The sequence below is a fragment of the Buteo buteo genome, chromosome 6 (genome assembly GCF_964188355.1).
Source record: "Buteo buteo chromosome 6, bButBut1.hap1.1, whole genome shotgun sequence".
NCBI lineage: Eukaryota > Metazoa > Chordata > Aves > Accipitriformes > Accipitridae > Buteo > Buteo buteo.
Genome location: NC_134176.1, coordinates 12,823,212 through 12,965,800, shown reverse-complemented (window position 1 = coordinate 12,965,800; position 142,589 = coordinate 12,823,212). Strand labels below are relative to the sequence as shown.

Sequence of the window (142,589 nt, the reverse complement as noted above, 5' to 3'; positions counted from 1 at the left end):
ACTTTAACTCAAAGGAAAGTAAAAACTTGGAGGCCACAGAAAGAGATGAACTGTGCCATTGATTAGCCACAGTAAATAAAACTTTAAATAGCTTTCATCCCACTAAGTTTAGCATATGGTAATTTTATAGTTCTGTGGTACATCCATGACTTCAGGAAAAGAAAAGAGAAAAGCAGCAGAAATTGAAGGTGGACTAATTAACTGGCAAGAGGCAGTTATAATAAACTTGGGAGATGCAATTATGCTAGGTGAACGAGCAGGAGTGCTTGTTTCCACTAATCTTTCGGTGGCACACACTGCAGGAAAAAACGTGAGTCAGTTTGGAACCACTGCATAAAAAGAAGAGGGGATTGCTATAGATGACTACCTTAATTCATCAATACTTGAATCCTAATTTTTCTATATTGTAAGAAATGGAATCGGAAAGAATATTAGAAACAATGGAGTAAATCATATTGCACTGTACAAATCAGTAGATCCATCTATATGTCTTCATACAGGTCTAAAAAAAAGGGGGGTATTACAAAGAGATTCAGAGAAATGGTGAAAATTGTGATAGCTGAAAACTTCTGTGGAAATACTGATAAGGATGGGACTGCTTATTCTAGTAAGCAGTGTAAGTGCTCTATATGTAAGGAATGTTGGACACCATTGTCTCTTATTCGGAAGAAGGAGGTATTCAGTAAAATCAGAGGGGAACAAAATTCAGAACTGATACTTTTTTTCACATATTTAACTTTATCAGGATATGTTGCTTCAGTCATCTAAGTAAATAATGAACAGAAAGTGGGTGTTAAAATCTGGCAATATTTGCAATTCCATGTAGTAAATGAAAAAAAATCCTGTAAAGGGTTATTAAACTTCCATATTTACAATTTAAATAGCTTCCTGAAAGAAATATAGGATGGACAATAATCCATTAATGCAGCTAACTTCCTGAACTTACTTCTGGAACGTGTATCTGCCCACTGTTGAAGAAATGGTTTTGGAGTAAAAAGTCGGATTGTGGTCTAGTTCTGCAGTCTATGATTATGAAGTATGTATGTGCCATGACTTGTTAAATCTGTGTCTTAATTTTTAAGCCAGTTAGGGAGAGACTAGTATAAAAACGTGACCTGTCACCAATGGTTTATTAATAGCCCTGAGAGATCATTATTTTGAATTTAAAACTGCACAGTGAGATCTCCTTCTTACATATGTGCTTAAAAAGAGCTGAGTAGGGGGAGAAGAGGAGGAAAGTGTCTGCATTGCATGCAGAACATACGTGATTCTGAATTAGGTTTCTGTTGGAGAGGTTTTTATCCAGCAGGCTGAGCTACAGTTGAGCCAAAATTCTGTAGACTAGCCATTGGGAAGAGACAATAATACTGATATCATGCCGCCTTTTCCCTTCTTCCTGTTAAAAAAAAAAAAAGGCAACTAATTGCTTAAACCAAAATAGAATATCTAATTCAGTTCATGTCTTTTGGGAGTGTGTGATACAATGAGTATATTCAGAGTTGTTTGAGTTTAACCAGCCTGTTTACAGATTTAGTGTGGCCAAATGCATAACACTTAAGTCAAAGCCTCAATTTTTATCCGAATTGATCGTGCCATTAACTGACACCCACAATAAGGTGAACTTTGCAAAAGGAACTGTGAAATTCTGCTTTTGTTAGCTGTTCTTCAGTGTGGGTTTCTGGGTGATTATTTAGATGCTCAAGAACAAGTTAAATTAGCTCTTATGGTCTTTCTGTATCATAGTAAAGCAGTATTGTGCAAAGTATGATGTAAAGGATTGGAGCGCTTCTAGGGACGAAAGGGACAGGTTTTCTTCTGCAGGTATAATAAAAATTAACTTTGTTAAATATGTAGAAACAAACACCTTTTGAAAAGTTAAGTTAAAATGTTATGTCATTTCCCTGAAGTTTTAGTGATTGGATTATAGTTTAGCTGAAGATTGCTCAAGTTACTTGGAGTGCTTCCAGTCTACTTCCAGGCTGTTTGGTTTCTCTTGGAAACACTAAGCTCACAGACCTTTTCAGGACTGACCAGGACTTGCTCCGGAGAGCTGCGCTGAGGGTTGTGGTCAGTTCATTAGAACACTTTGGGTCTGACCCAGCTCTTTGAACAGCACTGTCACAAGTTGTATGGTTTGGTCTTCCAGCCAAAAGGAGCAGTGTCAGCATGGGTCTAAATTTCACCAAACGAGTAACGCGTTGAATTGAAAATGCTTTAGGTTTCTAAAGGAACAATTTCAGTGACTCTAGACTTCTGTTGGCTTGTGACAGGTTGGAGGCGGCAGCAGTGGTCTCTGCTCAGAAGGCAGAGGAGGTATTTTTTGTGTGGAGATGCTCTTAACATTGTTTCAATTTCCCTCAACCTCCCTGGCCTTCAATAGTTCAAATGTGTTAACATGCCTGTCCTACCTTGATGCCCTTTGCCTGGTCTCACAAACAAAGGGTAAATTGATTCTATATGTACCTCAAGTGAATGGGGATTTGTAACAAACAATGATTTTTCTTTTTTTGGGATGCTGCTGTTCTGGGTTCTTGGAACTCTTTTTAAATAAAAAGTCTACTTTTTCTAGGGTTATTGGTAGACTGGTGCTTTTACCTTAGATAAGTTCCAATAGGATGTGCTGATCTATACTGTAACCAGATAAATATTTTGGTTTATAGCCTTACTAAAATGGAGTTAACATTGTAATGGTAAGTTGTAAATCAAACAGTCCTTTATGTGTGTTCTCTATGGTGTTCACATCCACTTTCTTGATCTTGGCAATTATATATCCATTGGTCCAGTTAATATCACATAGATTTATTTCAAACCAGTGCATGCTCTTTGCTCTGAGTGCTTAGAATAATTCTTCTGGAAACAGAATATGATTATTTTATTGGATGCTTCAGAAAACTAAACTGATCTTTGACTAAATATGGATTTATGTCCAGTTGTCTGGACTAGAGCTTTTATCTTAATGTATGTGGTCATAGTTGTCTGTATGCATAAACGCTGAAATCTTGTTAACTAATGCTTTTCTCCTTTCAAAAGTCATGTATGTCTTTTATGGCCCCAAGTGCTAGTTAAATCTAGAAGGGAGAAGAATATCAAGTAGCTTCCCGAATTTGCAAATGGCTTTGTACAAAATTGATCTTTAAGACTTTGTTATGGATGAATTGTGTGGAACACTCGAAAAAATTAGGTTAAATAAAATTACTTGGTGTCCCTGTTTTACTAACAGAGCTGTTCTTACACAGTATCCTAGAAACTCTTGTCACATGCCTTAAGTGTTCCTGTTCAGCATTTAATCAAGTGCTTTGTAACTTATAAAAAACCTTCTGCAATGATACAGGAACCCATTTATGAGAAACAGTGTTGTTCAGGAGAGTAAATGTTCTGTTGAGTGGAAATAAATCTTGAAACACTTTTGCTGGGAGCAGGTATAAATGCAAATTATTTTAAACTTTAAGTGAGCTCATTCAAAATATTTATGTATTAGAAAAGGTACATCAGAAGATATGTCACTGAAGCCAAATTAATAATGATCATATCTTGAAGATCAAGATCTTGATATTTAGAGAAGTTAAAATGGCACCAAGTGGCAGCTACACTTTCTGGAGACTTTCTAGAGAAAGGAAGCTATAGAGATAACTTTATGGAAAGTCTTTGAGGCAGTATGTTAAAAATATCAGATTCTTTTTCCTGCCTGCTAATTGTTTTTGTCCCAATTTCTTAGTTTTTAATTTTCAGAATCCATGTTGTCCAGTGCAACTTTAATCCCTTTCTCATAGGTTCTCTTGTCTTCAATTAGAGAGGAATAAGGGAAAGTGAATGCATGTGCTTGTTTTCAGTGTTAGTTCATACTTGCCCTTATATAAATTGGCAGCAAATCCAGCATTGGTTGTGCTGTTGTGAGTGTTAAGCTATTGGTGCTTCAATTCATAGAGCTGAAAGATCAGCCAAATTTTAAAAGCAAAACTAAAATAGTTTTCTTGAGGTTTACAAATGTGACTTTAATGTAAAGCAGGTACATTGAATGCCATGTTGCAAAATAAAGACCTACTATTTCCCTAGCGTTAATGGCTTTGCAAGGCTTAGAAGACACTTAAAACTAGTCCTGTGTGTACACACAAAACACCTATTATGCAACCCTTAAAGCTAAGCACATCACTCGGGTATGGAAAAAGCCGCTCTTACTTATTTCAGAAGCTGTCCTTACATTTAAGAAACCTATTGTAGCTATGTATAAATAGGGCAACTTTACAAATGATTGTCTGATGGCTTTTTACAGAATCCTAAAGAGAATTTATACTTTTTTTTCAGTTTACAAGTGTTACCACTTTCAAACTAATTTAAGTTTTTGGGGGGCTTCTGAAGTGGCCCTACCTGAAAATTTCATGCTGTTGAATCTGAAGAGACCCTGGAACTGATGTGTGTTCTTACTAGACCTTAAACTTTCTACTGAGAAAGCTAAGGTCGTTATAGTCAGCAGTCTGTCAGCTTACATGCAGTTATAATTGTAGAAGGTATTTTATTACTGATTGGCTATGGCACTGTCAGCTGCACTGAAGAGTGTTTTATTAGGGCTTTATAGTTGCAGGAAGTGTTGCCTGGACTTTCTGTTATGTATCTCATATACATCAAGCAGAACTTTTGCTCTACATCAGTGTTCTTTATAGGGAAAGACAACTAACTTGTTGCTATTGTTTTCTGCCTGTGTGAAATTCCTTTAAGATGTAAACCAGACCTGTTAAGTAAACTGGGAGTGACCATGTTGCTGCTGCTTTGGTTGATCCTCAGCTTAGGATCTCAGGGTCATTCAGCTTGGAAGGGGCCTCTGAGAGTCTCTGGTCTAACCTCCTGCCTAAAACAGGGTCAGCTATAAGATCAGGCCAGCTCGAAGCAACAGTGAAGTAACTACAAATGATTCTATTGCTAATATTAAGTGAGCTGTATTTGGGCTCTACAAAAGGGATCTGGAAATCTAGTCCTTTGATAATAAAGTAATCAGAGGGATTTCCAGTGTGAAGTATTGAAGCTAGTATTTCTGTCAGAAACAATGAACAGAGTTTGCCAGAAAATTCTGCAAATGTCTCCAGGGTAACTCAGCTTTCTTGCCATGTTCCTCAACTTTCTCTGTCCTTCAGCTAGCTCTGCAGGAAGGAGAGCGAGACCAGAACTGACATGGAGGAAGAATAAACAAGCTGTTAAGGGACCTCCTGGTTTAGTTTTCCCTGTCCTTGCTAATACAGTTAGCAAGTCTGTCCTGGAAGACCCTGTGCTGTTCACTAGGGGATACTGTAAGGCAAAGTGCTGCAGCAAGGGTTACCTTGCCTCTTCTTTTCAGCTAGGATTTAAAGATCATCTGTGAAGTTCAATAAAGTTTACTTAGTAATAATCCTAAGAGTTGTTTTCTCATGTTAACTTGTAGAGCATTATAACAAGCACAGCTTTCTCAAATTGTTCTGTTTACAGACCAGGGACCATTACATCCCTGGACAGCAAGGTATTGAAGAGATATCAAGCTGCAGGCAATAAGTTGTGAATTCCAAGCTCCAGAAATGCTGAGGAAATTGTTTTCAAAAGTGTATCTTGGTTCTTTGTGTCTTCTCTTTTATTTTGTGCTGGAGCTCTACGTACATAGCTAATCTGTAATCTGCCATTTGTGACCAATTAATTCTCTGGACAAGAGAGAATTTAAGAGGATTTTTGGAAGTAAAATTTTTATTGAATGTTTCCCCTTACTTCCAGGCTTAAAGACCTAATATTCTGTCTTGATCTCATAGCTATGACCCATTGAAAGCCAGTCTCCTGGCAAATGTGATATTAAATACTATTAAGTATATAAAGGAAGCATTTTGATGACTGCAGTTGAAATTATCGGAGGTAAATTAATAAATAACTCCTTTCCGTTCTGATCTTGGAGATGTTTTTTGGCTTGGAAGGTGTATTGGGTTTGCGTGGCAAGATTTTGGTAGTGGGGGGGCTACAGGGGTGTCTTCTGTGAGAAGCTGCTAGAAGCTTCCCCTACGTCTGACAGAGCCAATGCCGGCCGGCTCCAAGACGGACCCACCGCTGGCCAAGGCCGAGCCCATCAGTGATGGTGGTAGCACCTCTGGAATAACAGATTTAAGAAGGGAAAAAAACCTTGTGCAACAGAAACGGCAGCTGGAGAGAGGAGTGAGAACATGTGAGAGAAACAACCCTGCAGACCCCCAGGCCAGTGAAGAAGGAGGGGGAGGAGATGCTCCAGGCACCGGAGCAGAGATTCCTGTGCAGCCCGTGGGGAAGACCATGGTGAGGCAGGCTGTCCCCCTGCAGCCCAGGCAGGTCCACAGCAAAGCAGATCTCCACCTGCAGCCCATGGAGGACCCCACGCCGGAGCAGGCGGATGCCCAAAGGAGGCTGTGACCCTGTGGGAAGCCTGTGCTGGAGCAGGCTCCTGGCAGGATGGACCTGTGGCCCTGTGGAGAGAGAAGCCCATGGTAGAGCAGGTTTTCTGGCAGGACTTGTGACCCTGCAGGGGACCCGCGCTGGAGCAGTGTGCTCCTGAAGGACTGCACCCTGTGAAGGGACCCATGCTGGAGCAGTTTGTGAAGAACTGCAGCCTGTGGGAAGGACTCATGTTGGAGAAGTTCATGGAGAACTGTCTCCCGTGGGAGGGACCCCACACTGGAGCAGGGAACAGTGTAGAGGAGTCGTCCTCCTGAGGAGGAAGGAGCGGCAGAGACAACGCATGATGAACTGACCATGACCCCCATTTCCCGTCCCCCTGCGTTGCTTGGGGGGGGAGAAGGTGGAGAAAACTGGGAGTAAAGTTAAGTCTGGGAAAGAGGGAGGGGTGGGTGAAGATGTTTTAAGATTTATTTTTATTTCTTATTACCCTGCTCTGATTGGATTAGTAATAAATTAAACTAGTTTCCCCCAGTTGAGTCTGTATTGCCTGTGATGATAATTGGGGAGTGATCTCTCCCTGTCCTTATCTCAACCCATGAACCTTTTGTTTTATTTTCTCTCCCCTGTCCAGCTTAGGAGGGGGGAGTGATAGATTTGACTTTGATGGGCACCTGGTGTCCAGCCAGGGTCAATCCAGCACAGAAGGAAATATAGCATCTATGATACTTTTAATTCAACTAAAATTTGCAGAAAGCTGCATATGTAAGTTAGGAAAAGAAAAGGTACAGGAAGAAATCGCACCTGTCAAGGAGTATGATTAAATGCTGACTTGAAATAATGTGATTCACTGTATGGGAAATCTTAGTATGAAAGCTCTAAGACTCAGATCAGTAGTATATAAAAAGAATGAATCTTGGACAGATAGTAATCTGGCTTTGACCTTAAAATTACATACAGCTACAGAACCAAGGTTATTGATGCCCATCCTAATCAGACATTTCAAATAACAGAATCTGAAAACTTAAATATTTGCTTCAGACTGAGGTGACAGATTTCTCCCCCCCCCCCCCCCCCCCCCCAATTCCTAGTGTTTAGGTACTTAAAGCTGTGGTTAAGATGTTCCACTTGACTGCCTTTCTGCTGGAAGTCGTGATTCAGGGTGAATGGGCAACTGCTAGACTGTTAGATTTTTCTTATTTTTATTTTTTTTTACCTCCCTACCCTAGCAGAGGGGGGGTAATTTTGCTAAAATAGAGTGTTGTGAGAGTTAACTAAATGGGACTGGGAAGTCTCCAGAACAGTTACATGGTTCATGTTTTAATTCTAGAGTATGAGTTCATCACAAAGAACTAAATGGCAAAGTTTGTCAATTTTTCTTCTGTAAAGTTCTCTAGAGAGTTTTAATCTGTTCAAAGGCAGGACTCGGAAGCTGTTGATGCCCCAGGTACTATTCTCTTTCAAAATACATCACCATTCTTCTGAGAGGGGGGCAGTTTACATCACTTTGTTCAGTAAATAATGTCATATCCTAGGATTTGACAGTTGTAGACTCAGATCTCTTTTCTGAGAATCAAATCTTCCACAAAATAGCTATAGCAAATGGACTTGGTGGTGAGCTAATGAAATGCTGAGTCCCAGGCACGACTGAATTTTATGAGTAAGCTCTTTTCTTGTTCTTAGCAAAATCCAACAGCAATCCTTCAACTGTGCAGAAATAAAAAAAGTCTCCTACTTCTTATGCTCATTGATTCTACCCCGTATTTCAGTTAAGAGGGATCAAGACTCAGAGTACTTTTGTGCTTGTAGATTTGACTTATCTCCACGAGACAACTATATTATAACTGAAAACACTAGCTGCATGTAAATAAAAGGCGGGGCATCCCTGTCAGTAGAAGCCTGGTAATTCTGGGTTGAATTTGTTTATTCTCCATTTAAGTTTAGACAGATTGTCACTGCCATCTGGTTCCCAGAGAACAGCTAGAACAAGCACGGTGAAGTCTGTGCTTAGATTTAATATATCAGAATTTCATGTCTTGCTAGATCTGTTATCACATAATTTCAGAAGATGGGGAACTTCAGTCACACCAAATTTGTCGGACAACAAAACCAAAAGCTAGTGATATAAAACCTCAGCCAGACAAAAGAACAAGGTGTAGTTCCAATCTGAAAATAGCCACCTCTTGATACTTTGCTGCTTAAAACAATAGTGAAGATTCAGAAGAACAACCTGGGAATACCTGTGTTTTCTGCTGGCTGGGAGAGTCTATGGTTCTCTGATCATTCAGCATGATTCAGGCTGAGTTGTGTTTACTTTAAAAGGGATCTTCTTTCTTAGGCATTGTGTCCTGCTGGAACTTTAGTCCAGAGGACACAACCTCAAGTCTCATGGGTGAGAGGAGAGAGATGTGGTACCTTGTTAACTCTGTGTTTCTTTGAGGTATGGAGGGATGCATCTATATGTTTCTATAGGATGGTCTTCCAGATAGAAATGCTACCTCAATTTTGAGAGTTATCCCTTGATATCACTTAGTTTTGTAGTGACACAGGACAAGGGAATCTTGCACAATAAAAGAGATAACTGCATGGCCTCTAGGATTTGATCTTTCAGCTTCAAATTACAGATTTACATGTGTCTCTGAATGCTCCTTGGTAGGCATGCACCTAATCCTATGATTTCCCAGTAGAGCTAGTATTCTATTTAAGTTCTCCTTGAAGATGTATTGCTAATATTCTTCTTTAGCTTATAATGGATCTCTGGGCTCTGGAGAATAACTTTTTAATCTGCTGACTTTAGAAGTTGGAATACATCATCTCATTTTTGAGTTTTCAACCAGGAGGCCATACACCTGATTAAACTGGTTTATAATATATGCTACAAAACACAAGTGCAACTTTAATACTGTTGCATATATATGCTTATCATGCATATACTGTAGTTAAATTTGCCTTGGAAATGGCTCACCTGACATGAATCACTGTGTAGCTAGTTATGATTTTTCCCTACTGACAGGTCTAGTTTCTGGCTGTGTAGCTCCATGCACACCAAGGATTTGCTGCTCTTTAGACCTCATCCTCGAAGGTTTAATACACTGGGGCGATTTTCTTTTATATGAAGCTTGTCCTCTTCCTCAAAGAAGTTTTATTTCTTATATTGCTGGCCCAGTTCCCTCTGACTAAAAATACTGAAAAAGTATGTATCAAAATTAGAGTCCCAAATCACAGCTACATCTCAGGTCTGTAATATTGTTGAGTATCTGCAGCTTTCTAATTACAGACTCTGAACCTAGTAAATAGGGAGTTTAAAAAAAAAAAAAAACAAACCAAACAAAAAAAATGTTGAACCTGATGTATGATTTTGCATATTAAATATATGGGGTTTAATCACTGGATGATGAAAGATTAGGTTGTCTGGAAGTGATATGGGGATAAACACGGGTTACACAATTGAGAGCGCATTTTAGATTGCTTTTCAGTTCCTTTTGATGCTTCTGACACTTTAGTGCCAGATCTTCAGTTGTTTATATTGAGGTTCCTCAGTTTTGTTAGCACTTACTTTGTCTGAGCTATATTTGAATTCTGTGTTCAGTGTCAGAACCACAATTACTCTGTAGCTTAATGGCTTAAAATATGTTTTATGATCACAGTATCAGCATGTGGAGTCAGTGTTCCTAGAATATGCTCTCCTAGGATCTAGCTGATCATTTTTTAAATTATTGAGACCAATATTGTATGTTTGCCTGTTATAAAAGGATAGACATAGAGTACAAGAATCAGGTGATTGAGAATATGCTATTTTTAATCCAAAATTGGATTGTACTCAATATTGAGAAAGCTGCTACTAGGAAAGTAAAAGATAACTTGTCTCTGTGTGATGGAATGCCTTTTCTGGCAGGATAAGCCTTCGGGGAATAGGTTGATATTGAGGACTCGCTGGAGCCTTTGTGTTACTGAATGGTTTTCACTGGTTTGTCATGTGATGTAGTTGCAAAGGCTAGGTAGGTATAGTGTTTAGCAAAATTGAAAACACAAGTATTGCATTATATTAAAAGATAAACCTTTTGATGACATCTTGGATGTCTTGATAAATACAAAGCTGCTTTCTAAAGTAGGGTTTTGTGACTGCATAAATTGTTGCAAATAAAACTGGTTATATACACACATTGTGATAAACTATCTTAATTCTGTTTACTCTCTTTTCAGGCTGCGGACTTGAGTAAACCAATAGACAAAAGGATATACAAAGGAACACAACCTACATGCCATGACTTCAATCACTTAACGGCCACAGCAGAAAGTGTGTCTCTTCTAGTGGGCTTCTCTGCAGGCCAGGTCCAACTTATAGACCCTATTAAAAAAGAAACAAGCAAATTATTTAATGAGGAAGTAAGTAGAAATCTTAACATTGTTGCATGCAATGTATTTGTGATATTAAAGATCCTAGATTTTCAGAGTTCTGTAGATGGCTCCGTTTGCCTATACAGCTTATCATTCAGTCACTGCCTTTGTTTTTCAGCTGTTTCATTGGCTTGGAGTACATACACAAAAATGTTATTCATGAAGGAATATTTTGCACTTTGAGATGAAAAATTAGGACTTTCTAGTTTGCGTAATACTATAACTAGCGTTAATGATAGTTAACTGATGGAAAAAAGGTCTACAGATCTAAATGTTGCTGCATGTGCTCTGCAGTCTGTTGTTTCTGAGGCTTCTGGTTCCGAATGAAGAAGAAAACATTTAAGCCTCTATTTAACTAATATATTATGGTCTAAATATTAAATAAGGTAAAAATACCAATTCTTATGGTCAGGATGTTACAGCAGAAACTGTATCAAGGATTCTTAAAGGCTTGCTGGGGAAAGACAAAGATATCAAGCTGAATGCGGCATAGAAAAAGCTGAAGGCTTATGAGGTCTTGGCCATGTGATGTTCCTGAAACTCTCCATCTGCTTTTTCTGCTGCTGTGCAATAAGAAAAGATAGAAGGGAGTACTGAGGGGGATGATTAATGCCAAGTTACAGAACCACTGGCTTTGATTATCTGGTAGTATTGGCATTCTTAGAAGAGTAAGTGTCTAGATGCTAACAAGGAAAGAAATTTTTGACAGCATTTTCTGCAGAGGGTAAGCTACAGGAATTTGGGTGGTTTAGGGGGTGTTGGTTGTTTTTTTGGGGGTGTTTTTTTGCTCCTTTTTGTGTTTTTAATCCAGCTGCAGGTGACGTGGGGGGGGAATAGCAAAGAGCTTTGCAGGTATTTTTGGGTGTTTTTTTTTTTTTTTTAATAATAAATTTCAAATATGGATAAGAGCTTTGCAGATGAAGTTAAGCCTTGTGCAGCTTTTAAACTGAGCAAGCATATCCTTCCCACCTCAGAGAGATGTGTTGCCTTGCTCTGTCTCTGTGCAAAGAAGATTGAAGTATTGTTCTCAATGGGGATGTTTTATAATTAGAACTGTCTAATTCCTCCTCAGCTTTCTAAAATTAGCTACATCTAGATCAGAAGAGGGGTGTTTTTCTTCTTACTTAGCCTTTTCCCACCTGCTCTGTCTCTCTGCTTGTGCTGAGTGGGAAACGGTGCTGGCGAATCTTAATGTTGCATGGAGTACTCTGGTAGAAACCTCTGTATAAATAGTTGAAATGTTCATTTTAGCATTGTCCTAACACCTCTCTCTGCAAAAAACCACAACTCCAAACCAAAAAACCCAAACTTTGTCATTGGTGCAAATTCATCACTGGGAGTGCTGGTCTGGTTGTGAACAAATTGCTTGTGTAAGTACAGCTCTGATTTAATCTTGTATGATAATAGTGTAAGTGTTACAAATGGCAGTAGAAATACTATAAACAACTAGAGTTTCATATCACAGAGCAGTTCCCACTCTTGTAGGTGAACTATAGTTGCTTTGAGGAAAACTCCTGCTGAAACACTTACATAAAGGTCCAATGCATGCTTACATGCCTTGATTTTGTTTAACTGTCTAGAGTCTGCAGTGTAAAGCTGTGTTGCAGGCTGAATAGTTCTTGTGGTAGTCTACAAATGATGGAAGCACTGAAGCCACTTTCCGTTAGACTGTGTTATCTTTTCTCTGTGCTATAACCAGTATTACTTCACTTTGGTGGGAATACATCCTTTGACAGTTTGGTGGAAATTAAATGAGGTGATCTATTTTCTACAAAGCTAACCTAAGGATTTGCTCAGTGTTACCAAAACTACATGCACAGTACGCTAGAGTTAAATGACAAATTCTTGTTTCCTACACTGATCTTATCTGCATTTACAACCAATTCTAAAACTTTTATATATTTTTAATCTGTCAGTTACAATATTGAAGTTTGCCCTGGATGTGTTTGGAAGTTCTGGCTTGTATTGAAAAGCCATTTCAGAGAAACATTAGTGAGCATTGATGTTTGAGCCAGTTTGTTTGCTTCAAGACGAAGGTGCCTTTTGGGTTTTGAATCTATTTAGAGTTTAGATAGTGAGAATAAACCTGTCTTCATAGGCAGAAGGTCGTCTAAATGAGTGTTTACACCTTTCAATGGATTTAGCACTAGGGCTAGAGGTAATAGAATTCACCACCTGTCCTGTTAGTAATTTGGTGATTCAGGTAGCCCAAAGCTCTGTTTTGACTATCACCTGTGATAAAGCAATCAGGATAGCACTTAATCATATGTGATATGTGAAATAACTTAACCTGTTATGACACAGAAGTTTGTTGAACTTAGACTGCAGTAAGGCTATTGCATTTTAACTTGTTACTCTTCCCACCCCACCTTTTTTTTTAAAATTCTATTCATGTAGAAGACAATAGGGACTTGAAAAGCTGAGGTGGGTGTACTGTGCAGCTTGTGGCTGCCTACCTAAATCAATCTGTATCAACAGTGGTATTCCTTCTAGCTGTGTCAATTAAATTAGTGATATTTTCTTATTCCCAAAACCAACCAAGTATACCTCACAGATTCAGTTGTTTCCATGTGGTAGTTGGTTATTCTCAAGCTAGCCAACACCTAGCCAGTTCAATTATGTTTCTTCCATCATTTTTTAAATTCTTTTTTTATTTAAACTAAAGCCTTGAGCTGCATTTCTTTTCCTAATAAACTTTTCATATACCTGTGTTGCCAAAGCTCTTTGTCAGACCTTAATGTATATTCCTTGATTGCCTCAGTTTTTTCACTCCTTTGTGGCCTATGCCTATAATTTTGTACCTTCAAGCTTGTTCCAAACATGACTACTAAGATAATCTTGGCTTGCCTTCCTGACTGGTGACTGAAGTTCCTTCACTTACTATTCTTTCACCAAATTGATCATAAATTCCCTATCCCAGCTACTCCACTGATTTACTTGATACTGCATTCAGTCCATTCTTGTAATGAATCTGCCAGTCATACTGACTTCAAGTCTTGTTTTGTTGTGCTGCAGAAGTGTGTGAGCCCAGTTGAAAGTCTTCAGAAAGTCATAACTTCAGAGTTTTTATGTTCCTGCTGAATTTAAAGCTCTGCTGGTTGAGAAGGGGATGAGTTGTAATCACTTGCTACATATCAGCTTAAAGTCTCTCTGCATCTTGTCTCTTTGAGCTAATCTGTTCTCATTGCAGATTGCGATCTTCTGTTTTGTTCCTAGCCTCCTTGGAGTAAAGATTAGGTTTGCAGGATTTCTGTACAATATTTAAGATCATGTAACCCAACAAGATTATGGACTTAAAATGCCATTTCTAGCATAAAATTTGAGCAACTGCTCTTATGAGTAGAGGTTGTATGTCATGTTAAGCTACTCTACTAGAGGAGAGCAAGAAATTTCGCTTTGTTGCTCTATTAGCAGTAGTTTTGTAATGAGAAGACTATTGCCTATAGCAAACGGGCTGGGCTGATGTTCCCTGTCCATATTCTCTTGGTATGTACCAGGTAACTTTCTGACTAATGTTTCTGATCTCATCATTACTGAGACATGAATGATAGGTATCACTGAACACATGACAAACTATTTAAAATATCACTACAGAAGCTAAGAATATGTTAGTTTAAAGCTACCACATTTGAGGAGAAGTTCCTAGATTAAGTGACATCTCAGCTCTCCAGTGCAAAATGGCTAATTTAACCAATGAGAAATTACAGAAGAGAGGCTTCCTGGTCTTACACTGAGGTTGACAGCAGCAAAAGTATACGTGTAAATATAACCTAAAATGACCAGATGCTGCTTTCCAGTGATAGTTACAGGCCCAGAATTGATAACAGTCAATGAATTATCCATTAGTTTGGTTTTTTTTTTTTTTATTTGTGATGAACAGCATAGCAAGGTTTGGGGGGGATTTTTTTTTTGTTCTTTGTTTTTTAACACTTTTGTAACTTGTTCTGGTATCGTTAGGCTCTTTGTATTTGCATTCTTGCCTTTTGTGTAGCTGAGCTCTTCTTTCAGCCTATAATCAATCTATGCCAAATACAAATCTTGAATGTGCATGTAAAGAATTACTTGTCTCCAAGTTGCAGTTGAGTCATGCCATGACTGAGTTGGTAAGTTTTAGAAGTCTACCAGAACTACACTAGCAAACTCAAGGAGTCAAACTTTATCTCTCAGTTCTTACAGCATTGAAGACAGTATGATCAGCAGTGTTTAATGTGTGTGTTCATTCTTTTGCAATGATGGATTCTATTAAAATGTTTTTCTTTAAAGGAAGCTTCTTAATCAGGTGGTAACTGAGAGTATTGACAGGTCCTTGGCTAATGAATGATAAGTAATTGGAGGGTGGGTGGGGATTCTAAGGTGAAGAGTATTTGGTGCCTTCTGAATTCACTGGAGCACGTGCATTTAACTACTAACTTTCCAGCCACATGGTAACAGGATCACTGTGTACGTAGCTTTTGTTCCCTGAATCAGTAAAATCTGGTAAAGGCTCCTAAAGCGGCCCCTCCCCCTTCCCCCCATGAATTTTATTTGTGGTTTCAGATAAAACCAGAGTCTAAATGTACTGTTGTTGATTTATAAGCTGTTTGTTATGTAGTACAGATGAGTAACTGCCTTTTTTCCCTTTAGCTCATTCTGTGTTTTATTGTTTTCTTTTCATATTCTTCAACCTACACAGCAAAAAATAAACCTAAGAACACTACCTTTAGATTCATAACAACAGATTGGCTTGATTGAAGTATGTTCTTTGTGGAATGTGACTGGACCACAATAATAACCTTTGGTAGCACTTTGTCTAAAAATAATTTCCTCTTTACTGCCTGATAAGATTATAAGTTTTTGAAGATACAGTAACATAGCTCCTTTATAGAACGCTGAGTTCACTTTGCTTAAGTATTGTTCCCCATTCCCCAGAAAGCTCAGATTTACAGTTAATTATTAAAACTTCAATTTTCAGACTTTCTGATGTGTATCTTCTTTGTTTTTCACAGAGACTAATAGACAAATCCAGAGTAACCTGTGTAAAATGGGTACCAGGTTCGGAAAGCCTTTTCCTAGTAGCTCATTCCAGTGGCAATATGTACTTGTATAATGTGGAGCACACTTGTGGTACCACAGCCCCGCACTACCAGCTACTTAAACAAGGAGAAAGTTTTGCAGTTCACACTTGCAAGAGTAAATCCACAAGAAACCCTCTGCTTAAATGGACAGTAGGTGAGGGTGCCCTGAATGAATTTGCCTTTTCCCCAGATGGGAAGTTCTTGGCATGTGTGAGCCAGGATGGTTTTCTTCGTGTGTTTAACTTTGATTCAGTGGAATTGCATGGTACAATGAAAAGCTACTTTGGAGGACTGCTGTGTGTGTGTTGGAGTCCCGATGGGAAATACATAGTGACAGGTGGAGAGGATGACTTGGTAACAGTTTGGTCTTTCGTGGACTGTCGAGTAATAGCGAGAGGCCATGGACATAAATCATGGGTCAGTGTTGTTGCGTTTGATCCATATACCACTAGTGTAGAAGAGAGTGACCCGATGGAATTTAGCGGAAGTGATGAGGATTTCCAAGACCTTCATTTTGGCAGAGATCGAGCAAATAGTACGCAATCTAGGCTATCCAAAAGGAACTCTACAGACAGTCGTCCAGTAAGCGTTACGTATAGATTTGGTTCAGTAGGCCAGGACACGCAGCTCTGTTTGTGGGATCTTACAGAAGATATCCTCTTCCCTCACCAACCTCTCTCAAGAGCAAGGACACATACAAATGTCATGAACGCCACAAGTCCACCTGCTGGAAGTGGTGGAACTAACCCAGGAAGTAATGGAAACAGTATCACAACACCTGGAAACTCTGTACCCCCTCCTCTTCCACGGTCAAACAGCCTTCCACACTCTGCAGTCTCAAATGCTGGCAGTAAAAGCAGTGTCATGGATGGTGCCATTGCTTCTGGTGTTAGTAAATTTGCAACCTTATCGCTACACGATCGGAAGGAAAGACACCATGAAAAAGATCACAAGAGAAATCATAGCATGGGACATATATCTAGCAAGAGCAGTGACAAACTGAACCTAGTTACTAAAACCAAAACGGACCCAGCTAAAACTTTGGGAACACCTCTCTGTCCCCGAATGGAAGATGTTCCCTTGTTAGAGCCTCTTATCTGTAAAAAGATAGCACATGAAAGACTGACTGTGTTAATTTTTCTTGAAGACTGTATAGTCACTGCTTGTCAGGAGGGATTTATTTGCACATGGGCAAGGCCTGGTAAAGTGGTAAGTTTTAATCCTTAATGCTGCATCAAAGAACTAGAACTCTGAATAGGTAGTTTTCTTGAAATATAAATGAATGTTGAATATAAAATTTCTTTATGCTTAATGTAAAAAAAAAAAAAAAAATAAAAAAAAATCCTCAGAGCCATACTTTTGGATACTGCATGCCATATTTCTGAATGATTTGAAGTGTCTTGGATACAATTATTAAGTATAGTTGCCTTCCAGCAGAAGAAATAAATACTGTGCATCTAAACTATTGATCAGTGTTCTTATACTTAAGCATAACCACAATATGGTAAAAGCTATTTATGTAAAAATTTAAGTAAAACATGTCAATCACTAAAATAACTATAATCCTTCTAATGTTTTCTAAAAAATACAGCACTCCCAATGAGAGTAGCTTATGAAAAGCTGCTGCTTATAAGTCTAGTGAGAAATGTGAGCCTCTGAAAAAATTAAAACCAAAGTGTTTTATTCCTCTATACTTTTCTGTGGTGGCCTGCCATTAATGTAAAGCCAGTTCTTATTAAAATGTCAGCCATTTTATGCACAGATTTGTGAGCCCTTTACTGACTGTAGTTTATGCTCTTGAAATTGTGAATCAGTACTATCAAGGAACTCTAATTTTAGCCAGGTCTTGATTTATGTATTTGTTAAGTTAGGGAAAATCATGCAAGCTTTCTCTAAGTAGTTTCAGTGTTATGTTACTGTCAGTTTTGTTAGGCAATTTGATCATTGACAAGCTCGTGCTTTTTGATGGCACCTGTTCTATCATTTGAACCTTCATTAAAATATATTACTAGTTTTAACTCTTGTTGTTAATGCACTTGAACACAGATAAAACTTTCTTTTTCTTCTGTCCAATGTATAGCAAGCTAAATTTTGAATGAAGCTAAATGTGGTGATTATTTTATTAAAAAGTACTTTGTGCTACAATAGCTTTGTTTGCCAGCAACATTGTAAAGTAATACAGCTATGAAAACATTACCAGAGTTGATCTAGCAAAAAGGACCATTAGTTTTGTGAAAATTTCTGAAAGGGCATGTAGGTTATCTGAAGAAAAAGAAATAATCTGGTAATACCTGAATATTGCCATGTTGGGCAACCTAAATGAAAATCTGATGTTCATTAGGTTTTAACTATTTGGTTCATAAATCTGACTTTTGAAGTGGAGGTACTGTATATATTTATATACCACATCTTCATTGCTATAAACTTTTAAGTAAAACTCAGTAATTTTTCTTAAAACTGTTTGTATAATGTAAGTTTCTTTTGAGATGTTATCAAATTTGTCACAACATAGGTATGCGTAGAGAGCTATGTCTGCTCTGCATCTTAATGCATATTTAAAGGTTGAATCTAAAACTAAAACCTGTAAACCCTTTTCTGGGCAGAAGGGAGGAGGGTGTTCCCTAAAAGTATTTTTTACCTAACAACTACAGATCCAGCATTAATTAAAAAAAAAAAAAAAAAAAAAAAAAGAGCACCCCCCAAAAACACTAAACTATTTAAAATGTTTGTCCTAAATGAAAATACTAAAGCAGTTATCACGTCTGTGACTCAGTGCAATTCACATCTTATGAATTAACTTTATACGCATACAGCAGTGCCTCAGATTTCTATTGTAACCTATATTTTCTTTTTGTTCTAAAACTCCTTTGTGTACTACTAAACACTACACTGTTAAATTTATTTTCAGTGGCTGAGGTGGGTTTTGTTAAACTGGGTATAACTTAAATATTTTTGTGTATTGACTTTGATTTGGAATATGACATTTCAAATATTTCAGAGATAAAGTATGCAGTACCAAAAATCAGGATTTATGTATTGGCCAATATGGAAAACTTTAATTACAGGTAAGTAATTTTCATGCTGAAGTTATCACTTTCAAAATTAATATATTGCACAGTGATGTAAATGCCATATTGTTTAGGAAGTATTTACTTAAAATTTTTCAAATTAATTTGTTTTTCTGATTTTACTTGCATTTCTAGTGAGCTCACTCTGCTGGTAAAAACTAAATTTTGGTGGCATGTTTACAGGGCTTTGATAGGAAAATATTTGTGCCAGAAGGACATTATGACCATCCTTTTTGTTTATAGGAAAGCACTTAATAATTTTATTTAATGAAAATTGTCAAAGTATAAAACACTCATGGTAATGTCTTTCTTACTGGGTTATATACCATTCATTTCTGTTTCACCAGCTGTTTTATCCTAGGCTATCCCATTACTTTGGGATTTAAAGCTGCTATTTCTAGTCTTCCTTTTGAAATATGGGTCCCCAAGTGATCTTAAAACTCCGCCACTTTTTTGTCTGCCAACTCTAGAGTGAGAGCCTCTGAATCTTGCTGCTTCTTCCATCATTGCCTCAAAAGGCCTTCATTAAATTCATGCCACTACCAGCCTAAAGAAAGAATTGGATGGAAAACTGAAGCAGGCTTGCAGTGTCTAATGTAATTTCTGTTGCGCCAGTGCTACCTTTCCCTCTCATTTTTAATAGCCATTGAAATAACATGCTGGATAATTGGACAGTGTATGACAAGTTCTCTTCATTTTTCTGGTTGGGCTGGTGCTGCCCTTAGTGGGAAAAAAAATTCAGAAATGTCTCTTCAGCCATGATCTTTATGATAGTTGATAGGCTGCACAGTACTTACAGAGTATCCTGACTGTTTATAAACTTTCCAAATTACTACTTCCGTGTATACATTATCATACCTTGAGCTTCCTCACTGGATATACCATTCTTGCATTGCACTTCCAGAACTGTTGTACTAACTCTCAGGCAGAGTGAGGTGAAGTAAATGGCAAAATTCAATTAGAAACAAATTGAATGAGGCTCAGGGTTCATTAATTTCAATTTTTTTACTGTCATTTCTTGTTAGCCTGTTTTTGCGGAAGAAGGTTCAGGGTGGTGAGCAAAATAGGTTGCCTTAACAAGAGTATGAACTTTCTTCTCAACATGGTGACAATTAGCTGTCGCTTCTCCCCCCGTCTTTCCCAGGCCCTGATGGGAAACCTAAATGGGATTATAGAGCTGTTGTATTAATCTGAAAACACAGAAAAATAATTTTAAAGGAGCCAAGGTAAACTTCATGTGCTATCTTTATAGCTACTTCAAACTGAATTTCAGGACCTGCGGAAGCAATTAAAAATAAAAACAAAACCAACCCACAAAACCCGTGAAAAACCAAAGTGGTATCTGGATATGCAAAACAAGTTTTCTCTGAACTTTGTGGTCAGAGGAACTATCTATGTGATTTCTGTGTTTGACTTCAGAAGTTAATTTTGAATTCACCATCTTGTACAGTGACTCCATTATATTTAAGTGAAAGTTGCTGATTAGTTGTTTCCTTTGTAAGAAAGCTCAAGGTAAGATTTGCCAGGAGTATGAACAGGTGAAATGGCAGTGTATAACCTAGCAAGATAAACATGCTACCATTTTGTAAAACAAGTGCACATGGAATTTATTTATTTGACTTATTGTACAGGAAAACTTAGACTTAAATTATAACATCCTTGAATTTTCTAGTTAACTACAATTGTAGTACAGTATCATGTTTTAGTATGACTTCTGTTTTAGTGAAAGTACTTAAACATTCATGTACTATATTTGAGTGAGATGAGCAGCTATACATACTAATTCTTCCTCAATGGAAAGGAGCATTTCATCATTACAATTGAAGTTCAATTGCTGGTATTTAAGTACTATCAAATAGATTTCTTTCAACGTGATACGGTATCTGTATAAACTTCAGGGATGATTATAGTAAAACTGAAACACAGCTATATGACTTCAGGTTACCATGCTAAAATTTGAAGCTTTCTGTAATGTGCATGATAGCAAAGTTGCACATAGCATACCCACATTATCAGGGTGAATTTAAACCTAGTACACTGGTGTGATATTTATAGCAAGGTATGTGTGTTTGCGCGTGTGCGTGTGTGAGGAGGTGTGACTAGTGGCTCCAGTAAAGCCAGGAGAGATCATAACCCTGTAAAGGCTTTATGATGAGGATGTCTGGATTAGGAAATAACATGACTTTTACTAAACACTTTTTAGAAAACCCATGTTCTGAATTATCACCTCTTAAAATTTGATTATGTACTTGGAATGACTGTATATGTCTGCCCCTTTAACAACATAAAGCTACTAAATTAATATTTAAAATGCTGGCCTGCTTATGTTACAATAATAAAATTTGTGTCAGTTCATTTCCTGTCAATTTACTTGTAAAGATTAAACAATATTTTTTCTGCATTTTATGAGTTCTGTATACTGGAGTTTGTTAAAGATTGACATGTTAGGTGATACTGTACAAAATTGTATTGACTTTAGTGAAAATCAAAAGTAAAATTCATATGTATTTCCTTTTTACACTTCCATCTAATTTCTTGACAACTTGAATAAATTTCATAGAGCCTTTCTAACATGAACTATTGTTAATTTAACTGTTGCAATAATTAAGCTTTAAGAAGTATTGTTGGTATATTTATAATTTTAAGAAGATCATGTTTGTTTCATACTGCTTATTTTTAGCTGTTCTATTGTCACTGTTACAGCTGAAGAACTTTACTAAATACTTGACATTACAAAATAACTTGCTGGGGTTGTCCTCTGTATACTGATGTTAAATAAAAATGTGTGATTGAACTGTAAATGTAGATAACTTTCAATAGTCCTTTCCACATTTGAGTTTTAATTTATCTTGCAGTCCTTAGGTGGTCTTATGCTATCATACTGTGCTGAACAAATGACCACAATGAAAGCTGTTAACTTGCCTATTTTAAAGTAAGAAGTTGATCGCATCCTGTAACCTGCTCTGAGTAAATGTTTCACTTCATCTCAAGACAATGCATACATTTTGATGTTTAAATCTTGCTGATAAGGTCATGTCTCATGATATTTATTTTTTTTTAGGACTAGAGTAATATGAAATAGAATACTTACCAAACTTGTTTAAACTCAGATTCAGTAAAACATGGACATGGATGTATCCAGATTCTCTCTGCCTACCTGTCAAATAGGAGCTGGGGCAGAGCATTGTCCTTCCTTCTAGGACTCTACAGGAGCTCTTTCCTCTATGGATTCTGGTGCAGGGTATGTTCTTTATTCCAGCTTTAGATCTTGACGTTTACCTAATGAATACTGAATTTACAGCCCTGAGGATATGGCTCACTCTGATTCAAGCATCTTGTGTCTAGAAAAACTGTGGCTAGTCTAGAACTAAATTCATCTGAACTAAACCTAAACTACTCTAAAACTCTGGCTGCAATATTTCTTGGAACCAATTTAGGTGACGACTTAAGACGTTGTCCTTCTGTCTGAGTGGACTAGGAATTGTGCCACCCTTGCAGCAGCGGTTTGGTGTTAACCGATGAAGGAACCAAACAAATTATATTTACCAAAGTCTTTCAAAGGGAAATTTCAGTGACAAAGATAGTTACTTTGGGCCCAGTCTGAGGTAGGACTCTGTCTCTTAGGCAAAAATACTCTGTAGACCAAAGCTGAGGAAATCATCTTTCTTATGTGAACTTGAGAACTTTCTGGTACTTTAGAAGGTATTGTTTGACCCCTATGATGGTCTATATACATACATATATTTAAGAATGGTGCCAGTGGAGCAACAAAATTAAATTGGTCCTGAAAGCTTCTAGGAACATCCAGTTACATCAAATGATGCAAGAACTGGTTGGCCAAACCAGATTCTCAACAGTCAGTGTGAGCATGAAACAAAACTAAATTCCACAAGTTCTGTGGTCATAGAAGATACTTTGGCAAAAGATGTCTCACAACATGAAAGTGTCGTCTTGTTTGTCTTTATTTAATAATGTTGCACAAACTTCTTAAGGAAATAACTTGTATGATCACATTATTTTCTGGTTTTTGAAGTTGGATTTTGGGTAGGTGCTGATCAACCTCATCAAATTCACTTGGCTCATTTCTTCTTCTGCTAAGACCACACTTATTTTGCAGCTAACACAAATGGGGTTGCCTTAAGTCATATGCTTTCCCTGAGATTTTCCCTGGTTTATCTCAAATTCATTATTTTCTAATATGAAAATTTTAAACCTTACTGACTTTTGTAGTTTGAGGAAGGTAGAGAAACCAGAAACCATTCCTAAGCATGTGAGCCCTTACTACCTAAATGAAACCTAAGGTCCTATTGCTCGAGCCAGATCAGGTTTTTGCTGGCAAAAGCCTTTTTTGCTTTTCCCAGCACACAAGTAGTTGCATCTTAAACTATTTTTTTTTTTTGTCTTGAACATGCGTATCTTCCATTTGCCAACCATATACTAGTCTTGAAGTAATCTTGCCTAATACCACTAGACAGATTTTTAGTTAGTCTGCTGGTTTTCTAGCAGCAGTTTTTCTTGACTTTTTGTTGATTATGAGTAAAATGGTGATACACCTCTAGTAGGAGAAAGACTCCTTTATGTACACAGAAGAGAAGTTGCAAGTAAAACCTCCTTGATGCTACTACATGCTTTTACAAGATCTGGTGTCAGATGGTTTAAGCATTTATACTTTTCTGTAACACTACTAGAACAAAGGAGGAAAAAAAAAGCAGCAAACGAAAGACAAATAATACATTTAAAACTCCATTTAGTGAACACATAGACTGTGTAAAGATAGGTGTTAGCTTTGCTGTATCCTTTTAAATCCCATACAAAATACTTCTCTGTAGTATGTTATGTGAATGTTCAGCATGTTCTTCCTTGAACATTCTCATTTAATTAATTTTATGACTCCATTAGGATTAATATCTGATTTAGTGAGTATATGCAGTTCAGAGACTTATGCTAATAAATGCTGATTCATTTGGATAAGAAACTGTTGGAGATTTTGTTCATGCAAATCTTAAAACCAATTCAGCTGATTTGACTACAGAATTTTAAACAAATGTGAAAAATCTCATTCTGTTTTGGCATATTCTTGCTCAAATACTGGATTGGACCGTGGGCTCTTTTGTCAAGCAAAGGTCTCATCTAGATTACTTTTTCAAATTGCTCCAGGAATATCACTGTTCTGGACAAGAATAAACTACCTATGGAATATTCTTCACATAGTAAATTCCTGTTATTTCATATACTGGCAATAGCAGAAATGGTTTAACCAAATGAGTGCCATTTTTGTATGGGCATTAGTTAATTCAACCTTTTTTTAAATTGGTTTAATTGCATTAGTGAAGTCTACTGAGACTTTTTTTATGTTCGTTGTTACATTGGACCCTTTGCTTTGTTTTTTCTACCTTTCAATTTCAAAACAGAAAGTAGGAAAGACGTGCAGAGTTCAGACATCCAGCCAGTTACTGAGAGTCAGCTGAGCTGTTTTACAGAAGGAGCGCGCTCTTCTCAGGGTGAAGGCTGAGCGTGTGCCAGGAGCATTGTGAAGTAGCACATAGACATGAACTGCCCATATCCTGCTCATGTGTCCAAACTTGCAGTTTATTATCTAGATTAGTGAAACTACATTTGATTGCATCTTTGGCTCCAATTAATCCTGTTCTAATTTACATGAAGAAAATATTAACTCAGTAGTTACTGATGGCTTTTTTTCTTAGTAGTACCTTCCTGATTTTTTTTTTTTTAAACACAGCAATTACGTGCTGATCTTTCATAGAATTAGTTTCTGTTGTGAAGCCTTGTGTTTCATATCTTTGGAAGAAAAATACCCCCCCTGCAGTCTCATGAATTATGAAGAGGGTTAGTCTTAACACTGCTGCAGGTCTTTCTGAACAGACCACAGCTGTGAGTGCCATGAACCTTGGGTGGAAATGAACCTTACTGATCGTATTTGTTATGGCTTTTCATTCCTACCATGCAAGCCTATTTTTACCGAATACGCAAAGCCCTGTGTGTTTTGGGAAGTCAGAGAATACATAGATAAACGTAGAACAGCCCTAGCAACTAGTGCTGAAATAGTCTGCGTTCAGTACTCTCACACTGCTAATTGATGTAAGAAAAACGACACTGTGTTCTGTGAAAGAAGGACATTTCAGCTGTAGAGTATTCCATTAAGATGGCAGATGGTGCAGCACCTACTTGGAGGACCCTCCCTGAAGTTGTGATGAAGATTGTTGTGTCAAATTCCTGACTTAGGTCTCATAACTGTTCAATTTCCCACCCCCTGCTAGACCTGCATGCTGACAGTGCTACTAACAAAAGGCTACATATATTTTTTCAAAACTTTCTTTGAACAGTCTCTTAATTTGTTTCTGCTGCTTGCTCAGTATGATCTGTTTGTTCTTAAACTTTAAGCTGATGCCCTGTACTGCACGGCAGTTGTCGCTTCTCAATTCTTTTGTTTTCCGTCATGGCTATTAAACTGTGTGGCCTTGCTGTTGCGCTAATAAGTTGCTGCAGCTTTTGTTCCATCTTTTTTCCGTCTCGTTGAGTAGACTGGGTGGTTTCATCACAGAAGGCACTGGAGTCTAATTTGTTATTCTTTCTTTACAGGCAAGAGCTTTCTATATATATTTTTTCCATAACCTTATCCATTGTATTATTCCCAGAGAATGCAATTACAAATATTCTAGTCCCACACCCTTTGTATTACAGATCAGACTCTTACAGGGTAACTTTTGTATCAAAACTCTAACTTTTTTTTGAGCCCTCACTTGTTTTTCTAATGTGGCTTTCTAAAGTTTCCTATGTTACACCTAACGTAACTTCTTAAATGGCCTTGCTTGAAAGGTTCTGATATAACGGCAAAATTCTACAGAATCTCTTTTGTTACTTGGGACCACGGAGAACGCTTGCCACTTTGGTAAAACTTACATGCCTAAAAAACTCCTACTCTTGCTTTTCTTGTTTGAACATCTAAGGTCTAAGATGTCTTCTGAAATTAAGTACTTGGAAGAACTCAGCATTTCTCATCTCTCCCACAGAAGTGAAGTTCTGGAAGTTTTAAGGCAGTACTTGCAAAGTTTTTGAAATGTCTGTCTGCAGTAGCACAAGGGTATTGATCTTGAGATTCTTTCCACTTTGGTGTTCCTCTGGCTTGCTTGCTCAGAGTTGCAGAATTAATTCAGAGTGAGGATTGAAATATAAGGAGTTCCTAGTATTCACTTACTCAGAGCCACCTGCACTGCACTTCTGCTCTTTAAAGCAGGGAGCATTCACAGCCTGGGAGATGAAACCAGGACTGAGTGACTCCTTGTTCCTAGTCTTGGAACTTGAATTCCAAAGTGCCTGGTAGTTCACGAGGAACAAGGCACCACAGTGAATTTCAGTATGTACCGCCTGTTTCTAGAGGAGTTGTAGGAAAATGAATGACTCCTCCTTTTGTTTTCCAACAATTGGTTGCATTACAGTGTAAATCTGATATTAGAACAATGCTTATTTCTCTTCATCTGTATAGCATGGTTACAAGCCTGTTGAAAAAGACTTCACATAATGTCATCCCTAGTACTTCCTGTGTGCTTATAAAGCACATATTTGCATATGAACAGTTTGGACCACCAGTTTATTAAAGACTGAAAATAATACCTTTGGACGTCTTTTTCCAGGGTACTTGAAAGTCGCTTAGTGGATGTAATCTTCTGGCAAGAAAGACCTTCCAGTTGCTGCTGCACTTAATAGACTTCTAAAGAATGCTTTGGTAATGAACTATGGAGTTCTGATTCATCTTCATCACTTTTGAACAAAACTTTCTTGGTAAAAATTTTCAGAAGTGCTTCAGTAGCTTGTTGGCTCTAAAATTCTTTTTTCACCATCTATTCCTTAACTAATAACTAAGAAACGTTTTGTTCTCTTCTTGTGAAATATGCAGTATCTTTGCACATCCTGAATGTTAAGCAAGTTTAAAGACCAGTCCACTTAAGTCTACCTCAACAGTGTTTGAATTGGATATCCACTACATAAACGAGTAAAAATTTAAAGTGTTCTCGTTCCTCCAGGTGTGATCTATAGAAGGCACCAAATCAAGCGCCACATACTTCATTATATATAAATGTGATCTAAAATGTGTGCATGTGTATATACACACGCGTGCATGCGCACACCCAGAGTCTGTTTTAAGTCCTACAAATGTATCCAGAGTCATAATGTGCCTGAGCTGGTAGATTAGATGTTTTTTAAAAGGACGGGCTATGGTTTTAGTAGAAACTTGATTACTTGAATCCACCCTGAAGTCCTCCTTCCACCTCTTCTGTCTATGGTCAGGGTTTTCTTCCATCAGTCGTGACTTTTCAGTTCTTGGATCCAAGCAAAAAAGAGCTCCTGTAGATTCTGAAGATGTGACCTAATTCTACATTGTGTGCTAATTGCTGCCTGAGCTTGTCTAGTTTGATGGATCTGAGTCACAGGATCTTAATTTTGAGGTAAGAACCTAAGCTGGTAGCTGTTTAGAGGAATTGCTAAAAGTGCATTTATCACGCCTGCATAATAAGGAGTTGCACAGTGATACTCATTGGTGTGCTTCCAGCTTAGCTGCCATTGTGCTCCTCAGCCTGCTGGCACTTGTAACTAAATAATGACCTTGCAAGAAGACTAAATTGTATTTTGATATTAAATTTTTCCTAAATAAGTCTAACATACAGTTACTTTTATGTGAATTATTAAGGGGCTACTGTACATAAATCTGAAATGGAATCTGTCTGTTGATATCTACCCATAAGGTATAGTTGCCTTAATCCAGAACAGTAGCCCCTGTCTAGCAAGGGGTGCTGCACAGTTGCAGGATTATGTCTGAAATGAAGTAAGTCTCATTTTATTTGAATGGTGATGTAGTTTAAACGAGCTGGTAAAAAGTTTTCCCGAATGCAAGCTTAAATTGTAATGGGAAATCTTTACTGAACTCTTGCTCAGTGTTTCATTCTCTTTTAAAATTTCCAAAATAAATATTTGGTTAGATAATCTATTTTTCTATTCAAAGCTTGTAATATTCAGTAGCATCTAAGAGATTGAGCATTTCCCTGTATCAGGTTAGGTGTCAAACTTGTTGATATTGGAATAGGTTTGTTGCTACCCTAATAAAATGCTGATCGCTTTTTTGGTGTATGATTTTTAAAGTTTCACAGTTCACAATGACTCAAAACGCAAGGTAGATTAAATCAAATGCTGGGATCAGATTCATCATGTCATAAACGCACACACTTTCTTACTGACTGAAAGCTCTTTTGTGTGCTGCTTGGCTGACACAATAGTGGCTTAGATTCTGTTGTGGGAAGGAAGGTGCTGACGTCTAAAGTAAGCAAGTGGTGGTAAAAATAAGTTGTACTCGTTTTAGCTTCAGGCTAAGAACTTTATAAGAATAATGTCAGGTTCTCTTGCTGGATTAATGTAAACTGCTTTGTTTGCAGGGTTTATTGTCATCCCAAAACCAGGCCAATTCTCCAAGTGGAACTGTAGTATAGCCATCACACTACTGCTAGCAAATCTCTGAACGCAGGACAAGAAGTAATGACAGTGGAACCAGGAGCTGTTCTTCAGGCAAAGAGCATCACAAATTATAATGTGGCAGAGCGTAAACATGGAATTATGTGAATCACATAGTACTTTGCAAATGAGTAATGTAATGAGTTCTTATTACAGCTAATACTGCTAGGCTGCTCACCCAAGGAAGGGTTTTCATTTAAAAAAAAAAAAGCTTCCTTTGGTGCTGCAGGAAAAAATAGTAACGTTTTTGGTTTTCTTTATACTTTTCAAGTCCAGTGTAATTTAATCTCTCTCTATAAATATATAAATAAAAGATATATATATATAGTGTAAAATAAAGTATGTTTCTTAAATTCAACTAAGTTCAATGGTTAAAACTAGTACTTCACCATTGTTTATTTTGCACTGATTTTTTTAACCAGAGATGGCTAGAAGACAGCCTGGAATGCACTCATGGAAAATGAAAGTCATTACTTTCTGGCTTCAAAATGTTATTCAGGAAGATGGATGCTGCAATCATAGATTTTTAAAACAAAATTGTTTTGCACTTAAATAGTTTAATGCTAATAGAGAATTACTTTAAAATTGGTGTCCAGACACCAGAAAAACTATGTTGTGGAGAAAAGATCCTTTGTATCTATTAAACATTTATTTTAATATTGTTGTTTCCAACTGCAATCAGCTCTGTATTATATGTATAAATACTGTAATTCAGTGATGGGGGAGGGGAGTAACGGAGTAACACTAGAAATTCTCATTCATTTACGAAAGTGATATTTCTAATTCAGAAAATACATATTAAACTATCTTGAATATGCATTTTTGTTTACTTTCTGTTCAAATTCAATCACTTTTGATGTAATCAATCCTTTGTTGAATTAAACGTTTGGTACAGAAATACCATCTAAACTTTGTAGAACAAATTCCTTTCAAAAAGTTTGAACATCACTTCATATTTAATATAGTTGAATTACAATTAGGAGAGTAAAATAACATTGTTCTGTTCTCATTCTTAATGGTTTATCTCCAAATACATCATACAGTGGAAATCTTGCAGACAAACTTTGCGGGATAAGGATTTTGTAATCATATAGTCCTCTATATTTGTCTTGGGAGTTGAAGTGAAATATCCAGCAGCAGTAGATATACACACTTCCTGACTAGGCAATCTAAAATTAGGTCAACATACTGGAGTAGATGCGTTTCTGAGACAACTTGTTTGTCTTACATCAGGCACCTCATTTATAATTCAGTGCTCTTAAACTGATAAGTGTTATGGAGATAGACATATCCATGTATTTGTATAGTTTAATACTGCTTGTCTGAACACGTTCTTTTTAATCAGCCAGCAACAGAACACTTAAATTGTTTTCAGTAGTTCTTGCAAAGATTAAAAAAATCCCCCAAGAGACGTTGCTCTGTGCCAAGCCCCAGAATGACAGAAGTATCTGCCATAGCTTTCCCTTTATCCTATGTAGCAATATTTGCAAATAGGCTTTTGCTGAATCTTGCAGCTGGACATCAGGCAGGCAGAGCAGAAGGGAGGCCACTAGGCCTGGGAATGTGGAACTTGCCCAGGTACGCACATGCTGGATCTGAGGTCACATATTAGTGCCCTTCCTGCTCTCCCAACAATAAAGCTGGGTAGAATTTTTTAAATTGCAAGTAAACTTTAGCCATTTTCTGGCAGGGGAAGTTAATTTTTTTCAGGAAATGAATGAAAATTTGGGAGAAACAACTGCAGTAACTACTTGTAACTAAGTCTTATTCTTGTAATGCAGCTAGCATGTAGAAAACTGCCACATTCATTTATAAGCTGGCAATTAGATTGTCTACTTTAGTAAAGATGGAGCTGTACTTTACAATTCTTCTCTACTTATGTTCTTCTAAAATATAAGGAATGGGGAAAATACTGAAACAGCAGGGTTATTGTTCAGAAGTTTTGTTTTATTAACATAGTGGGTTTAACTGTTAAAATACAGATAAACCTCATCATTAAAAATTAGTGTAGTTATCTGACTGTAGACTTCTTTTATATAAGCACTTCATATGGTCTGAGTCAAAATCAAACAGTTGAGAAAATGTGTAATAACTTTAAAAGACTTTTTTCCTTCAGCTGGAAAAATACAAAACCAGTATGGAAAGGACCGTAGTATACAACATCAGGGTAATAATAGCAGCTACTTGCATATACGTTTGCAGAGTACAGCCCTGCTGCAAATCATACTTCAACAGCATACAAAGAATGTATGTGCTTTTTCTTTTTTCAGCCTCTTCTTTACTATTAGGCAATCATCTAAAAGCTTGAACTGCCCATCCCACCCTTCATTCCATATGGGAAAAAAATTATTTTAGAAAGAAAAAGGATACTAATTACTTACCTGGAAGGAACTTGAGTTCTACTATAGATACAGCTCTTAATAAATAACTTTCTCCTACTGTGTTAAAAAAAAATTTAAAAGTGAGTGGAACACAGATGATCTCAATATGGAATTTTAGCTGGAAGAATGAGGGCAGAAACAATACTTGCCAGTTTGTAGTATAAAGTCGAGCGTATTTTAACTATAAAGCAGGTGGGAAAACTCAAGTGTGCCTACTAATCCAACAGCCAGAGAAGTGTAAGTTATCTCCAGAGGTATAATGGCAAAGAACTTGTTATGAAATAAATACCTGTGAAGCACTGTATGTGCTAAACTGTGTAAGATCCACCTGAAAGCGTAAAATAAATGAAGAAAACATTCCAATGTAGTCCTTCACTTCAAATTTCCAATTTTCATAGCAAAAACAATCTGCTGAATGTGAAATTGCCTTTTTCATTATAACAGCCTGTGACAGCCCCAGATACAGAGTATGTGAGAGAGAATTGCTGGTAGCATACAAGATATTACTCTGATAGCCTTTTCTCTCCAAGTAAAAACTTACCAAAAATTCTGACTTCACCTTTTTAAAAAAAACCCAACCACTTTCCTGGTGTATGAATAATTACCTACCTGGTATATTAATTACAGAAGCAAACAATTTTGCAGTAACACTTTTGAAAATAGTAAAGTATCTTGTGCATACATGATCTGAGGGAATTTTTTTTTTCCTTTTTAGTTGAAATGTTGAAATACTTAAACTTCAGCATCTGTGTTTTGAGGTTTCCAGAAAAAATTATGGGAAGCTACCAATACAATTAACATTATCTCCATCAGGAACATTCTCTTGATAATACAAGCCTTGGTCTACTGTAGAATGCTAGGTAGGAGAGCTCTGAGTATGAATGATCAGTCAAATATGGGTAGGAGAATTTATCCTTTTTTTTTTTTTTAAATCTTGTAAGACAGTAACTGTGGAGAGCAATATCCCTCATATACAATAAAAGTTACCTATTTTTAGACCATCATTTTTACTGCTGGACACCATGCTCAACTCCAAATATATTAGCACCAAGCAATTCACCATCTTCCTCTCTGGAAAAAACACTGGATAAGCTCATAGTACCTTTTGCTCAGAGTTCCAAAGGCAAGAAGTCAGAGGTTACTGTTACACTGTGTTGCCTATAGAACTGCAGTCCTTAATTCCATTTCCTAAGCTTAGCATCACACCTTTCTTTGTGTGGTTTATGTTAGGTTCTATGCTAGGTTCATATACATTTATTTTATATATATTTACATATATGTACACCTGTGCTAGGTATTCATACAAATACTGGATTGCCTTATTGTTGAAGTTCTCTATCTGTTTGATCAGTATGAGCTGCTAACATAAAAGCATGATGAAGAGGGGAGATGAATAACTGTAACAGAGCGGTAAAACTCAGCCAGTCACTATGTCTTTATGTAGCCCCCACTGCACTTTGAGATACCATGGTCAGGAGCATATTTTCTGCTTAGGACTGGAGGAAAGACAGCATCCATCCTGTATGAGTTTCAATAAAATGAGAAAAAGCAGTTAGCTATACCGTTATGTTCTGCTGTTTAAAATTCTCCCTTTATTATGATGTTCTCACTCTACTGGTGTAGAACACTTCCTCCACTAAAACTCTGCTTATGTGTTTGTTCAATCCTAGTAAGAGAAATCTGCTATTCCTCTGGCATACCTAGGATGAGCAGCAGCAATACAGGCTTCCCTGCAGAGCCTTGTTCATGGGCTATAGCCTTATTTTACAAGAATTGTTGCCAGGGCTGGGATGTTTCTCCATTCTCGCTATTGAGATTCTGAAAGTTTGCTACAAAGAAATGGAATAAAACGAGCAAAGGTACTGTAGGGCTGTATGATGCAGGCACAAGACAGGACAACTTGGATAGTCGCATTTGTATCAATATAAAAAAATTACTCCCACAGTATGCACTGCAAACATTTAGCCTGCTATTTTTGCATTTTAAAAAATCTGCTAGTGAATGTCATGTTGATCCTCAGTACAGTATGTGAAAATAATACCTTCTTCAAAAGGTAAATATAAGATAGACAGGTGCTTTTAAGCAGTAGATCTCAAAAGGATTCATAAAGAACTTGAGTCTCATGAGCTTCCCCACATAGAAAAGCTACAACATGGAATTTGGGCATGCTCAAAGTTACCCAGAAGCTGAATGGCAGAACAAGGAATAGGATCTAATGCAGGCACAACAGAATCCTAAAAGTGTTGAGATGCCAGTTCTTAAAAAAACCACTAACAAATCAAAAAACCCCACAACAAAAAAGCCACCTACTGGAAAACCTCTTAACTGAGTGAGAACAATTGTTATTTTCACAAATGCACAGCCTAATAAAAACTCAGATGGAGAGCTGAGAGCATAATGGACATAGCTTTTATTCTAGATGAGTAGTATTTTTATAAAATTTTCATGTGAATTTAACTGCATTGTTTGAGCTGCATCTTAACTGATTAGAATAAAGAGTTTGTCTGGATTTAGAGCATCAATCTCAAATTGATGCTTAATTGTTGGCTTAGTAACTTTAACGTGGTCTGCTACCCAGTGCGTTTTTTCATAATGCCTCATGGGCAGCAGTGACTTGTAATACAACATGGCCCTTGCCTGCCTTCTAATGGCTTCATTTTCACTTTTTTGTTGCACAGAAACTTTTGAACAGCAGCAGCAGTCCCAGAGGTATTTGGTTACTGGAAAAAAAGCTGATCACTTCCCAATTATGAGCAGAGTAACTTTTAGAACTATTAAAAAGACAAAAAAGTTATTTGCAAAACCTGTCTTGCATGCATACTTGGTACACAGGAGATTTTTAAACCCCCAGCTAAGTATGACTTGCACAAACTAATTTGTTTTTTAAATAGCAAAACTGTTTTGTAACACATCACCAAATTTAAGTATTGCAAATTATTATTGCATATTTTTAGGAGATCTCGGGAATTTTAAAATCAGTGGTATCAAAGTGCAATAACTACTCTTTCCAAATAAGATAAAAATGCTGCCTCTTAACTTACCTTTTATAGCACTAGGAAACAGTAACATTATATTAAATAGTTACTGATGATCTGTGCCCAAAATTTCTGAAACATGATAAGATACATGCCTTTACTGCTCTTTTAAGCAAGTAGCTACAATATCAGTCAGTGTTAAAACTTTTGATTAATATTAAGATCAACCTTGACTTGAAGAAAACTATGACTAAATTTTATTTGCTTTTGAATCAGATAAAAAGTTGCTTTAGATTATAGTTATATAAAAATACTCAGCAGTTACAGAAACTGCATCAAAATCAGGTATCTCATATGATTGCATAATCTGCACATTCTCAATAAAACTTGAGATTGAACTTATTGAATACAGGAGGTGAATACTTTCCAGAGTTGACTGAAAAATAAAAATATTTTACATGAAAAAAAATTATAAAAAAATTAGCTGTCATTTATAATATAATATGAAAACTCATATTTTGTAGATAACATTCCAGTCTTATATCTGAAGCTCAAAGAATCTTTTCATGTTATTTTTAACCAACCTCCTCCTCCATCAGGTTCTAAAAGGAAAAAATACTTAGAAAGTTCAATACAGAGTGCTCTCTAAGCTCTGCCAGAACAATGTTTTAATTAAATATTGATACCCTTCAGGAACAGAATACCAAAATGGTAGGTAAGCAGCCCTCATAACCTTGTGGGGTTTTCCTACAAATTGCCAGAGAAACACAAAATAAGGCACTGCTGCTCTTGTTAGATATCTAGCAATGGAAGCATGATTGGGTCTCTCTCGCTGCATAGTTGTGCTTTTCCTTACACTCCAAATACTTTACAAGGCGGTCAGTAACCTCCTCCTCTTCGTTCTATAGCAGGTAAGTGGAAATGTTTCGGGGAAGACTTAAGTGCCTTCTGTTTCTCAGACTGTTGAGGAAACAACAGAAGTTTGAAATACGCTCTGTAAAATACATTTTGCTATTACACTTTAATGAGCAAGTTAGAGTCTATACCTCAATATATATTTGATCCAATAAATCTAACAGACAGTATCATAGGGGTTTCACCACTTTCCTTAGGTGCCTGGAAAACTGAATGCAATGCAGGAGTAGGACAAGAAGTAATTGACTTTCTGGCTACTCCAGAAAGATTTAATTTTGGTAATTCTCCACAAGGAGGTCCATGTTGCCGTTTTGGTTTTTTTCTGGAATTTCCTGAGAGAATGCTTTTAAAATAACTAAACAAGATTCAGTTTCTTTCTCAGAACATCTTAAGGAATAAAATTAAAAGAGAAAATCCAAATAATCAGAAAAAAACCTCAGCCATACACTATACACTACTTCAGCTAATCCTTTTTAAAAAATTATTGCCTTGCTTGATGTTTCTTGCAATTTTTCCTGAAGGAACTTCGGACAAAGCGTACATTGATGAACCCCAGAACTAAACTGGTGGAAAAAGTGGCTGCTCATATGGAAGGGGAGTTCATACTTTTAAGGTTAAATGCACAGCAGAAAATAATTTATAATTTTTTTGCTACTGTAATTTGGGTTTTTTTTGAGAAAAACCTGTATTTGAGAGTTTTTCATGTAGTACTAACTTCCATCTCACCTTGCAGATCTAGCAAACCCTTAAGAGTGAATACGCTGAGTATTTTTCACATAGCTTGACTATAAACAAAGTTTTGTTTTGCCAGGATTTTTAATCAGATTTTAATTTTTTTACTTCCAGTGTCAAACACAAGTTTAGGATTTTGCCAGATATCATCTAAATACAGGATAATTAAGTTAAAAAAAAATATTTGCTCAAAATGTAGACTGATGGCCTGAAAAGGCAAAAGCACACTTTCTGTCTGCTACAACTTCATCTGTAAAAGTCTTTAACTCAAAGGCAGACAGCAAAAAGAGGATGATGATATTAAAAAAAAAAAAAAGTGGAACTGACCTTTTAAGTAATAGCAACTATGACAAGAGTCTACTGAAGGGATTATGTGGTATCACAGCTTCTAAACTCTAAGTCATGTGTTTCAGGGCTTTGGGGGGAGGGGGAGACTGCATCAGACCAAATAAAGATCAGTGTTTAGGCAGACTGAATAAAACCAAGTAATCAGCTTAAGTAAAACATTTGTTTCTAGCTAACAAGCTCAGTGCCACAAATTACTTTCTCTAAATGGGCTGACAATTCTTCCACTTAAACATTACCTGTCTTTGACCTTCCTTTGAAATTTGCCACAAATGCAGAGGTACTTGCCCTGATGTATTTCCTAGTAATCTTAATTTTTTGTGCGTGGCCAAAGCTTGTGTATCAGCTGCCCTAAAAAGTTTTGGGAAACAAAACAAAACAAACAAACAAAAAGATAAAAACATCAGTTGTGCTTTAGGTGAAGTTTGGACTCAAGGCAAAGAATTATGTTGACTGAATTACATTCATTATATTGCAAGCTAAGTACTAGCACTGTAAGCAAACTTCATTTCAGTCCACTTTAAATAATAAGCTCACAGTGCTCCCCCCACTTTTTAATTTTAGTCTTCAAGATTGAAGTGATTTGAAGTCACTTGCCAGAGTTCTTGAAAATAAGGGTGCTGTAATGCTTGATGGGCAGCAATTCTCTCATCAGGATCATATTTTATCATTGCATACAGGAGAGAGAAGCCTTTGGGAGACAAATTGTGCACAAGAGGAGGTATTCCTTTTCCTCTTTTAAAAGGGAAATCAAAAGTCGCAATTCTTGACCTGTGTTAAGCAAGTTGAGAACAAACAGTTATTCATGCATATTAAGAAAGAATTACCATTTACTGAAAAAAAAAATTTCTCATCTGGTTTAGGTAATCATTTTTTAGGGACAAGTAAGTAATACTTGGGGAAAAAAAGGAAGTTTTCTTTCCTAACAAGTTATGTCATTGGCCTTAAAGATACTGTGGAAATAAAAGGCCAAATAATATTGATACAGGCTCAGATTTCCACTGCTCTGCCTACAAGGATCACAAATGTGTGACTATCTATCTCTGGGTAGGCATAGAAGACACTGCTCTTTGGTCAGCAGCCATTGCAACAGAATTAGATTTTTGTGGTGGTTCCCTAAGCAGAAATTGCACATGGTTTTACAGTTACATTGTGGATATTTAAAAAAGTGATATTAATGACTATGGGAGTGCATACTTACTGCTTGAACTTCTTGAGAGTTTTGTTAGCAGGAGTGCCTATAATGTCATGGATTTTTGAAATTTGGTCCAGCTCATTAGATCCAGGGAAGAGAGGCTGAAAACTGCAAGGTAAGAGATGGTATTAGCACTAGAGAAGACACAATTAAACTAGTTTAAGTGGCATAGCTGCCACTTAAAAAATTTTCATTTACAAGGAAGATACATTTTAGAATTATTCATTTGTGGACAGTTTAATACCAACCAACAACTGAAGGATAGCATGTGAGCAGCAGACCAATACAATTGCATGTTTGGATGGAAAGGGTAGTTTGGGTTATTAAAAAGAAACCTGTAGTTGCCCTCTCCTCACAGGTTTGGGGTAAAATATATAAAGACAACATCCTTCCTGGTGAAAGGCAATGGATATGGGATTGTTTTCTTCTAGTAAAGTGGCAGATCCCAGAAGACAATGTGTTTTCCTCATTTTAAGACAGCAGAGTCAAGCAGTTCCGCTTGCTGTGTATGTACGTAGAAATATATAAGAAACATTCCATTCCTAACACACAGGTTCTTTGCAAGCAGCAATACTGGAATGATGGTAATTTGAACTGTGTTCCTGAGCTTGATCCTCAGTTAATGTAAGAATAGAGTCCTTGAAAACATTGTTATCACAATAGAGCAATCTGACTTAACAAGTTAGGTCCACTAACATTTGTTTCTTGCACATGTTGCTTTTTTCCATATTAGCAGAACATTTCCTTGGGCTTATAACGTAAGAAACACTTCAGTAGCACCACATGATTCTTGAAAGCAAAATACTCAGCCCTCTTTGTTGATGGGGGAAACTTCTTTTAACTGAATGCAGATTCAATCAAACAGCTGGCTGCACGCTTCTCTGAACGTCTTCATAAAGCTTTGAGCAGAGGAAGGAAAGAAAAGAGATCTGATTCATGTTGTGCAGCTTTATCAAGACAAGCAGTTGGGAGTAGCTTTTGTGTGAACTACAAAACTGTGCTGCCTCTAAATGTAAAACTGTAACATAGTGAAGAACAACTGTGCAATCCACAAAAAAATGTAATCCAGGAACCATGCTTATAAGGAACAGAAGGAGGGAGACCAAGATTTGAAAGGTAAGCATGGCTGAGTAAAAGACTAAAAATTCTTAGACAGTGTGATGTAAGCATAAAGGCTTACGCAAACGCTCAACAGCAAAACCTGCAAGATGCACTTAAAAAGAAAAACCCCTGTCCATAACTTCCTTTAGCTTGGCAAGCCTGTATCTTTTTTTCATTCTGTAATTTCCAATAAACATCCCTCATTTCTCTCTGAACACATCTATCAGGTCTCTGAAAATGTGCAGTGGTTGCAAAGAATGAAATTCATTACATTAAGCTAAAATTACGAGGAAATATCTTTAAGGTTTTTTGCCTTAAGAAAACTTAAGTTTGCAGCATGTAATTTTCTTGCCAAACTTCAAAGCCCACCTGATTCAAACTGAAATGGAAAACCACAGCATTTTTAAAGCTTTTGGTCCAAATTACTTTGCAAAAGAACTGCCACATTTGGGATTTTTCTGTTAACAGTTTTCTGACCGAAGTAGAACTGTTTCTACAAGTTAGCAGGCAAAGCATAAGGGTTGTCATTTAATGTGATGGTGATGGCAGCAGCTGTACTTGCCATGTGGAGGAGGAGGAAAGTAGCAAAGAAAATGTTATCACTCCTGGTTGCATATCAGAGACAGCAGTGTGGGAGGAGAATAAAGAAGAACTGCTGCCGTTGCTAGGGCACAAAGATATTGGAGATATACTCATGGTGGTTATTTTTCCTTTTTTTCTTGAAGACCAGTGACAATTTTTTTTAGTTATAGTTTCAGTGTCATTGAAAAGCTTGAAGGACTTTAATCCAGGTTTTCCTGAACTCTTCCTTCATCAGAATCCAACTTCAAAATATTCCAGGACATAAGGTCCCGGCACAAGGGTCTTAAACACACTATATTGTAAATCAAAGTAGTAAATCAGAGGGAGTGTCTTCTCTAATCTCCTCTGGTTTTGCAGAATAATAAGTTAAAAAAGAGGGAAAAATTTTACCATCAGGTGCATTAACAAGATTGAGGATAGTTAGCGATGCTTATGAGAGGAAATGAGCCATACTCTATTCAGAGATAAAGCAGAGAAAATACATTTTTACCAAATCGAATATGAAGCCAACGGGGGAAAAAACCCCAACCAAACAACAAAACAACCAACTGTTCAAAAATGTTATTTTCCTTGTAAATAATTTTTTGTTGGTACTATGTTCTCTTGAACATCCCACTGCTTTATTACTAACTTGCCATAGGGTGAAGAGAGTGCCAGACAAAACAGGATTACTGCCTCATGACCCCTGCAGACTAATCACAGAAGAAGCTTCCACAAAACCATGGAAACAAAGATCATATTACCCATACTATGTGCTCCTTACTTGAGTTATTTACCTTTGATTTTCTTTATTAATAATAACCAAAATCCTCCACTGTACCTTGTAATTTCATAGAAAACACAGCCAGCACTCCACATATCAATTTTGTAACTATAGTAGCCATTTGTAAGTAAGCATTCAGGTGCTCGATACCAGCGTGTGGAGATATATTCTGTATGTGGCTGCTTAGAATAGATACTCCTACAAGATCCAAAATCTCCTAACTTCAGGGTATTCTTCTGCAAAAATAAAGTATTTTGACAAATTAGAAATGCTGAAATATTCAAGCAAAGATTTTCCTTAAATGTGTGAAGTAGTCATCATAAAGAAATCACAGATTACTTTAAGAATAAACTTCCAGAAATCCCAGGGGTAGTATTATAACAGTAAAACTGCATTTAAATAGCAAGTAGCTCCAGGCTTGAGGATATCTGTGTCCCTTAATATGTTCGAATACAGTTCTGTACATCATTAAAAGAAAGACCTAAGAGTTAACTGAAAAGCATATGGACTATTACTGAATGGAAGACTGCGAAATAGGACATCCGGATTAAGTTATTTTCTTAGAGTTCTTGTGTTTAGCATTGATGTAATAGGTGGCTTTGGCTTCTCTTTGTAAGAGCTTCTCCTGTACAATTCTAAGATTTAAAAGAAAAATTTATCTCCAGAAAATAAAATTTCATAAACTGAATTTTGAAATCCTTGCTTTTCAGACATTAGCAAAGTAACATTCTGAAACTGTCAGGAGAACAGATTTCAGTGAATAAATCTTCTGAAAGCTAATACCTTCTGCTCTCTTTTGTATGGATAACTTCCACTAAACGTAGGAATTGAATGTAGCAAGTGTGAGCTGCAGAACGGAACCCTATCGCTTGTTTCTAGGTTAACACAGAAAGGAAAATATATAATAGAGGATAAAGAACAGGTTTTTAGGTTGGAGTGAACACATGCAGGCTGTAGTGCATCTGATTAAGTTCACATTTTAGCCAATAACAAACTTTCTTGTTCATCAGGAATATGGTATTAGAGGTAACTGTCTATATATTTTTTTAAAAACTGTAGTTTTATTCATGAAGAAACATTACCTTCTCAGAGTAAAGAGAAAAATACTGGTACACTTCACTTTCAGTTAAATAGTCTCACATAAAATTAATTACCTTTATTAATATGTTTTCTGGTTTCACATCTCTGTGAAATATCCCATTTCTGTACCAATATAAACACCAGAGAGAAGAGTTCAGTAAAAAGATAAACATTATCAGTGCTTCCAATTATTTGTAGAAAAATACTTAAAGAAACTAACACTTTCTTCAAACTTATCAACAGCATAGTAAAAAACCTGAATTTTGCCACCATGTTGAGACAACAGCTATAGGTATGGGAATGGGGAAATGGCAAGTCCAGGAAGGGGAGGCCAGGCTTTCTGCTTTTGCTCTCACCAGGGTTACTACAGGATTGCAAGGGCCACCCCCTCCCAGGAGGGCTCCCTGCAGCAGGTACTACAGCTCCTTTGGGGTGCTGGCAGCAGCCTGGGCTGCCTGCTTGCTGCCTTCCAGGGCTCTGCTATAGGCAAAGATGCACCTTTTTCCCCCCTGCAGCAGCCTGCTGCCCCAGACAATTGTATGTCTCTGCTTAGAGATGACCCTGAAATAAATGTATGATACATTTTCTGTAAAGCTGTTGCTGAACCAGGTCTCTTACCTATGTATGTAATCAAGAGATTTGCATAACTGGTACATGTAGTTCTTAATTTTTTTTTCAGGTAAGGGCTTTCTCCTTCCTAGAATTAAATTTCAAGTTGTACAAGTCCTTTTTAGCAAACCACAGAATACAAAAAAATTACTCTTCAGCTTCCTATAGTGCATTGATATTACCTTTTTCAATTATACAATTCTTGTCATTTATAGCTAGCTTTGTAATCCATTTTCCACTCAATTTCAGACATAATTTAGATTTCAGTATGCACCAGAATAGCTCAGCTAACAACTGTCAATTTAACAGTCTGTAATCTGCCTTAGCTTTTACTGCATGTTTTCCTTGCAGTATTTGTTTCCCTCAGTTCTAACAGAACTGCAGTATTTCACTAGACATCTAATTTCCTCTCTAAACAAAGTAACTGTCCTTAAGGTTCAAGATTCATATCAATCACCTCCAATTACTGCAATACTTAAATGACCGTGATTCACATTTGACTTGCCAATTAAAGGTTAGCCTATGTAGTTTAGCTTGCTATTGCTGTTGCACAATAATGACAGTTATAAAATTTATCTGTTTTTCAGAGCCACTCAAGTAACTACTCAGCTTTTTTCTTTTATAGGCTCCAAAGGTCTTTTAATCTTGCTGTAATGCCTTTATGTAACGCTGCAATGTCATCAACGGAGGCAGAAATGATCACATTTTTGAAAAACAAAGCAGGTACTGATCTGCCTGATGACAGTAGTATGAGTAATTGGCTGGGGAGGAGGAGGGAGATTATCAGGACACTAACTCATTGAGGCTGCAAGTCCTAGCAGCCGGCAGGACTTGTGTTCCTAACTGATTACAGCACTCCTCCAGTCAGCCACATAATCCACTGAGCAGGATTAGATAACAAAGTACTTGAAACAGAGTACCATTTACATCAGGAATTGTAGTATTATTACCCCAGTAGAGATAAATGGTGTTTTCAACATCAAGATTTTTGACATTTATAGTGGAAAAGACTTTATAAAAATGCAGTTATTCAAACCAACTCACATTATTATTAGTATTTAAAAAATCAGGCCTTCACAAAAAAAAAGTCCTGCTCAATTGTTTTTTCATTACAGGTCACTAGTAAAATCTGGAGCAGATGCTCTGCTACTTCCAGATTTATCATTAGAGAAACCTTAGTTGGAAGTAATGATGAAGCGAATTGTAAGGTGGTGGCATTTGAGGCTATAATTGTTTTTGCTTGAGGCATCTTCCCACCTCTCTCGGAGCCATATTTTTTTCATCACTTTAAATGACCAAACTGTTCTTGATTAAACAAAAGGCAAGACTGTTTTTCAGTTATTAAATGACTTGTGATACCACTATAAATTAATAGCAAGAGTATTATGACTTTGTGTAAAGACAAATAGCCTTGTCTTGACACAAATCTGTCAGTTTAAGGAAAAAAACAAAAGGATCAACTTTCCACATTAGTAGCATTACAGTGAACTGTTCTAATTACAGAAGTGTTTCCATACACCTTGTTAAATTAGAAATTCATTTTCAGTCAACGCCTGCTTCAAGTTTTTCTTCATTACAAAATTTCATACAACCCATGCTCGCCTCTAAATTTTTCTAACTTAAAGCTTTTTTAAGTTGTTCTGCACCTGTATTAATCTTAATTTTGCAAGATTCATAGTCAAAAAATGACAAGCATTTGCATTTCTATATGCTGCAGAAATTTACAAAAGACTACAAATCATCTGAAATGGAACTACTTTTGTACACTCTGAAAACTGTTTTGTGACAGAGCATTGCTAGTGAACACAATTTAGTTGTTCTACAAATTAGTAACGCACTCCTTCAAATCACAGCACTGAAAATTCAAAAGGAGCTCCTTCTATGTGCCATTGTTATCTAGATATCCTCAGTCAATAAGTGTTCTGGCTCAGAACTAAGATTAATTTTCCAGTTTAACTACGTACTTGGAATTATTGCTATATTTATTGTTTGAAATGACTGCCACGTTACATTTCTTGACTTTGCAATAAGCCAATAGGAAATTGTGGTGTTGACATGTCTACTTTGAAACTCCAAAATTAATTTCTGAAGAATGCAAAGCACTTGACCCAAATGAAATACTTTAATACTTCAAAATATCAAAATACTTTTAAAAAAATTATTATAATCTCCATAGGAATCTGTGGTTCATGTTCCCATTTTATTCTATGATTTGACAAGCTCCACCCCATGTATCACCGCCCTGTACAAGGTGAAAAAAAGACATTGTATCATGGGAAACACAGTCCAGATACAAAATCCATACCATAAAGAAGAACCAGCAATTTATAGAAGTTCAGGTAGACCCAGATTAATGTTTAGATAACCCCTAACTGCAGCATTTCAGATTACAATTGAACACAGATATCATTTTGAACTGATTCACCATGCCATAAAAAAGGAGGCTTTTAAAACTAAGTGGCAGGAAAACAATCTTCTTATGGAAAACTTGAATTTGCTAAAAACTATATTTTAAAATAAATAAATAAATAAACACCATAGCAGAACATACTGAAACTACTAGACTAATTTCCACCTGTATATAATGCTTAATATAGCAGGCTTTTTCACACAAAAAGAATGAGAGAAACACTGAGAAATGTAACCAAATGAAAGCAAATACTCTGAGGTAAAAAAAAAGGCAGTTAAAGAACATGCCTAAACATTCTGATTTTTCATAACTGAAGTACAGTATCTTTCCTGGAAGACGATGCAGGATTGTTTTTAACGCACTGGACTAACTTACTATCCAATGAGGACTCCTTCATATATGCTATTACTCTAAATTTACAACTTCACAAATTTATCCTGGAAAAATGAAATGTCTTATTTAAACCAGCAAATATTCACACCTGCTTCAGTGATCAGCAAACAACTGTATTTTAACCTCAAATTCGTATCTAGGTCAGGAAGAGGGTTACTTCTTTTGTTAGAAATCTGAATACTCAGTGTCACTAACGTAATGTTTTGGAGCAAGTCTTTTATCTCTTCTATTACACTGAATGACAGTTGCATGCTCAGTTATTGAGCAGTTAAATGAATCTCCCAACTGTTAAGACATTACAAATTTTTAATTAGTCAGAAAAAAATCCTCTTTTAATATTGAATTGTAAGTGCGTGCCCCTTCATCTCCTCTATCCAACTCTTTTGGTGTTTATATGAGATCTAGTTTTAAATCAGCTCTTGTTTTAAACTTTTTTGTAGGAACTCTTCCTTAAGCTTTACGGTCTCCCATCTGCTTCAACGAACAGCTCCAGGATTTTTAAATATAGGAGGTTTCAGGGAACAATGTTATTTTATAGAGAAAACTTGGTAAAAGGCATTTTTACTAGATATAAAAACTGAAAATCATTATTCATTGATTCAGTAGTTTTCATGGGAATAATTTTCTTGTTACATCACTACAGTCCTGACCTAACAAAGAACCTATTTAAGTTGCACTTTTTGTTACATAAAGCAATTATTTTGTGTTTTGCAGTCAAGGTTGTTTCCCTGTTTTCATGTCAAGTTTGACTGTAGAAATAGATGGCCATTGACCTGACTTATTAGAAACCTGCATGCATCCATGCCTTTAACAAGCGGATGTATTGCACTGGAAAGAAATAAAGAGTAACTTAGTACAGCACAAAATTTCCCTATGAATTATTTAATATGTAACAGTGAACAACCAAGTAAAAAATAATTAATTCCACTTTGTGATCTATACAAGAAGGGTTTGTGTGTTTCTTAAGCATATGCTACATACCTTTTATCAGCTCATAAATATTCATGTCCATAAGTTCACATATCAGTGAAAGGGACCCAGCTTTTTTATCACTGGAGAAACAAGTAAGGAGACTTTAAGCTAGAAATGTTGATCTGTACACAGTGTAGAAAAAAGTATTCAGTTTAACCAGTATTAAAATGGACATTTTCATTTTTAATCGATACTTTCTCATAGAAATATTTCAACTTAGGGTCTGAGGTATCATAGCTTTAGTTTATACTATCCAAAGTGTCCGTTACAAAAGTTAAGTGATTTACACCATGAAGTCATTTGAAGGCATGTTTTTTGGGCATATGACACTGTTCAGTATCAAGAAATTTCCAGTAAATTAACTGATACAATCTAACAATAAAAGATAGGAAAGCCATTACGCCATATATGAAAATACTTTCTAGTTAGGTCCCCAGTAGGGTTCTATTGTATGGAAACTGGTATCTGACTGGAATCTGTGTTTTACTGACCACAGGAGTTTTAAGTATTATCACGATATGATAATACATCTGACATTTTATTTTCCATTTCACTGCACTGCAGAGGCAGATGTCTTCAGGTCTTCAGTTTTTCTTGTAAGATAATTGCATTAAAGTACATCCCCTGTGCAATGTTCCATTAACCCAGACAGCAAAAGGTTGAGGGTACAATCTGCAATTCAGTTTGCAGACAGACTGTGAAAGAGCTAGGCGAGCTGGCTGGCCATCTGGATTACACTTCGTTAACAACACGGCAGCTGAAGCTGAGAATTCCAGAAAGCTAAGCTGCTGACACAATTACCAGCTTTCCATATATTTGTAGAAAACGGGCCTGTCAATAACAGTATAGTACCAGAGCCTTGAGCAGAAGAGTAAAACAGCCTGAAGAGCAAGAAAAAATTATTTTAGAGCAGTCAACAAGTTTTGTGTCAAGTATTTGATATATATCTGCTGTTACATAGTGAGGAAGTGTAATGCACAGTAATGGAGTAAATGCTGTCATAAAACCTGATCTCTTTGTGAGACAGAACATGTGCCCAGAAGACACTTAGGTGCCTAATGAGGCTAAGGAACCCAGCTTCATCACTGATTGATCTCTTTCCAAATTCATAGCTCAGCTGCTGCCTAATTCAGAAGTTTAAACTTCTATTACTTGCAAAGGGATGTCTGTAAAGTTGCCTACAAAATGATACTGCCAAATAGTTTGCTTGGATCCCTAGTTCAAACTGACAAGTCAAACCAAGATCCTTGAACTACCAGAGCCTATTCCACACAGCTCCGAGTGTGCCTTACCAAAATACTGTTTCCAGTAGACATGATGTTGTGCAGTTAAAGCACTCACTGGATATGGGACATGGGTTGAAATCACCAGCAAGTTATTACATATTATGATACAAAGTTTAGGCATGCTTAAAATATATCTAGTCTGTAATTTCAATACTGCTGCAAAAGAGCCAGAAAAAGTGAGAGCTACATTAGATTTTCTTAACCAAAAAGGCATGAAGACTTCAGAATTTGAAAAATCTGTTTTTTTCTTTCTGTTGGAATAAAAAGCTGGTTAAGTGCCTATAGGTTGCCTCTAGACCCAAAAGTTACTGAATATTGTTCAAATAAAGGAATAAAAAAAATAAAGAAATGAATGCACCATACTTACAAAACAACTTCATGTAACACAAGGATATTAGGATGTGGACTCAGCCTCCTTAGTGCTTGTATTTCTCTCAGATTATTCACTTGTTCCATACTAAAGTTGAATTAAAAAGAAAAGAGGAAGACTGACTTGCAATCAGGGACTGGATTATAATTGTCTTTCTTCTCTGCCATAAGACTGTCAGAATCTACTGCACTTCAGCCTGTAATTGAACTTTCAAACACAGGACCTGATAAATTGTTTGCCTGCTTTGTTTCTTCAATAGAGCAAATCAGTAATCAGGAGAATGGCTTTATTCCTTCTTGCAGTCTGGAGTATCTGGACTTACCTAAACAAGGTAAGTAGTAATGAATTGTGCTCCAGACATCAGTTACCATGCCAAGGAGCTATCTGGGAGGAATTTTGTGTTGCATAATAGTATCTATGATACTGTTTATTCTGCGCTGATGTAACATACGTTCCAACTATTGCTCAGCATGATGCTGAAAGTGACAATCTAGCCTTGCCAAATTTAACATTTGAAATTAAGTTTTGATGCTAACCTCTTATATGAAAAATAGACACTGTTCAACTATTGTTTAATTATTATGTTGCCTTCCTAGACTTTAATAAACAACAAAACTACATGCTACAGAAACTCTGGGGAGGAAGCAGGAAACAAAGAGCTTTGCACACTAGGTAATGGATCAGAGCAGGACACATGCCTTCTCACACTCAGACTTAAAGCTAAAAGCCAAAACAATATTTTCCAATGTGAAACTTGTATGGGTAGGTTCTGTTTAAAACACTGTTATCTGTTGCTAAAAGAGTTCTTTTAATCAAAAGAATTTGTCAGTCAATTTATCAAGGGGTTAAAGTCCTAAAAGATGTTTTAAACATGCTACATGAAAAATAGTCTGCTTGTTGTGCCCTATTGTTATGCCCTACCACTGAATTGTATACCATCTGCTGTTGATATAGATAAGCAGTTAATTTAAATACTCTTTTGATCATAAATTGAACAATTTTGTCAGTTGTAGGTAACGTATAAATGGACCAACAGAACTCTAACAATACAAGAGAGAATCAGAAGCCACATTACTTGCAGATATGAGTGTTTTTTTTTAAACTTACAGCCTTTGAAGCTGAGTTACATTGTGAAATCTCACCCAAGAGCAAAATGTCCCATTTTACTTTGTATGTACAAATGTGTCACTCCCGCTGATTTCACTAGGAACTTAATATTTTTAACTGAGAATACAAAGTCAGTGACCCAAAAGGCATTGTTTGGCAGACATATATTGGGAGGAGAATGTCAATTCTATGTCTACTTCCACACAGCCCTCTCCTCTATTTTCCTAACTGATAGAAAGCACCTGTTTTATGATCATATAGCATCTTGCTGATGGATGTAATTAAACATAAATGCAAATATGAAGTAGAACTAATGCTATACATAGACTAAGGATAAATACAGTGTTTTAAACTTGCATTAAAACAGCATTCAAAGTAAGACTGAAAAAAGTATTGTCCAGGGGGAGGACTGACACTTTTCCTCCTCCTATTACTATTTACAGCAAAAAGAAAAACAGCACAAGTATATTCAGTGCATTCAGAAAGGCAGAAATCAACTATTTAGTCCTCATTCTTCTCATTTCACCCTCAACCCAGTGGCTGGGCAGCATTTAGTACAGTGGATGACATCAATTAGAGTACTCAAGGAAATAACCCAAATGCCAAATGGGAAGGCCCTGCATAATCAGCAACAGAGCTCCGTTTCTGCACTGCATGCAAACCTTTTTAATACATGTGTATTCAAAAAACTTCACTTAGTCTTAATTTCACATTTCCCTACTGAATTTAAATAAGATTTTCTGTAGTACTATGATTAATTATGCATACCTTTCAAAATGTTGCTTCATGTGTTTACATGCATAGTACTTTCCATCCCTAAGACTCAGTGTCTTCAGAACATCAGAAAATGTTCCCTCTCCTATCTTACCAACTGGTTGATATTCTAAAAACAAAAATAAACTGTTTCAGTATGTTTAAAATAGAAATTGTTATGAACACTGCATATCAATCCATACTCAATTTGTTAAATTCTAATGGAAATACTTTAAATAAAAGGGTTTTTTTGTTAACACAAAAGTTATTTGAGAGAAAATATAATGAATAACAGCAACTAAAGTTTTGCTGCCCATATTACAGAAATCTGTATTCCTGAAAGTAAAATACAGTAATTCTATCTTAGACAATAACTACCTCCTTGATCAGAGACATGATGCCTCTGCACACAGCACATCATACGTTTTCTCTGCTGCAGCACACTAGCAACTCATACCTGAACTTATTCTTTGCTTCTTTCATACCCCCCTGCCTTATTTACATTGTACTGAAAACATAAAATTATCTTGAAAAGCAAATGTATCTTGTCATTGTTCCAACATGGGGGTTTTTGTTGTTTGGGTGCTTTTGGGTTTTTGTTTGTTTGTTTGTTTTGGGTTGGGTGTTTTTTGTTTGTTTTTTGGTTTAACTTTTTTTTTTTTTTTTTTTTTTTTTAAGCAAAGCAGTTGCTGCTTTTCAAGCTTTATTCCCATATTAAATTCAGATATGAGTTTTGCACTAGGCCAAAAATAATGCTTGGCTTTGATAATGAAGTGCACCAAACACAAGCAAGTGACAAATCAGTCAATTTTAGTTCTGCAGAACTTCAAGAGATGAACCAGATCACATAAGGGTTATGAAGAAAGCTTTATTCACATTAATTTCTGAGTCTTCTCCTAATTTCCTTCAGAACTGACATTTCTTTTCTTTCCTCCTTTATTCTCCTTCATCTTTGTGATTAACTGTTCCTTACCAATCCCTTCACCCACTTTGTCCTCCTGTTTCCCTTTATTTTTAGCACCTACAGATTCTGTCCTTGATAATTCACCCAGTGATTTCATCTGAGCAAAACCAAATCTGGTTAGCTTTATGCTGCTGTTACTTTTGACATAGTCTTATTATTGAAGAAAGCTCCAAACCCAGTCATTTTGAGGGAGGCTGAGCAGGAAACCTCTTTTATCATGTTCAACCTTTTAATAGGAGTCAGAATAACTGTAGGAGTCTTAAGCTACGTTGATAGCAGTAAATTCAATGAAGTGTAGTTGTCTGTATTAGTTACTGTGACAACAGTCCCTGGCATGGATTTGGCCTGTGACAACCTGCACTCTCCTAGGCACCTTCCCAACCTGATGTGAGGACTCCTTCTAAGGTCATTTCTCAAGCAGTTTCTGTCCTACTGCCTTGTTTTGGAAGATAAGAGAATTTACTAGCATAGATGTGGGCCATTTCATGCCAGCTGCTCTTTGTGTCCAAGAAGATTTCCAGATATGTTTAATTTACAAGTATAAATACAGCCTCACAGTGAAGAAAGCCTGCCAAGAAATTTTGCAGAGGGAAAAGTTACGGAGGCAGGGACATTCTAACGCTGTCTTCCAACTAGCAATCAATTTGTATTGTTTTCATCTCTTTTCTCCACCCCAACTGTCACACTTACTCCTGTGGGGGAAAAAAAAAAAAAGGTCTTTCCTTTCCTTGTGATCCAAATGCTTATATTTTAATTAGTAGAAACCTTCCCCTTGCAAATTCCTCTTTCTCCAATACAGTAGCAGCACTTCTGTGAGAACTGTCAGTTGCTCTTCTCATTTTTATCACGTGCTGCTTATGTTTTCTGATCATTATCCATCATGTGGGATCATAAACTAACTAATTAGGCTATCTAAATTTGAAAAATAGGAAAAAGCAGAGTAATTTAAAATCAATGACACCATCTAATGCACTCTATACACAAAATTCACATATAGAACTATTTTAAAAGCAGAAACAGAATTTGAAAATCATTATGGGTAAAGGAGGTAATCTCTAACAGAGACTCCAACATAGGGAAGAGACTATGAGACTGTTTAATTCATGTGGCTGTTATTTGATAACTGGTCAATTAGTCCTTTAAGCAAGGTGATCCCTAGCCTTTGGCATTCACTAAGCAACAGGACTGAACAAGTAACATGCTTTGTCAGCAGAAATCACACTTGCACCGTGCTCTCTACCTCTCACCTTAAGTTTTAATTTTGTAACTATCTAAATAGCTATATATAAGATGGTGAAAATTCAGAATACTTAAATCCCACTCTTACAGAATTCCAAAGAAAAAGCGTCAATGGATTTTTTTAGTAGCAACTGATACTCACCAATCAGTCAGGTACACACTGGCTATGTTGTATGTTCATATAACGTCAGAGCCAGCCCTTGTGGCGAAAAATACCCGAGGCAGATAGATAAAAAAAAAAAAAAAAAAAAAGCTATTTGTTGACCTACTCCTTGATTCTAATAAATGGCAATCCCACATTTTTTCTTTTCTTAAATGTAAGTAATTGATTCTCTGGCATAAAAAAATTTTCAAATCATATGATCTGAAAGTAGGATCTTAATATCTATGGTATACAAACCAAAGTACTTTGGCAGAGAAACACAGGGAAAGCATTATTGTACAAATTTATTGAAAATATTTTTAGATATATAAGGAAGTCAGATAGTATATGTTTATATAATTTGGTTTTGCTATATTTTCTTCTGTACATGTGTTTTGCTCCTACAACAGAAGTCCAGGTAACAGTGGAGGGCTCAGAATAATTTGATTTTTTTTTTAATTTTAAACTGAAGAGTTCTAATAGTATGAGAAGAGTTAATTCTTTACACACTTTAAAACATTTTTACAGCACTAAAGATTTTCTTCATGTAAGTGTGTAAGGTTTGTTATTTTAATTTTTTTACAATAGAGTACTATATATAAAATAAAAACCCCACACATAACAAAAAACTGAGGCTTTAACCTTGCACTTGAGAGAGAGCTATCCAGTGAAAAGAATGACAGCAAAGACCCGAATAATTTCAATTGATTGAATAAAGCACAGATTCAGGAATGAAAATTGCATTATTTGAAATGTCTCTTTGATGCGCAAAATTAACGTGTAAACTCTCAACAAAACAGGTCACTGAAGATGAGAGCGCATTTCTCCTAGGGAGAAAATTAGAATGATCATGTGACAAGTTAGTTATCGTTTAATGAGAAGCTGAAAGGAACTCGGACATTGTAAGAATAATAAACATTTATATAGACTTCAAATGTACTAACAATTTAATACAAATATTGAATTTGCGTCCACAAGCCAAGATTTCTGGAGATTCTTAAAAATCCGCTTCAGCACCACATAACTGATCCTTTCAAAGTGACCAGGTTGCAAAAAAAACTCCACCAAAACAGTGGACTTCAAACACACATTGAAAGAGAACAGTCAGGTCAAAGCGTGTCAATTTTAGGCTATGAAACTTACTACAGCTACAAAACAAAACTAAGTACCAGTTAGTTTACCTGAATTTGTGGTACTCAAAGATGAAGAATGACAGAAATGTTAAAAATTTTATCACCATTTCAAGACCGAAAGCTTTGAGGATGAAATTCAATAAACAGTGTTTTAATTACACTTGCATATAACATTAAGAAAGACCTAATTACCAGTTAACAATTCTTTCATGGCATCTATAACAAGCTAGATATTGCCTAACCTCTTCCTTCCTTTCCCTGTTTCAGCACACACAGATGTTCAGGCTTAGAATGGTTAGCAGAAAGGCAGATAAAGGTTAGGATGAATAAGTTGTAGCAATCTGAACTAGTCTAACACCAAAAAAGTGGCCATGAAAATGGCAGAGAGGTAATCATTCAACAGAAGGGCCATTTAATGTGCAAGAGGCTACAGGACCCAGGAAACTAAGAACAATGTAAATTAAAATTATGGGCAAGTGATGGAATTCAAAGACTACACCCATATTACTGTAACTAGAGAGCACAGAAAATCAACCATCATTTGGAATTAAAGAATCCATTGCAAAATGACAGAAAAGATAGCACTACAATAGCCAAACCAGTGTATTATAAAAATCTAAAGCAGATATTTTGTTGTGAAGGTGCTGAGATACTGAGGAAGAAAAAACCACGACATTTAAATATGACATTGATGCATGTGGGAAGAGAGAAATAACCAAAAAACACCAAAGAAAGCAACAAGAAGTTCAGCTGCAGCCACAGTCACAAGGCCATGGTACATAATTATTGCATTCGGATAACTGCCAAACGTGTAGGATGTGACACGGGATGATTTGAAGAAGGATGCTAAGTAATGGAAAGAAAGGCTTGCAGAACAAATAATGAGAAAACCTAGCAATTTCTGAGAAGGTACTTAGAGATACTGGAAGACAGACAGGCTACTGCTTCACTGGAGTGGGAGAAAGACTTATTAGCAGCACCCTGTTGAAGAGGAGGACTGGCATGCAGAGAGAGACCAGCGTTGACATGTGCGGTCTACGCACGGAGGTCTAGGAGCTGGCAGCGGGCTACTGTGACGGCGGTTTCCAAGGACTAAAAAAGCACCTACGACCACCTCAGCCCGGGTGCTCCCCGCGCGGCCCGGGAACCCGGTCCCCGCTGATCGCAGGCCTCCTCAGAGGCGCCGGGGCCCACGCAACCCCTCAGGAAGGGCCCCCTGCCCGCGGCCCCCGCACCGAGCAGGGCCCTCTGCTTTCCCCCACACCCCCTTACTGTTCATCCTGCGCTCGCCTGCAGGTCTCGGGGTGAGCGAGAGAGCGACCGGGCGCCCTCCCGACCGCCGAACACCTCCCGGCCGCCAGGCCCTCAGCGCGCCATGTTGTATTCCCGTCACCCCGGCAACCGCGCAGGCTCCGGCTCCCCGCCCCCGCCGGAGCCGCGCAGGCGCAGTGCAGCCGCCCGGCCGGCGGGGAGGGAGGTGACGCAGGCGCAGCGGGCACGGCGCGGGTCCTCCGTTCGCCAAGAGCGCTGCGCATGCGCTGTTGTCAGAGCGGCGGCGGGCGTCTGTCAGCCGGTGGGGCCCGGCCCGGCCCTACCCTGCCGCTGCTCGCTGAGGCGCCGGGCGAGCGCCGGCGTCCCTTTCGGCCACGGAGCGTGTGGCGGTGGCCCTTCGGTTCCGCACCTCCGCCCGTGTCTTGGTTTGCGGGGAGCGGTTCTTCTCCCCGCGCTCCCCGGGCCTGTCTTCCCTGGGACCGTGGCGTTGAGCCTTACGTTGGTAAGGGGTTAACGCGTGCAGCCCTGGCTCCACATCGGCGAGCGCTCCGTCAGTCCAGTGGCGGCATCGGTGGCCCTGGCTTGCGGCAGTCACTTGCAGGCTGACGGCTGGTGCGGGAGCTCGGTCTCTGAGGCGCCCCGGCCGGCCGGAGTCGATCTTCGGTGATCTCCTGATCCCTGGTGGTTCCCCCCTGCCGCTGCAGGCTTGAGTTACGTGGGCTTCGCTTCTGGGCCGCTTAGGCGAGTGCCGTGCGTGTCTCCAGTGCCCAGCTTGCAGGAGGAGTGAATGGAGAGACGAGGATCTGGAGGACGGCCTCCTGGAATATTGACCGTGTTCTCCTCACCGAGCCGTGGTGAGCCGGTCTCCAAAAAACCCTGTGTTTTGGAGAGGTGTCATCCCCCTGTCATGGTGTTTGCCTTTTGCTAAATGGACGTAATGTATGTTAACATAGGCTTCAAAGCTGAGAAGAAAAGTTGTCTTTTCAATGCTGCCTATGTAGCAAAAAGTACTAGGAAAAGGTGAATCATTTGTCCACGCAAACTAAGATCTTAACAGTGCATTTGTATTGGATTTGCACAGCAAGGTTTTGGTAGAGGGGGGCTACAGGGGTGGCTTCTGTGAGAAGCTACTAGAAGAAGCTTCCCCTGTGTCCAACAGAGCCAATGCCAGCCAGCTCCAAGATGGACCCACCACTGGCCAAGGCCGAGCTCATCAGCGCCGGTGGTTGCAGCTCTAGGATAACATTCAAGGAGGGGAAAAGTTGCTGTGGAACAGAAACTGCAGCTGGAGGGAGGAGTGAGAACATGTGAGAGAAACAACCCTGCAGACCCCCAGGTCAGTGAAGAAGGAGGGGGAGGAGGTGCTCCAGGTGCTGGAGCAGAGATTCCCGTGCAGCCCGTGGGGAAGACCATGGTGAGGCAGGCTGTCTCCCTGCAGCCCAGGGAGGTCCATGGTGGAGAAGATATCCGGATACCTGCAGCCCGGGGAGGACCCCACGGCGGAGCAGGTGGATGCCCAAAGGAGGCTTTGACCCTGTGGGAAGCCTGTGCTGGAGCAGGCTCCTGGCAGGACCTGTGGCCCTGTGGAAAGAGGAGCCCATGCTGGAGCAGGTTTTCTGGCAGGACTTGTGACCCCGCAGGGGACCCATGCTGGAGCAGTGTGTTCCTGAAGGACTGCACCCCATGGAAGGGACCCGCACTGGAGCAGTTCATGAGGAACTGCAGCCTGCGGGAAGGACTCATGTTGGAGAAGTTCATGGAGGACTGTCTCCTGTGGGAGAGACCCCACACTGTAGCAGGGGAAGAGTGTGAGGAGTCCTGCCCCTGAGGAGGATGAAGTGGCAGAGACAACATGTGATGAACTGACCATAATCCCCATTCCCCGTCCCCCTGTGCTGCTCGGGGAGGGGTAGGTAGAGAATCCACGAATGAAGCTGTGCTTGGGAAGAAGGGAGGGGTGGAGGGAAGGTGTTTTGAGATTTGGGTTTATTTCTCATTACCCTACTCTGGTTGATTGGCAATAAATTAAATGAATTTCCCCAGTTGAGTCTGTTTTATCTGTGATGGTAATTGGTGAGTGATCTCCCTGTCCTTATCTCAACCCATGAGGCTTTCATTTTATTTTCTCTCCCCTGTCCAGTTTAGGAGGAGGAGTGATAGATGTGGCTTTGGTGGGCACCTGGCATCCAGCCAGGGTCAACCCACCACAGCATTAAACAGCCTGAACAGTAAACGCTTTAAAATAAATACCCCAAATAAGTATTTTGTTTAATTAAATAAAACTGGAACCATACCCTAGAAGACCTGGGGAAGCGTTTAGCCTATTGACCTTGGGGTGAAGTCGCCCCCTGACCATGTCCTTTGGTGGTTGCTACCTCCCAGGCGCCGCATCTCTATAGGCACGGCAGAGTGCTTTTTGGTTGGGCTGATCAGTTAAGCGTGTGTTCCCACCCGTGCGGGCCCGGCTCCGGCCCTCCCGGGGGGCGAGGCGGTCCCTTCCTGCCGCCTCTCCTGCCCTCCCCTCCGGAGTAGCGGGGTGGGGGCGGTAGGGCCGGCGTGCCGTTATCCACCCCCAGAGGGAGCCCTCACTGTCGGCCGGCCGGTTAGCTCAGTTGGTTAGAGCGTGGTGCTAATAACGCCAAGGTCGCGGGTTCGATCCCCGTACGGGCCAGGTGCTACTTCCTTTTTTTTTCTTTGCTCTTCTCTCCCCGCCGCCCTCCGGTTTGTCCCAGCGACTCCCTTCCCACCCACCGCACCCATTTGTGCTGAGACACGCGATGTTCCCTCTGCACAGGGACACAGCGGCGGGGGCCTCACCCAGCCCGGCTGCGGCCGTGCTCCGCCGTGCTCCCGCGGCTGATGGAGCCCGGGCCGCCCCCGGCAGAGACTGGATTCCTATTTCTGCGAGGGCGGCTGCCACGCCGGCTGGCCCGCAACGTGCTCGGGTCACCCCTTCGGGCGCGTTTTCTTCCGTGCGGGTTCCGCTTCACGCGTGGCACCACCTGTTTGTTGGTCTTACTCCCCGCGGGCGCGCGAAGCCCCACCCAGCAGAGAGTGAGTGCCGAGCCGCCGAGTACAGACTTTGTCTCAAGGGCGGGAAACCCGACTCGCATTAATTCCCTCCAGCCGGGGGGGTTCTTTAATTCTTCATTAATTTATGTCCCCCGTGGGTCCCGTCCCGTCCCCCCGCCAACCCCGGCCCGGGCCACGCGCTCCGGGCGCGAACCGTGTCCCGCCACGCCGCCGAAGGCTTTTTGCCCCCGCGAAGCCGCCGTCGGTGCCGGACGGCCCCGCCCCAGGGGCGCGGCGGGCCGCTGCCGGGGGCGCCATTGGCCCGCGTGCCGCCGGTGCCCCTCGCTTCGCCCGGCGCCTCCGAGACCTCGCCGGGGGGGGGGGGGGGCCGATGCGGCTCCCGCCCGCTGACGCCTGCCAAGATGGCGGCTCCTGAGGAGGGGGGCACCGAGGCGCCGCCGCCCCCCCCTCCTCCCGCTGAAGACGAGCCCCCCGGAGGGGCGGCCGCCGCCTGCGGGGTTCCCCTCAGCGTGGCGGCGGGCAGGGCCGCCCGGCCAGCGGCGGAGGCGGAGGAGGAGGGGGGCGGCGCGGGCGCGGTAGGGCCCGTCGGCCCGCCGCCCCCCGCGGAGGGCCCGGAGCTGCTGGCGGTGACGGAGGAGCTGGCGCAGAGCTTGGCCGCCCTGGAAGGCGGCGCGGCGGCGGCCGGCACCGTCCTCTACCTGCAGGCGGACGGGAGCCTGGTGGAGGGCGCGGGGCTGAGCGCCGAGGAGCAGCGGCGGCTGCTGGAGCAGCTGCTGGCCGCCGCCGAGGGCCCGGGGCCGGTGACGGCGGAGCCGCCGCCGCCCCCCCCGCCGCCTCGGCACGCCGCCACGCCGCTGGCCCCCGCGGAGCTCCAGCGGGTCATCGAGCAAGTGAGCAAGGCCCAGGAGCAGCAGAAGCCGCCGGCGGTGGCAGCCGCCCCGCCGGAGCCCTGCCCGGGGCCGCCGCCCTCCCGCGGCGAGGGGCGTCCGCCGTCCCGGGACGCTGGCCCGTTGCCGCCGCAGGCCTGCGGGGCCGCCCCGCCGCTGGCCAGCATCATGCACAACGCCGCCCAGCAGCTGCAGAGCGTGGCCCAGCGGGTCGCCCTGCAGCAGGGCAAGTCCATGGCGGCCGCCCGGCTCCTCCCGCAGAAGGTAACCCAGGCGGGGGCTGGGGAGGGAGGGAGAGAGGCTGCGGCGCCCGTGGGGTGGTGAAATGCACCGCCGAGGGCAGGTCTCGGGGCGGCGGTTTAATGGTTTTTAACTTTTTTTTTTTTTGGTCTTCCTCCTCAGTCACACCTGCCCTTGGGTGTAGACTCCGGTCTCGCAGCTGAAAGACACAACTTCAGCATGGTTTAGACAAATCCGCGTTTGAATGTAGATACTAGCTGCTGCGGTCAGTGTTTTGGTCTGACTACACATGCAGCTAAAACAGCTTAGAAGAGCTGTTCAATAGCGGCTAAGTAGTGATGCACAGGTAGAAAATGCGTCCCACTCTTACAGAAGGTGACAGTACCTGGGCTTTCAGCCCACGTTTTGGGGTGCAGGGGTTGTCAAGTGATTGGTTTGAGCTGAGGCAGAAATTTGGATGAGGAGGAGAGACTGTGAGGGAGGTGAACAGTAACACATGCCTCATCTTAATCATCATCACAAAGTGTTTTTTGAACTGAGCACTTACTACAGTATGTCCTGGCTCTGGTATTTGGCCTGTGTTGTTTAGCAGACTGTAGTTCACCTGCGTCTGGTTTGCTGAAGGTTATGAAATTGCCTAGGTAGTGGCATTGACTCTGCTATTCCGGAACAGGCCTGCTAGCAGGAAACAAAGCTGTGACATGGTCTAAAACTTCACATGCTTTAGTTGAACAGCAGTCAGATCAGTAAATGTGCAGGAAAGCCTGTAGCTTGAAGGAAGAGAATCCGTGCTTTCATGTTAACCTGTGCTTTGATGCGTTAAAACGGAAAACTAATGATGTGCATTGGTTTCTTCGTGCTTTGCTTTGAGGGCACATGTATATCATCTTGACAAGTATTGTCTTTATTTAGAAATACTGTATGTGTGTGATCTCAACTCTTCCTTTTTTCCACAAAAGCAGCTGGAAGCCATTTGTGTCCAAGTTCAGCCAGGACAGATGAAGGAAACTGAAAGGCCAATGCCGTCATTGGCACCAATCCAGTCCAAAACTATAACGCTGAGTCAGTCGGTTGGTAGAAATTCTAGCATACCAGGACTTGGCATTATTAATCCCCAGATAATTAGGATACAGCCTGTTACAGGAACTGAGCAGCAGCAGCAGCAGCTATTCCTGCATAGTTCTTCCGAGTCTCCAATTCAGTTGCTTATGCAGAGACCTTTACCATCTCATGGATCAGTGTCTGTGAACAAGATTCCCACATCTAAGATGCTAAATGGACAGAAAACTACACGTGCCACAGTATCTGCTACAAGGTCTCCAAATACTACCATGGTTGCAGCTAGTTCAGCAAATACTCTGATACCATGCCTTGAAAAAAAACAAAAAGATGACAAGTTAAAAAAATCCTTGAAAGTGAAAACTCGTTCTGGACGGATTTCACGCCCCCCCAAATACAAAGCTAAAGATTATAAATTCATTAAAATGGAGGATTTGGCTGATGGTCATCAGTCTGATTCTGATGACTACTCTGAGCTAAGTATAGAAGATGATGAAGAAGGAAAGGTGAAGGGAAAGGATGCATTATTCAGTTCTTCAAATTATAATCTGAAACCCAAAACGTTTAAATGTCAGACTTGTGAAAAATCCTATATAGGAAAAGGAGGATTAGCAAGACATTATAAACTTAACCCAGGCCATGGACAGCTGGAGTCTTCACCTCAAAAAATACCTTTAAATAAGCCTAATGGAAGTGTATTTGTGGACAATGCCTGTGAAATAAGAGAGGAAATGATAAGTCCAGCACATTTGGATTCAACTGCTGTCACTTTAAATAATGAAAATGCACTAGCTACCAGTCTGGAAGAAACTGTTGGTTCGAAGGCTGGAGAACAGGTAAAGTGTGTTACTTAGAAAAGCTGTCAGTTCTGTGGAAAGTAGAATGGCAGGTTTGTAGCAGCATAGTCTTGTACTGCTCAGAATATCCACTGATACACTAAATCGAACAAATTTCCCATTGAAGTGTTTTAAAAATCAAATTATTTTCTCTTGCAGCGTTGCAGGAATAGTATTCTTGCACAGGCACATAAAATGTTCACTGAGTGTTCATTTGTTACTGGTTTTCTGACATAGTTTTCAGCTTGAAAAAACTTTGCGTAAATGGCATCATTCAGTTACAACCTTTGGCATGATAGACAGCAAGACACCATCTGCTTTATCAATTTCTGTTAGAGAAATTGAGATTTTTCTGTGATGTCACTTGTTTGGAATCCGACAGTGGACCACAGCTTTTCCTAGCGTAGGTTTTGAAAGTGTGGCTTTGCTACCACTGCAAATGAAACACTTTGGTGAAACTTGAGTCTCTCGGTTAGAAGCTACTTTAGCTGCAAATTTTTTTCTGTGATGTTTTCTGTTCTGGCCACTTCAAAGTAAAGTTTCTCTTTTAATATTAAAATAACTCTAACTTCTTGCAGCAAGAGCTGATACGGCTGCTGTCTAGGAAAAAATACTCATTTAGATGTAGCAGTGTCACATTTTTTACTTTTATTTGTAAATGTGTACTTATCCTCAGAAACGTGAACATTTACAGCTTAAGATGCCAATGCAGCAAACAAACCTCAACTGTCCTCTACATTCTTCTCTCATCTGTGGAAAGAGAGAATTGCAGAATAGTGAAGTCTGCTCTCTGTATTATTATGTAGCTGTTACTTCCCTGCGCAGCACTTATTTTACCCAGGATGATGGGAATTTAGAAAAATTTCAGTCAGTCTCATGTAATACTACTACTGATTACTAGATTTCTATTATACCTGCTACTTTTAACTAGCAAATATGAATTCTACAAATTTGCACTTTAACTCATAGATTTGTTAGAGTTTTTGGCCAGGTAAATACTTTCTAGGAAGAATAGCAGGATTATTAAAACTGGTACATTAATACAGACAGGAAGGCAATCAAGATCCCCATGCTCAACCTAGTCTTACATCATATTTAGAACTAATTTAGTAATTTAATCCCTGGATAGAACTGACATAAATTTGGCCTTTTTAGAGCTTTCCTAATCACTAGAACAGTAGGGAGCTACTGAACGTTGGAATGAAAGTGTACTGATTATGAAAAGAAGCCTGATATAACTCAGTACTATTGTAAGCTCTCTTAAAAAAATACTAGGACATTCTTAGAAATTCTAGCTTGGAAAGGAAGACAAGATGTGTTCAGGAAGAAATCACTGCTTTGATCAGTAAAAAAAATTTTGCACTGAAATCACAATGACAGCCATACAAAATGTACTTTGAGTTTGCCATGTGGTTTTATAACAGAAGCAACCTCTTAGCTGTGTCCTTAGGGAATACTAAGGATTTTGAAATGTTGAAACTGGGCGATGTATTTTGATTTTTTAGTTACCAGGCTTGTCGCTATTCATGGCTGTTCAGAGTTTTTGTCTTTCATGTGAAGTCTTCGTGCTTTGACGTAGTTACCGTGAAACCCAAATTTTTCTTTGGATATGTTCTACTGCTAGTTATTTCTACAACCTCTTTATTTGAAGAGGGCATATTTTACTTCAAAAACATTAAACATATTTAACTGACATAAAATAGCTTTTTAATTACATTCCCTTAATCTTTGCATTTTGTATGACATTTTGTGAATCAAAAATGCTAACTTCGCAAATTATGGCATATGTGTTGCAGAAGTGGCAGTCTTACTAATGTGTTAGATTTATTCCACAACTTTCTTTGCAGTTATGCTTGTATCCCAACTTTGCATTTATTTAATATGCTATTTATTGTTTGAATAGATGAACTTAATTATAAAATTGTCTTCCTCAAAACACTGTTTAAAATGGTGAATAAATACTTACCTCTTTCTTTTAATTAAGACTTCTAAGTCTGCAGAAAGCAGACAGATGTTGGCAGAACAACAAAATGAAACCAGTTCAGGACACCGGGGACCCATAACGGCTAAAGGACCTGGAAGACCCAGACGACCAAAGAGACGTGGTCGACCAAGGATGGGTGGAAGATCTAGGTGTTCTGGAAGGCTTAGTAGACCTGGTCAGTCCCCTTCAAAGTCACTTAGTAGTGTGTCAGCAGAACACAATGTATTCAGAAGAAAAGCTAGGTTAAAAGAGGTATGGTTCTCTTCTGCAATTACTTCACAAGTATCTTCCCCCCGCCCTTTTTTTGGTTGGTTTTTTTTTTTTTTTTTTTGGATCGCTTATTTTCAAGGAATCATTTTCAAAAAGATTGATTTTTTATTTTTTATTTTTTTTTTACGTCCTTATGTACTGACAAGATGAAAGCCTAAGACGTCTTCTAAGAAGAAAACATTAAGTTGTCTTTTAAGGAAAAAATACTTGTAGCAGAACATTGGACAAAGGCAAAATGGGAACTCAGTCTGGAAAGGGACTTTTGACATGTAGATATATACTCTCACTATCCTTTTTCTGGAGAAGGAAAGTTACTAGCTACTATTGTGTATCTCCTCCAACACAGTAAAAAGAAATAAACCCAACTGAATTTGGGCAACATCAAAAAAGGAAAAGAAAAAACAAACCAAAACCACAAAGAAGCTCTGGGGAGAGGATAGAATGGGGATTAAAATCCATGCCACTAACACAATCTTTTGGTTGCTTCCAGTGTGTTTTGGAAGATCCTTTATGGCTACTAAACCTACTGATGTTGCTGCTCTTTCTATGAATTGGCAACATTTGTGGGATTGAGTTTTGTCTGTATATGGGTAATAATTGTTTTGAGGTTTTCTAATTTATCTCCTCTTTTGGTGTTATGTTTGCATCTATTGTCAAAGCTGCTTAAACATATAGTGTATCTTTCAAAAAAGAGTAGCAATATTTTATGTTCTGAATGTGGGATGCATAACTTCCGTAGGCTGCTTTGCTCTAATAAACTCATTCTGGCTTTTGACAGCTAATACAACAATGTGATAATGAAGACTTAATGGAGCTGGCTCTCCCACGTCTTACAAAGCTTGTTACAGTATATGAATTTCTGTTGATGAAGGTGAGTTTTTTATGTAAAAATGTTAAATTATTTTCGGGAGACTTCCATTAGTATACATAAAAGGATTCCTTTAGAAATGTATCTGAATTTCCTAAGTTAGAATTGTGCAGAATGTAGATGTTCTGCAGGTCACTTCAGTCTTACTCAGGCAAAACTCTGGTAGGTCTCTTGATTGAAAGCCTTACTTTTTGCTGCCTGATTTAGTGGCATTTTTGAATATTCCATAATCTTTTGACTTGAATGTTTCTATTTTAAAATAATGTTGAAGAAAACAAACTGACAGACTTTAATTTAATCTTCTTTTTTAAAATATAGGGGGGGGAAAACAAACCCTTTTTTTCCCCTCTTATTTCTAGGTTGAAAAAGGGTATCCAGCCAAAGCTTACTTCCCAGATGTGTATAGGGAATTTGAAGACTTGCATAATATGGTAAAGAAAATGGCTTTTGATCACCTCAGTAATTCTGATTTGCTGAGTTGCCAGCAGCCTGTTGAAATAAAAGATGCTAAGGTAATAAAGCACTCTATTAGGAACTGTGATTTTTTTTTTGGTTTTGTTTTATTTATTTTAGATGCTTTGCGTATTTTTTTTCTCTGATAAGCTTTGTCATGCTGGTAAAGTTATTTGAAGAAAACGTGTTTTTTGATGAACACAAATAGTCATAATTGTAAAAAGTCCAACAACTAACCAAAGAGAAAAACAAATCCATACTAAAACTACAATTCTAGTTTATGGCAGTAGATAAAACTAGAAATATTTTAAAAAAATTCTAGTAGTACTGATACCTGTCTTGCATATTTAGGGTAGTATGAAGCTGCATGTTACTGCAAGGTGTATTTAGCATTAACTGCTAATCAAAGTACATCTTGATGTTTGATTAGGCAGGAGGTGTCTATATTTAAAACGAGTGGCCTTGATATAAAGGGATAAGTGGTTTCATTGCAAAATGAGGACAAACTGAATGCATCTATGCAGTTCCGTCATACTAACAAATATGAAAGGTAGTGAATACATTAATAAAACTGCAAACTGTTATTTCAGTGAGTTCAGATTCATTGTTTATGCAGCTGTATCTAGAAAGACAATGTAGGTTTGCTTTTCTGGTGGTTGTTTTTTGTTTTTTTTTAATGTGGGTCTGCTTAGCCTTATGGTTCCTTATTGATCTGTGTTCCTGTTGCTTAGAATAAAACAGCTCTTTGTACATATTTTTGTTTTCCCTTCTCTGTTTCCAGTAGTGAAAACACAATTTTGTATACTACCTCCAATAAAATTTCTAAATGATGTGGTCATTAAGGTACATCAGCACTGAACTTGCAACTGCTATGAGAGGGGAGCACACTGGAAACTGAGTAGGGACAGTAGAGATAAGATTTTGGTTCTTATAATAATCCTGGTTTAAAAAAATAAAGTCCTGTATTGACTGTTAGCAGTGGTTAATATTTATTTTTTCAGAATAAATCATGATGTTCACTGTACAAACTAAAAAACTTTCTAGAATTACTGCATGCTCATCTGGCTATTTTGTAACTAACACTGATGTTTCCCTTTGGAGAAATGAGGTTGCACCAAGTAAAGGGATGCTGTTGATACTGGCAGTCCCAAAATAGAACCTCTTTCTTGCTTCTCTTCAGTGTTAATGTGCATTCTTAATATAGAATTATGCTCTTAAAACCCAAACAAACAAAAAATCCAACCCACCCTTGAGAAGTTGCATAGTAGCACACCTATGTAAGGATGAAGCACAGGAATGGAATGGGGTGGGGGAAATCTTGAGATATATTAAGAGATACTCTTAAACAGGAAGACTTAAATGTTTTTTAAATAATGGAGTGCCTCGACAGTGTTCTTTATTAGACTCTGCTCTTAGCAACTGTCTCTGGATTCTATATATAACCATTGTACTCCTAATTCTTTCAAGTTCGCCTGTTAATATTCACCTTCAAGTGAAGGTCGTGTTCTATTAATATGGAGGCTAGTAGAAGACATGGCAGTCTAAATACTTCATTGAGCTGTGATGATTGATTGCCAGATTAGACCCCATGTAGTTCTAGTTCAGTTCTAAGAAAATGAATCAGTATTTCAGCATTCAGACCGGAGAGGCTAACTTTTACTTTTTTTCCTATAACTGTTTTTAAAGGTTGCTGCATCACTAGGAATTACAGAAATACTCACTGGAGAACGAAAGATGCAAGGTGTAGACTCTTGTTCACAGTGTATAACTAAAATGGTTAGTGAGCAAGTACCTGTGGAGATACTGGGACAAAAACGGTTAGCTGAGGTATGGAATACCTTTGTGAAAATTAAAAATGAAACTAAGACAAATTAAAACTTGTTAAAACAGATAATTATTCCGTACAACATCATACTAGTATTATCTGACTCATGTTAAAGTAAGGCTTTCATGGTGTTTGGAGTTTGGAAATACTTAAAGAAGTACTCTCTACTGTGGTATCATAGCAGAGCATATGAATTAGCATGCTAAAGGTGTACTTTGGGAAGACACTTGGTAGCATTCAGGACAGAATCTCAAAGGCTTACAGGTAATCTCATGACACAGGAAAGAAAGGATTTTGTTGAGGCGCTAGTAAATGGAGGCCCCACAGCGAGAAGGATCCCTAGATTCTAATACTTTGTGTTGGAGTAAACGGGCTAACTTACAGCAGGCTCAAATGTTGCAGAAGTGGTTGCTCTGCTAATTGGTGGTTGGTAGAGGTGCATTAAAACAGTTCCTTTCTTTCTAACAAGTCAGTTGACCACATTTAGTCTGTTTACAGCTGTAGCAGGGAGCCGTGTTTCCTCTTCTTGAAAGTCACATACATCTCTATGGTCTGTCCTCTTAACTGTTCTACTTTTTATTTAATCCAGAGTTGTTTCTGGTGGTGGGCAAATAAGACTAGTGCTTTTCCATTTTCTGCCTGTGGTTAAATTTAAAGAGCTGATTGGTCTTTCTTCATTAACCAAACAGTGCTGGGCAGGCTGTTCATAGCTCTTCACTGAACTTGGAGAGAGAGCTTATACAAGATTTCATGCCGCACAGCTAATCACAAAGGCTTGGAGAGAAGCTTTGATGTTGAAGCAAAGGCAGATCGTTTCAACCAAATATCAAAAGCAATCAGTGGCATTTTTGGTGAATTCCGAGGGCTGTGTTTAAATCCTTACCTTTTAGGAAGAACTTTAGTGTAAAATCCTGTTTTTAAGGAGAGTATCAGTTCACTGCCATGAAGTGCCCACAGTTACTTTGTGATCTTTTCCAATATTGTCAGCTGTTAAGGTGGCAGCCAGTTAATTATCTCTTGTATTGACAGAGCTCAGGGGAGGAACTGTTGCCATCAGCCAAAAGGACCAAGTTAGAAGACGTAATGGAGAATGTGAATAATGCTTATGCCAGTCAAGATGAAGTGAAAGAAAAGAGTGGGAATTTGTGTACACTGTTTGAAAAAGATGGTAACTTCTTCACATTTTCTAATTCTGTTCTGTTTGTGGAGGAGCTGAACAAATCTCTGTTCCTCAAACTTCTGTGTTTTTTGTCCTAAGATTTCATTTCTTAACTTGCGTCCCAGGTCATTCAGAAGCAGTTGTTTAACTGGAAAGGCCTCACGGGGGGCGGGGGGGGGGGAAGTTAGGGATGATGCAGATCACAGCAGTAGCTCAATTCTGAATGCATGATAATCCAGATATTGATACTACTGCAGTACTATGAGAATAGTACTGTCCTATACTGCGTACTTCCTGAATGCTTCCTCTCCGCCCTATCCCTTATAGTGGAAATGGTGCACTATCTTTGTGCCAGCAGTGGGAGAGCAGAGGAAGAGGAAGCAGTGTGCGTGTCCTTCCTCTTTGCCCCAGCAGGCTGCAATAGCAGTATCATCAGAGCTTTGTGGATCCTGGGGGAGGGGGACAGCTGGTGCAGTCCGTCTTGGATCCCAGGGGAGATGCAAGACCTGAAGATTAGAATTGCACTGTTTTGCACCGCAGTCTTTGGATGGTTGCCTTTCTTTTTATCCCTTCTTTGTCTTTATTCCCCCTGCCCCTCAGACTGGCAGGGTAACAGTGGATTGGAAAGGAGAGTGAGATGGGTGCCCCACCTGTAATCTCCCAAAACTCCACTGGTCTTTTATGCAAAAGTGTTGCTGTAATTTAGAGGCATTATGATCACTGTTGTGAAAGACTTCAGCCCTTAGCCATCTTTAGTAAAATGTGTATATCAGTACTGTCCTCTTGCTTTGTAAATATCTTTTTTTTGGTGTTGCTCTAAGCTGCTTTGCTTTTGCCCTTCGCATGTCTTCCTTCAATGGTTATGTTTTTGTTTTCCCCCTTAGTTTATTTTTCTTTCTCTGAAAGGCTCTCTGCATTACCATCCTTATTTCTTGTTGTATTAGGATTTTCTTCTGGGCTATGAGTTTTTAAAATTTTGTTCCACTTGAACCTGCTAGTAGGGCTTTTGCTAGTCTACAGTGCAAAGTTAAAAATGGTCCCTTGTGCAGTGTTAGGCCCCCTTTGTTGTGCAGTGATATCTTTCATAATAACACCCACACACACACACAACCTACTTGTTCCTTTTGGTCTTCAATAATAAAAACTGACAGCTCATGCTACTGCAGCTTAGTGATTATTGTTGAACTACCTACTGGGTTTGTGACCTGGCTCTTGGTGGTCCAGGTCAAATAACTGGTAAAACACACTAAATTTCTAGCATTTCTCTTCTGTCACAAGATGAAAGTGCTCCTGGGGCTGTTAGCACAGCTAATAAGATACGTAGTAACTTGATGACATGTCTGAGTCCAGGATGAGCTTGATTATCAACAGAAATTTTATCAAGTTTAAATGCTTCTGTCAATGTAGTAATGGTAATGGGGATGAGCAGCTGACAACTTTGTGCCTGGTATATTCTTTATCTTTTAATGTTACCACCTGTATGCCAGATGGAAAAAAATTGAGTTTGACTTTCAGCCCAGGTTGTTTTCAGGATTAACAGGAAAATGCTGCTTCAACTGTAAGGTCTCTTGGTATGGAAATATTCAATGATATTTCACTATCCAAAAATTCCTCAAGTATTTTTATACTGGCTTTCTCATTGGGAAGTGATGTGAAACTCTTGCAAGGTGCTTCAGGTTTGCTAATTTGGGGGAAGAAAGTAGGGAAGTAGTCTAGCTTTTCCTCCAAAATTATTGCTGAAAAATATTTTTTTTGCACATGCAACATTAGATTGCCCAACAAAATGATATTTCTTTCACCTTTTCAGGTTTTAATCCATTAAATGGAGAAATCCTGCTTTCAGAAGATAGGCATATCACTTGCTGTGCAATTGGAAGTACATTACCGACAGCAGAGGAACATAATTCACTTGCTGATTCAGGAGTTAGGAATGATGCTGAAAATTCAGGTACCTTCTCCCAGACTGTGAAAATGAGGATAGAGTATTCCCAACCTGTGAACGTACAGGGACCAGACATGGCAGGTGACGCATCTCTGCTACATACTGAAGTTGTATTGCCTGTTGAAGCAGATGGCTCACCTCAGTTAGTTCAAGCACACTTTGTGAGTGAGAATACAGCAGGTGGACTGTCAGCTCCTGAACTCTGCAGCTCTGTGTCAGAGAATGCAGTGGGCAGTCAGAGCACTAACTTACCAAGAAGTGAAGAAAATGGTCACAATCAAAAATACCAGAAACTGCAAGAAGAAAACCATAATTTTGCAATTAAAGAACATTCTGAACAACTTCGTAATGCTGGTATGACTGATGAGATGCAGCAACTTGAAAAAGTGTTTTCAACAAACACTGTGCCAATAAGCTATCCGCACAGTGTTCAGACTGAGTCACATCAGAACCCTGTCCAGGAAGCCTCCTTGTCTGCTCATGTGAACCATGAAAACTCTTTTAAAAACCCCAATGAATTTTCTTGTGGCACAGAGGAACAACATGTGCTGGAGAATACAGTTACTGTAGATGAAACTGTGGCCTTTGAGATTACTGATGAGAGCCATGATTTTTTGTCTCAGGGACATGAACAGATTTTTATTCAGACTTCAGATGGGCTTATCCTGCCTCATCCAGACACTGCTGTTTTGTCTCAGGCAGAAGGTATTGTTATTGTAACTGATTCCAATGGTACTACAATGCACATTCGCACACCTGAGGGGATACCTTTGGAAACTGTGGAAGCACTACTGGCAATGGAAGCAGATGGCCAAAGTGAAGATATTTTGCTCTCGCAAAGTGAATTGGAGCCATAAATTAGAAAACTGTATATGCTTTCTTCTGGAAAAGATGGACTCTATAAAATGTATATTTTTCTAATGTGAATACTGAAATAATTGAAATTTAACTTATTTGTAAACTGTTTCTATGCCCTGTACTTTTTATAACTTATGTTTATATAATTCTAGCAGCATTGCAACCAAAAATTCTAGAATTAACATCATTCTATTTGCTTTATATGTTGGGGGTGGGTGGAAAGTGGAAATCTGTCAACCCTAAAACTGTTGCACTATTCCCTTTTGTTACATAATTCCTTTTCTCTCTAGCCATCTGAAACTGCAGTAAGTTGTACTGCTGTTCAGCAGTGATGTGCTGTGTACTGGCAAGCTGTATATGGGTAAAATAAAAACATGAAAAATGTGTGTTTTCTGTGCCATTGAGATTACAAAACATGCTGTTACTGCACTTTCTTAAAGCTAGCTTGAATATTCATTAGCATTTAGACTTGATGTGCATAAATCTGCCTGGAAAAACGGGCAGTCTTAAATATAATCCACACTTGTGCATTCCGGGAACAATGTGACAGCCTAGCTGATCCTTACTTAAATAAGCATCCACTGAGTTAGAGACAAAAATACCCTCAAACAAGATCTGGCTGGTACTGAACTGTTGGAAATGTATTTAAGTATGCTTGTCTAATGTTCAGCCACACCTTTAAAAACTGCTGTTACTTAAGTCAGAAATGGGAAGGTGCTTGTAGTGATCTGATTTTCATTAATGAGATACCAAATTCTTTTTTTACTTAGTCTGTGATGATCTGGTTTTGTTAGACTTTTATTATACTTTTTTGTTCAGATGATGCATCCTTTATCAGTTCTAAGCTTTGACCTTCCTAGTAATTCCACACTGCCCTGTACAACTTAATCATAATAAAAAGATACCCTTGACTATAATACCTGTTCCTCTATGCAGACAGAAAACTCACAAAACTACTTATCTACTGCTATCTTGTGTTTTTGTCATACTTTCAGTATGTTGCTTGCATGATAATATATTTGTGGAGACCTCCTAGCAGCTTCTTGTCCAAGGCACTGTCTTTACTTTCAAGAAGCTTAGCACATGAAAAAGAACAGCCTTAAATGACCCATATCTTTATTTTGTTCATGAGCTATTGTAGACATTACTGAAAACTGGTAACATACCTTTTAAATCTGGTGTGTTGCCTCCTTGCTAAATACATGAGGCTACTGAGATAACTGGATAAATCAGCTAAATGGACCTGTAATATGCAGGAGAACTGTTCTTAACTATGAACATTGATTTTTTTCATGGTCTTGTTACTGAGGAAAACCACTAAAATTTAATCTAAACAAGAGCAAGGACAATTTAGAGATGAAACAGTCTGCTCTATTGTATCTCTTTAACACAGTTGGGTTTGGTTTTGTTTGGTTTTTGCTGTGTTTGTTTTTTTTCTTGGTTGCCTAAGTAGAAGGTTAATTTCATTAGCCAAAACACTGCATTTTATGTGTGCATGTGAAAGATGTCATCATATGTTAGTGAGCTCCTGTCTGGTGGTTGGGTTTATGGTGTAGTTTTTGTTTTGGTTTTTTTCTCCTCCTTTTTTTAGGAGGTGGTAATGGTCAGAGGATACAGGGCTACCTTACAAGTGAAGATACCATACAAAGCAAGGTTCTGCTGGTCTTTCACAGTCTTCAATTGCAGTGAGCAATTCTTTATTATGCTCTTTTGTACCAATGTCTAACAGCTACATCTGAGGGCTTCAAATACAACAATCAACTGCTTAGAGCTATAATGGCAAAACATCTCTGCAATGATTTTGCAGTAATCATCTTATGTCTGATAGCACTCAATGAGCAAGGGGGTCTGTGAATGTGAAGACTCCTTCCTGAAGAGCTTATTTCCTCTAAGAAACAAGAACAAACCACAATTTCCGCCTGTGCAGAAAATGAAAATTTGCTTCAATTCTGCCTTCCCTATTGATTTGCACATGCTGGGGAATACAATACACCTACTCTCATCTTATAGAATTGTTCTTTTAAGTGAACCAACCTTTTCTCCTTGAAAAATATTTCCCAAGTATGAAGGTGTTTCCATAGTGACAAGGGTCTGGCCCTACTCAGAAAAATTAAGGTAGCTGTTAAACTAGGTGGAACGCTTGCACAGAAAAATAAAACCCAACAAAGCTATTCATAACTGATTGTATTCTCCTTGAGCGACAGCAGAATTTCTTTTTAGATGCTAGAAATTTGGGGTAAGAATAGAACACTATTAAGCTGTCAGAAACAACCTCATTGTTGAGCAGAACAACATGTTGAGAAATCTTTTCCAATTCATGTCTGTCTGTTCTGTTATTGCAGAAAACTCATGTATTTCCCTTACCAAGCTTATGGGGTTTCAGCTTGAAACTAGTTAATTAAGTGACACTACTTTTCCTATCAGAAATTTGTTCCAGAATCTCTCACTGTTTTAATTAGATTTTTCTAGTGTCAAGCCGCAGCCATCATGGTCATTTCATAGCAGTGTGCATTTCGTGTTACTGTCTTTCAGTTCAAATAGTTGTTTCAAGGAGAATCAAGGGTAAACATCTGTCAGGGCACAACAATGAAACACTTAGAAACACCACATAATTGTGTGAAATATGAGATCTAAATAAACAGTTTATATAGAACCAGGTCATACAGGCAATCAGTAAGTGGAAGGAATTTTGATTATTAATCATAATGAAGTAAGCAGAAGGCCTACATTCACTACATGTTAGGGATTTAACTAAAAGTTTAATGACACAGCTGTGTAGTTTCCACAGTGTAGTAACACTATTCTGAAAAGTGATAATTTGCAATAGCAGCTAACAGTTACTAAAGGCTGGGGTAAGTGGAGCAGCTTCTCCACGTTACAGTGATTATTACATCTTTAGGAGTGAAAGCAAATAAGGGTACTGAATTCCACTTCAGCATTTAGCTTTTGCATTAACTGTTTCTCCTGAACACACTCTCTACTCTCCAAAAAAGCAGCTTGAAAAAGAAAAGCAAGAATTTGAGCCACCAATTCCTGTCATGTAAACTGCTAACCAAAAATACAGAGGAGGCACACCTTTAAACCAAAACCACGTGACATCAGAAACAGTAATCCAAGGAAAAACTCACTGAGCCCTATGAGAGGAAGCAAACAATACAGGATAAGGCCATGACTGAAGCAGGTCTTGTTTTTATTCAATAGTTGCTTTCATGAAACATCTCTAAAAGAAAAAGTTACAATGAATTAAAAGAGACAAGACCTTTTCACTGTATGACTGTGGAATGGTGAGTTGTACTAAATCTTCCCAGTGTGCTAGTTCAGGCTTGGATCACTCTTCAAGGGTGATGTACCTAACCACGCTATAATCAAAACCAAACCAGAATTTACACTAGTGTCTATGACAGCATTTCAGAACCACATACCAAACTATGTGGATCCTTTTGGATCCTGCCTTTTGTGCTTTCCTTTCCTTTTCCCCATTTATAAAGCAAGTACAAAAGCACTAGCCCTGTTAAGCCATGCCCATGGAAGATCAGGAAGTGCTGAATTTCTACGGTGAAAGGGACAATGTAAGTATTTTAGACTGTCAAGACTTGGAAAGTAGTTAAATTCTTTGCTGTAGGTGCCTATGTCCATTGAATCCCCCCAGACTACCAAGTAGTGCTTACCTCTTTCTGATTATAGGGGACTTGGCCTCCTACCTGTAGCCTCTCTATTGAACTTAAAATGGATAAAGCAACCAAAACCAGATTGTCCCTTGAAGAAAAAGGAGTATCGTCTGATACAAAATAATAAATACAAATAGAGAAAAATATTTTTAATGTTTTACAAAAATTCAACTCACTTGGTAAGTTGCAATTTGCCATTTCAGTTTCATGTAAGCATCATTAGAAGCAAGCCATGTAACATTTGAACTTCTAGCACTGTCTATGTCCTGTTTCCAGCAGCATGGCTTCAAGTAGTAGTTTGCTGCTGTTCTCAATGTAAGGCTGATATAACCATGATGATAAATAGACCATCATCAGATCCTGGTCAGCAGAATGAGCAATTTCTTGTACAATTGTTTGCTTGAGTTGTAGTTCCTTCTTGTACATTTCAGAGAGCTTCAAAGAAACCTCATCTGAAATGGATTGAAAAACCAAGCACGTTGACTAGAACATTTCAGCAATTCTCTAGAAGTTAAATTATACTTGTAATATGTTGATCATTAAAAACCCGCTACCTTACATAAGCTATTCCCCATATTGAGACATCTTGTTTTTTACAGCATTAATAATGTTTGTGCACTAGAATATAAAATGCTAAACAACTTCCTCAGCTTTTGGATACATTTGATACACTTGTGATTTTGACATGAATCCCCTTTTAATTCTAGAATAAGCAGTGGTATTGATTCTCAGGATCCACTGTAAAATTAGCAATTATAGCTATTCTTTCAAATAACTGAGAATTGATTTTAAAATTTGGTAATGCTATCTTGAAATACAAGCTTCACATTTTAAAGTCACTGTTGATTTTAGCTAATCTAAAGGATGTCCTCACATGCTGTCAGGCACTTTAGCAATGCACAATCACCAATAAGTGATACCAATAGTGAAAAATAACAGTAAAACAAAAAAACAGACCAAAACTGAAGTGTGTAATGTAAAAAATAATATTCTTATTAGTTATGTTAGTAATACTGGTATGGGGGGTTAAAATGTATTTATGTAATAATCTTTAATTGGTTTACTTTCTAAAAAATAGCCACAAAAATTATATTTAAAGAGAGACTGATCTTGTGTTTCTAACTTAGCCTGAACTATCACTACCTTCAGGAAGATTTAATCTTTCATGGAGTAGAGAGCATCATTAAATGATTCAGTCACAACAAGTGCTTTGACAGCAGCTGTCTTTCTTTGTCATTCTTACCCTTTTAAGCTGGCAGAAACTAATACATAAGATGCTCGCTAACTTGTGGTAGTGAAGTAAGAAGCAGGGCTTCACAAAGGTATGACTTTCACTTCACAAAGAAGGCAGTTGGTTTGCATGCAATCAGGCTTCTCTTGAATTCAGTTTTAAAACTGCAGTAATACCAGCTGGGAGGCAGTACCTTTTGCCATCAAGTGAATGCTAAAAGGATTGATGTTAACAGTAGACAGTAACCAAACATTTCTTTACTTGTCTTGACTGACATTGAGATCAGAGGAATTTTTCTTTGGCTGCCTGAGAAATAACTGAGGTATAGCTTGTTCTTCACATTCAAGAATTTCATTTCAGTGTCAAATAACAAGTCAAGTCAGTTAAGCCTACAGCTTAACACTACCAAGTTGCAAATACATGTCTCTCTACAAAGGATGTGGCTGTTGCAGCTTGAACACTGTAAGCTGCTGACAAGCTTAGTTTTATGCTGTAATTGTTGCATGTCAGACAATGCTTGGCAATTCATGCAAGCAGTCATCAGCAGTAATCCTAAGCCAAGTAGTGCATTCATGTGTTTATTGATTAGTCAATTATAAAGGAGACGGATACACTCTCTCTCTAAGGCAAGACATTCACATAAAAGGGTTTATTTTTCAGTCCTAAATTAGATGACATCAATGACACAACACAATTAGCTAAGATAATCAATATTTTACTTACAGAAGTATGGTGTGGGCCACGTATGAAAGAAAGGTGCTGTGCAACTCCCAGCTCCACAGTGGAATGTTTCCAAGTCACAGATTGCTTTAGTAGTCAAAGTAAGCTTTTCCATTTTCAGTTGTATTTTTGTCTGAAAATGATGAACATGTAATGTTAACAAACATCTCGGGAACATTAGGCTACTATAATCTTAAACATTTTTTTAAAATAAACTATTTCTGAAGACTATTTATTCTTAACATTTCTAACTCACTTTTTTTAACTCCAGACAGGAATCAAAGATGGAATTTATACACAGATTTAATATGAGATACCCTAAAATTTTGAACACTGCAGATATGACTTACTGACTCTGATTTTGCGTAATTCTTTTATTTCCTCCATGTAGAAATATATTAAAGCACCCTCTCATTTTTTCACCTGTCTCTGCGTTTCTCCCATAGCAATTTAGTACTAGGGAAAACCATCAGGCTGTCTATGAATAAGTGTGGTACAAGCCCTATAAACACATGCTTTCTTACATTACCATGTTAAGATGACTTAAATTTTATTTCAAAAGATCAGTGGCAGGTGAGAAAAGCAGCTCAAGCTATGACTGACAATACGTCTAGGCTGATTTAACAGCTTGCTTCAAAAAACAGGTCATTCCATCCACTTCCTTCATGTTCACCTGACTTTGTGCACTACTGATGGGGACTAATATTTACAAGAAAATGGAGCTTGCAGGCCATATCTTTAAGTCAAGAAGATAAAATACAGATATTTCTATAGACTCCTAAGCTGGTACAGACTCATGAGGAACGAAAAATAAAGTATGTCTGTAGCAGCTATGTTTAGTATCCAATCTAACACTGGCTGCTTAGACTCCTATTGCTCAGGAGTAGTAAAAAATTGCATCAACACACTTGGTAGTCTGAATACAAAACTACCTCAAGGAAAAAAAAAAGAAAAAAAATTCCCAAATTACTGTTACTTTTCCCCACACAACAAAATTTGAGGAAAATCTAGCTGCTTTTCTGCTTATTCTAAATACTGGGCTGGTATCCTGTCTATATGAAAAATAGCTCTATCGTCTTTTTAATGGGCTTCCACTATGGCAGAAGGCTGTAAAAGTTATTTTTAATACAAATTTTAAGTTACAGTATTAGGCAAAAAACCACTATTTTTGTTTCCTCTCAAACCGACAGGTGACATTAATTCCTAGCAATGTATCCAGAAAAAAGATGGGTTACACAATAATTATCTTACTCTACTCTCTAGAGAAGGAGTTCTGTACAGAAAAAGCAGGTAGGCAGACTAAAAATGTAACTGCATTATGTCTCATCAGTTAGCTGCAAGGATATGATGGCAGGTAAAGCACTCCTTTATGCTTTGTTGTTTGTCTTGTTCTAAACAGGGGGAATATTCAGGATGAGAAAACAGGTGCAGTTTTAGAATGCATTTTTTGTATGACTCATTTTCAGAAGATCACTTTATAAAGGGATGACTAGAATTATAAGCAGAAAGCAGATGTAAAACCAATTTTCAAATTTATCAATCAAGCAAATAAATGGTACACACCAGATTTATCATCCATTTAGGTTTGAAGCCAAAGAACTATGAATAAAAATCCCAATCTTCTGTTTACAACAAATACTTGAGGACATTTCCTTATGTCATACTTGAACATACTGGGAATTGATTCATATTGACTAAGATTGAAAAATGAGCGTTACCATATGCTTTAAGGTCTCAAGTAATTCCGCACAGCAATTGTCCAGTTCTTCATTGTATTTTGGAGTTGGCTTTTCAGATTCTGTGGTACCGTTATCACATGCCATCTCCCATTTGTTGTCTGGAAATCTAAAATAGAAACATAAAGGAGAGTAAACAACTGCATACAGGTTTACTCAAGCTGTGCAGATTTAAAATCCATGTGGTCTGATCCTACAAAATCTCTCTCTCACAGGCTGTTCATGAGAATTCCTACATAAAAATAGTAAGATACATAGCTAGCCATGGGAGCAACTGGGGCCGGTACCATAATCTTCAGAGGAACATAGAATTTACCTTAGAGCATGTGCTTGAAAAAACAGTTGCAGGTGTTAAGATAACGCCTCTTCCCACTTTACCTTGCCCCTGTGTTGGAGGTTATTCTCTCATAACGGACAAAGTATGCCCAGGCTTCATGCACAATTTAAGCCAAGACATTTAACTGTGAACCCAGAGCAGCTAATGTGCGGACACCTACCCTGTCTTGCTGACTTTCCCACAGAAGCTGTCAGCTTAGACAGGGGAGAGGGACTTGCTAGAGTGAAAGCAACATCTGACACTATTACAGCAAAATATTCCTGAGCTTGTACCTGTCAGAACCCTGTCAGACAAATCCTGTTCAGCTGTCAGGACTCTGGAGAATTTTTTTCTCAAAACCCTGTTAAAGGTTTTTCTTTACAGCGTGAAGATAATAGCTCTACCAAAGTGGTTGGTTTTCTGTTTAGTTTTGTTTTCTTTTTTTTTTTAAATCATCACTGTTACAACTTTTTTGTCTATATAAATCACTGATTCTTTCTTAAAATCTGCTGAACTTTTGACTTGAGTGAAATTTCGTAATACTGGCCTCAGTATAAATATGCAAGAGAGTAAGGGAACTCACATGGGCTGAGATCTATAGGATTAGATTCTAACTTTGTACATTATATAAGTATTTTAAATATTCGTTATGCTTGACTATGTATAAAAAACATTTTCCATTTCTTGCAAATATCATTACTTTATGAGATTATTTTAATCTGAGATGTTTATTATTTGAATGTAAATAGTTTATGTAAAAAAAAAGTGCAACTGCTGAGTTTGATCTAAGAGTTGACATATTCTTTCCCCCATCTCCAAAAAGAACTTTTTAGTGAAGAAAACAGATTAATTTCTCAATAAAGGCAATCTTTATGCTGTCTTTACTTGTATGTATTAGCATACTTACTGCTCACTGATCTTCATGTTGACTATTTTGTTTGCGACAGTAAATCCATTATCATTCAGTCTCTCCCATTTCATCATTAAATTATGCCAGTCTGCTGCATTATCTTTAATTTTTCTTGCGCTGACAGGTAAAACAGGTCTTCTTGGGGTACCATCAGCAGGACTTTTTGCTGCATGACAAAATAAAGACATTCAAGCCATTTAAAGCACACAGAAACAAATCAGCATGCTGTCCAGCAGCTGTTTGTGCAAACGATTTCCTCGCTTTACTGCAGAACATTGATTAAAGTAAAACGGAATTTACATTAACTGTCTTCAGTCATGAAACCTAATTCCTCAACTATCAGCCTTATTACTACTTACAAGAAAACCGTGTTGTTAAAAAAATGCAAGCATGTTCTGAGATGTGATGCTGTTACATGGCCTGTAGCGGCTTTGCAGGACTGACCAATCTATCCACCTTCCGCCAACGTACGATAACAGTAAGAAATCACAGCCACAATTACCGCATGCGTGCAGCGCTCACGCCGTGAACGTCTCACTTAATTCGCGCCTACACACGAGCTTGAAGCGTCTGGGAGAAAGCTGCGTCCCACCAAAGACGGCGGGTGCTTTACCCCTGACCGTCACCCCACATTTCACGAAGCGTCCTCAGAGGAACACACAGCAAGGGGAACCTGCTGCACAGGGCAACTCCCTTCAGGGGTGAGCGTCCCCTCAGGGCCCCGGGGGGCTGCCAGCGGCCCTTTCTGCCCCCACCTTCACACCTCAGGTCCCGCCCCACCCCAGGCAGCAAGGGGGCTGCCAGGCCGGCCCGAAGCCAAGCCATAAGGCCCGCCGCTCCGCCCGCACCTCGGCTGGTTTTAACTTTTATTCGGAGGCGCTTGAAAAGCGGTCACAGACGCGAAGCCCACGCACGTGGCGAGGCACGGGTGTCACTCGCTTCTCCCGGGGGCATGAACGAGCGCCGGGCGCCTTCCTCGCCCGCACCCACACCCACGCGTGGCGGTAACACGCCGCCGGGCTAGCAGGGCGCAACGGACACCCACACCTGACTAATTTAGCCGGGAAGCGCCAGGACCCGGCCTCTGGCTGCTCCCCGCTGCCCCAGGCCCGGGCCTAGCCCCCCGCGGCCCCTCGCTCCCCCCCAGAGGGAGCAGCCGGCCCTGGAGCCCGGCCGCTGCCGCCGCTCGGCGGGGTGAGGGGAGCAGCCCCCCCCTTACACCCCGCCCCGCAGCCACCCGCCCTCATTCACTCCCTCCCTCACTCACCCGCCATGGCGGCGCCCCGCGGAAGTGCGCTCACGTCCGGCCCCGCCCAGGCCCGGCCCCGCCGAGCGGCGCAGGGAGCCGGGGCCGCCGCCGCTGCCTCGGGGCCTGGGCGACGCCGCGCTCTCTCCCCCCCCGCCTCCTGCCCCCGCCGGCAGACTACGGCCGCCCCGCGCTCCCGAGGAGGTGAGTGGAGCCGCGTCTCCGCGGAGGCGGGCGGGAGCCGCCTGAGGGTCTGCCCCGGCTCTCGCTCCCCCTCCCCGGTCGCCGCTAAGCGGGGCCTGCCGCAGCCGCCTGTTGCGGCCGGGCTGAGCCCGGCGGGCGGGCTCTCCCGCTCCTCTCCCGGAGGCTCGTCTTCGGAGAGCGCGGGTGTGAGAGTGCGCTGTGGCATTTGGGGAGGGCGGGGGGCGAGGCGGCCGTTACGCGCCCGCGGAGCGGCTGGAGCGGCTTCGCCGCCTCCCCCCCCCCCCCTCCCCCCCGACCCGGCTGGGGCTCTGGGTCTGGTCTGGGTGGTAAATCCGGCATAAGCTGAGGTAAAGCCAGCGGGAAAGCGAGGCGGCGCTGCTGGCTGTCCGTCCGGCAGCCCCCGGCTGTGTTCTTCCTCCCCTGTCAGGAGCTGGAAACCCGTCAAGTGCTAGAACGCAGCGTGTTGGGAAGGACTGGTTTGAAACAACTGCCAGAATATAGAAACACGTTTAGGGAAGGAAGGTTTCCTAGAGAAACTGGGTGTCCCAAGACCATCAGAGTGAGTAAAGCCCGGGTTCCGCTGCCCCCCTCAGCGTACCTGCATGGGCAGTGACCCCAGGTGCTCCTTTTTCTATCCTTTCCATCTCCGACACCTACGTTGGATTGTTTGGTTGTGGTTTTTTTCTTCTTTCAAAAGAAACTCTTGAGCAAAAATGCAGCATTTCATGAGTTGTGTAGAGCGACAGGCGTGTTAATCGGGTTCCTCAGCATTCCCTTCAGTGGGCTGTGAGTTTGTGTTCTCCTCTCTGCTTGGCAGCTGTTTGCTGGGAAAAGCTCTGGAGATGTGGCAGTCGAGTACCCTGCTCTGTAGGCTAAAAATGCAAGAAGTACTAGAAAATAAAACCACTTTCCTTTTTAGTTGGCAGGATCTAGCTGAGATAGTAGATTGTTGTGTTTAGCTGTGGTCATATATATGAATTTGTCCATACTCTGATGAACTTAAATTTAAGTTTTTGTGTCAAAGAATGAAAAAACACAAAGCTGTTTTCCCCCTTGCACACATAGGACACTCGAGCTCAGAGAAATGCAGTGACAGCTTTAGCCTTCTGCAGTCAATCTGTGGCATACCCTGGCACTGAACCTTTAACCACTGCTTATTTGTTTAACCATGGGATTATCTCTTGCTTCAGTTGCCTCTGTTAGGCAGCATTGAGCCTTATTCCTGTTTCTGAGACCAGAGAAAAAGAAAAAAAGTTTGCTTTTCAAAACATGGCCTTGAATGCAATATTTAAAAACTTGTTTTGAACTTTGCGAGTTGAGAAGGAAGGACTGTCTTCATGTGGTGATTGTTTTTGATGTGCAACATAAGGTATTTTTCTCTACTTTATCTCTGCTGCAGGATCGCAGCTTAGCACAAGCTGATTTGCCCTATACGGCTGTTATGTACTTCAGAGTAACTGTGGCTGACGCAGTGTGAACATGTGCATCCAATTCCAAAATCTGTCTGAGAAAATAGATTATATCCACTGTTTGCCTTTGATTAATGAAGTAAGAAGAACAGATAGCAAATAATCCTAAAGCTGTTAATAAAGAGACTACATGTAATACACAACTGTGATTAGGGGGATGTTGAAGACTTTAGGCTCAAAAGCAGAAAATTGTGGTGTTTGTGCGGTTTTTGAATATATAGGCCACATTGCAATTCTCTAGTCCTTTATACATTTGGTTTGTGTAGATAAAATTACTTAATTGGCAGTATTTTTAGTAAAGTAATGATTTGAACTTTGTTATATGTTTCCACACAAGCAGTGCAAGTGTTTTGTTAGTCTGTAAACCATTCAAGATGAAACTAATTTGTGTACGATGGCAAGAAATTGTAGTTTATTAATACACTTTTTTATTGTACAGGGTGAATGGGTTACTGAGAACAAAACTTAATTTCATTTTTTTAAAACTTTGTCATCAGAGAAGACTGAAATAAGATTGTATATAAATTTTATGAAGAGTGAGAACCCTAACCTGACAGCAGTTTTTTTTAATTTAACTTAGTATATGACAAGAAATAATTCCTCCCAGTGTTGTTGGTTTGCTTTGGGGGGGGGGGGGGGAGTGTGGGGAACCCTATCAAACTCTCCCTTTTCTTTACTCTTTTTAAATTAAGTGTAAGCTTACAAAACATACATCAGGTTGCAGATAGGGTAGTTGTAGAGGAAGGAGTAATAGTCTTTTTCTGGATAATACGAATTTCCATAATTCCATAGTTTGTAATGAATTACTATGTTTTTAGCAGTTTAGTTGAGCTGGAACGATAAGTGATGGTAACTAAGAGAGAGAATGAATTTTGAGGACTTGCAAGGTCCTTTGGCAACTGGGGAGTGCGAGGTGGTTCCAGCTACAAGAGCAGCTTTGGATGATGACAGATGTGAATTGTAGGAGTGACAAAGGGGACTTAAAAAACAAAATATGTGAAATTCATGAGGCAGTAGCTGGGGAGTGGTAGAAGTTGAGATTAGACAGAGGAAGATTTGTACGTGTGAGACTCAGGACAAAGACTGGATTTTATTTTATTAGAAAAAAGAAAGAAAGGAAAAAAAAAAAACCAAACCCCCAAACCAGACCAGCAGCTAGTAAAATTACTAAACTGGCAAAGCAGCATGTTTAGAACAGCAAACAAGAGACTTTAGCGGTGGGGTCTCTTTTTATTTAGTTGAGAGTAGATAGAAAGTAGTAAATGCTGAAGGAGAGGGCAGAAGACCTAAAATACAGGATAGGAAATAGGTGGTGTGTGAAAATATTGTAAAAGAGTGGTGATGCACTGAGGTTATCTGTTAACTTAGAAAACAACTCTGAAAGCAACTCTTCATTCAGAAATAGTTTGGACACATTAATCAGCTAACCTTTGTGATATTTTATGAAATGGTTGTCATGACTGGCAGTAAATACTGGAGGAGAGTGGAATTAATTTCTAAGCTCTAGCAAGCAGTAGAATTTATCACAATTAAGAACATCTAATAACTGCTGCTAGCTCACTTACTGGCAGGTTTTGTAACACAGGTAAAATACGGGTTCAGTAACCAATCTTTATTCCTGTGGTCTTGTCTAACATGGGCTTAAATGGGTAATGTCATGCGAGTAATCCCTTTGGATTTAGTGGAATTGTATGTTGACAACAAGTGTTGCAGGGCCCAAAGCCACTGTGCTGAATCCTCTTGCACAATAACTGAAATAGTTTGAAAATTGAGACTCGGAGCTTTTCACAGTAATGGAGATATTAAACTAAAGCAGGTATATTTTTTCTAATTTAGTTGATATACACTGTAAGCAATGTGTGAAGCTGCCAAACAAATACCATTTTCCATCCTCAGAGAAATAAAAACTAGGCACAGTAGGGCATATCACACAAATTGCAGTAGGAATACTTTACAGAATAATTTTGAGCATTTAGAAGTGTTTCTAACTTCAATTGACATATTTCTGTTTTTCACTTCTCTAAGGAAGTTAGAACTTTGCTGAAGCTTAAGAAAATCTTCAGTTTTACAGGCTTAAACAACCATTAATCAGACTTGCTCATGGCAAAATAAAATTCAAGAAGTAAAGGTTTCTTTCTTTTTCTGTGTTCCAGAGTCATCCATGAGGAGAATAGCTACTGCTGCAAAATGTTCTTGTCAAGGCTGTCACCCCACGATGAGAAAAATTACTGGGTTTAATTAAATTTTTAAAATATTTTTAGGTATGGCATGGTCATACCAACTTTTTCTGAAGATCCCAGTACGTTATTACTGTGATGAGCTCTGACTACATTTTTTTTCTTGAAGAAGGCAAACAGAATCTTTGTTTCCGTTATTCTTAGAAAGATACCAGAATTGTCCCCTAAGTGTATTTCATGCATCAGCATGAAATTATTTGCTTAACCATAAAGGGAAACACGGGCATATGGTACTTTTTTCTGTTTGCTCCTTATCTTTCTAAATTCAATTGCTATATGGATATTTCCTGTGTCTGTCAAACTGGGATTTTTTCATGTTTGCATTGCCCTCTTTTTCCCACAGTATTCTTGGTTTTTGGTTGTTATTTGATTATATAGCAGATGTAGCTCTGACTGAATTGTTTCTCAACCGTGTTTTTCTTGGGGTGCGGGGCATTAAGGAGTTGAGCATAAATACTAGTTTGATACTTTGATCTTATAGTACTAACGGAGTGAATATCCCATGCTCTGAGCACTGAAAGTATTGAGGGTAGAATTTGCAGATAGGTGAAGAAATATACCGTGTTGGTTGTTCAGTGTCAGAGCCCTTACAGTTCTTTCACTAGCTGGAGGAGAAGAAATACTGCATTTGAACTTAACTTTGACGAGCTCACAGCTGCAAGAAAAAGTGATTACCCCGTATTTAGTGGTTACCATACATCCTTAAGATATTGGCTGAACCTAAGAAATAAGCTTATTCTTACGAAAAGGGTTCTTCTGAGAATAACTTACATTCACTAGAAGAGTTTAACTTGCTTTTTCTTTATACAGAAGAACCAGAGAATTTCTGCATCCCTACTTGCTAAATGGTGTCTTTCTGTTAACCATATACTCTTTTCAAACAAGTTAATGACACGTGTTTTGCTTTTGTCTTCCAGATTTCCCTACACAGTCAAGTAGATGTGTTTATTTCAGCCTTAAAATTGCTGATGCCAATGCTTGCTATGGCATCTGTGGCTTCACCAGTTATATTTAAGGAGTTTTGTCCATTATATTATCTTCTCAATGCCATTCCTACAAAGATCCAAAAAGGCTTTCGCTCTATTGTGGTATACCTCACAGCACTCGATACCAATGGAGACTACATTGCTGTGGGGAGCAGCATTGGTATGCTTTATCTCTACTGCAGACATTTAAACCAGATGAAAAAATACAATTTTGAGGTAAATACTAACTTTTACTCTTGTCTCTTCTAATGAAGCTGAGTTGCTCAGAATTGAGCTGCTGTTTGTTGCTCATTAACTTTGCAAGTTTTATGTATGGTTTGTTTCAACAGGGAAAGTGTGAATCTATTACTTTTGTAAAGCTGTTGAGTTGTTTCGATGATCTAGTTGCTCTTGGTACAGCCTCAGGTCGGGTTGCAGTTTTTCAGCTTGTGTCTTCATTACCTGGAAGAAACAAACAGGTAAATCTTTGCATTTGGCTAAACTTCTGTGAGGTTTAGTATGGCGTATCCTAGTAGAGTGTTATCATGATTCTTTATAATAGTGAAAACCAGCGAATTTTGCCTGATGAAATATCTGTGAATGTGTTTTAGGCTTCGTATTTTAAGCTTATAAAAGCAATAATCTTAAAGCATGTTTTTAATTACAAAAGATATATTTAATCAAAAATACTTTTGAGAAATTCCTAATTTGTAATAACTGGCTGAGCTATTTGGTGGTGGGTTTTTTGATTGTTTGTTTAGGGTTTTTTGTGCTAAATAAAAATTAGAATTACCTGTGGTTTTGTACTTAACGTCCAATTTATCAGTCCAAGTCACTGAATAGGCTTTGTCTGCATTTTCTTTCCCCCTCATTCTTGTATTGCTTTGGTATTGTTTCATAGCTTCGGAGATTTGATGTTGCTGGTATCCACAAAAGTAGCATTACAGCTTTAGCTTGGAGTCCCAATGGAATGAAATTATTCTCTGGAGATGACAAAGGGAAGATTGTCTACTCTGCCCTAGACCTAGACCAGGTGAGCATTTATTATAGAGACCTTAATTGCCATTTACAATTTTCTGAAAGAATGCTTGTGTGTTTAAATATTTAGCAATTAGTTAACTGCTTAGTATCGTGTATTTAGTTGGACTGCTTTATTGCTGTGTGTACACTTTGGCCAAGTGTGCACACGCCCAGCAAGACTACCATTGGGTGTCCTTCGCAGCTGCCTTACCTTTTTAAAAAAATAATATATAAAAAAGTGGTGATCCTTCTCATTTTCTCATGTTTCTGTCTGAAATAACTATCATATCTTCCTTCAGCTTTCAGCCAGTACTTTCTCTTTTGTTTGGAAAGGGTACCTTGCTGATTCACTATATTGATCAAGTACTCTTTTCAGAATTGTTCATCATCTCGGTCTAGAGTTTGGAATGAAAGTAATATTTGGGTTCTCCTGGGTGACTAGCATGTTTCCAGTAAATGGAAATTTTCTAATGTCTTGTTAATTAATACAGACCTGGGGTATCAACAAAGTAAGTGCTAACTTGAATTTCTATATGGGAGAAAAGTTTAAACAACAGCCATCCTGATTTACCTATGACTGTCCCTCATTTGATTTGACAGAGAGGTTTAACATCTCCAAATGTAGTAATGATCTCAGCATTATATGACCTGGCAGTGGAGAAGGAAGAAAATCTGTCCTAGCATTTCTATTGATTTCAAGTGAAATGCGTTGGCTAATATTTTAAGAGAAATTGAATTTCATAGTGTGCTACTGTGGTACTCAAAATATAACTCCCCTCTTGTCTGCATAAAGGAGCTCCACATTCATTAAGTGAACTTTGTGCAACAGTAGTTCAAAAGCTTTTGTTTGTTTATTTGTTTTCTCTTTCTTGGGTTTATTAATTTCTTTGAAGTTGGTTACTACCTTACATTTTTAGAAAGGTTGACTCTTGTTAATTGCATGTATCTTTAAAAGGGTATTTGCAACTCCAGCCTTGTATTGGAAGAGCCATCTTCAATTGTCCAGTTGGAATACAACCAGAAGGTGCTGCTTGTCTCTACTTTACAACGGACTCTACTTTTTTACACAGAAGAGAAATCTGTCAAGCAAGTTGGAACACAGCCCAGAAAAAAGTAACCCTTATAAAATCTTGATGCAGGCACATCTATTAATTCTAGCTTTTCAGAGTGGATTACAGAGAGAGTGATCTAAGCAGTGAAATTAACACAACACAGCAGTCCACTCATAAAAAGTTAGTTACAGTAGCTATGTGTGCTCAAACATGAAATGACAATTCTACCTACTTAAAAAACGCATGGTTGCAAATGTTACAGTCATATTTTCAGGGCACTATTATGCAAAAATATTTAAGATGTTTTCTCATTGCTTAAACTGAAATCGCCGCCAAACTTCCTTTGCAGTCCCTCTTGGTTTACTGTGACTTGGTGTGAGCATTGTAATCAGGTCCATCTAATGGCTGATGTAATATCTGATGCAAAAAGCAAGTCAGCATCCCAAATTTTCTTACACACTGAAGTGAATTAAAAGGGAAAATGTATAGCAAGCACTTAAAGTTGATGTGAAGGCTAGGAACTTCTGTAACTTTATGGCATCTTCTATTGCGTAATATCTCTCGAATATGAAGGAGAAGGGAACCCAGCCTTAGAACAGCATCACTGACTATATCTAGAAGTAGAGGAACCTGACTCTTGAAAGAAGATTTATAATGTATCTTTCAGGGATATGAATAGTAAGAGGAATACCAAGGACCATCTTATGTGTGGGGGGTTTTCTTCGGTCATAGTAATGGTGTTTTTATGCGTGAGAGATGAAGATTTTAACAGTTTAAGTCTGTTCCGTGCTTCTTGCAAGTAGAGGTTGTCAGTTTCTTAGCATTAGTTTGTAGTGTTTTGCCTGGTTTTTATTAATCCTGGGAGAAGTATGACTGCACAGTAGGATCCTTCTGAGATGGACAGAGAGTACCGTTAAGGCTATGAAGCTTATTAAGAGTCGTCGTTTAACTTGCCTAATAGATGTCAGACACTACATCTAAAGCTGAGGGAAAACTGTTCTTACTTGGAAGCACTGTTCTTGTCTTACTGTAACCAAATTTGTACTTCAGACATTTGACTGAATACCTTAATCAAAGATTTTTATTTTCAATAATTTGGAGTCGTAAATTTGTGCCATCAGTTTTAAAAATTTTTTCCAAGTTGACTATATAGCTTTTAAAATAAATTTTTCTTTTGCATTTTAGCACTGGCAAATTTGGAGCATGTTTTATACCTGGCCTATGTAAACAGAGTGACCTGACACTATTTGCTGCCAGACCTGGGCTTCGTCTCTGGAAGTCTGATGTTCATGGAACTGTTCAGGCCACGTTCATATTGAAAGATGTATTTGCTGGAGGAATAAAAACTTTTGAACTGTATCCTCGTTTGGAACCACCTGACAGAGGAAGTTACAGCTCCCCGGAGAAACACCTTGGGCTTGTTTCGTGCTTTTTCCGAGAAGGATGGGTGCTGACCTGGAATGAATACAGCATCTACTTACTAGACACTGTGAACCAGGTAGATAAGTCTTGTGGGTGCCTATTTTGTTTCTTACTTTTATTCGTTCATTCTATGCCATGAGACTTTCTTTGGGTTATCCATTACGCTTCCATGATTTAAATCCATATTTGAACATAACAAAGATGACTTTCTTGTCTCCCTCTTCAAGTTGTTGTTGCAATGATATACTCAGAAACTAGCTTGGTATATTATATATATGAAAATTAAATATGTTTAAACTTTCAGTCCAGGTGTTAACATCATAATTAATTCTGATACTTAGCAAAGCATACATAAATCTAAAATCTAGTAACTAATGCAAAAAGAAATTTTAGGCCTATACAATATGCCTGGAACTATTTATTCTTTCCCTTCTAGTACTGTTGGTGTCCGCAAAAAAGCGAGTATTACATTTTATTTGGTATAGAGTGAGCTGTTAGCTATTTTGTCTTCTTAAAAGTGCATATGAAAGTGAATGCAAGCTTGTATTAAACATTTGTACTGTGGCTCTTTTCTGCCACCGAATTATAATTGTTTAAATTGTTGTTATATTGTTGCTGCTAGTTTGGACAGAGGAAATTAATAGATCTGTGGAATGAAAATTAGTATGAAAATGAGCTACATCATGATTAAAGGGTGCTTCCCTGTTTTTTTTTTCTATTTTCTTTCTTTGTGATAAGGTAAAATCTTTATTTTGTAACTATCTATGTTGATTAAATTCCAGTGAACACTTTTGTTAAGAGCACCATCTTGTCCAAACAGTGTCCTAATCTGATACCAGTTATTTCTTTCTGTGTTGACTCTTTATAGGCTTTGATTGGTGGCTTGGAAGGATATGGTGATATTGTGTCTGTATCCTGTACCAACAATGAGATTTTTCTCTTAAAGGGAGATAGAGACATAATAAGAATTTCAAGCAGACCTGAAGGACTGTCATCAATAGGTTTGTATAGATTAGAAAACTTTAGTGTGTACTTTGTGGAACATGGTGCCTATCATACTTTTTTTTATATTAAAAAAAACCCCAAACAACCCAACCCAACCCAAACCCCACAAAAACCCCTTCCGAGTTATTGCAAAAACCTACTAGGTGCTGTAGAGTTACTTATCTGTTTCTACAGATTATATTTAGAGATCTGGTTTATCTGCTCATATGAGCTTCTGGTTTGGCTGCAGTGAGAATGGGGGCATTAAGAAACTAATTATCATTCCCTTTTTTTGAGAGTGGATCAGCATTATCCCAGCCAGCCATCTCTAATCTGTGCATCTGAGACCTTATTCTCAACCATGATGGTGAAGCAATTTGGATTCCTGATCATTGTTATCTCTTTACTGGTCAGTCTCAATCATCTGGGTTGGAGATACCTGAATATGTTGATTCTATGCCACCTGTCACCACCTACATTCCAGAGAAAATCTCAGCCTTTCCAGCAATGAAAAAGAAAGAACTGGCAAAGAACACTCACTAGAATTCCGAAAAGAATTTGAGAGTTCATTTTCTTATTTGTTGCCATCTGAGTTCAGCATCTGTGTTACTAGAACTCTGTAAAAGGGATTAATAATACTTCCTTAATGATGGTGCTGGCTGATTTCTCAATCATAAAGATTGTAAACACCATTATCCAGCATATTACACTCACAGGACTACTTACGCATTTAAAATACTTCATCTTAGCTTTGCATTAGCAAAATGCTAGTAAATATGCTATGAAGTCTCACTGAATGCTAGAGAACTTAACTTTCTTATCATTTCATATTAGTGATAGCTGTAGTCATTTAAGCAGTTCTTTACTCACAAACTTGTAGGGAGTGTTTATTTTTTTAATCTTAACTTCCAAGTATAGTTTGAAAGGAGCCTTCTTGAAGTATATTTTCTTCTAATTACCACAGTGGTTTTTCTGGTAAATTTTCCTTGAGTCTTTCAAGATCCTGAGTGTTTGAATGAAGAAGTTGAAGATAACAGGGCGGCACTTCAGTGTGTGATACAGTTGGGTCTTCCAAGCTGAAGACCTGTACCGTTCTTCATACATAAACATAAATTCAGAATTTTGCTGATAGAAGTTTGATACAGGCTTTGGGGGATTGATTTTACTAAAATGATTTCATATAGGTTTACTCACATGAAGTTTACATTGTGTATGTGTATATATATATTTGAAATGTTGCAAACTTAGAATATTTTTCTAGTGCATAAAGCTTCTTTCAATACTTTCCAAGAACTATTCCCCTACTCACTTGATGCACTAGTATTTATACTTCTATTTTTCTTTTGATCAGTTTCAGATGTGAATTCAAAATTGCCGAATCCTTTAACAGATACGAGTCCTAAATTGCTGACCCCATTATCAGTAGTTGCATCTGTATCATCTGGCCCTTCAGTGGAAACGGATAAAAAAATGGTTACTTCCCCTTCAGTTGTTGGTGATAAAAATGACTCTTATTCTTTAGAGAAAGATTATCTGGAAACTCCAATGCTATCAGAGAAAAGTTCTGATAGAGTGGGAGACTTGAGCAATGAAACAAGAAGAAGGGGCTGCTCTGTAGTAAGTGAATCAAGAAGCAGAAGCAGTTCAGTAAATTCTGTGGACAGTGGCTCTAGCTTTATGATATGTGCAGACCAACTTTCGGAAGCTCAGAGAGAAGGTCAACTTTCTTCACAAAGGTTCAGCACAATCAGCTCTGAAGATTTTGATCAAGAACTCATTGTAAAGCCAATTAAAGTGAAAAAGAAAAAAAAGAAGAAACAAGGTAAGTCCAGCAGAACTTTCCCTGCCACTGCTCATTATTAGAAAATGTCACTTTTGATGTTTCACACAAGAGAGCATGTGTTTGACAAGGTTTGTTTATATTGTATTGTCATGCTCTTGAGATATTTGAGTGTTTGTGGTGGGCCATTTATGTTCAAGATGAAAGCCTGTTTTGAAAGTGATAAATTGATTAAGTCTTTTTAGATCTGTTTATTAGTTTAACTTTGTTTTGCTTTATGTAAACATGCTTAAGGTTCTAATGTATGGGGTAGTGGTAGCAAACAAAGCAACACTCTGCTTCCAGTTTTATGTTGGAATTGTGTAATATCTATTCATCCTATTTAGAATATTTGACAGTGTCTTTCTTAGCCATGGTTTTTAGTTTGTTAAAATAATGTGAGTACTTGATTACTTTAATTGTTTACTATATTGGTGTTACAACTTTAAAATGTTTTGCTATTAATACTTTTCTGGCTTTATATGTATCATTTAGTGTTGAAGTTGAAATAAATCAGTATGTTAAAATTTAGGTTTAACTGTGTTCTTCCTCCAGTGATAAAGATATTTTAATTTCTTACCTTGCATCAAAACTTAATAGACTTTATTAATATTATTTTTTCCCCCTTTTTTTTGTTTTGTGAGAACAGAAAGTGGGACCAGGAAAAACCACAGCTCTCTGGAAGGTACACCAATTTATGAGCGTCAGCTTTCAGGTGATAGTCCACATTCATTGAATGCAGACTCATTTTCCGTGACTTCCAGCCTAATGAGTGGCAGCATTGATCATTTGAGTACTGGATCTCCAGAAAGCATCTTCAGTGTGGAGTCCCATACCATCTTGCAAGAAGATAATGGTTCGGAAACTTTCAGTGTCCTACAGTCTCCTGAGTCTGCGACTGTACTAATTAATGAAGAAAATGGAGATATGATTGATTTACAGAAACTTCCAAACAGTGACAGTGGCATGGGTACTTCAACTATTATAGATACTTTGACATCTGTCTCTCCTCTAATCCTCACAGAAGACTTGACAAGCAGTGTTGATGGTGAATATGATGGTAGTGTGGTTTCTGCAAGCAATGAATGCTGTCTTGAAAAGCTGAGCCAAGAGGAGGAGCCAGATTTTCCTACATTGTGTGAAATAGATGAAAATTTAGATAAAATGAAGCTGCAGGATACTGAAAAATCTTTTGAAGAGCCAGACCTTACAGACCAAGAGTTTTTGGAATGTGACAGTGTACTTGGTGTTCAGACATCACTGACGCCAAAGGAAAGTGATGAAACTGGTAGGGAAGACCAACAGCAACTCTCTCTGATACACAGTGCTCTGTCAGATCCTTCTGTTCTCCACTTTGACATCTCTAACGATGTTTATTCAGATAACACTTCCATTTCTGGGTGGAATTTTGAAAGTGCAATCAAAGCTAAATCTAGTACAAGTGCTGCTGAATGGGTAGCAGACGCTCGTGAAAGTAAGACTGAGAAATCTGCCTCAAGTGATGAAGAGGATATTTATGGACATAGCTTACCGTATTCATCCTCAGAGACTAGCATGCCTGAAGTTGGTGCTGGGCCTGGTTCCCAGGATGTGGCCAAGATAAGCCTAGATGAAATGGTGCTGTTAAAATCTGATCAGGTATATGTTTCAATTTAGTTAAAATACATAATTGTAGCATTTCAAAAGAAACATTCATGTAATTATTATCCTTTACTTCTTTAGGAAAGCAATTTTTTTTCTTACTTGAGTAAACAAGTAAAGCATAAAGCCAAACAGCAATATGTGTTGTAACTCTTATGAAATGTGACGTATCCGACTTCAGAATGGTTGATGTGTACTTAACAATGTGAAGAAGCTGCACTGGCAGTATTATTCCCAGCTCAACAAAAATGCTGTCATAAACCGATCCATTAAAGAGTGAACAGTAAAACCAAGTCATGCTCAAAGGCTGCTCCTTGTTAGGGTCTCCATTAGCCCAAATTCTGCACGATGCTGTCCCCAACCTCAGCTGACCTCATGGGGAATTAATGCTGATTATCTCACATGGCTGGCCCCTGTTTAAGGATCATTTAACCTGTAAATACTCAGAATAAGGATTAGTCTTTCTTTGTGCCCTAGACAGCCATTAGTACTATTTAAATTGTTGACATTTTTCCTTGTTCTGTTAGCCTCTTTCATTCATTGTTATGTTGTGGGTGAACATTTCCAGAAATAGCAATTCTCATATGGACCATAGAAAAGAAGTACTAAAATTAATTGTAAAATCTGCAAAATTGCCAAAATCACTGGGAGTTTTAGCAGAAGTCTTAAGAAGGAAATACAATTCTTCTAGGTTGGGGGTTTTGTTTCTTTTTAAATCTAACAGCCTTGTATTGAGATCAACCAAGTATTTGTTGATGAACATTGAGTTATAAATTGATGGTGTCCTATCTGGTAACAACTGCAGCCCAAAGTGTAGAAGACTTCTAGTTTCAGGTTATGATAGTCTTGCACTCTGGAAAGTTTAGAAAAGCTCCAAAGATGCTTACATTATAGGTCATGTTGGCAGCGCTTGGGTTCACCTCATGCAAGCTATCAAAATTTAAGATAGCAGTCTCTAAACCAAATTTCTGCAATACATGGCTCCTGTACCATACAGAGTATCGGAGTTGCATGTATAGCTGTGTCTGCGCTCCAGCCATCTTGTTGCCTTTGCTCATCACTTCAATGACAACAAGTAATTTCCTGGACTAGGGACAGACTGTACATTTTTATGTATTCCTTTTTGCCTCTGCCATTTACTTTAAGTATGTGTTCTTTAGTTAATAAGAGAAGATTTTCCACTTTTCAGAGGTAGATGACTGTGGAGGGTTTTGGTTTTTGCTAAAACTTTTGTTCCAGTAGTCATACTTCGCAGTACATACTACCTTGGAGAACACTGACAGATGTAGTTTTATTTTACACAAGGCAAACGTATTCATTGATTAGGGTACTTAAGAACCTTAAGTCTAGCTTTTTTTTAATCAAAATACGGGAGCTGCTGTGCTTGTATAGCCATTTTCTCGTGCAGTTTGAAGACACCTGACAGAGTTCTGACTCTACAGTTTTTAGTTTGCAGAGAGCTGGATGGGATACTCTGGCCCTGGTTATGGCATCCTGAGCCTGGTTGTCTCGGAGAAGTATATCTGGTGCCTGGACTACAGGGGCAGCCTGTACTGCAGCGCGCTGCCCGCCGCTGGCCTGCGCTGGCAGAAGTTTGAAGACGGTGTCCAGCAGGTGGCAGTTTCCCCCTCAGGTTGGTTGGCTTCTCTCTTAAATGCAAAACGTGTGTGGACTCGTGCGTTTTCTTTGCTTTCTTATTGTTTTAACAACGGCAGTTACTTAATTAGATGAAACTTGTCATTTTTCTGAGATTACAGATCCAGTTCTGTGACTATGTAATTTCCACATAGGCAGTTTATTATTATTTTTTAATACAGTACTTCTAGAAACTTGGTTGGTTGGGACTTGTTTCATGTAAAAGTAGTGTGGGTCTGTTTGTTGTGGTTTTGGGGGTTTTTTGGGTTTTTTAAAGTCATATCAGGTGATACGACTGCATCTTCACTACTTCTGCATCCCATGTTCTAGTTTATGTGGCTGTCTTTCTAACAGGTTCACATTGCATTTTGGGAAGTTTTCAACATGCATCTACCCGAGTAAAGTGAACTTCAGAAGCAGCAGTTGCATGGTAGTCAGAGATAAATGAAGAGGTCCTTGTCTATACAAAACCTTGGGTTTTGATACAGAACTGCTTATGATTCCCAAATTTAAAATTATTTTTGTTGTAAATGTAGGATTGGTTTTGTGTATGGGCTTGTTTGTTGTTGTTGGGGTTTTTATTGTTTGGGTTTTTTTAATACTAAAGAAAAAAGCTTTTAATTTTTGGTGCATTTGTATATGAGTTTTTTCTGGATGGTTGGGAATGGGGATCATGTTGGATTAAAATGAAACAGGTTTTGATTATAAATTTGTGTCGCTTTTGGCCTTCCAGATTGTTTCAGGATTGGTGCGAAAATACAAATTTCAGACATTTTCTTTACTTAGTCTCCTGTCTTGCCACTGCTTTTCTTCCCCTGTCATCTCTAAAAGCACATGTCAATCTTTCCTTCTCTCTGTAGGGGAAGATTTGCTATCTGTTTTAAGAAGTGTGTTCTATTTGATCTGTAGCTGAGCTTTGTTATGGACAAAAAAAATTTATGAGTGGCTGTGCTAGGTGAGGTCATAGGCTCATCCAGCTCAGTATCTTGTCCTTAACAGTGGTCAAAAGCAGATGTTTGCAGAAAAGTAAAAGGAATGGGCTGGCATGTATGACATTTGCCCTTGGTAGTTTCAGACTGCAATTGTTGGTAGCTCGGAGATCTCCTGGGCAAAAGGTTGTTTCTCTGTGTTTTTTAGCCTTCAGTTCTAGGAACTCACCCAATTTTTCACTGAATCCATACAAATTTCTAGTATCCACAGTTTCCCGTGGATGTATTAACACAAGAGCATGTTAACCAGAAACATCAAAATGGAATCAGATGCTACTTTGTGGAATTATTCAAAGGAAGTTAATATGACAATGTACTGCTCTGGTAGGAACCAACATGGATGCCAATCAGCAGTTAGGTTTGGAATTCCATTTTGTTATCCTTGCTAATTCAAGTGAGGGGGAAAAAGTTCTCAAGATGGATTTGTGAAGTTGCATTTCTGAGTTTTGTCTGCTCATGATGTGCACAGCTGTTCAGGTCTTTGTCACTCACGACTGGTCTGCAAAAGTAATGATTTACTACTAGTATTTGTAAAAGGTGGAAGTACTACAATTAACCCCTTTTCCTTTATGTACAGAGAATGTACCAAACTAGTACAGAAGCAAGCCATGAACTTCAGTCTCTTAATAGTAGGCTTGTTTGGCCCTGACATGGAACTTGTTTTATTTGTTAGTGTTCAGTGCACAACTAAGGAGAAGTGACTTGCGTTTGAACATTTAAAAATCGCACATACTCTAATGGTAAATGCATTTCAGCAATTCCTGGAGAAGTTGGCCACTGTTCTGGTCTTTCTTTTAAAAAAAAAAAAATTATAAGTGTTTTTAAATCTCGCATTTTTGTTTAGTGCTGCTCATTTGCCTTTCCCTCATATTAGTTTAGGTGTAGGTAGGACAAGTCAGCTGCTTCTGTTACAGTAATTGCTAAGTGATATTAAGTTCTGTCTTAACTCCTCATACAGGGGCTCTTCTCTGGAAGATTGAACAGAAGACTAACAAAGCATTTGCTTGTGGAAAAGTAACTATAAAAGGAAAACGCCACTGGTATGAGGCTTTACCTCAGGCTGTATTTGTAGCTTTAAGTGATGACACTGCCTGGATTATCAGAACAAATGGAGATCTGTATCTGCAAACAGGTACCTGAATTAATTGCGGGCTCTTTGAATTTTTGCGGGCTAAGATTATTAGAGTTCAAGTCTATGGAATGATCATAATTTGTTTTAAACTTTTATCCACAGCCAGGACATAGGGAAACCTTTTTATTTTGATAAATGGTTGGAAACTGTTGTGAGATTCTGTGTAATTAGCACACTGGAAAGCCAGTTCATGGCCACTTATTTTTTTCTGCCAAGTGGATTACATACAGTATAGAGAATTTATGACATGGGAAGGATATGGGATGGATGCACATAAATAGAAAAGGATTGCAGAAAATATTGAAATAATATTCTTGCCTTGAAAATGGTATGGTGCACTGAAACAACTGAGCCTTAAGTGGGTTTTCTTTTCTTGCTTTAAGGATTTTAACAAAGTTTTAAGAAGGACTTTGAAAGGCGATGAGATAGTGTGTGGCTGTTCAGAAGAAATTCAGGTACGGGGGACAGAGTAGGGGAAAGTAGAAGCTGTGTGTTTTGAAAAGCACAGATCGGTTGGAGGTAAGAGTTACCACTTGATAATGAAAGGAAGGTATTCTGAGAAGATCATAAAGTGCTTTAGAAGTATAGACAAGTGGTCAAGTATTTTATGTGATAGAGAAAGCAAAGCCAGTGGATGAATGGAACGGGCTGTGGAGCAGCAGTCTTTACAGCTGCCTTCTCACTAGGTGAGAATGAGGCAAGAATCAGAAAAATGGATAGTGTAGTGGCAACTTTGAAGTCATGGCCTTAGTTTTATCTGCTTCAGTGAACAGAAGAGGATGCATTTGGAAGATGTTATGCAGAAAATATTCAGGCTAAATACAAGGAGGTAGAATGAAGGATGGAGGTCCAAGTTTTAGACTTAAGGGAGAAGAGTATCAAGGGCTCTTGGGCATGTGGGTTTTGCAGAGAGAGCTGAGCTGGTAAGGAAAAATTACAAATAACATGATGAAAGAAGAAGGGGAGAACTGGATAAGGGGGAAACAGACGCACTAAAGCACAACAACATTACAAGTGGCTATCAAAATTCTTATTTGTCTTCTGTTTAATTCTGGTACTTTCCTAATTTCTATTGTAGATTTAATTGCTGTAGCACAATATAGAAATTCTTTGTGATTAAGAAAATTGTTTAAATACACAGCATTGTTTCAAAGATACTCTACTCTTAAATTATTTTCTTTTCATTAAGTGTAGTAGTTACAGAGAAATCAAGTGGCCTGCCCAAGGTCATATGCATATTGTCAACAAGCATGGATAGTGGTGATAGAGTGAACTTTTGATGCCAATTGCACAGGGCTCTGTGGAAGTTTGTCAATATTTTTTTTCTTCCCTGGGAGAGATTGGTTTGATTATATCAGCTTACATTCTGCTGTTCTTAGGCTTCTAAATTTGTGTTTGATGCCAAAAATACATTCTTAGTGTATCTGTCTTGTAAATGTGAGGTAACCGGTGGATAGTTGTTTCTCTAGGATTTTTTAATTCCCGCCACTGTCCTCCCTAACTTCTGTAAAAAAAAGTGTGTGCTCAGAGGTTTGGAAATGAACGTTCTCCTTGTTATTTTACAATATCATACAGATGAGTCTGCTGCTTTGGCAGCATTAGAAAATTCAGCAAAAGCTATGTCTCTTGAGGTGTTTCACATGCAGCCGTGTAAATCAAGCTTCAGTCTAACTGTGAAGAAGACATGTTCCGCTAGATTATGTGTATAAATGTGTACAAACTACCTGTAAATCTACCAGAACCTCTCTCCTTTCAGTATTACATGCTGTGGCATGCTCTTTTGCAATTGCTCTGCTGCCACTATTCAGATCAGGTTGCTTCTCTCCCTGACATGTTTTGAGCGAAAGTTCTTCTGTTAGTGCCACCTTCTCTGATGCTTCTGCCAAGTCCAATACAGGTTTTATAAACGGAGGTTCCTGATACTGACACTAGAGGGAGAAAAAGAACAGAAATGACAAGACAGGACTTGTGCACTCTGCAGGATGTTGAAGGATATATAGTGTTTTATTTCTTAAAATACAAATTCAGCTATATTAGAGGAAATGATTAATAGTTTATAGAAAGAATAGTCAATCAAGGTAATAGTGATCAAATGCAAAATGTTAGCGTGTCAAGGATATTCCCCTCCTCATTTTCTTTTGTTGGGTAGCTTTGTCTATTTTCTTTTAGTTGCAAAAAGCCGAAGTTTGTAAAGCAATCCTCATTTTTTGATTTCTAGGCCTGAGTGTGGATCGTCCTTGTGCCCGAGCAGTAAAGGTTGACTGCCCTTATCCACTGTCACAGGTTACATCCAGAAATAATGTTGTGTGGGCATTGAGTGAGCAGCGGGCCCTGCTATACCGGGAGGGAGTACGCAGCTTTTGTCCTGAAGGAGAACAATGGAAGAGTGATATTGTCAGGTAATGACACTGGTGGGACAGCGTCATAACCTGAATGACACAAATAATTGTTTTCAGTGCTGGTACTCCTTGATGTTTGAAAAAGCGTTACCTGAACTTGTGTGTATATGTACTTATATATGTGTGTGTGTGTGTATGTGTGTATATGTCCTTTAGTCTTTCTCCAGACATACTCAGAGTAACTGGTGGTTTTCTGTCTGATGAATGACTGCTATATAATGAAAGAAATTGCCATAAACACAAGTGGTAACAGAGTTAAAGTGAGTTTAAGAATGTGAGAACAATTTTTAAAAGATGTCTACAATGTCTTTCAATATGACTTTTTTGATTGAATACTGTTTATTTAATTTGTGCCATAAAGGCTTTAATGAGCTCTCCAGATATGAGTGACTTTTTTCCGAGATTAAATCTCAGCATTTTCTTGGTCATCCACGCAACTGGATAATACTTTTCCACTTCCCAGTCACAGATTTTTATAAATATTCTGGGTAATTGGTATTTAGCTTTGTAGTTGATCCTGTGCTCGAGGTAGTTTGTGATAAAGTTAAAAGCAGTGAGTCTTTACTGCTGGCTTTGAAACTCTAGCATATACTCTCTTGTGACATCAGCCTGAAGCGGGTATAGGAAGAAATTCCAGTTCTTGTTGTCATATGATTTTATCTTCTACTGAATACCCTATTATGAAGCTTTAACTTGTGTTACCTCCCAGCCTGGTATTTGGCTCTTGAAAAGTCTAAGGAAATATTCAGTGTCTTGTTCAAATCTGAAATTTGCATGTACTTTAATTAGTTTATTTAATGAAAATATCTGTTTGACCTACACCTTAGGTACAGTTAATGTTCTTGGGCTTTGTATTAAAATTGCAGAAAGCAATCCCTATTTGTTCTTAAATTGTTGAGAAATGTTCTCTGAAAGAAATAGCATTGTTGGCTACCTTTTAAATGTCTGATATGATCACCTGATCCTGTTGATTTTCTGAGCTTGAAAATTGTTTACTTATACAGGAAACTTATAGTCCTAAATGCAACATTTATCTTTGCCATATAGTTAGGTTGAGTTTTCTATTTATGGATCCTGAACTGCTAGTATTGTTCTCAGAATAGGTCAAGGAAATTGGAGGAGATAGTTATGAAGCTGCTTTATCAAAAACTTAAAGAATACAGCTCTTTATTTCTTATTTACTGAACAAAATAGGTTTTGTTTAGTTTCATTGTCATGTATCCAAGTTTCAAATCTCAAGTGATCTTTGAAGGACTCAGTTTTTTGTTGTTGAATGGTTTTTACTTATGCAAACTAATAAAATTTGAATTACTGAATAACTGTGAAAATTTGAAATCAAATGTATTTTTGAGCTTGGCCACACTGAGTTTGATCATTTTGACCTGCTGTTAGCATTATAACAGCTTCCTTAAAATACCGTAAGCATAAATTTGAAGTAAGGTTTTTAATTTTTTTACTTGTTTGCATTTCCAGTGAAATGCAAGCTTTGGAACCAGTGTGCATAACCCTTGGAGATCAGCAGACATTATGGGCTTTGGATATCCATGGAAATCTGTGGTTCAGAACTGGTATAGTTTCAAAGAAACCACAAGGAGATGATAACCATTGGTGGCAAGTAGGCATTTTTTTTTATTTTGCTTTCAGTTTGGTCTTTTACCTTGGGTTTATTATTTGTATTGTTTTCCCATGAGAGTCTAAGATAAAATTCAATGAATTGTTTGATACATTATAGCATTCTTTATTCAATATATTAAAACCACAGTGTGGCTATGGCTGAAATCCCTTTTCATGTCTGCTATAAAAAAGGGGAAAAAAACCATCCCATGGTCATCCAGAGCAGCATCACAACAGTTTTCAGGAACACAAGAAATGCTCTACCAGGTCATATCAATGGTGCATGTAGCTTCATATCTTAACAGTGGCAATAGGACATGCTGTTTAGGCAAAGCATTCAAGTCTGGCTGCTGAATACAGTCTCTTCTCTTGTTTTCCAGTACCCATCATTTTCCTTAGCTAGATGAAATAAATAATAAGTAACCTTGCAAAAATTTATTATGCATTTTTCCATTCAGTTGAGGTTTCTTCGAACCATGTGGGGCTGCTTGCTTCAGTCGCAGATCATATGGGTAAAAACAACTTGGTTACTGCAAGTACTCCCTGGTATTGATTTAGAATTCCCAACTCTTTGTTTTCCCCAGCTTTTCTTACTTTCCCCAGAGATAGGGGTGGGGGAGAAGGGGGTACAAAAACAGTTACAGAGAAAATTTGTTTGTCTACATGTCTACCTAAGTTAAAAGAATTTCATTTTATGGACATATGTAATCTCTTCTTGTATGTGGTCATCATGAATAGCTTGGCTTTGAGGTTATTAGCAAACTGCTCTTCTTTTTGTGCTCTTAAGCATTTCCTTACTTTCTAGGAGTATCCCAGATTGTTGCCATCCTGGTTGTCCATGACATAACTTGGGTAATTGCTTATTTAAACCTCCTCCTGCCTTATGAATTAAAATGCCCATGAGGTTGTTGTCAAGGAGTATTATATACAGGTTTTTGCGATGTGGTTTAAATTGCTACACTATGCAAGTTTCTTTCTTCCTTTGGGAAATTGAAAATTCACCTCTTAGTTTGTGGAGTTCAACATGTTTTTAGGGAGAGAGGAGAGCCGTCATCCCAAAACAAAGGACTTTCTTAAAATGCAGAATTCAAATTGGATTGTTGGGTAGGAGGGAGCTGTAAGCTGATGTTTAATATTGGTTCTTTTTTATTATCAAGACTCATTCAAAATATACCAGTTCTATTTTTCCCTTCCTACACTTAGAAGGTTTCTAAACTCTTGGTAGATTTCCTGTACATAAAGCACACACACAAAAAGAAAAGCTTCTGATGAAAGGTTCTGCAGTTCACCCAAAAGCTTAATTAATTATCAAGAACACTTTTTTTTTTTCCAGGTAAGCATCACTGATTATGTAGTGTTTGACCAGTGCAGCCTGTTCCAGACGATAATCCAGGCAACTCATACAGTGGCAACAGCAGCTCAGGCACCTGTGGAGAAGGTGGCTGATAAACTTCGAATGGCATTTTGGTCACAGCAGCTTCAGTGTCAACCCAGCCTCCTTGGAGTTAACAGCAGCGGAGTCTGGATCTCTTCAGGCAAAAATGAATTCCATGTGGCAAAGGGAAACTTAATAGGTTGGTGTGCTTTTATGTCTAATATTTCTAAGTTAAGAGAAATAAATAGGAGAAAGAAACTAACTACCGTTCTGTCACCACAAAAATTACCATGGTGAGTCAGGGCAACTTTAACAAACAATTCCATGTTTAAAAATTAAATGAAATTATTCCTTATCATTTGGTCTTAAATACTTTCCCATTTAAAGGGAAATATTTTTCATGGAAAATTCATTGTCCACAAGTGAACTGTGCACAAGTTACTCCTTATAGTACCTGCACTTGTCTCTTCTTTGGGGTGAGAAGGCAATCTCAAGCTATTGTACCTGTTAATATCTAGCACAATGGACTATGGTTTGTGATTGGTGTGACTATGCAAAACAGTAATGTTAAGGTTTTACAGTGATAATAGAGGAATTGCTTTATTTATCTTTCTGGCTATATTTCTTAAAATAGAATTTTGATTTAGTACATTTTTTTTAGTCAGGTGAACACTAAGAATAGACCTAGAACATTGTCTGTTTAACCTCATTGCCAAATTGGTCTCCTGTTGAAAACCATTAATCTTCTCCCTTATCCTCCTTTTCTGCATTCCCAATTTTTTCTGTGTGTGTGCGTGTATGTATACATATGTGTCAGGAGGAGGTTTTCTCCCCCCCACCTCCCCCAATAGTTTCTTGAAAGATGTATGTAGAAAATCTTGTCTAGATGGTATTTAATAATTGATTGCAATAGAACTTCTTTTAAATGGTAACATTTTAAATAATAACAAATTTTAATAGAAAATTAAGTTTCATACTAATACCACTCTGTTCTTTCTTTCTAGGCACTTACTGGAATAATATTGTGCCTCGTGGTACTGCTTCTGCCACAAAATGGATTTTTGTGTTGGCTTCCACAGCTTCATCTAAAGAAGGTTAGTGAGTCAACAGTGCAGTCACATAATATTTGATTTTTAAATAGAGTGGAATTGATGATGTAAGTAATTAAATACCTTAAATTACTTCATATTTTGGGTGCCTTTTTTCTTCTGTATGCAGGGATCTAAAATATTTGAAGTAAGGTGGAAATATGTCTGTAAAACTACAGAGGTAAAAAAAAGCATATCATCCCCTCTGCCACCTTTGGTGTGGAGTGGCATCCAAGAGAGAAACGGGTAGTCCTTTAGGAGCAGTAACTTCCGTTGTAACAGTAACATGAATTGCCGGAATTTGTGCTATGGAATCTTGGAGCATGCTTTGCTGGAATGCCCATACTAACCCAGTATTTCTGTCAGTGCAGTTATTGCAGCAAAATTGCACATTTTATTGTAAAAGTGCAACCATGGAGAAAATTCAACTGCTAGTTAAAATAGTTAGCAATTGCGTTGTCTAAGTACACTGGCTTTATTGGCAAAAATGTGTGATTTAGAGCTGAAAAAAATTGCTGTTTTTCAAAGGCAATTATCAAGGATAAAGAGCAAAATAATGAAGGGGAGCGATAGTGCACTGTTGTGTATGTATTCTCTCTATTAGTTTCCTCAAATGAGATCACTTACTACTTACTTCATTTGAGAAAGGGAGTATTTGGGTGCCTAAATAAGGGTTTAGGATGCATACTTGTACTTCAAAATCTTAGCCTATGAACATAGCCCAGAAGCTTTAGTTTTGTCTTCAAATGTACGGATCATATTTACAGAGGAAGTAGATGTGTAAGCTTTCTCAGTGTGGTTAGGAATTATTTTAATAACAGAAATGTCCTTTCCATAGGAAGCTTTCTGTGGCTGTGCCAAAGCAACAAGGATCTGTTTTGTGTCAGTGATCAGAATCCTCAGTTTCGTCCTTCTACAGTGCAGTTGCCACCGGAGACTGAAATGGTGCACTACTCTGCCTGCCAGGATGCCATTTGGGGTTTGGATAGTCTTGGGCAGATATTTATCAGAACACTTTCATCCAGCTGTCCAACAGGGATGCATTGGACAAAACTGGATCTCTCTCAATTAGGTATGACGTTTTTATTCAGTAGACTATCTCTTAACTCTCTTAGCAGACAGTCAATATTCTCCTTCAGAAATATCTTTTGGTTTACTGATATAGAATATTACATTTACTGGATTAAATAGTACTACGATAATGGGCCTCACAGCAGAGGACTGTAAAACATCAGGAACAGCTATGGCTTTCAAACAATGTTTCATTTAGCCTTTTGCTGGAGACAGCATGTTTACTGTTTGCAAGGTACTTTATCTATTTCATACACAAAGCCCTGAATTTTATGGTTAAACACGTTCTTAACAGAGTGATCAAAGCTTCTTTAGGATCCCGTGAAGGAAAAATTATGTTCCATGAGTGATGCAGCTAGTAACACTCTTATGTTTGGGTTTATACCCATGTCGTGATTCAGCATAATGTTAAGAATGTGCTGCTGGTTAACTGCTCTTTTCATTTGGTTAGGCATAAGACCAAGATTGTTGACCGTATTTTGATCATTAAAATATCCTTCCAGTTTGGCTCTGGGGTAATCAGGCTACTTGTCAGCTTCATCAGTAATATTCCAGTTAGATTTATTCCTTTGGTAGTCTGACTGTTAGAACATTCTTATCTTCATGCTAACCTGCATTCCTGTTTCAAGTGAAGATAAAAGAAACTGAGAGTATGCACCATTCTTGCACCATTTAAAAAATAATTCAACTGTTTTGTAATTTTTCCATTTTTAGTGGCAGTGTTCATGACACAGCTGAAAGGCAGACACAGCTGGCAGACTTTAAGCCTCGTGTACAATTTGTAATACTTTATGGGAAACTTTTTAAAATGTGTCTTTCAAAAGTGATTTGTTTGCCAGTTATACACCAGGTTTTGCAGACCTGATGAATTGGTTCCAAATTACTAATTGTACCATAGTTTAAGCACTGCTTGATGCCTTTTACCTTCACTGATGCGTTTGTCCACACTCTCCTTCTTGTGTTGCTTAGTATAGTTTGAAATTTTTATCATGATACCATTGCTTTCCAGCAGTTTAGATAATAACTAACTGAAATAATAAATAACTTCTTGCTATTTCTGAAAATCTCAAAGCACTCATAAAGGAAATCAGTGTAATTGGTGCTAGCTGACTGTAATATCTGGCTTGTGAACTTCAGCAGTTCAGAAGTTTGATCTTTACATTCAGCTGTTCTGTTAGCTTCACAGCACGTGGTGGTATCACGGAAATCTGGGGTCAGGAAATACTTCAAACACTCCACCTTACCTGTCACTCTGGGTTAATACTTAAGTGTGAAAATGTTTTAGGCATTTTTCCTTCAATTAAATGCATATGGCAGATCACTGCTGACAAGATAGTGCATATCCATGTTTATAATATAAAAGCCTTTATTTGCGATAATGAGGCTGAAGAAATTGGAGAACTGTTGTTATTGTTCAAGTGTATGTTTAAGTTTACTTCTGAAACATTAGGACTGTAATTAGGGGGAGGGGGAGGAAGCAAGTAGCTGTAAAATGGACTTTAGAATTCTGTATGGAAGTGATGTGGTTGCCAGCATTAATGTTGAAATATTCATAGTATGTTGGTAGTATCTTCCTCTTGCCTTTACACTATGTACTGGGAGTAGTATCTAGTAAATTATTTTGATTAGAGTTCCACTATTGCTATCAAGTTTTCTAAACACAGTAGAATGACCTTTAGGTTTCAACAATAAACAATGCCTCTGAATCATGCTACTTTCTCTAAACAGTAGGTGAATGTGGTTAGCGTGACCTTCTCCTAAGATAAAAACAGTAAGTGAGAGGAAGGAGAAACCCCAAAACATTAACATAAGGGCTGCATTTTTTAATATCAAATTGTACTGTAGACGTAAATAATACCAGCTATGCCGAGTAGGTGATATGTGATTCCATGTTTAAGTGCTCTGATGCTTGTTTGGATCAGAACATTTCAGCAGCTGATATGTCATGTGACAAAGCCGTTACTTCGAGTCATACTTTATGTTAGAAGGAATAATGAGGTTTTAAGTAAGATTTTGACTGTGTAGCTGAATGTCAAGCCCCTGCCTGCAAAAGAAAGTTATTCTAGATGTTCTTATCCCAAGCAGTGCAAGTTTTTGTGTATAGTTTTGTCATTTGTTTTTAATATGAAGCTGTATGGTTAAAGGAAATTTTGGGGTGAGAGGAATTAATTCGAATTCCCATGATTCAGAAAGTTAAAATAGTTTTTGGTTAATGAGAAGATCTCTTTACTATTACAGATAACTAAAAGATAAAGCTATGTAGTCCTGTTCCCTGTTCTTTCCTCCAGCAAGCCTTAACGACAGGGAATATTGCCTGCTGCAGAAATAAATTCTTTCAACTTGCACTCTGTGGGATGAAACTGCACCCCTCCTCTTTGAGGAGTGCTGTATTTGATGCACTTTACAAGCATTCGTTGCCAGATTTCACATCACTGAAGAGAGAAATGTTACCAATAATGGGATATCCCAAGAAGCACTGGCATGTTCAACCAACCAGCAAGGCCTATTTTTAGAGTCTTTAGTTTGGAGTCTGACCAGAGCATTCCTTCTCTTGTATATCTGTACTTATTGGGTCCCTCTTTCAGTAGAACATGTTTTCCATTACTTAGCATTGTGTTGTCCCGACACTGGGAGAAAAAAAAAAAAAAAAATCAAATGTTACATGTGTTACATCACATGGCTATTTTAAAATGAATGTGAAAGTTAAGAGTTTCAGTTGACAGTTAACTAGCAGTGCTTTTTAGTCTAAAATATCAGGTATGCTTCTCTACTGTCTTTGCAAACTTTTAAGAGCAAGATTGATAGGTGTGATTGGGTATGCAAAAAAAACCCAAACTACCCCACCCCAAAATTCTAGAACATACTTATTTGGGGGCTTTTTTTTCATTGTGCTGACTTACATAGGGTTAAAATACTGCTGCACTTTTTAGATAGGTGTAATAAATATGTACACTGTTGAATATAAATCCGTTTGAAAATCAGCTCCTTTATTTACAGATGTGAAACTGGTATGTTAACACTGAAATGCATAATCCATATGCTCATATTTTTAAAGTGCTGGTAGCATTAGGAATGTTCTTTGCTGAATGTATTAGCAGATCAACACCTTTAAAGGCCTACAAGCACAGCCAGCTACAGAGAAACGTTCACATTAGGTCATGTGAAAGTTTGTCTAGGCACTGATAACATTTGTCACAGAATATTTCCCTGCTTGAATTCGGTTATTTTAATAGCATATTTTTAGCGTGCTTTAGAAATTGCAGTATTCTATGACTAAAACATTTACTTTTAGATTTAAATGAGAAATACCTCACATACACTAACTGGTTATTTTATTCATTGTATCCAGTGATTTTTTTTTTTCTCTCACAAGTTGTATTAACTTTTAATCATTTTTATGTGACTGTGTTGAAAGCTAGTTTAATATAATCAAGTCTAAATAAGAGTTCTCATTATTAGCTGAATTTGACAGGAAAATGCCAGGTTGCTAATAGTCTCTTTGTTATTAGGTGCTGTAAAGCTGATCAGCTTGACCTGTGGAAATCAGCATGTTTGGGCCTGTGACACCAGTGGTGGCATTTATTTCCGTGTAGGAACTCAACCTCTTAACCCCAGTTTGATGCTTCCTGCGTGGATAATGATCGAGCCACCTATACAGGTAAAATGTTGATTACAATTCTTTGTAATCCAGTGGTTTAGCTCTATGCATTTGAAAAAGAGTAATTTTAACACTCATGGAAAACAATATAGCCAGATTTTAAATGTGTAGCTTGAAACTTTGTCCCACATGCTTTACTTCTACAGGATTTCTGTCCCCACCCACCCCACCCCCTCAAAAAAACCCAAAAACCAAACCACCCAAAACCAAAACAGAACAAACAAACAACAAAAAATCCCCAAACCCCCCAGAGTCTGTATAATGTACTCTGAATATGCTGCCTTATTACTGTAAGTCATCCCAAATTCATCTAACTGTTACAAATAACTTGTGGAAGATTTTTTTTTCCTTTCTATCCTTAATGAAACTTTACTATTCTTGTAACACAGCAACTTCCTGGGCACATAGTAGAATGCAGCCTTGAACCATACACTGAACACTTGCTGCATGTTAGCCAAGAAGCTGGACTGGCAAACAGCACAAAGCAGAGGGTGTGGGAAGGCTCTGCTCAAGTGCCATGGCGCTGAAGTGCCTGCCTCCCTCTTCCTTTATCCTCACCCTTGTGAGTCTGGGACACTTGCCAGGGTGCTGTGCCTGGATTTAGGGACGTTGCTTATCATCCAGTGGTTAGTAAGTGTGCAGTACAATTGCAGCTCTTCTGTATTCCTGGAATGGGCAAATTTTATATCCTTTATACCTGCCAGCTGGGAGAGTTGAAAGAAGCCTCCTAAAGTACGCTGGGAGCATCTCTTCTGAATATAGAGAATGGACAAAATATGTTTCTCCAGTGTCTGGTTTCTTTTTTAATCTCTCCTTAAACCTCAGTGCTTGCTTTTGTTGCTGCTCTAATACTTTGCAAGTTAAGCTATAAAATGGGAGTAATTTCTGTGTCATGGGTTGGGACTGCTGTAATGGAGCTGACCTCTGACTACTGATTTCATTCTTTGCTCCTTGGCATGAAATCACTTGAACTGGCTGCTGATCTAGCATAGTAGCACTGGATGTGTTTGCATACTTGATTTACATTTTACACTGTTACAGGATTTCTCTTGAAGATTTGGAAACGTGTACTTTTGGAAGGACATATTAAGAAATAGAAGTAAATCTGTGGCAGTAGAGTTGCCATAGTTTATTTGTTATTTACATTGTTCACTTTTAGTTCTGCTTATCTTTCATCAGCCAATTATTAGCTCCTTTTGTGAATCTCACAGTGTAACAGCAAAGAAGGGCAGGGAAACAGGGACATGAAACTGCAGATTTGCATCCCATCAGTTAGCACAGCACTGGTTATGCTTATTCTTCTGTACTGGGAATGTGCTCAGTCAGTCCTGGAGAAATGGCACCTTATTTTGCAGAATAGCAGAACAGACTGATAAATAAGTACCAATATCACTTGCAACAAGGGCTAGATTGCGCTGCTCATTATTCGTGTGCTGGAAGTGAGTCTTTCTGATGTAATCTATAAGAGACAATTTTTTTCTGCTAACAGAGGGCAGGGCAGCAGGAATAGGAGACTGAGGATATCAGTGATGATATCTTCCACAAGAGTAGTATTCTTAAAATGGAGGAAAAACACATTCCAGGATGTGTTCCACTTAAACTGAGTTTGCCAAGAGACAGAGAATTAGACTTGTGTAGTATCTTCTTACCAAAGATTTGTCTATCTAGGAAAATAGCCTGAAAAGCTGTTTCTCTACAGTGATACTATTTTGTCTGTACTAAGTGCAGTCTCTACTCTTCCACTGAAGTAGATTAAACTACTAAATACAAAGGTGTTTACAAGAAACTGGAATTTGCCGTGTCTCATTATTTAGCAGTGACTTCCCTATGTAGAAAGTCTTTAAGTAGACAAGGTTGAAAATCCAATTATTTCCTATTAGCTTATTGAGGAAGCTGGATGATGTTGCCTTCCAAAATGATAACCTTCTGATACCCAGAGCAGTGTCATTCTCTCTTCTGTTATCTTGCCAACAGCTGACGTTGCAAATTTAATGAGTCATATGAAAGGGCAAAAATTCAAACATTGCTTGCAGAGAAGGTGAAAATTTGTGGGTTACATGCTTGTTTTGAGACAATTCCAGCATGTTAAAACAAGTCATTAAAGTACAGAAGGAGCAACCATTCATGCTTTTACAAAGGCTTAATGCAAAATAAGAAAAGATGTGAACTTTAAAATTATTTCCAAATGCTAGTTTAGTGTTTGGATAACAAATGTAACAGACGATGGCTGAAAAGTGGACTATTCAGTGAACAGTTTGCTTATTAGCAGCACCTTACTGTTATCTGTCCCTTAATTGACTTGGACGCAGTTCATGCTGCATCACTTTATCTTCAGAACAACAGAAATATTGTAAGAAGTATTTGTGAATGATTCAGTCATTTTTTTGTTTGAAGAAGGAAATCAATATTGCCTTTTGCTTGCTTTAAGTACAGGAGCATTCTCAAATAACGTAATTTAAAACCAACTATGGATATTTCATTCCCTAGTAAATGTCAGAGCCAATATGACTTGCCATATCCCAGATCTCATGACTCATGAGCAGCTTGTGAGCAGCTACAGACTCTGCTTTTATGGTGTCACTTTTCGTTAAAGGAGTGCTGCAATTGCACAGCATCCATCTTTGCACAACTTCACAAACTATTCAGAGAGGCAGTAGTTTTGATGAGATTTTACTCATGCTAAAATCAGTGAATATAACTTAAGTTCAGTCTTTGCTCTGTGATGCTGTATGGTTGTTTTTTAATCTAGACTAAAACCATTCTTATTTGTTACTCTTCTCTTTGTAAGTCCCTACTGCAGTATCTATTGAGGTGAAAAATAACATTTTATGTTCTCTGCCCTCCCTCTTCTTTATTTTATCCAACACTTCGGAAGTAGTTGGTAACATCGTTACGGTATCTTGAGCAGTAGTAGTTTATATGTAGTTGTTTTCTATGCTTCATCCATTCTGTCCTGCAGTCTTAGAAGTCAAAATAATTATGTAGTTAGCAGCTTTTTGGAAGCTGCTTTAAGGACATTGACAAAGCTGATCAAAATTCTTTCATGAAATGATTTTAGTCCAGGAGGTAGAACTATGTTTTTCATTCTACCGTTAATATACAGGATAAAACTATTATCTGCTGTAGCATGCCTCAATATACGTTAAATTTAATTCGAAAAAATGAACAGGAAATATAAATATTATGTATGTAGATACTATAAAGTATGTTTCTACATGTGTGGGCATGTATATTTATGAAGATTTAATGCTTTGCAGATTTCTGGCCTAAAGAAATAATAATTAAAAATCAAATATAAAATTAATATAGTTAATAAGACTGATTTGGGTGATTATGGAGTAGAAGTTGATCAAAAGTTAAAAATCATCAGATTGCTTCAAAATGTCCCTAGAAGTTGAATGCTTGTTTGGAAAGAATTCTTTCAACATTTCAGCTTTGATTTTGGCACCTTCTGAAAAACATGCAGAGACACAATCTGATTTTGAGAAATGCTCACTTCTACAAGTACTACTTAATGTAAGAACTGGCCTTAAGAACCACCTTCTTAGGTTTACATTAAGGGATCTATCAGATAAGCAGAACTTTATTTAAAAGGATTAAGGGAAACAAAGATCAGGACAAGTATTCGTAACGAGTGACCAATCATTTATTGCTTGTAAACAATCAGTCTTACTCTAAAAATAGATTAAACATTTTATTAATTGCTGTTTCCTTAATTGTTACTCTTTTGCTCTTTTGTAACCAAATTTCATGGAGAATAGGATTGAATAAGCAATTTTATTAAATTGAGCGGTTTATTTAAATATCTGCATAGCTTGGCCAAACTGAGGAGTAAAAGGGGTTTATTTAAGGAGATGTTTGCTATTTGGCTACTGGTATAAAGCTTTTGTTGATCCTTTGTAGTTCCTAGGGTCTCAGCAGAAGAGTACCGCTTAACTTAAACTTAGTTGGGCATAAAATGATCTCTTGCAGTGTGTGCATTTCAAGTTAGAGAAACTTCTGATTTACTGCTCTTCCCATAAACAACGTAGTAATTGTCTCTTTATATTTTAAGCTTGATATCATAGGTAAGAGAAGAGAGTCAAAATTCTAACTGATCTAGGAGGAGCTATTTTTTTTTTTCCTCACACACACACACAAAAATATTAAGGCTGTTCACACTTTCACTGTCATTCAAACATTGTTAAAACTACAAAGCAAATGGTGGTTAAAAATATAATTTGAAATTTAGGAAATTTCTCTGTAATTCTACAAAATCAATACATGCTAGATTTCATTTCTTTTCAATACCTTCCTTTCTCTTAATTTACATTCAGTGTAAGGAGGTTGGCTGTGCCTTATGGATGAGTGGTGACTTGTTAGAAATGGTTGTCATGATCTTTGTTTCCTTTTTTCTCTCTAAATAAAGGTCTGCTTACCGTACAGAACACTTAATGCAAATCTGGAGACTTTCTTCCCCTGCCATCTGCCTTGCCTTTGCATTTTTCACTGAGGTTTCTGTTGTTATTAAGGCTAGTTTTGTGTTAAGTGGTACTTAGAGAAGGAAGTGGTGAGCACTCCTCAGGATCAGATTTTGCCATTACATCTTTTTCGGTAGGTGCCAAAATCAAAGCTGAAATGTAGGGAGGGTTTGTTTGAAATAATCTTCAAGGATTGGATATGTGGAGGCAGAGAGATTTTTCTGTTGAAAATGCTTCATAACTTTCGCTTCAGAATCGATCCGTGCTACTTTTGAAAGTAGTCTCCTGCACTTGGGTCACAACAACCCCATGCAATGCTACAGGCCTGGGGAAGAGTTGCTGGAAAGACCTGGCAGAAAAAGACCTGGGGGTGCTGGGTGACAGCCGGCTGAGTATGAGCCAGCAGTGTGCCCAGGTGGCCAAGAAGGGCAATAGCATCCTGGCTTGTATCAGGAGTAGTGTGGCCAGCAGGACTGTGGGAGTGATTGAGCCCCTGTACTTGGCATTCGTGATGCCATACCTTGAACAGCGTGTTCAAGGGCAGCAATGCTGGTGAAGGGTCTAGAGCACAAGTCTTCTGAGGAGCAGCTGAGGAAACTGAGGTTGTTTAGCCTGGAGAAAAGGAGGCTGAGGGGAGACCTTATCGCTCCCTACAACTGCCTGAAAGGAGGTTGTAGCAAGGTGGGTGTTGGTCTCTTCTCCCAAGTAACAAGCCATAGGATGAGAGGAAACAGCCTCAAGTTGTGCCAGGGGAGGTTTAGATTGGGTATCAGGAAAAATTTCTTCACCGAAAAGGTTGTCAAGCATTGGAACAGGCTGCCCAGGGAAGCAGTGGAGTCACCATCCCTGGAGGTATTTAAAAGACGTGTAGATGTGGTGCTTAGGGACATGGTTGAGTGGTGGACTTGGTAGTGTTGGGGTTAACGGTTGGACTCGATGATCTTAAAGGTCTATTCCAACCTAAATGATTCTATGATTCTACTTGCCCTGGAAAACAGTTCTTCTAATGCATAATCCATATGACTGTTCTTTTCAAGTCTGATTGTTTTCACTAGCACAGACTAGCTTGGATTAGCTAGCTGTTGCACAGGTATCTTTCTGAGTTGCTGTGAGTTCCACTTTGGAGTGCCTAAGATGAAATGCAGAGGAATTTTCTCTTATTAGACCAATTCTGCTTAGGTTGGAGGGGTGTAATGCTCATTAAACCTTCTGGTTATCTATAGACCAGACTAGCTAGTCTATTGTTCCATATATCTTTACTTATGTGAGGCTTCCTGAAGACACTAACAGGGAGAGGATTTTCCTGGAGGACCGCACTTGTCAAGATGATATGGAGAAAAACTGTTTGGCAGTAGTAAGAGTAGCTATATCAACGTGGGTTGCAAATAAGTATAAGAAATCGAGGCTCCTGCAGCAGTGTATTTTGTTTAGCTGATTTAGAATGCCATAATGTATAAGTTCAAATGTGTACTATTTGTCACAGGCATGCCTTTCTTAAGAAATTGTAAGTTACATAAAAGATGCTTTAGCTAGTGGGAAAAAAAGCAACTCCAGCATTTTTACTGAAGTTGCCTCATGCCGATTCCATTGCTCAGTTCAGTGCTTATTATCTTCCTTTTTATTGCTAGTTAAGAAAACTGCTGTCAGTATATTTCACTGTATTTTTCTGCTGTGGAGTTTTAGCTTTCTGATACTTGTTTTAAGGCATTGCTATCGCCCTGTTCAGAAAAGTGTGCATGTAGCCTGTCACATTAGATAGCAATTATTATCAGCACCAGAAGCTTCAGATCACAAAAAATGCACAAAATGATACACCCAGAAAACTGAGTAGATGATCCTTCTGTATCCTTTTGAAATACGATCTCAAGGTGGTATGCTTGCTTATTGACAAGACTAGCTTACACTGAAAACAAAAACTGTGGGAAGGAGAACCTTCTGCTTTCATACTTTCACTTGTTCAGTACTAGAAACATCCTCACATCTGCACTTTTCCAATGTGCCCATATTTTGGTTAGCTAACACAGAATAATGTATTTAATTATTTTTCAGAGAGATTAAGAAATATATTTAACATTCAGTTGGGTAAATAAACTTACTACAGTTATCATTGTTGAGTTTTGAGAGTTTTTCAGAGTTATTTTATTTAAAAATAAAACCATAATGGTGTAAAAATTCATGGGTAAATGGTACGTGTCTTGATTTAGTAAGCATGTGCCTTGGTTTCAGTGGAACTGTTCATGTGCTTGTAGGTAGTGATAGCCTGAACTATTTAATAAATAGGAGTCCTTGAACAGTGATTTTGAGAGACAGTCATAAAAAATTGCTTGTGCTAGTATAAACTAAGAGTTTGGGGGATTTTTTTGTTCTATTTCATCTTCATTAAAGCTTCATCTGCATTTTCTCAATTCTGGTTAGAGCAGTTTTTATTGCTTTTTGTGTGACTAAACTTCAGCTTGCTTGATTTTAAAAGCTCTGGGGGGCTGGATCCAGTTGACAGGTTTGTAATTGGGAGCTTAGCTATCGTGAAGTAAATTGGGGCAGCAAAGGTGGGTGCTAAGCTCAGAGCGTATGGTCAGTGAAGAGAACTTCAGTGAACCAACAAGTCCGCACAGAGTAAGGAGACACCCTGGCATAACTGCTGGGCACATCAGACCCTTTGACCTTGAATTAGGAGCTTGGAGGCCTCTCCCCATAGTGTATTACTGTCTCCCTATTTTATGATGATGTTAGTAGACAAAGTGCTGAAAACCTCTCTTTGCGGACCAGCCTGGTGATCAGTTGTCTTCCCAGGGAGCTGGAGGGCTGGGTTGTGGATTCTCTCCTGCTCCGAAGGCCCTTCCTACAGAACTGCCAAATAGTCTGGTCTGTAGGAAGACCCTGTCCACTGAACCCAAATCTAATGAAGCTAAAAAGCAAGCAAGGCAGAGGAGATTGGGCTATATATAGTCTAGTAAATGGATCATCTATCTGGGAGGCAGTGACTTAATTTCTGATCCCTGACTCCTGGAGTACTTTTCTTTTTATCCAGTAGTTTAACACATTGCATAGCCTTGTATTTGGGGTCCACACTTTACCTGGGACAGTACTTAGTCCAGAGCTTTAGATTAGGTATAAAGAAGAAACTCTTCACTGTGAGGGTGGTGAGGCACTGGAACAGGTTGCCCAGAGAAGTTGTGGATGCCCCATCCCTGGAAGTGTCCAAGGCCAGGCTGGATGGGGCTTTGAGCAACCTGGTCTAATGGAAGGTGTCCCTGCCCATGGCAGGGGGGTTGGAACTAGATGGTCTTTAAGGTCCCTTCCAACCCAAACTATTCTTTGATTCTATGGCTGAGTACTACTAGATGAGTAGTAATTGTATCTTGAGTGCATTTCTAGTGTTCAGTGGCTTACAGGATGTATTTTGCATCCTGACAGATTGTAACTTTTTCAGAATTGGTCAATGTTGATTTTTTTAAATTTTTTTTAATTATTAACTTTTTACCTCCTGCTTGAGTTCATGGGGTTTTCTTTTACAGGTGTGTTGGCATTTTTTTCACCCCTGTGGTGATGTAAATGAATTGTAACATAACAGTTATATGCATTTGTTCATAAAGCAGTGCAGTAATGAAATGGGGATTTCTGTTACTGTCAAAGGTGTGTGGTGTTTTCATCACAAATGTGTTAAATAACATGGACAAACATTAAAAAGCAACAGTTTAATAACTGTTTATGTTTGTCAGAGCAAAGCAGAGCTGAGGCTGAAGGTAAAAATGCATGGGTGTTTTTACCTTACAAAAATGCTTTACTTTCCTTGGTAAGGTATTTAAGTTTCAAAAACTAGAGAGGTGCACTTTACTGGCATAACCAGTGTGAAAGCATGTTTTACTGATGCCCGTTAAAGGTGTGTGTGTTAAAAAAAAAAAAAAAAAAAAAAAAAAAAAAGGCACCTTGGTTACTCAGAGCTTTGCTTATAGTAGGTTTTTATTACCTTGTGCTAAATTATGTTCTATGGGAAGTTGTTGCATGTAGTGTTTACTTAACATACCTGTACTTAACATACATTTCTGTAAAAACTTAACTGTTCTTAACAGTTCAGTTTTTCAGTATGTTATTAAAAATGCCTGTAGTGGTAATTACAGACAGCTTATCATCTCCTACACTACAGTTTCTAATCTTAGGTATAAGACAGTTATAACCAGAAGACAGTTGGGCAAGCCTGAGTAGGCTTGTAGTTTGTATGGTCGTAGTGATTGCATTGAAGTTTAATTTTTTTTTAATTGCTTGTAAAGAACAGTTGTACTAAATATTTTGAAAGTATTTTATGGTTCTGTTGAACTTTATCATGTTGAATAGTTGCATGGGTTTGGTATGACCTTTTCTAGCATTTGATGCCATATGTTGTAGTCTTTTCCATGTTTCTGCAAGAAAAAGTATTGGACTAAAAAATTTAGAGTCGACAAAGGAGAGGTCAAGGAATTGACTCCTTGGCTTTGCCTTTTCTTCCTGGAGACTGGAGATACCCAGCTAAGGCCCTCATCTGTTTATTCACTAAAGGCAGAAAGTGGGGGAAAGGGTCATGTTGTTGTTCTAAGGCTTCTGAGGAAAATAGTGCTCCAGTTTTTCAGTTAATAAATAATAATCTTTTTCTGACAATACAATGGCAGCATTACTGAAGAACACATGGCTTCCAGGAAGACTAAACATAGATTCATCTTTCTGTTTGTGTATATTGCCTTGAACTTCTCTGCAGAGAAAAAAGGGGCACTTAATTTAGTAAGCTGTTCTCCTCAAGGTCTGAATGCAAAACATTCTGGTCAATACCGCTCTTAACGTTGCTCATGCTTTCTTGATATCTGTAATGCTGAAAGTGCTTTACAACCTTCATTCAAATTGAACTTAGAAAATAATATGCAAATAGTTAGGCCTGTATTAAAGGAGGGTCTCTCTAAGTTGCATTCTTTGTTATTATAGTTAATAGGGTCTGGATGTCTGTTAGCCATGAAAATAGTCAGATTAGTCTGATATACAGATAATGCTAAACAGTGTGAGAAGTATCTCTAATCTGACCTTCTTACAGCCTGGCCTGGACCTGCTGATGGTGTTTCTGATTTGTCTTTTGAGCAGAATATTTGTGCTGCGTGTAGCCACCAGCCTGTTATTAAAAGGACTGGTCTTGGACAGGCTGAGAATGTTATGTTTAGTCTTCCTCGTCCTGGATATTTGCAGCAGAACAGAGATAGTGGAGGTCTGCTGCTATGTGGACTCTGTGCTCCTGAAAAGTGACATGGAAGATGTTCTGATGCCTTTTTTGTGGGTATATGTGTGTTTGTCCTTTCCACCTTGACAAGGAAGTTGAACCACTGTGTTTTGGGTTCAGGCATGACTGAATTAGTTAAAATAAGACAAAACTTTTGAGTAGTAGGTCGGGGGTGAGGGTGGAACTACATCAGTTTTTACTTTGGATTTTGTTTGATACTGTTGTTTAAATGAAATTCTTACATTGAAGCATGTTTCTCTGGTTTGCAGAAGGAAAGGAAATTACTTCCCCAGAATTATAAAGCTAAGGGACAACTTTGTAACTTAATTATGTTTAGCACAGACACTACTTCTTGATACCATTTAACAAATTGTCGGTTAAGTGCTTCCTTCAAGTTTACTTCATTTTATCAGCACTGTTTTCTCATCAGACACATGGGTGCTAGCAAACTATTTTTCATTGTTTTTATTTGTAGCAGACAACGAAGGTATTCACAGCTTAGTATGTAGTTTTAAATGTTGCACAGTACATAGTTAGCATGTGTTGCAGTCAGTGGTTGTAGTGGGAAATCTTCGAAAGACAGAGTGTGACTGGGGTTTCTGTAGCTGAGGTACGAGACCAGAGGACGGGAGGATCTGCATTCTGTTCTTGGCTAAAACCATCAGTGTCCTGAGATTTTTTGAGTTTAGAAATTTTTGCAACCACAAGTAAAAGGAAAACAATATTCCACCATTTTTTATCAGATAACACTGAATCCATTAATGCTGTATAACAAGTCGATCTCTCACAGTGATGAGTATTGTGGATAAACCTATAAACAGTTTGGTGTGTCAGCATCTGAAAAGAAAGGTTGAGAAACTCTTTAAAATTCCAAACTCTTCAGTAAATTACAAATATGACACATTTCGCAGTCAAGGTTTATAAATCTCATGAATGCTATTGGAAGTTAAAACAACTGAGAAAGTCTCCGCTGAAATAATTTATTAATTTTCATGGTTATCAGTCTCTGAAATGTTATCAGCAGATTTATAAATTTGAACAGATATCTCTCTTTACTGCCATGAGAGAACTCTAATCTTTAACTGCAGCTGTAGAGTTCTGTTTCTTGTTATATAGATTATAAAATACTTAAAGCATGCTTATGGTAATTAAAACTTAGTGGAAATGAGGGATATCTGAGATGCTGTCAGTATGATTGTTACAAAAAATAGTACATTATGTCAAGAAAATTTTAAATTAATTTTATCTACCCTACTGTGGTAGCCATGAGACCACCTTTTTGTTGTAGATGGCTGCTTTCTGAGTAAAAAAACCCAGAGGTAAAACATCTGCAACAGGCTTTAAGAATTGCCTGTACTTGTTTCCCAATCTTGTCACTGTTTTGTGCCAAAAGCTGCTGTATATAATCATATAGCTCTCTGTCCCATCAGTTGTCCTTTGCTGTCTGTTTCACAGCAGAAAGCTGCAGTGGAGGGCGGTGTTTTCTGTTAAGAGCATTGGATGCTGTCATCAGTGTATTGCCTGGATCCTTTCTAATGAGAGTGAGTAGGAGGATGTTTTATTGATGCGAGTTTATCAGAAAGAGCTAAGTAGCCTGAAAGAGGAAGAGAAGCTGGAAGTCAAATACCCAGAGAGGTAGGGAAACGTAAGGAGGAAACAGGAGCTCACTTAGAAAAACAAAGAATGAGAAGAATTTTTGGCCAAGACTGTAGAGTTGTTACTTTGAACTTGATAATTTCCATTTGTTTCTTAGATACGTTGGTGCTGCAGAATAGGGTAGAGGTAATTCCTTTGATTATACTTGAACCTGCAGTGGTATCAGAAGCAATCTAGCTGAGCATCATGCAACTCCTTTCATGTTACCTCTTTGGGGTGTTTTGTCTGCTTTTATTAGCTTCCACTACCTATAAATCTGTCATAATGAACAGGCTTAGGTACTGGGTGTAAGCACTCAGTACATCTTTCTGGATAGAAATATTCCTCCAGTTCATTTTCAGGGAATTCTTTTCTAGACAAATGACAGGAAGAGAGGAATGGAATCCTGACATGGAAGAATGGAGGGCAAGGTGTACAAATCCCAACAGTTCAGTAACAAGGGTCACACCAAGCTGTTTGGCACAGTTGGGACGTGGAAGTGTATTGCAGAGGTGGAGCATAGACAGACACACTGGCAATTCGTGGTGGGAAGGAGATGGGGGAAGAGTGGCAGAAAGTCCTAAATCAGAGGAAGAGGTAACTGTGGTAGAAGAACATTGCTGGGAGGGTGAGATAAGTGGATTTAAAAAAAAAAAAAGAAAGAAAGAAAAAACGTAAAGATCTGTTACCTGCAGTAGTTCAGTCTGCACAAGCTAGTAACTGCACAGCTCCCTTACTTGAAAACATGGACTACAAGAGCAGAAACACGGAGAGGGTTGTGGTGAAGCTGGAAGCAGCACAGTAGCAAGACACACAGCATTACAGTGCTGTGGGAAGGTGAGCAGGGTAAGGTAGGAAGGAGTCAGAGCCAAAGTAGCCATAGAAAGAAATGAATGAAAGTGGAGGGGAGAAACGGGAACAGGGCCAGGAGTGAGGATAACTTTCAGTGAAGAGGCAGCAAAACCAGAGGGGAGAGTTGTATGGGGGTTTGGGGTTTTTTTGGTTGGTTGGTTTGGGGTTTTTTTGTTTTGGTTTGTTTTTGGTTTTGTTTTGTTTTTTTTCCTCAATATGGTACTTCAGTTTATTTGTAATACAGCAGAATACCAGTTTGAAAGTAACTAGGCAGTTATATGGTGGTGGTGGGTTGACGGTTGGACTTGATGATCTTAAAGGTCTTCTCCAACGTAAATGATTCTGTGATTCTATATATTCCATGTAGTCAACAATCTTCAAGACAATTAGTGTCTTTACAGTAAGTGTTTAAACAGCAGCCATTGTGAATTTACTGCGACCAGAGCTAAACACTTCATCTAGCCTCTACCAGCCTCAAGCTTCTAACAGAGGGCAAGTACCTAATGAGAGCACAAACATGAGAAGATAGTCTGTCAAAGGCCTTGCAACCTGAAGAGACAGGATTGATTTGGTGATGCACGTCAAACTTGCTTATAGCTGGGTCAGACATATGTTAGCACCAGAATTTTAAAAGCAAAACCAAAGCAAGTAACTGTTATGTACACAGAAGGCCCATCTGGGACTGAGTTGTGTGCTTATATACACATGCAGATTACGCTTCTGTATTCCTAGGTTTATATTTGCAAAGAGCTGCTTGCTCTTCTATTTATCACACTGGGAATTCAGCTTATGCCTATGAAGCTAAAGCAAGAAATGCAGTGCTTCTTTGTCAGGTGGTGATGTATTTCAGGGCACCTTACCGTCTTCTTCAGTGGCTTTATTAGTCTGATGTGGAGAAAAACTTTTTTCCTTATTCTTATCTGCATTTTATTTAAAGTACATGTTTTGCAGGATATTTGTATTTGCTAAACGTGTTGGCTGATATATTTTGCTACAAAATCATCATCTTTATGATGTCCATAAAACTTGGTCAGTAACACTGATTTTGAACCGTAGTTAAGGCAAATCTCCGTAGAAGCAGGTAAAATAAGGACTCCCCTGGGAGCAGAATAGGAGGCGTATTTCACTTGAGTGTGCCAACAGGTAGTGTTGTGGATGCTTTCCTGCAGGTGTGGCTGCTCCAGTACTGCAGTGGTCTGCAAGGAGTTCCACAGTCATAATCCTGTAGAATGGAGTACAGGGAAGAAGGCAGATCACCATTTCATTGCAAAAAGGAGACATTCAGACTGTAAAAATGTACTGCTTGTATATGTTTGGAAATAAAGTGCACATTTAGTTATGTTAGGAAAACTTTCAGGAAGGCGAGAGGAAACTATTGTACTTTGTGCATTTCAGTGGAGGAGTTCTCTCTTCAACTTGCAATTGAAACTGTACCTGAGTGGAATAACAGTGGTTAAGCAAATACTAGTATTATTAGACTCAGATGCTGAACATTAAATATGTATATCTTTATCAGCAACTTTGGGTGACATTCATTCATGTTCCTTTTCTATTTAGGAAGGGATTGACTTCTTGCAAAATAGGTAATTTTGTACAATGTCAGTCAAATTTCTTCCTGTCTTTAGTATCTTGTAAATATTTTACTTCTCTTGCGTACTTCTGTGAAGAACAAGTGATACAGTAGTACAAAGATACAGTAGTACAAAGTTTAAATACTGTGCTTAATTTTTATAGCCGGTAGGAATCAACTTGGTCAGCATTCATTCAAGTCCAAATGATCAGATGTTGTGGGCAATTGATAGCAAATGGAATGTCCATGTACGAGTTGGAATTACAGATGAGATGCCTGTAGGCACTGACTGGGAACATGTACCAGGTAAAAATTAATGCATCAGTTCTGTGTTCTTTCTGCTGTTTTCTCAGTGTTGGGTTTTTTGTTTGTTTGTTTTTTTCCCCTGTTGCTTTTTAAATTGGATAGCAATGCTTAAATCCAATATTTTTCTCAGCAATCAAGTGTGCTTATTTATAGGAACATAGTAAAGTATTTGATAAGGGTTATCTTTTAAAGAGGACCTTGGTTTTACTTAAAAACACTTCAGTAGTTATTGAAGAGAAATCTGATTATTTTGATGAATTTCCATTGTGTGTTATTTCAGGCTGCTGCCACTGAATTAATAAATGGTATAGTTCCCTTTCAGTTAGAACTAAGGCAGTGTTCCTAAGCAATAGGAGACTACTGTGCTGTGGGAAGTTTTGTATTTAAACGTGATACAACATGGAGTTCCTACCTAGATGTGGCTAACAAAAACCTAATGCTATTTTGCACATCTATCTGTTAATCCTGCGTGCTGGACGCAGTCTAGATTAGGTAAATATGTTTTTGCATTGTCTGTAAATAAAACTAAATTTTAGTTGTTCCTTTCTAAATAACTGTATTGATGCTGTCTGCTTTTTAAAGATTTTTCACTGCATAAACGCATGGCACTTAGTTGCAGAGTACTTGTTTTCTTGTGAGGAAGAAGAAACAAAAATTCCACAACGTCTATAATGTTAACCATTTTTAGACAAACTAAAGTTATAACTGTTGGATTATTCCCCATATGGTAATAAAATACAGCAGAGGCTCCAAAAGTATGTTTTGAAGATCCTCTAATTGGTTGTTGCTTGTGACTGTGGCCACATAACAAAATGTATCCACAGTGTGATATCCTTATGGTCAATAGATGCAGTGAGTACAAAGTCAGCAATTAAAAAGCTTTTTTGTTCACCAGTGCTTCATGTGCTGCAAGTGGCCTACTTTGTGATATTCTGCTTACTCAGGGCCAGAAGCTCAGATTTGAATAGCATCTACTCTGTTTAACTCCCCTAAAGTCAGTGTAAGTAAATATGTAGTCCTAAATTGTCTTCTTGCCAATCCTTTCTTAGAAAGCCTCCTGGAAAACTAGGTGTTTCTTTGTGCCTTTTATAATGGAGAGTTCTTCTCTTCTATTAATATTAAAAAATATAAAAACTGCTATAGTTTTGCCATCTTCTCTTAATAAACTTTTCTGCAAGTGTATTTAGTGTATAAGAAAGCCTGTGATTATTCCGTCTTCATGTCCAATTATCTTTAGGTTTGCAGGCTTGTCAGCTGGCTCTAAGTACAAGAACTGTTTGGGCACGCTGTCCAAATGGAGATGTAGCTCGTCGATATGGCATTACTGACAAGAATCCAGCAGGAGACTACTGGAAGAAGATTCCTGGAAATGTCTTACGTTTAACAGGCAAGTTGGTTCAGAATGACAGTCCAAAACATTGGGATACCTGCTTTGACTTCTGCCTAATGGTGCTAAAGCTGACCATATGCAGGGATAGCTGCATACTCTAAATGCCTTGTTGACTGTGAGAGTTTCACCAGGGGTGCTTTTATCACATTAGTAAAAACCTTGTCCGGGTATAATTAGGAAAATGGATCCAAATATTATTCATTTAATGTTTATAATTGGAACCTGCTACCTTAATTAAAAGATGGATAATTTATGCTTTGCAGTGACCCCTCTAGATGAACTGTGGGCGATCAGTGCTTCAGGATCCCTTCTCCAGCGCCTCACTAAGACCTTTAGCCATTCCCATAGTTTGCAGAAAAATAATGACAATTCTGTTCTGCTTCACCCTGATGATTTTGAAGATGAATGGGAAGTGATATGAAGTCTCTCAAGCTTGTGAAGCAGTGAAAAAAACAGAAGGTCATATGGAATTTCTGTAATGTATGTACAGAATGTTGGATCTAAAAGCCACTTATTGGACCTGTAATATTAGCACTTTTGTATTGAAAAACTGACCTGTTAAATAGCCCCCGAGCTGTGAGTTCTGATGTTTGTTCCATTATGTCTTGGGAGACTCCTTAGGTGTGGCATACTGCAATTGTTATACCATACTACTGTAGAAGCTCCTTTGGAAATATAACTCTTAAGTTAATCTTACTAGCAATGAAAGTGACTACTTCACAACAGCATGCACACTAATACATGTATACTTATTTTGAGAAGGAATTCTGTTGCATTAAATATTCCTCTACAGCAGAAACATTAAGCATTTCTCAGTTTCTTCTTGTACTTGGAACTCCAAACTGATGGGAACGCTCTCCGACTGTTGTACATATATTTAGAATTATTTTCCCTTGCAGCATGGAAGAAAATAAAGCAAAGTATTTCTTAGTAAGATCTCAGAACATCATAATTATACAGCATTGGTGTTGAAATGAACTTGGTTTGATCCATTTCCATGTAAATATCTGCAAGGCTATACTAAACTTCCATTTCTAGAAATTTGGTTCATAATTTGGCTTCATTCACAAGGGAGACATTTGGATTACACCTAAAATTCAGGGGGACATCTGCCCATTTCACACAGCCATCAGGAAGCTGGCAGATTTTGGGGGGTAAGTCCCACTTTGGAGTAGGAAGAAGTTGCATGTTGGGTTTGTAGTACAAAGCAGGAATGTCCAAGGCAGCTTTCATAATTCCTGTTGTGCTGTATTTGTGCCTCCAGCCAGTGCTTTAATATTTGGACTCAAATTGTTTTGAGTACCAAACTTAGATGTATTAAAAGGAAAAATGGTAATTGATAGAATTACCTATGTATCCCATTAAAAATTGTGATATTGTGAGAAAATACTTAACAATATTCTGATTTTTAGCTATGTTAGCTAAATTTTGAAGTGTCTTAACAGATGTTACAGCAGAGGTATGTGATGAACTGGGAAGTAACCTAAGTTAATCATTGCAGTTTATTTTTCTTTAAAGTAAATCTTCTTTGAAAGATACCTCATCTTTTTTAAGCAATAGAACTATAGATGAGAGAACCTGAGTTCGGTATGTAGGTGGAGGAGTTATTTTATGTTTGTTCTAAGCTTATAAATCATCAGAATGTTTTAAGCAGCTGCTAACCGGTACTGTAAAAGAGCCAGCTTCAGAAAAGGCCAGGAGTTGAAAAGTGGGGATGTTTCTGTTTTGAGAACTTAATACATACGAAAAAAGATGTATTTTCTTTTTAACCTCTGTTCTCTTTCAGAATAATTCATGTGTGTACTGCACTAAACTTGGAACAAACATGGTGCAAGGTGAGAATGTAAATCAGTGGAGAGAGAACCCAGTTATGTCACTTTTTTTAGTAGCACTTGTGATATTGGCTGTCAGTTCTCAGTCTGATCTTTCAGTGTTATAGGGAGGACAGATTTGTTTCCCTTTTACAGATGATATGTTTGCTTCATAGCTATCGCATCCGTATATGGAGATACCCCAGTGGGTTTTTTTAGCCTGTCTGGCAGTGGATCGTAATGGAATCAGCTTGTGAAGTAACCCAGTCTGTTTTATGCAAGCATAGTTTGGTATCTTGAGGACCCCAAAGAAGCTGAAATTCAGCTTAAAAGTATCTTGTGGCAGCTCCTGAGTCAATCCCTTTGGAGAAGGGACACGAGTACTTCTCTGTGCCCTGCCAAGCACCAGATGCTCAAGTACAACGGCATTCTTTAATAGTGACATTTTTGTATTACATTTTTCAAAGTCATCTTAATAATGGCTAGAGCTTGCTAGTTGTTTGTTTACTGTATAATACTGTACTATGGTCGTTAATATTAAATTGGTGTCGAGAGCTCTTACCAGACTACTTTTTAGCGTAGTTTTAATGAAATTAGGATGGGTTTTTACTTTTATTTCTGTATTTAGGTTTTTGGTTTTGTTTGTGCTTTGAGACAAGTGCAATAAACTAGATTTTTAAGAAATAAATTACTGTGGTAAGACTCATCTGTTGTATGATTCACAAGAGAGTTCTCTGTGTCTGGAAATTGTCTTGATGTGGAAGACAGACATGCTTATGAAACCCCTCCCCTACTATTACCCCAGACAATATAATGACAATGTAAGGATCTGGATATTATAAAGTTCATTTCATATATTTTTTTAATTGTGACAGGTGTGTCAAAAAAGCAAAATGGTCATCTTCCAAGCACAGACAATTAAACACTTCTCATATTTGAATATTAAGCTTATTGCCTCTATATTAAAGTGGTCTTGCTATAGAAGAAGTAAACAAGTTTCTTTCCTTACATGCTAAACAAAAATTGCACTTGCATGTTAAATATTTTAGCTTTCAGTGAAGAATATGCATGTGTAGTCACAGCTAGAAAATGTTCAAGCAGAAAATAGGTGATTGTACCACGTGCTGTAACTGCACCCTTCCTTGCATTTTAAAATGTCTGAGCTCATCTGAAGACCTCTGTGTTTCTGGCCTTTAACTGGAACTACAGCTGGGGCTTCAGGAGAGCACCTTAGCTTCACTTTCCAGAGGGGAGAACTGTTTCCTGACAGAGTTGTGACCTGGGTAACTTCACACAAGAAGGCACAGCAATGATTAATGATGCTTCTGACACTTCAACCCACTTCCAGCCACAGGAATCCTGTTCAGATTCACATGGTAATGTCCCTGCCAGTTAGCATAGCTTTTATCTTGACAAACTGGTTCAGCTGCTTCTGCTGGCTCCTGCAGGGAAATGGTAGTCTCCTTACAGCACCCCGTTGCTATTATGCAGGAGTAGTCCTTATGTCACAGCTTAAGGAAGTTCAGATGACTGTGATGAGTTGGTGTGAAACAGCCATCTTAGATATCTAAGTAACTCTTGGTTTTCTTGGTCTTGCAGCAATAAAAAGGCATAGGATCATGTTAAATGGTACCAACAAAAATCTGTCACTAACAAGTATCAAAGAAAATACATTAATTGCTTAAGAAAGATAGTAGAAGTGTTGTTAGGAAACGCTGCTACCACTAAGAAAATGATAATGAGGAACACTTAGTTACGGACTTGGGTCATTGTCTAAACGTAGCTTTATGTATACAGGTACAGAGAATCACATTTATTCCAAACTCTTTGTACCTGTGCAAAGAGTGTCTTTGATGTGCTGGACAAGAATCCCCCCTTCTTCCCCACACACATGTGAACATCAGAAGGTCTGAACCCCATAACTCCTCTACATTACGTCTCAATAGATGAGTCCTGTCAAGTATCTCAAAGGCACTTGCGAGTTATTTCAGACTAGTGTGGCATTCTGGCTTATCTTTTTGCTTCTCTTAAAACTCCCGTTAATGAGCGAGCTGTTGCTAGTTGTTTCTACTAGAGTTCTGGATAGATGTCAAGCAACAACCTTGAGACAACTTTTCAGTAAATGCTGTTCTGAGTGTAAAGGCTTGAAATTCAAATGCCTGTTTTTCTATGGCTTTGCCTTGTTAATTAGCAATTAGAAATGCATCAATCATATATGAAGATATGGAGATCTCCATTACCGTGGTGAAAAATCTCTGGTCTTCAGTTTTTACATTAACCAGCCCTGTCCACATCCCACCCCTACCATCAGGATAAGAGAGATAAGATGTGGATTGAGGATTTCTAGCTGTAAACTGTGAGATGCAGGCTTTATTCCTCTTGTAGCCTTCCTGAAAGTGAAATTTGCATGTTGGGAATAGTATTATGGCCAGCAAAGAAAGCTGATGTATCCCTTGCCAAAGTAGATCACTCTAGTTGTTTGATAATGAGTTATTGCAATTAAAAATAACCACTCTCACATCAGCAGAACAGTAGAGAACTTGTGGTATAGAAGACTAGATTTTAATTACTGGCAAGTGAAAGTTGAGTTGCAGTCGTCATCTTTTGTGAGTTATTACAGCCAGAGCTCCATGGATAAAGATTAAAATATCTGGATAAATGAAATTATCTCTCTAGTCTGCTGAATGGCGGTATCTAGGTTTATCACATAAATAGCTATGGATTTCTCATCACTTGAAATCAAGATAGGAAGTGAGGTTTTGGGTTCAGTGCAGGAAACGTTGTAGATAATACTGTGGCTGGTATCATACTGGAAGCTAGGCAAAAATACCATTATGATTCCTTTGGTCTTTGAGTTTATCTGACTTGAAACCTATTTGAATAGGCCTATTAAAGTTGTTATATTAGCCATAAAGTTAAAAATCTGCTTGATGCTAGTGGGGAAAAAAACCTGCTGTAGAAAAAGTAAAGATCTGTTTGAGAAACTTTATGTTTTTATGGAATGTGGACTTTTTATATACATATATATACACATAAATAAAAGCTGTGATTTCTGTTCTCTAAAAGCTAATACAATGGTAACAAAATACCAAAAAATACTGAATCCTCCAAACTGAAAAATGCTCTTTCTATCTTGGCCCCAGAAATGGCTAAAATATACTGATTTTTATAGCTTGTGATTTTCTGATAGAGACACTGAATAGTACACAACTGAATAGCACTGAGTGGAGCTGTAGTTATGAATTAATCTTTCAAACATTATTCATTATTTCTGTCCAATATAGAAGAAACCAGAAGAAATAAGAAGACTTATTTTTCCTTTTTAATATACCTTTCTCATAACCTCAGCTGAGATTCACTTGCAGCAGATAAAGGAAGGAGACTTCAATTTACGCTTGAGTTTTGAATCTCGTATCCAGAGAAAATATACCTAAAGATGTGTACAGAATTGGTAAGTACAGGATGTTAATACATCTTGAATTCGCACAAGTTGACTGCATGCTTTATTTATATTCAGGGGACCTGTAGTCTAAGCAGTATAGCAAGACTTTGCCCAGAGCTCTCTGTTGTTATGAGTGTGCATAGGTATCTTGTATTCAGAAAGGAGAAGTGGCGTAGATGTTATGTCTGTTAAAGCATGAAATGAGAATACTCAGTAGATGACTCCTTGCTGAAGTTGTTGCACTGCTGTATTTTGCATAACCATGGGGTGAATGAGTTTAGCAAAGCTCTCCTGGGTCAGGTGAAAGATCGAGCTAATTAGACCTCTCCCAGAGAAAATAAAAGACTGGGAAGAAAGTTCCAGGGAAGCCCCCAGCAGACTGCCTGGCACGTGTGCCTGGTTACGCAGCAGGGGGATGTATAAAAAAAGAATGAATTTACTTGAGCTGCAGGGGGAAAAATGCAACTGCCAGCAAGAAACCCCACAATCCCTGGTTGTTACAGGGGACAGACCAGCCAGCTGATCATGGGAAGTGCAAAGTAAGTAGGGTAATTGCTAGGATGACTGAGATTTTACTTGCTCAGCTCCCACGCTTGTCTTGCTAAATCCGTTCTCTGCCTCAACAGATGGGTTATAGTCTGTTCCCTCCGTGAGCCACACCCAGTGCTCCAAATTGGGAATAACAAACATGTGAAGCAGTGGATCTGCACTTGTTCCATGGTACTGTGGTGAAAGTCAGTCCTTTTAAGTTAAGGAGAACATGGTAAATGATCAGTGTAACACTTTAAAATAACAGGTTTGGCACTGTTAATTCACTTTATAATTACTGTAATAATAATGCTGACCTTGTTAATATTTAAAATTGATGCCATAGGTACTTGTGTAGGAGATCTGTCGGGCTTCAGGTCTAATTAGCTGGTTACTTAAAATCCTATCAGCATGGGGTCTGTGTTTAAAACAACAAAAAAATCTGATATGTGTTTGTGCTGAGAACAGATACATTGGAGAGCTGGATCCTGTTGCTTGTAAGGCCTGCTGACTTCTTTTCATACTGTTCTTTGCTTCATGGAGAGATCTTTCTCCTGTCCTTCCATGCACGACTACATGATTACATGGCACCCATAGAGAGCATTCCTGGGAGGAAAACACAGGACTGCGTAGAGACAATTCTGAGTGTTTTGTATGTCACCTTCTTTCCTTCCTCCCCATCTTGCCACTTCTAATTGCTGTAGGACAGGAGTTGAGGTCCAGGGAGATAGCGAAGCAGCTCCTTCTACTTAAGCTTTGGTATTTTATTAAAACTGAAGTTAAAGCCAGCAGGTTTTTGCATTACCTTTAACCTTGTCCGTAGTCCTTTGCAGCATGTTTTTCACCATTGCTGGCTGCTTGCAATATGGTAGCTTCTTAAACCTGATTTTAATAGAAGACTTTCAAGATGGAAGGTGACAGATGGTTGGTTGTTTTTGGTTTTGTTTTTTGTTTTTAATAGGCAAGAGGTGCCATATCTTGCCAGATGAGTTTTCAAAGCATACTGAGCAAGGTGGGCTCAGCTTTCACTTAAAAGGCCATGCTTCATTCAATCCCTAAGTTTCGTGTATCATACATCCAGTGATTTCTCAAAGTCAGTTTTAGGAGCAGGTTGGCATCTATCTTACTGTCAAGTTCAGACACCTAAAGAAGCATATTATCTCTGCAGAACTGTACTGCTAAGAGCTAGACTTCAGTGTCTCCCATAGCACATTTGTTCTGGGCAGCACGGACAGGCTTATAGCCTAGATACTATTCCCTACCTTGTGAGTTTTGCCAGCTTCCCTGGTGGATAATAGGAATCTTCTGCAGATCTTGGCAAACATCTGGTTTCTTAGGTCTGTCTCTAAGGATTCTTGCTTTAGGTCTAGGGTTCCCTGCTACAGTTCCCGAAGTCAGCCAAGGTGGAACACGTCGGCATAACACAGACATAAATCACATCCTCGATCAATTGTTACATTGAAACTTCCTTCATGCTCTCTTCATACTGAATTTCACCAAATTTCATGCAGTTTTTCATTTAGAAAGTTAGTGTTGTGGGGAGTAGCACACCTCTTCTTGTATCTAGTATCTACAGTTTTTTGAGGACTTTAATGGGTGACAGTGACTTTCAGCTTGAGCTGGGTATTTTTGAAATCCAATGTCTAATGGACCCAACAATTAGACCTATCTCTGTGTACCCAGATGATTTGCATATCATTATCCTATTTGCTTTCTGCATTCAAGATTCTCATCATTCATTATTGATCTCTGTTAGTTTTACGAGTACCAACTTGTACAGAGTGAGTAAATATAAAATAGTGATTCCCCAAAATTCTTGAGTGGGTTGACCTGGGTCACCACTAAAACTTCTTTGCAGATTTTCCTGCGCTTTTTCCATCAAGCTTTTAAAAAGCACTGCAAAAGTTGTAAACTTCTGTAAATCAAATATGGTCCACTTGTCAGTGCCTGATGGAGCATCATTTTAGAATCACTGCTGCAGTAGAAATGTGTACATATTCTTGCTTTCGCAACAAGAATAAATAATCTGACAACAATTGAAAATTAGTTTGTTTTTGTTTATTAACATAAGTATCATTGATCTCTTGGCTTATATTTAGCTTTTTTTCCCAATAGCAGATTTACGGTATCTGAATTCGGTTGTCATGTTAAGCTCAAGAAATACTGGTAACAATTCTAACCACACTGTGGTGACTAGCAACAAAAAAATATATATTTTTATTATTTTGAAGAATTATTTTGTGAAAACACAGCCAGGCAAGTAGAGAATATTGGAACACTTGTCTTTCGTATTTAGTCCTGTATAAATCCATGGCAAAGCTTTCACTACAATGGATCTGGATATGGCTTCAGGAATAATATTAGTAGGATCTAAGGCTTTGCCATACAACATCTCGAGAGGCAACTCGGTTTCTGTTCAGCCAAGTAAGGGATGTTTTTGGAAACCATCCCAGGCTAGTGATTTTGCAAAATAAATGCATCTGCTTTGTATGAAGTGATAGGCAGGTACTGAGCGTGTTTCTTCCTTGGCAGTGACTCATAAAGTACTAACATGGATGATACTTGGGGAAGGAACCATCTTTTTTTCTTCTCTTTATCCCAGTGTCTCTGCTGTAGTCCAGTTAAGTAAGGAGTATCTTTGGAAGTCATTTTCTGCCACTGGTTGGAAAACAGGAGCATGTCTTTTCAAAAGATAGTCAAGTTACAGGGGGAACCGTGTAGTAGGTTTTATATAATATTTGCGGTTTTGGTCCTGGTTTGGGGTGAAGGTCTTTTGCATTGCATAGCGCTAATGTAGTTTTGTTTCCCTCTGATATTGATGTGTTCATATCTAGGTTACTGCAAACAGCTGGAAGCACCTGAATTTCAGAAAAGAGGTTCTGAGAAAACCAGTATTAATAATGAACTGAGCAGAGAGAATGGTAGATTTGAATGGCATTAGCAGAAAGCCAGGCCTTTTGAAGGTGTGGAACATGTGCATCTTCCATTGATGTCATTTGGTGCTGTGGACACTCAGCATTTCTGCAGATCAGTCCTCTGGCTATTTTGGTTTGTACGTGAGCACATTCAGGGCTTATTGATGGCCTGTGTGAAAACAGTGGTCTTCATTGTAGAGAAGCCACAAAAGCAACCAGCCAGCTAGTAACATCACCTGTAATAGCTGTAACGTAAGTAGGGTTTTGTTTGGTTGTTTTTACGTTCAGAATCAGTATGTCAAGAGCTAAGATGAGAAGGATTCATTTGATCACTGGTGTTTTGACATTACAACAACGTGGCAAATTTATAAAAGGAAAATGGTTAGACTTACGTAGTAAATCCATTTTTGTCAAGCGTTAGGTGCTGGTTTCAGTAATCTTTCTCCCCAGAGGTGATCCCTCCACAAGTAGATGCTCACATTTAGTATCAGCCTTTGTCTTCAACAGGCCTGCACTGTGTGCTGTAACCTTTTTATTTATTACCTGGTAATTTGCACCAAAGCCAGCCATCTCAGGTATTTCTCCATGTTTTCTTGTGGTAGCAGCACTTTCCAAAGGGATGATCAGCAGTAAACTTGTCTTTACCTATAGGCAGATGAAGAAGGAGGGCAGGCAAACAAGAAACAGGAGTTGAAGGTTTGCTGCTGTGACAGACTTACTGTGCTTGGGAGCAGTTTCCAAACACTGCTCAGAAAGGAGTAAACCTAAGCGGTGAGCAGGATGGGGTGACCCTTGCTAACCAGAAGTTCAGTGGGGTGTCAAGCTTGGAGTTTACAGTGAAGGTGTGGACTTGAGAGTAGCGTGATGGTCAGGGCAAGTCCATCCTACAGTAATTGAAAAGTGAGAAACAAACCAATAAAGAATTGTGTTTTCCCATTGCAGAGGCTGGGGAACTAGGAAGGCAGGCTAAAATGCCATGATCGTTGTGCTAGAGTTTCATGTTTTGATATCATGAAGAATACAGGTTCTCTGTAGGCTCTGAGCTCAAGACTTGCTGTCACAGTGCATGCAGCCCTTTTCCCAGCTGAGCTAAAAGTCATCGGCTCAGATAGTCAAACTGGCTTTTTTCTTCACAGACACCAGCTAACAGAGAGAGGTAGGACACATATCTTTCTGCCACACTATATTTAATGCCTAGGTCATCAAGGCCACTTGTGGTCAACATTGCATTAAAACAGCATGTTCGGTATGTGTCCCGTCAGGAAGGGTGTCTCCTACAGAGTCAGCTGCATCAGTGTCAGGTTTGGATCTGAGTAAAGCTTCAGTGTAGCCTAATTAATGAATAGGGTCTGCTAAGGTCACAGTCCAAAGCAGGGATTTGGTTGCATAAATTTCTATGCTTTTGTTTTAACAGGGAGTCTACACAAGATTTGTTTGGTATCTGAGCAACCAGTTCTAAAGCATCAAATCCCAAGCAGGAGGCAGGAAAGGCTTTTTTGATTCTGGAACAAAAGACTTCCAAATACCCTCCCAGCTCTGTATCCTTGGTGTGGTACAGGACACTGCCACTTCTGCATGCATGAACTGAAAATGCTGAAAAGGTGAATAGATGCAGATCCAGACTACCAGCTGGAACTTGTCACCTCCCAAAGTGAGTGCTCAGTGCTGCTTAGCACCCTCTGAAAGGCATAGCATTTGCTAAACAGAGCTTTTCCTTTTAAGTTGGAGGTGGGCAGAGCCAAGCTCTGTGTTACTCCTCCCCTCTTCTGCCTGGCTCTAGCTTGGAAAGTTATTCCCTCACCATCAGAGGCAGCAAGGCAATTCACTCCCCCTTTTTTTCTCTTCCCATCGTTCAAAAAAAGTGGAAAGAGGATGGGAACACATCAGAGTCCTGCTGTTTGAGCAGAGCATAGAGGATTGTGGTTTTCTTTTTGGCCCCAGTGGGCTTAGCTGCACAGTAGAGAGAGACGTGCCTGGTAACTCCCTAGCTTGTACAAGCAAAAATGCTGTTTGCAGGTGCAGCATGGGCTATTGCAGGACAAGGTCTGCTGTTAGCTGGCTTGTGTTGAGTGAGTGCCTCTGAGACCTGAGCAGTTAAAGGTCACTGCTGTGGCCACCACAGGGCAATATTGAGCCAGAGACCTCTGGTGATAAGAATATTTGCTGATATTACTTGAGAAAAAGCTCAAGCTCAGAAGCTGATATTTAACTGCCTTATGTCTCTCTAAACTGGTAAGAGGAGGAGATCTGATGTGAGTTGGCTGTTCATCGTGTGGGCAATGCATCAGTACCACAGGCATATCGTTGCTAGGCATATCTAAGTATGTATGTAAGTGTAGCTGATACCATGTGGTACCAAAGAATTAGGACTTCAAGTTCTCACAGCATTCATGAGACAAGTGTTGTAGTGCCTGGCCATGCTGTCCTCCCCAACCCCCAGCTGCTTCCTACTCTGTGCTTCCCCAGGGGCCTAATCTCACTGGGGAGCCAGGATTTACCAAATTTCTTCCACAGTGAAGGATAGCTTGGATGCTGGACATGCTCTTCACCCATCACCATGCTGGTAGCGTGCTTCCCCTGCACCCTAAAAGCAGGGGTATAAGCAGTGCTGGAAGGGGCCAGTGGCAGACAAAAGTCTCAGGACAGGCTGTGCTGGGGGAGAATGCTTTATTTGTGAGAGAGGGAGTGGAGGGTGGAGTGTCTCCCACTGCACAGTCAATCTGGGGTGACGACCCCAGGAGAAGCCATAGTCTCCCAGGAGATCAGACTGACTGGAGCAAAGGGTTATAAGGAGATACACCTTGAGTCTTTCACCTAGAGCTCGATACCATGGCCCTGGCTGATGGGGTGATAGCTTGCTGACCTGTCACGAAGGTTGGGATGATGTGGATGTGAACTGGCCGTCTCTGGCCAGCACCTTGTACAGAGTTCCAATACCACAGCCGATGTTCTACACAGTGAAGGCAACCTGAGTGATAGGTACGCTACCTTCGCTGTGCAGCTGGCATTTTACTTTGAAGGAAATGATCTGGGTTTATCCTTCAAAATATTCTACCCGACGAGTGACTCGGTGAGTGACTCGCCTGGTCTGCCCTCCCAGCAGCTTTACCTCAAGGCTGTCTCAGAAGGTGTTTTTCTGCCTGGGCGTTCTCAGTGTAACCACAGCCCTGGTGCTGCTACTGGCAGGGAAGATGAGGTGGCAGCAAAGCTGAGTCAAACCTTGGGCATCTGAAGGAGGAGGCAAACCTGAGGGAGTGCCACGCTCTTCTTGCTCGCATGTGAGTGTTTCCCTTCGCTGACACTGAAAGCTCTGCAATGACTCTCTGTCAGATGGCCGTGGCCCTACAGTGCTCTCCGTAGTTTTCCTAAGCTCTGTGGTCCCTAAGGTCCCAGCATCCCTCCTGCTGGGTAAGCCTGCAAATGTGTTGAAAGTGAAAGAAGCAATGTGCCCCTCTTTTCACAGAAGCAGTGGACAAGCAGTAACTCAGGTCACCTCCATTACTAGTTCAGGACTTTTGTCCAGCCTGCCTGTGGCCATAGCCCTGTCTGTGCATGTCATTCATGAAGGACTAAAATCAGTTTGATAGTCTTTTGATGCATCCTTCTGTCTTGTCACTTTAAGTCACTAACCATCAATAGCTTTCCTTATTGCAGGAGTGGGAGAGAGCAGGAGAGCACTAGCAGATGGTTTTGGAGGAAAGGACGTTCAAAAACAGCTCCTCAAGGGACTTCATTCTCTCTCTTACTGTGAGTTAGAAATTACTTATCCTTTTAGGCTTTGCTTTAAAATGCTGCCTCAGACATTGTCAGGGAAATGACACCGCATTAAAAATATGAATGTGATGTAGTACAATGTGTTTATTATAATTTACTTGCACCATTAAAAAGAAGAACCCTAATGATTACAAAATAAAGCCTGAATATTAAGAGCATGATGCCAAAAAACCACCCTTACATCAAAACAGTAATTACCCCTGGGGCTGGAACAAAGGAGCAGAGGGACAATTTTGGTCAGGGGAGCTTTGCTGGCTGAGAGAGAGGATGGGGCTGCCCAGTATTCCAAACAGAGCCAGGGTCTGCGGATACTGCCTGGTCACTGGTGTGTGAGGACTGGTGGGAGGACAGACAGTTTGCCCTCAAAGCCATGAGGCTGTGGGAGAGGAGCCGTGGCACTGGTGGTGAATGGTGCAGGAATCGGGGAGCCAAGCAGCAGGGAGGATGCTGTCCTCCTTGGAGCTGGAAGCTGCTCCCTGTCCTGGCTGAGGCGTGCAGCCAAGTGCTTTCTGCCTGGAAGCCTCTCTCTCCCCTTGGCCTGGTTCCATTGCTTTCCACAGAGGGCCCTAAGGGAAGGGCTTGGCTCGCCCTGATGTCTTGCTCATCTCCCTGTTGAGATCCATGGAGCTTCCTGCCCTCGTGTTTGCCTTAGGTGGGAAGTGCAGGGAAGGGGAGACAGGCGCATGGTCTCCCCTCGTATCCCAGGCATGCAGGTGTCTTGCCATGGCTTGGAATGAGTTGCATCAGGCCTGAATTGGGGAACTGAACTTTTCGGGCCTAATATGCTTTCCTGAAGGAGAAGGGTTGATTTGCACTGTGTTTCCCATTAGATTTGTAGTACAGGGAACATAACCTTACAATGGCTGGTGTGACTGAAGGAACAAGGGTCCTGACTTACTGGCTCAGACTCTTGCTGAAACCTTGCTCACAGAGCTGAAGCCCAAGCTTGAGACAGATCAAAGTCCCTTTCTGCCTTCCCTGCTTCTCTGAAGTGGGTCTCTGCCTCCCTCCTTGCTGACTCAGATCCATTCTGGTTAATTCTTGCATTTGCATTAGGAAGCGATTAAGTTTTCCTACAGAAGAAAGAGGCAGGGTTGATGGCAGGGGATGTTTTGTGGTTTAGGGACAGACGAGAGATTGAGATGATGTGGATGGGACCTTTTGCCTGGCTCAGCCACAAGTTCCTCAGAGCGCCTTGGATGCTCCACTGTTTAAAAATCTATAAGGTTGGACTTGAAGCAGATGCTGCAAATCAATCAGATGTGATAGGCCTAGCATGGGAATTGCTGGCCTATGTGATATGCAATTTAGACTAGATGACTAAACTCTTCTGATTTTAGCAATAATTCCTAAATGTGATGAGTTTCTCATCATTTGAGGCTTCTGAAGATTTACTTTGTTCATTTATGTGGTCTTTCCACTTACCAACTAAACCACTGGGCAAAGAGATAACCGCCCTTGCAGAGGTCATCAGGGCAAGCGGGTGGAACTTTTTTATCCCAGCTGAACTTGGATCCATTTCTTTTAGCTGCAGTGAGGGATCTCTGATGTTTTTGCAAACTGTATTTCTGTTTTCTGCTCTGACTGCTGAGTTATGTTTTGCAAGAGAGCTCTGCTCCTTCTGTTCTTGTGCTTCACGTGCATGTGTACCTGCTTGGTGGAAAGAGCAGGCATAAGTCAGTGCAAGCAGCAGCCTTGCAATGCCATAGATGTGATTCTTGTGCGTGATAATAGAGGACAGTTTGATGTGGTCTGAGCAAGTAATAGGCAGAATTTCTTTTTCACACATGGTAGGTAGAGGAGAGACCACTGAAGCCAGGCTAGGAATTAATGGTGATCTAACCTCAGACAGCTGCTGACACCAACCAGTGATGGAAATACTGTTATTAACATAGGTGTTATGAAAGTTGGTTTGCAAGGATTTACAGTGCTGTTTAAATATTAAGCACATGGCATGGGTGCCTTGTTTGCCTAGTTGGGAGCATTGATCTGAAGATGGGGTGATGCAATGCACAATGATCTGCTGATGTCAATAGATTGGTTATATTGCAAGGCAAAAGCCCGTACGACTTGAACACCAGACATAAGACAAATAGGGATTAGGAAACAAACCTGGCACCCTGGCTCGTTTCTAGTTTCTCTCTTTCCATGCCTCTGTGCTGGATCTCTGTCCTTGCTATTTTCAACTTCATTTTCAAACCAGCCTGTAATTGCAGCCCTGCCTATAGTGAAGGCCTCCTCTCCCGGCAGGTCTTGCTCTCAGTGGTTTCCTGCTTCCTCTTCTCCTTTACTTAATGCCTGCCTTGGTTTGCAAGACTGGTTTGTCCACACGGAGGAGCCTGTTCATTAACAGCCCTGTTTCTCTGCCGCTGAAACTGGATGAAACCATTACCTATTTGCAGCAGATACTCTTTGTGCGGTGCTGAGCGTTAAGCTGATGTTAGGCTTGATATTCTATATCTATGCATATTCATGAAGCGAGTAATTTTCAGGTGTGCTTAATATCTGCATCTTCTGCCAAATTTAAGGTGCTCACCTCTGGTAAAGCTCAATATGAAGCTGTGACCATGGCAAGAATAAGGATGTAGCTTTTATGGCAGGACAATATGTCAGAGAGCAAGACTGAGACAAATGGTACAGTAAGGGATTTTTTAGACTATTTAAACCACCTAGTTTTGTATTCACGTCAATTTAAATTCTTTAACTACTTAACATTTTGGGTAAAAGAGAACTGTTAAAGATCCCAAATCCATCTTTTAAACAAGTTACTCAAAATTACAATAGACTTCAGCTCCTTCAGCAGACTCTAGACAGGCTAAACTTTTTAACTCCTGAAATAAGAGAGCTGCAGAGAGGAGTCAATTGCAAAGAGTCAAAAATAAAAGTAACCCAGTACTTCCTCTCTCCCCTTGCTTTCTGAATGAAAGTGTTTCAGGCCTTTTTTACCTGTCACAGCAGATAAAACCACTTTGTACTAAAAGGTGGGTAGTATATGATATTTTGTTTTGAAAGTGCTTGAGCAACACATAGGAAATATTTATTATATTTATCACTATTCCATGATAGAAAGTAGTTTTTTAGAGGAACTGGCTTTAACTAAGCTTTTCAGGAATGCTGGCTCTATATACTGCCTTTTATGCTTTTGAAAGCATTTCCTACAGATGAGTAATTTGCTTTGCGTGACTAGATTAACCTGTGCAGGTATGACGGAAGCTTTTAAGTATATATCCTTACCCCTGCGCTCTCATGGTGTTAGGACTTGGTGAATCTTCTTTCCCATACCTTTGTGGCCAGCTCCCTGATTCCAGCACTGTCAGTCCTCTTCTGCAGAGACATCATGACTGTCCATGTTTGCTTTATTAAGCTTGGCAATGGTGTTGCAACTGGCACTAACTGGCATTTTTGCTGGCAGCCTTCGCCAAGAGACAGAGAACTGAATGGGCTGTGGAGCCTGCACTCCACTGTGCTCCAAAGGTGGCAGAGGACAGAGAGATGCTGGCAAGTCAGTCTGAGGAAAGCTGATGCCACTGTTGCTTGGTCTATAAACAAAGGACTTGTGTTTCCAAAGCCGAGAAGCCCCAGCCTTTTTCCAAGCTGTGACTCTGTTTGAAAAACAAGCCTGGACCCGGTTACATGAGTGATCTGTGTAGTCACCAGTGTAGTTTGCCCACAGTTACTCTCAGCCTCTCCAGATTAAGCATCCCAGACACATCAACAAGCCACACGTAGCGAGGTCTGTCAGTGACCTTCAGCAGAGTGATCCCAGCATGGGCTCAGCAATCAGCTTGACTTCTGTCCTAGAATAACAGGAGGGGCGCAGCAGTTAGCTGACTTTGGACGCATCACAACATATTGAGGGGACCCTTTCTGTTTGTTAAAGTGAATTACCCACGAGCTGGTGGGAGGGCTGTAGGGAATCACAGGGGCAGCTTTGGCCTTGAATTCTTGTTTTGTTAACGGGCTCATTTTAAGGTGTAGGATGTCCTGCCCAGCCTGTCATGCTGTTCCAATGTGTAATTACCCTCACAGCTTGGGAGCTGGAGCGTCTTCCAGCGCTCAGTTCCACAGACCAACTCCCCACTGCTGAATCTCATTATGTCTTTGTCAGCAAGGCTGATAAACCTTTCTTCCTACCCCCAGCTGTGTCTCTTCCCCCACCTCAAGACACTTTCCCACGTGCAAGTTAGACCTGACTGCTTTACTTCTTGTCTGTTTTGGAAGATGTTTCCGCACCATTATTACAGAAGCAATGGGGAACATGTACCCAAATAAAGAATTTAGCAACACAGATTTTTTTAGATATTGTTTTAAGTGGCTAAGCGAGGGCTTAGTTTTTTGGATTTCTATATTTTTATTATCAACAAGGTAGCTGAAGAGAACAGTTAAGAGTTGTTCTATGCTTTCCAGCAAGGGACCTAAATTTCCCATGGTAATTAGTTTGAGCGTGTATCAGCTTGGTTTCTTGAGAAGAAGGAACATTTGCTCTTCTAGGAAACGTTTCCGTGCCATCAGTCTAAGAATAGCAATCTTCTTTCTGTTGCATCTCAAATTTCAGATGTATGGCTTATCTTTTATTGTGCGTGCAGTATGGAGGTTATTTTAGATGAAATACCACTCTGTTCTGCTGAAGCATGAACATCTTACAGTGCCTCATTCTGTGGTTTTCTTTTTTTTTTTTCCTAACCAAAATTAATTTATGAATAAAGAAATTTGTGCCGTGAACATGGCCTCTTCTCTCTGAGCGCATCAATTCCTTGATGACCCCAAAGGGAACAACAGTGCTGGAATAGTTCAAGTGGCAAACAACTCCCTGGCTACAAATTTAAGCACTGAAACAAAACCCTACAGTTTCACTGGCGGCTTCCAAGAACAGAGGCAAAGCTACAGCGCTGTGGCCTAGGAGATTTCTATCGTTGCAATGCTGGCAGAGCCGGCAAAGCTCGCTCCCTGCAGAGCGGGCAGGGGCAGTGCCAGTTTTACAGGGAAGTAAGCAGCATGACTGCCCAGAATGCTGTAGAGTAAAGGTTGCAGAGCAAAGAACTGAAGCTGTACCCTTTGCTCAGGACTTTGATGTGTCTAAATGCAAGTGTTGGAGGCAGGACAGTACCCCTAAAGGGCTTTTTGATCTGGAGCAGCTGTGAGGATGTTTTATGTACCTTGGAGCATCTCAGAAGGGATAGGTGGGGGAAGGCTGGATATCTAAGCTACTCCTCTGGTACCCAAAGTGGACACCAAGACTGCCACAGCCCTCAGCTGAACCTAAGCCATCACATCCTGCCAGGGACTGGCAGTAGAGGGGCCGGAATCCACCAAAAAAAGCTATTCTAGGGTCCTCGGCCATTGCCATACCTCCACAAATCCCTCTGGGCATAGCAGAGGGCAGGCAGAAGGAGGCTGGCCCTCCTGCTCCATGCTACCCTCCTCACACCTCAGCAATCACACAGAGGGGCTGCAGGGTGCATTCCTGCCTGGGCAGAAACAGTTTTGGTCAGAGCAATGTGCATACTCCTGCTCTCCTCTGCCTGACAACAAGCACCTTGACTCTCCAAGGAGAAGAGAGAGAAGTTTGCAAGAAAACCAACTATTATTTATGCACATTTTAAAATACATTTTGTTCAGCTACACATCCCTGCCAGCTTTGTTTAGGGAAGTTTCAATAGTATCTGGCTTCTCTTTGCCCTTGTGTACAAGATGAGGAAGTTTTCATCTGTGCCTTTAAAAAAAACTCACATCCCTGCCAAGATGTATTAGGAGAGCTGTAAAAAAGGAGTCATCCTGTTCCAGGACCACGAGGCTTATGTAACAGGGAAATCCTAACAAAAAGATACACCCCCATCCCACACACACTTTTCCAAGGCACATGCCACTTCAGGGCTTTCAGTCGCTCAATTTGTATTTTGATCACATCTGCCACTGGTTTATTCATATGTATTTACAAATATGTTCTCCCACATACCCTCATTTGTACATGCCATAGAATGTTTTTATAAAATGCAGTGCGGACCTCACCTCACCACAAGGATCTTTAAATAAAATACATTGTAAAGTGCCAGATACAATTCTTTTAAAAAACACAGTTCTAATTAAAACAGATGCTTGGCCGCTGCGTTAGCAGCTTCATATACTGATACATTTTTAGCATAACAGTCTATTTCTGTCAGGTGAGCGGGAGGCTCTCATACCACCCCTCTAGCTCTCCAGTTTCAGGTCCAAAGGCTTTAGAAAATGAGGCAGAGGCAGATCATCCAGAGCCTCTGGGAAATGCTCAGGTGAAATGGTCCTGATCAAGACGCGCATGGCTCTGACAAACAGCGACGGGGGAGCTAAGCCCACCAGGCACAGGAACCTGTTCTCCCCCAGGAGGTCCTGCCACCGCTGCCGGTTGTCCAACAGTTGCTGTTTCATTGTGAACTGGAGGTCCTGAGGCACGAAGAAGAAGAGGCAGTCGAGGCAGAGGAGCTTGGCACGCACGTTGGCTGCCGGCGTGTGGGAAATCTGCTGCAGCAAAGTGTCGAGAGGGGTATTCCCGGCGCTGTCCTGCAAGCAGGGCGACGCGCCGTGCCCGAGCAGCAGGAGCAAGCACTCGGGTCGCACCAGCTCGCAGGCCACGTGCAAGGCCGTCTTGCCGCCCTCCACGCGGCTGCAGCCCCGGCGGTCCAGGTGGCCGGCTCTGTCGCTCGGCGGGAAGGCTTGGAGGGCCTTGAGGATTCGGAAGAGGATGCGGACCCGGTCGTAGCGGACGGCCATGGCCAGGTGCGGGGCCGAGGACTGGCAGCAGCTGAAGCTTTGGCTGGGCACGGCCAGGGCGCTCTGGGGGAACTTAGTCAGCAGGTGCCGGGCGTAGGGCTGGTGGTCGTGCACCAGGGCGTAGAGCAGGGCCTCCGAGGGCGAGTACACGCTCACCTTGCCCCCGTCCTCCCAGTGGAAGACCTCCATGGTCCGCATGTCCTCCAGGAACCAGACGGGCAGCAGGTCCCTCACCGCCTGGTAGAAGGCGAAGGAGGATTTCTTGCACTGCTTCTGGGACTGGGCCCCGCGGCCGCCGACCCACCGGACGCTCCAGGGCATGGCGGGCTCCGCCGGGGGCTGCCTCCCACTTCGGCGCACAGAGGCCGCATCGGGCCCGGACCTGCGGGAGCGGGAAGGGCGGTCAGTACCGTGCGGCCGGGGCTCGCCCGCCGGCCTGCCCGACCCTCCGGCCGCCGGCCCGGGGCGGGGAGCCGCGGCGGCCCCGCCGCACCGAACAACACCCCCGGTGCAGGGGACACCCCTACGCCGGTGCGCGGGAACCGCCTCCCCCCGGTGCAGGGGACGCCCACGTCCCCGGCGCAGGGGACCCGCTCTCCCCCCACCCGGTGCCCGGGACGCCCATATCGCCGGTGCCTGGGAACGGCCTCCGCTCGGTGCGCAGGACGTCCGTATCCCGGGGCACGGGAACGCCTCCGCCCCCCCCTCCCCGCTCCCGGGTCGCCGCCGCCCGGCGCTCACCTCTCCGCCGTCCCCGCGGTGCCGCCGGCCGCTGCCCGTGGCCGCCGCAGCGGAGGGGCGGGGGGGGGCGGGAGCGCGGCGCGCCGCCGCGGGGCCCTTTTATCCCCACCCCCCGCCCCGGGCGGTGAAGGTCGGTCAGGACCGGGGAACTGTCCAGCCGCCGCCGATTGGCGGCCGCCCCGGCTCCCCCGGGCGCCTATTGGCTGCGCCGGGAGGACGGGGCCCTGCACCATCGCGTGCGTCACGGGAGGCAAAGTTCCAAGAAACTTGGCTGCCGCCTCGGAGTCCCGGCGGGGGCGGGGCGGGGACTGACGGGGCGGGGGGGGGGGGTATGGGGTCCCGGGGGTGAGGGGGGCCTGGGAGCGTGGGATCCAGCGGCTAGAGGGGCACGGGGGCCGGGGGGCACGGGGGCCTGGAGTCCGGGGTGCGGGGGGACCCTGGGGATAGGGGGGGGGGTGTGGGGTGCAGACAGCATGGGGTCCCTGGGGATATGGGGGTGTGTGGGGTGTGGGGTGCAGACAGCACCGGGGTCCCTGGGGATATGGGGATCTGGAGGTCTGGGGTGCAGACAGCACAGGGTCCCTGGGGATATGGGCTCCTGGGGTGCAGACAGCACAGAGACCCTGGGGATATGGGCTCCTGGGGGATATGGGGTGCAGACAGCACGGGGTCTGTGGGGATACAGGGTCCTGAGTCTATGAGGTCCAGGGCACACAGGGACGCGGACGCGTGGGGGCATGGCGGCTGGGCCACAGGGAGACCTGTGCGCAGGGGCTTTGGGACACCCAGGCTCCTGGGCGTCGGAGGGGGCAGACGCGCAGTGCCCTGCGTGCAGGGGGTCCCGGGCAGGCGGTGTCACACCTCCCTGCCCGCCCTGGCAGGGCCCAGCCGGACCCACGCCAGTTCTCGGCTCACCCCCTGCCCGCGGCCGGCGGCGGCTCTGGCTGGAGGCTGGCGCTGGCCTTCAGCCGGCGCCGGCTGTGGGCTCCCACGTGTGTGCGCACACGTGCTCGCTGCAAAACTCGTGGCTCTCG

At 39.5% G+C, this 142,589-nt stretch overlaps 6 protein-coding genes, 1 long non-coding RNA gene and 1 other non-coding gene across 25 annotated transcripts in view; 5 read left to right on the top strand and 3 right to left on the bottom strand.

Annotated features, from left to right (window-relative positions):
• WDR20 (WD repeat domain 20) overlaps positions 1-28,753 on the top strand; it is a 47,630-nt gene extending 18,877 nt beyond the window's left edge. The window contains exons 2-7 of one of the 9 annotated variants that reach the window (XR_012650668.1): positions 10,576-10,758; positions 15,756-17,033; positions 22,003-22,133; positions 26,545-26,636; positions 27,200-27,357; positions 28,339-28,753. Coding sequence is in view for 4 of the 9 variants with exons in the window: in XM_075029814.1 (XP_074885915.1) it covers positions 10,576-10,758; positions 15,756-17,033; positions 21,748-21,828 (1,542 nt within the window). In the remaining 5 variants the exon portion in view is untranslated. The other 8 variants (XR_012650667.1, XR_012650669.1, XR_012650666.1 and 5 more) reach the window with 8 other exon arrangements.
• Positions 28,754-31,637: 2,884 nt separating this feature from the next.
• MOK (MOK protein kinase) lies at positions 31,638-53,254 on the bottom strand. The gene is made up of 11 exons (XM_075029815.1): positions 53,134-53,254; positions 48,399-48,513; positions 46,521-46,610; positions 44,877-44,947; positions 41,102-41,180; positions 40,558-40,606; positions 39,461-39,639; positions 36,964-37,065; positions 36,360-36,533; positions 36,002-36,113; positions 31,638-34,730 (listed from the first exon to the last, which is right to left on the bottom strand). Exons 1-11 carry the CDS (start codon positions 53,138-53,140, stop codon positions 34,650-34,652), a joined length of 1,059 nt encoding a protein of 352 aa, XP_074885916.1. The 5' UTR covers positions 53,141-53,254; the 3' UTR covers positions 31,638-34,649.
• Positions 53,255-55,730: 2,476 nt separating this feature from the next.
• TRNAI-AAU (transfer RNA isoleucine (anticodon AAU)) lies at positions 55,731-55,804 on the top strand. Its single transcript has one exon. It is a non-coding gene; the product is annotated as a tRNA-Ile (tRNA).
• Positions 55,805-56,445: 641 nt separating this feature from the next.
• Positions 56,446-68,929, top strand: ZNF839 (zinc finger protein 839). 4 transcript variants are annotated; one of them, XM_075029807.1, is made up of 8 exons: positions 56,447-57,317; positions 58,256-59,188; positions 61,173-61,424; positions 62,221-62,313; positions 62,670-62,822; positions 64,450-64,590; positions 65,618-65,756; positions 67,555-68,929. In XM_075029807.1, exons 1-8 carry the CDS (start codon positions 56,568-56,570, stop codon positions 68,544-68,546), a joined length of 3,453 nt encoding a protein of 1,150 aa, XP_074885908.1. In that variant the 5' UTR covers positions 56,447-56,567; the 3' UTR covers positions 68,547-68,929. The 4 variants fall into 4 exon arrangements, with proteins under 4 accessions (XP_074885909.1, XP_074885910.1, XP_074885908.1 ...); XM_075029806.1 differs by having other exon boundaries at positions 58,253-59,188; XM_075029808.1 differs by lacking the exon at positions 62,670-62,822 and having other exon boundaries at positions 56,446-57,317; positions 58,253-59,188.
• A 2,787-nt stretch (positions 68,930-71,716) lies between these two features.
• On the bottom strand, positions 71,717-78,503 carry CINP (cyclin dependent kinase 2 interacting protein). Of its 2 annotated transcripts, none has more exons than XM_075029831.1 (5): positions 78,396-78,503; positions 77,126-77,294; positions 75,885-76,011; positions 74,170-74,299; positions 71,717-72,667 (listed from the first exon to the last, which is right to left on the bottom strand). In XM_075029831.1, the coding sequence occupies exons 1-5, from the start codon at positions 78,400-78,402 to the stop codon at positions 72,465-72,467; spliced, it is 636 nt and encodes a 211-aa protein (XP_074885932.1). In that variant the 5' UTR covers positions 78,403-78,503; the 3' UTR covers positions 71,717-72,464. The 2 variants fall into 2 exon arrangements, with proteins under 2 accessions (XP_074885932.1, XP_074885933.1); XM_075029832.1 differs by lacking the exon at positions 78,396-78,503 and adding an exon at positions 77,977-78,143.
• TECPR2 (tectonin beta-propeller repeat containing 2) lies at positions 78,461-124,770 on the top strand. 6 transcript variants are annotated; one of them, XR_012650672.1, is made up of 21 exons: positions 78,461-78,578; positions 83,202-83,486; positions 83,600-83,728; positions 84,151-84,282; positions 85,225-85,382; positions 86,507-86,819; positions 87,612-87,744; positions 89,079-89,549; positions 90,196-91,184; positions 92,637-92,820; positions 94,770-94,943; positions 97,162-97,342; positions 98,816-98,957; positions 100,290-100,530; positions 101,336-101,425; positions 102,258-102,491; positions 106,000-106,148; positions 120,066-120,207; positions 121,445-121,594; positions 121,861-122,077; positions 123,384-124,770. XR_012650672.1 is itself a non-coding variant. In XM_075029819.1 (20 exons), exons 2-20 carry the CDS (start codon positions 83,253-83,255, stop codon positions 123,386-123,388), a joined length of 4,251 nt encoding a protein of 1,416 aa, XP_074885920.1. In that variant the 5' UTR covers positions 78,461-78,578; positions 83,202-83,252; the 3' UTR covers positions 123,389-124,770. The 6 variants fall into 6 exon arrangements, 4 of the variants coding, with proteins under 4 accessions (XP_074885920.1, XP_074885923.1, XP_074885919.1 ...); XM_075029819.1 differs by lacking the exon at positions 121,861-122,077; XM_075029822.1 differs by having other exon boundaries at positions 121,861-124,769.
• A 1,885-nt stretch (positions 124,771-126,655) lies between these two features.
• On the top strand, positions 126,656-138,267 carry LOC142031936 (uncharacterized). Its single transcript, XR_012650676.1, has 3 exons — positions 126,656-126,859; positions 131,708-131,944; positions 133,948-138,267. It is a non-coding gene; the product is annotated as an uncharacterized LOC142031936 (long non-coding RNA).
• Positions 138,268-139,298: 1,031 nt separating this feature from the next.
• On the bottom strand, positions 139,299-141,684 carry ANKRD9 (ankyrin repeat domain 9). Its single transcript, XM_075029829.1, has 2 exons — positions 141,556-141,684; positions 139,299-141,196 (listed from the first exon to the last, which is right to left on the bottom strand). Exon 2 carries the CDS (start codon positions 141,133-141,135, stop codon positions 140,257-140,259), a length of 879 nt encoding a protein of 292 aa, XP_074885930.1. The 5' UTR covers positions 141,136-141,196; positions 141,556-141,684; the 3' UTR covers positions 139,299-140,256.
• Between the last annotated feature and the right edge of the window lie 905 nt (positions 141,685-142,589).

Excerpts from the sequence above, each read along its gene's own strand:
- MOK (XM_075029815.1), bottom strand. Across the intron at positions 44,948-46,520 it reads GTGTTACATGAAGTTGTTTT|TGATAAAAAAGCTGGGTCCC; the intron begins GTAAGTATGGTG and ends TTGTTTCTCCAG. Across the intron at positions 36,534-36,963 it reads ACTCTCAAGAAGTTCAAGCA|GTCAAGAATTGCGACTTTTG; the intron begins GTAAGTATGCAC and ends TGCTTAACACAG.
- ZNF839 (XM_075029806.1), top strand. The coding sequence starts at position 56,568 with ATGGCGGCTCCTGAGGAGGGGGGCACCGAGGCGCCGCCGCCCCCCCCT. Across the intron at positions 57,318-58,252 it reads CCCGGCTCCTCCCGCAGAAG|CAGCTGGAAGCCATTTGTGT; the intron begins GTAACCCAGGCG and ends TTTCCACAAAAG. Across the intron at positions 62,823-64,449 it reads TTGAAATAAAAGATGCTAAG|GTTGCTGCATCACTAGGAAT; the intron begins GTAATAAAGCAC and ends CTGTTTTTAAAG.
- CINP (XM_075029831.1), bottom strand. Across the intron at positions 74,300-75,884 it reads TTGAGACCTTAAAGCATATG|ACAAAAATACAACTGAAAAT; the intron begins GTAACGCTCATT and ends CATCATTTTCAG. Across the intron at positions 72,668-74,169 it reads GTGGCCCACACCATACTTCT|ATGAGGTTTCTTTGAAGCTC; the intron begins GTAAGTAAAATA and ends AATCCATTTCAG.
- TECPR2 (XM_075029822.1), top strand. The coding sequence starts at position 83,253 with ATGCCAATGCTTGCTATGGCATCTGTGGCTTCACCAGTTATATTTAAG. Across the intron at positions 86,820-87,611 it reads TACTAGACACTGTGAACCAG|GCTTTGATTGGTGGCTTGGA; the intron begins GTAGATAAGTCT and ends GACTCTTTATAG. Across the intron at positions 91,185-92,636 it reads TGCTGTTAAAATCTGATCAG|TTTGCAGAGAGCTGGATGGG; the intron begins GTATATGTTTCA and ends TACAGTTTTTAG.
- ANKRD9 (XM_075029829.1), bottom strand. The coding sequence starts at position 141,135 with ATGCCCTGGAGCGTCCGGTGGGTCGGCGGCCGCGGGGCCCAGTCCCAG.